The sequence below is a fragment of the Podarcis tiliguerta genome (genome assembly GCF_965153285.1).
Source record: "Podarcis tiliguerta genome assembly, chromosome: Z".
Lineage (NCBI taxonomy): Eukaryota > Metazoa > Chordata > Lepidosauria > Squamata > Lacertidae > Podarcis > Podarcis tiliguerta.
In genome coordinates, this window is record NC_139553.1 from 9,919,055 (window position 1) to 10,040,950 (window position 121,896).

The 121,896-nt window shown below is 44.0% G+C and overlaps 3 protein-coding genes across 7 annotated transcripts in view; all 3 read right to left on the bottom strand.

The window, feature by feature from the left end:
- The window catches only part of PHF19 (PHD finger protein 19), a 38,964-nt gene extending 29,295 nt beyond the window's left edge, over positions 1–9,669 (bottom strand). The window contains exon 1 of one of the 3 annotated variants that reach the window (XM_083423092.1): positions 9,391–9,669. The gene's annotated coding sequence lies outside the window, so the exon portion shown is untranslated. The remainder of the gene's footprint in view (positions 1–9,390) is intronic. The other 2 variants (XM_083423090.1, XM_083423091.1) reach the window with 2 other exon arrangements.
- Positions 9,670–23,323: 13,654 nt separating this feature from the next.
- On the bottom strand, positions 23,324–44,234 carry TRAF1 (TNF receptor associated factor 1; the record flags this gene model as incomplete). The annotated part of the gene is given in 9 exon segments (XM_083424401.1): positions 23,324–23,458; positions 27,490–27,565; positions 27,567–27,616; positions 27,620–27,644; positions 29,379–29,506; positions 30,092–30,291; positions 30,407–30,497; positions 43,035–43,171; positions 44,204–44,234. Coding segments are annotated over 9 exon segments (873 nt in total).
- Positions 44,235–51,832: 7,598 nt separating this feature from the next.
- On the bottom strand, positions 51,833–121,676 carry C5 (complement C5). Of its 3 annotated transcripts, none has more exons than XM_083422838.1 (41): positions 121,327–121,676; positions 116,180–116,372; positions 115,104–115,272; positions 113,974–114,044; positions 112,782–112,873; positions 108,651–108,733; positions 107,334–107,424; positions 106,020–106,125; positions 101,044–101,170; positions 100,227–100,342; positions 97,580–97,780; positions 96,625–96,828; positions 95,179–95,388; positions 94,069–94,218; positions 92,950–93,079; positions 92,731–92,796; positions 91,311–91,514; positions 89,062–89,146; positions 88,137–88,213; positions 87,180–87,319; positions 85,691–85,918; positions 84,635–84,695; positions 83,199–83,288; positions 80,669–80,881; positions 80,339–80,414; positions 79,298–79,457; positions 78,855–78,950; positions 76,955–77,126; positions 75,473–75,675; positions 71,780–71,932; positions 69,714–69,776; positions 69,066–69,147; positions 66,927–66,999; positions 63,966–64,068; positions 63,036–63,110; positions 60,389–60,494; positions 58,716–58,802; positions 57,752–57,841; positions 54,659–54,742; positions 53,630–53,768; positions 51,833–52,653 (listed from the first exon to the last, which is right to left on the bottom strand). In XM_083422838.1, exons 1-41 carry the CDS (start codon positions 121,389–121,391, stop codon positions 52,524–52,526), a joined length of 5,064 nt encoding a protein of 1,687 aa, XP_083278964.1. In that variant the 5' UTR covers positions 121,392–121,676; the 3' UTR covers positions 51,833–52,523. The 3 variants fall into 3 exon arrangements, with proteins under 3 accessions (XP_083278964.1, XP_083278963.1, XP_083278965.1); XM_083422837.1 differs by having other exon boundaries at positions 75,473–75,678; XM_083422839.1 differs by lacking the exon at positions 121,327–121,676 and adding an exon at positions 116,579–116,798 and having other exon boundaries at positions 75,473–75,678.
- Between the last annotated feature and the right edge of the window lie 220 nt (positions 121,677–121,896).

The following is a 121,896-nucleotide window of genomic DNA, read 5'->3' on the forward strand; positions in this document are numbered from 1 at the left end:
ATTCTGCTTTGTTGCATAGATTTATTTAGCCACCTTGGGCGGGTTTCTCAGAGACAAAAAAAAAATAAAAAAAATGGGTTGTATCCAATTAAATTCTTCTCAGAGTAGACTTAGCAAAATTAATGGACCTAAATGAGTCATGTCCTTCATTTCATTTCAATGTGAGTAGGACTAACACTGGATACAACGGATTACAATACATTACTGTCTTGAAAGAATCTTTGTTTGGAAAGGCAGGACATAAACTGGTTTCAAAAAAATTAAATGAACTTATTCTTATTAATTTATATACTAAATTATTAATATTAAATATTAAATATATTTAATATTTATCAAACTAAATCCTGCTCAGATTAGACCCACTGAAATTAGTGGACCTAAATTTCTCATGTGTATTTTTAATTGCTCTACTACTCATAGTCTAAACTGGAATATAACCGACATAAGTTATAGCACCATCTATGTACATTGTGCTTTACAAAGAACAGGTTGAAGAGGTTTCTGCCAGCGTTCCAAAATTAGCCGGGCACCAGTCAATTTTGCAACTGGCAACCGGCATTTTGCAGCTGGATGGAAATGTCTGGGGGCCACCCTTGGTGCCTAGCATCTCCCCCTGCCTGGCTGCAGTCAGCTGGTCTGCTGGGCACCACAGCAGCAAAAAATGGGTGCCGTTTGCTGCCACGCTACTCTGCAGACCAACTGATTCACCTGACAGCAAAGAAAAAAATATTTGTTTTTTTTTGCTGCCGTGCTGCCAGGCAAATTACCTGGTATGGTAGCGCAGCAGCAAAAAAAAGTTGCCTAGACATTTTGTTTTTGCACCCACAAACTACCGTATTTTTCGCTCTCCTAAAACGCACTTTTCCCCCTCCTAAAAAGTAAGGGCAAATGTGTGTGCATCTTATGGAGCGAATGCAGGCTGCGCAGCTATCCCAGAAGCCAGAACAGTGAGAGGGATCACTGTGCAGCGCTCCCTCTCGCTGTTCTAGCTTCTGGCTTAGCCGGGTGCAACCTCTTCAGGGCAGCGGGAAGCCTTCATCCCACTGCCCTGAAGAGACTTTGCAGCGCGCAGCTCTGTCCCTTTCCCCACCTCCCGGAAAAGCCCGCAAGAGCCGCGTTCCCTTTAAAGAGCCGTGCAGAGCGTGTGACGGGCTGCCCTTCTCCCTCCTCAGGGAAAAGCCTGCAGGCGCTGCACACACGCTCCACGCAGCTCGTGAAAGGGAACACTGAGCAGAGCCTGGGATGCATACAGTCTCTGCTCAGCGCTCCCTTTAAAGAATATTTTTTCCTTGCATTCCCCCTCTAAAAACTAGGTGTGTCTTATGGTCAGGTGCGTCTTATGGGGCGAAAAATATGGTAGGTCCCAGGATCCACATGGCTCCTTGTTTTCTTTCCTATCCCAATTTCTAACACTGGTTTCTGCCCCTGGGGAGCTTACAGTTAAGGAAGACATCAGAGGAAGGCGGGGAAGGGGGAGCAAGATAACAGGAGAACATATGATTGTTTCAGGAACTAATTGTCTGATTGGGTGTAAGGCTACTTCTTAAGGTAGTTTCTTTGGACAGCTGTTCCTTAACTTTATTTTGCCAGCTGAGGAAGCCAGCGCCAATTAGCAGCAGGATACAGCAGGCGCAGTCTGTTGCTTGTTAAATCAGTGCTGGAGATTGAGGCAGGTCAGGTTCCAAGGAAGCTCATTCTGCGTTCAGTTCCAAACTATGAGAAACCGCCTCTGGTTTTCCAAGAAAAAGGTCTGGAGTTCATTGGATTTGCTTCTCCAGCCTCACAATTACACAACGCACAAACCCGAAGGGACTCCAAATCTCCTTAAACAAACACATAATCACCACCCATCCTTACCAGGAAGCCTTTGGCACAATATTGCCACATGTCTTAACAGCTCTTGATTTCATTATTGATCCTATTGTCAGCTTGAGCCCCACAAGGGGTGCTTATCTTAAAAGGTGATGTGTAAATCTATGAAATATATAAATAAAGCCATAGCGCACTGGGATGTAGCCAATGCTAGGCCTACTCAGAGTAGAACCACTGAAATTAATTGCCAAGATTATGGCCACATTCACACCATACATTTAAAATGATACGCTACCACTTTAAACAGTCATGGCTCCCACCCCCACAAATAATTCTGGGTCCTATAGTTCGTTAAGGGTGCTTAAAGCTGCTATCAGACCCCTGCTTCATATATTTCCCTGTACAGAATAGGAACTGATTGTTAAAGCCCCCTGAGAATTGTGTCTCTATGGGGGGAATGGGGGGGGGTCCTGTTTCCAGCTCCCAGCGCCCTTAACAAACTACAGCCCTCAGAATTCTTATGGGGAAGCTATGCTGTTTTGCAGTGGTATCACAGCACTTTAAGTAGGAAATGATATATGACAGCCACATTCAAATCTCTCATGGAAGATTGAGAAAGCTTTTTTTCTCCTGCTCTGGAAGGTACCGTATTTTTTGCTCCATAACACACACATGTTATGGAGCGAATGCCTACGGATGACGGGGGGATCTGCTGCAGTCGTGAGCAGAGGATCCATGGTTCCCCTTCCTTCCCTCCTCCGTGGCTCGCTTTGCTCGCTTTGAAACAGCAAAGCAGGAGAAGAGCCGCTGAGTGGGGAGAAGAGAGGGACAGAGAGCCTGGTTACAAAGCACGGATCCACATGGATCCTCAGGATTTTTGCACTGGGTCACCCCAAATTCACCATCAGATCACAAAGCATGTCCATGGCTACAGCTTGCACCAAAAAAATCACGCACCCACTGTTGCCTGGGGCCGCAGTGGTGCAAAAACGTAGTTACAAAGCATGGATCCACATGGATCCTCAGGATTTTTGCATTGGGCTACCCCAAACTCACCGTCAGATCACATGTCTGTGGCCACAGCATGAACCACAAAAATCATACATCCACTGTTTAGAATTTTTTTTCTTGTTTTCCTGCTCTAAAAACTATGTGCGTGTTATGGTCGGGTGTGTGTTATTGAGCGAAAAATACGGTAGGACCAGTACCAATGGATTCAAATTATAAGACAGGGGAGTCCAACTAAACATCAGGAAGAACTTTCTTTTCTTTCCCCTCATAATATTTTATTAAAGATTTTTCATAATACAATACAATAAACTAATCTAATGAACAAAAACAGAGGAAGAAAAAGAAAACTCTCAAGGGTAGTTCTTAACCCTTTTCTCACAAAGAAAGGGATGGACTGCCAGCCTCTCACCTGGGAGCTTCCCTTTCTTCTCCCAGATGTTTCTAAGCAGAGGTTGGATGGCCACCTGTCATGGATGTTTTATCTGAGATTCCTGCCTTCACGGGGTTGGACTAGATGGCCCTCACGGTCCCTTTCTAACTCTGCAATTCTATGATTCTAAGAAATGTATGATATTACTTAAGTTCATTAAGTTATTTGGGTTTACTCTGGGTAAAACTTAGTTGGCTGCAACCCATCATAACTAGAAGAGATGCTTGCTCCTCTACATAGTTTATGCTGCTTCCATTTCCCTCTTCTCTCTCTGTCATCTCCCCCACACACCCTTGGTCACATTTTACACTGCAAGCTCCTCAGGACAGGGACCTGTCAACCAGAGCTTTTGCCAAAGGGCTCTGCACATTGACGACACTAGATAAATAAATAATGGTTCTTGAGAGCAATAATAATAATAATCAGTAGCCCATGACACAGAGGGGCACCACTGCTCACCTGACCTCCAAGCAGTCGCTTTGATGCTGCCTACCAGGAGGAAGCAGGGAGGAAGTGGTGAGATTGGCACAGTGCAAATGCACCGGAAGAGCCAATCGGGTACTCCAGCCAATGCATTTGCACCACTCTGACCTCACTGCCCCTCCCTCTCCCAGTAAGCAGCAGCAACGCAACTGACCAGAGGGGCAGGTGAGGGGCAGGTTCCCAAAGATTATCATTATTATCATTTTGTGTGCAGGTGTGGGTGTCCGCACATATGTGTATTTTTGTATGCAATGTTTGGCAGGAAATAAGACAGTAAATAACAAACTAAATATTGGTGTATGTAATTCTTATTTCTTAATTATATTTAGTGGTAGTATGGCTGTATTGTTTTTTGTACCATAAAATCATTCGATAAAAATTATTTGAAAAAGAAAAAGGAAAAAAGAGAGAAGCAGGTTCCCAAAGTCAGGTGAGGGGCAGGTGTTCCCCACTATGCCTTCTGCTACTAGAACTTCTTATTCTACAAAAAGGCTAAGGAGTAAACCATATACAAATCTGGAGTCGAGTCCCCAAGGCAGTCAGATGGCGTCTTGTATTCCTCCTTCCTGCAACTCCTGCAGCCAAACTGGTGCCAAACATCTTGTTCTGCTTTGGCCCACATCAGTTTTTTTTTATATTATTATTATTATTATCATCGTCATTATTATTATTATTATTATTATTTATTCATTTCCCATTTGACACATTACATCCATACAAGCTTTGCCTTAGTCTTATATAGACTTCCCAACTTAACTTCCATCGACACTCTATTTCAAATTTTTAGTTTGCTACAACTCTTTACATTTTCTCTCTCCCCTCCCCCCTTATTATTTCTCTTTTCTTTTCTATGTCTTGTCTACTGCTGCTCATAGGCTTATCCTACTTGCAAGTTAACCTTGATACCACTCTAAAGTATTCTTCGAAAAGCTCCCACTTGCCTCATTTTCTTTTCATCACAATTTCTTATTTTGGTTGTCGAACTTGCTAACTAAACAAAATCTATTAACTTCTGCAACCATTGATCCTTTGTTGGAACAATAATTTCTTTCCAAAATTTTTTTGCATAAGTTTTCCTTGCAGCCACAGTTGCATATAAAAATAGGTTCCTTGTTTTCTTAGGTATATCTTCCCCCATTACTGCCAGCAATAAGGCTTCTGGTCTTTTTGGGAAGGTGAATTTAAGGTGAGTTCCTCATATATCATTTCCCAACCCCCAAACTTACATTGCCACCACATATGATATAGAGAGCCTCCTTTTTCTAAACATTTCCAATATGCATTAGATCCTCTCTTGTGCATTCTGGCACGTTTACTTGGCATCAGATACCATCTATATACCATTTTGAAGATGTTCTCTTGAATTGCATAGCAGACTGAATATTTTACTGGCCCATTCCATAATTTTTCCCATGCCAAAAGTTCAATGTTATATCCAATAACTGATGCCCAGTGTATCATCGCCTCTTTCACTTATTCATCTTTAGGTTCCCATTCAAGTAGAGTTCTGCATACTTTAATTTTTTGTTATTTCCCAATATTATTTTCTCAAATTCCAACCCACCTTCTACAAATCCTTTTTCTTTGCCTCTTCTAAATATCTTATTTATTTGGAAATACTGGAATCAATCTGTGACTATCTAAGCACTTCTTCTTCTCTCTCTCCTTTTTTAAAAGTCTTACAGAGTTATCTTTAAATTCAAGAAGGTCTTTATACGTTCCCCGGTTTTCTTCCATGTTCATTTTTTTTTTACCACAACCGCCTCCGTTGGAGAAATCCAACACGGGGTCTTCCTTTCTTAACATTTCTCTATATTTTGCCCAGACATTGTACACACTCCTCCTGATCACATAATTTAAAAAACTCTTGTGCACTTTGGCCTTATTATAATACAAATAGCTATGCCACCCAAACCGTAGGTCAAATCCAAGTCAAAAGTTCCTGCGTCCTTTAATTCCACCCACTCCTTCACGCACACTAAGCATACAGCCTCAAAGTACAGCCTCAAATCAGCAAATGAGAAACCCCCTCTATTCCTCTCATCTCTTAGTATTTTATACTTAGTCCTTGGTGTTTTTTCTTGCCATTTAAAAATTGTTAACAATTTTTTTGGGAACATTGTTTAATTTGGACCACATCAGTGAAGCCGAGAGGGAGGTCTTGTCACTTGGGCAGCCCAGGACCTCCATCCACACTGCCTAGGCTTCCACTCCGAGGTCACTTCCAGGCTGCTAATGTATGCTTTGTCTCTTGAGACAGACAGATGCCAACAATAACGCCACCTTTCCTCTGAAAAAAGGTCCTTTTTTTGTCTACAGGATGAGGTAGAAATGCCACACAGGAATAAATGAATAAATAAACACCCAAAGGAAGTTACAAAACACAAACACCACACACACCTGTAACACAGCAATCTGCTACTACTTGCCTCAATGTCCAGCAGCAGCAGCAGGAACCAAAATCCAAGACAGCCTTCTGTGTCTTGGAAAGGCTGTCAAATATCCCAGCACTTCAGGGTGTCAATCTGTGGTTCCATCTTTCTAGGACTTTGCGGCAGATGTCCAGAGCCCTTCTTAGCAGAAGGAGCACAAAGGTCTCTAAACCCATCAGGTCTGGACTGCAGTGCAGGTGAGTCCATCAGGGCAAGTAGGGCACATCCCCACCAACCTCAGAAAGCCCCCACCTGCCTGCCTTCTTACTTGCAACCAGTTCCGGTAGTGGCCCAGACCCCCAGCTTCTCTGCCTCAGGGTCTCAGGGTTGCCCTTGTATAAGTCAGCAGGGAAGAGAATGGCAGGGGACTAGACCAGAATTAGTTGGCGCTGCCTCTCATTGTCTCTGGCTCCACCTATGACTGGTCTCTCTGCCTTCCGCCCCACCAGGTGCCGCCACTGGACTGTGGTGAGTGAAGGAACGCATAATACCACCTAAAGGGGCACACAAACCCTGCCCTAAGAATCACACTAGACAAGAGTTTCAAAAAGCATGGGGGAAATGCAGAGAACACTTCACAAAGCAGTGCCCTAAAATACATACCTGGACTTGTTCCGATTAATATTTGCAGGAGACTTCGTGGATATTTAAGTTATAATTAGAAAAATCTTAATAATTATTCATAAAGGAAACAGCTTATAAGAAATAAATAAGGAGGCCAGATACAGGATAAAGGAAGTCTTTTATTTGGTTGTTTGTATTGTTGTACGTTATGCTTATTGTATTTCTGTATGGGGGGTTTATGTTATGTTGGGGGGGAAATGTTCAATATTTTTTAAAAAAAAAAACACAACAACCCTGTCCTAAGAAGAGCAAGTCTAAAACAACCTGTTCCGCCAAATAGGGTGCAGGTGAGGGTGTGGGGGGGCGTGATAGAACAACCCAGCCATTTCCTTTCCTTTCTTTCTTTTCCATCTCTAATTTAGTTGCCACAATTCGAATGCAAAAATTTGGCATGGTGGTCAGAATTTTTATACAATACAGGTGGATTTCACACACATCAGAGGTAGAATTTTCATTTTAGCCTACATGCTTTACCTGAGCATAATAATAATAACGCAAGGGCAGCCCTGCTGGATCAGACAAATCTAGTCTAGTTCAGCATCCCGTTTTCACAGTGGCCAGCCAGATGCCTGCAGGAGACCAGCGAGCAGGTTTTGAGCACAAGAACGCTCTGCCCTCCTGCATTTCCCAGTAACTGGAATTCAGTAGCATTGCTGCCTTCAGCCCTGCAGGTAGAGCATAGCCTTCATGGCTAGAAGCCAAGGATAGTCCTAAACTCCACGAAGGTGCATAGGATATCAGGTGCTTGGAGCAGCCTGAGTATGATGCACCCCTTTCCCCAGGTTACACCTGCTCACTGTCCCTCGTTTGCAGTCTCCATGAAAAATTCTACATGGCTGAAATGTACCCTTGATCAGTGATAATGCCACTTGGATGGCTTCTGCGTGTGGGTGAAAACCCCTGGCTGGAATGCACAGACTGACCATTTGGAAGAATGCAGAGAGAGGAATCACAGGCACTACCAAACTCTCCAAAGGTTTGCCTTCACCCCTGAAGATGCATTCCACCACTGTCTCCCAAAGCAGACACATGTCAACAATATATATATATATTGTAAGAGTCACACCTGTAGCACCATACACTTTTGGCTCTGGCCCTGCCCACCAGAGGCATGTAGTCCCCAGAAGATTGTCCATGGGGGAAATACAGTACAGCCTTTGAGTGAAAGAGATTCCCTGTCCCTGGTAGACTGTTCCTGAAGATGGAGGTTCCACTGAGCTCTAATACTATTCGACAAACCTATTCCACAAGCCCCATGCCGACTTCCTCCCTCCTCTTCGACGAACTATCAAGACTGTGTCCTCTCTCTGCTCAGAATAATCCAGGGGGCATCACTATCTAGGGGGGTGGGGGGGGGGCTCTCACTGTAACCAAAGGGAGAGAGTTAATCTCCCCCGTGTAGTTGACTAAGAGCCGGCTACTCACCGCGCTCTGATTGGCTGATTCAAAAAAAAGACCCGTGTAAAAAAAATTTTTTTTTTTTAAAGAAAATACATTTTAGGGGGGGGGCTGTTAACAACACACCGTCTGTCTATTCAAACCGAAAGAAGTCAAAGGATGCGGTTAATAAAAAAAAGCGTCGCGCGCACAGGGTATCTCCGCAACTAAGCGTCCCTATTTCTTATTCATCATATTTACCCAAGTTTGCAAGCAACTGTCAATGAAGTATCTGCACAGTCAGGCGCGTGCACAACCCCCTTTGCGGAATCCCAGTTTTTTGCTGCAGCCCTACTCGGAGTAGGCCCATTGAAACTGGTGGGCATTGACTCACACCGGCCCATTCATTCTAGTGGGTCTGCTCTCGAGTAGAATTCAGCCGGTTACAGCCCGCAACACGAGACTTTTAGTTCCCAAAGGAATACAGAAGCGGTTACACTTTCATTTTTGATAGCAAAACAGGCAGCTTTCTTCCTCTCCGCCCCCACCAACCCGGCACCCTCAGGCGGCTCGATCTTCTGCCCCTTAATTCGGCAGTAGCCCGCACCACGTTCAACTTAAGCGAGCAAAAGGGACACCTTTGCTTTGCAAGGGACGGAGTGCGTGGGCTCAGTGGCGTAGCGTGGGTTGTCAGCACCCGGGGCAAGGCAAGTAATTTGCACCCCCTAACCCGTGGATTTGCGCCCCCTAACCCTAACCCCCAGATGTTGCGCCCGGTGCGGCCGGGCCCCCCTGCACCCCCCACGCTACGCCACTGCGTGGGCTTGCAAGCCCAACGTGGTTGCGACCCCGAATACACGTTTTACTCGGAAGCAAAGCATCTCTCGCCGAGTTCAATAAGTGACTTGCTCCCCAAGCGAGGATCCACAGCCTAAATATCCACAAACGTAACGATCTTGTCCCGGTTCATCTTTATTATTTTTTTTTTTAATGAACGTGCAAGCTGCGTGCCTTAGGTTTTGCAAAGTCCTGTAATCCTCCCCACACACACAAAAAGTTTAAGAAATAAATAGACAGAAAACTCTGCAACTCTTTCTCCTAAGGCACGCCGCCGCCAAAGTTTCTCTGCAAACCCGCTCGCTTGGAGACCTGCCGGACACCCCCCTTCTCTGCAACGCGCCCCCGCCCCCCCTCGCGCCGCCGCCAAATACAAAATCTTACCGGTTTTCTGTATCAAGAAAGTTTTCTTTTTTTCAGTTCCACTCCTGCTCCATTGGAAAGAAGAAAGTGCCAAAAGTACGGGGCGCAGCGCGCGCAGGAAAAGCACTAAAATGCCTCCCGAACTCACTGAGAGTCCCGCAGCGGGGCTCACAGAGCGGGCTCCCCGCTGCACCCCGTGGCACCACCCACCAGGTTCAGAAAGGTGTCTGTCTCTCCTCAGGCAGCTGTTGCAGACTGAAGATGCTGAGGATGTGAGGCGCCATCTTCTTTTTTTTCCTCTCTCCTTTTTCCCGCGAATTATTTACGTTTTGCTTATGCAATTAGCGCAGGCTGCTTCCCTATTCCCCGCCCACCAGACCGCCCCCGGCTCCTCCTCTGGGCTCCATCCCGCCGGTAGCAGAGCCCTCGCTTCGACTGAGCGAAGGGGGGGGGGATACGTTGTCTCCCCCCCCCCCCGCACTGCCCACCCCTCCAAAAAGAAAAGAAAAGAAAATCACTGCGCAAAGATTGGAGAAAGTTTTGTCTTTGTATACATAACACGATAGAGGACTAGGACCAATGTTCGGGATCCATACTCAGCCAGGGCTGTTTACTTGCCTGTCAGTTTAACCTACCTCACAGGGTTGTTGTGAGGATTATATTGGGGGGGGGGGGTAGAACCATGAAGACCAACTCTTTGAAGGAGAGGTGGGGTAGAAATGCGATAATAAAAGCGTGATGAGTCTCTGTGCTCTGATGTACCTTCAAATTCCACGCTGCCAATAATGAACTGAAGTTAGCCGCTGCCCTCAGCATGCCCTGTCTGAACTCCTGAACTCACGTGTCAAGCCCACTTCCCCCCTATTACGCCCCCGCCCCCTTCTGGCCACTTCTAGGTAGCGGCGATGCTCACGTGCAGTCGCATGTCAGTTCGGATGTGTGCAAATTGGTGGTTGTCTGTAGCTAATATAAGGGGCTTGACAAGGAGTCAACATAAATGGATTTTCCATGCCGTTACATCTGCAAACAGATTGATATTGTTTCATTGATCCAAGGGGGGCATTAAAATATGGCCCCTTTGATCAATGGATAGACAATGTGACAACCTTTGCAACATATGAACAGATCACTCTCAGGCGAAGATTGGTATGGACAAATATAATGATATTTGGAGTGTATTTACTGAAACCATGGTGACTCATGAACTAATGAGGGGAATAAGAAGCTCATCTCCTTACATATATACTACATTTGTACTTTAACCTCAATTCCATTTTATCATCCTTTTGTTATTGTCGTTTTCCTCGGCTTTCTGTTGCTTTTTAAATATTTCCGTCCCTTTCTCCCTTCTTTTTCTTTATTTCATTTACCTTAATTTACTGTCAAGCTTTTATTTTATTTTTTAAGGTAACCCCACCTTGAGAATGTTGAAATGCCAGAAAGATAGGATACGAGGGTTTGGGGAACAAATATCACAACTGGAGAGAGACATGTTAGAATGTAATGTAAAAGTGTTGTCTAAAATGTATAAAATATTATTGGAATGGGAGACAAAGGATAAGCAAGGAAAATCCTCAGTGATACACTGGGCAATAGGTATCGGTCATAATATAGACATGGAAGCATGGGAACAATTGTGGAATATGGATATAAAATTTACAGCATGTTTTGCTCTAACAGAAAACTATGAAAACATAGTAAGTTGGCAAAAATGTATAAATCTAAATCAAATAAGTGTTGGAAATGTAAAGAGAAAGAAGGTTCTTTTTTATCCTATGTGGTAGTCGTGTAGTAAAGTTAAAGCTTACTGAGATATTATATATAATGAATTGAAAAGGATGTTTAAAATAACTTTTGTAAAAAAAAAAAATCAGAAGCTTTTCTTTTGGGAATTATAGGGACACAACTACCTAAACTGTATAGAAACTTATTCATTTATGCTACTAAAGCGGCAAGAATTTCACTTGCCCCAAAATGGAAAGAAGTCCCAGCAAAGGGAGAAAAGATACAAAAACTTGCGGAATATGCAGAAATGGCAAAACTCCCTGGAAGAATAAGAAATCAAGACAACAAACTTTTTATAAAAGAATGGAAACGGTTTATTGAATATTTACAGATAAATTGTAAACAGATAAGAACATTGGCAGGATTGTTTTAATAAGCTGCAGTTTTATAAGAGTATATATTTGAAGGAGATGAATAAATGAGCAAATTAAGTTAATTTGGCTATGCAGAAGATATTAAAAATAAATTTAAGGAACTGCAGAAAGAGGGGAAAGAAGTCAAGTTTTGAAATGTTAAAATGGTTGTAAAATTAGTGAAATGTATAAATCTGAAAAGCATAAATAAAAATTTTAAAAGAGAGAGAATGTTGAAATGCCTAATGCATAAAATATCTAATACATAAAATAAACGGGTTCCCAGACTGATAGAGCAGTGGTTCCCAATTAGCTGAAGACCCCTTTTTCGAAAGCCAAGCCATGGGCCCCATACTTTTGAAATTGTTGATAACTCTATGGTCTTACCTGTGCAAAGCATTTTTTTGAAGAAAATGTGCGGTAGTCTCTAATAAGCAAAGGATTTTATATATACTAAAAAAAACAAACCATAAAATTTATGATATTACCACACAAAAATGGCAAAGGTTTAGATAGTGGGGCAGACAAGTTTAATTTTTCTTAAACTTACCTTTGAGGGCGGCACGATGGAGCCCAAGGTGGCACAGAAGCCTAGGTGCCCCTGAAAGTGCTGCGCGCCACTCACAAAAACAGCGCAGGGCTGAGTTCACAGTGTGCCAAAGCTACTTTACCCGCCACCATGGCACAGTGCCCACGCAGCCACCCCAGGTGCCAGAGGGGCTCATTACGCCACTGGTCTACAATCTTTGAAAAATGGTTTCAATGAACCATCACAAGTCACACCAACAAGTTCACAGATAGTGTTGTGAGTTGTACAACACCAGATTTAAAAGGATTCCTTATCCATGAATTTTCAGGATTTGCTGCAGGGAAGAAATCTCTGAAGCTAGTCGTTAAATCACACAGGTGCTCAGTGATGTAATGTTTTATTTCTGGTATCAATTCTTCATCGTTGGCCTCCATAAATGTCTCCAGTGTTGGGATGTTAGTGAGGCTGCAGGTTTCTACTCGGCTTGCCCATAGCCAGTGCTTTTTTATGGGGGGACGCAGGGGTACCCATACCCCTAAACATTTTGTGAATCTAAGTTTGGCCTCATTGAGCAGCAGTATTTCTACATGTGTAGGGAAATGAGAGTACCCCTAAACATTTTTTTAAAGAAAAAAAAAAGCACTGCCCATAACCATAATTTTTAAATCACTGCCTCAATCTTATCTTTAGTGTAAAAAAAATATTTTTTTAACATTACTACCTTGGAAGCTTGTGTTGAGAATGCTCAAGTATGTGAAAATGCCTACTAAGTCGGCTGCCATACATGAACCACACAAAGTTGTTCAACTGGTCACGTGGAAATTTTGAATCCATCAGAAAAAGTTGTGCTTCATCATGTGCCTCAAAGAATTGCTTCAATATTTTTTCCCTTGACAGCCAATGCACTTCTGTATGTAAAAGTAACTACATACGCATGCAAGCAAGCAGGAACTAGTCACGAGCAGAGGCTGGGTGATCCATAGAAGGCTTTCACTGTGCAATTAACAAGATAAGTGAGTCTCCCATCAGAGGATGGTGCCTAGGACCTCGTGGATGTGTTCCTCTGCAAAAAGCAGACAAAACAAGGCTTCAGCTTCTGCAGAGGCCAGGCTCCACGGGGCACCCCTTGCCCCTGAACTGTGCCAGTTGGTCATTCTGGGAACAACCGTTTAGTGCCTAGATTTTTGTTCCTGTTTTCTTCTTCCTCCCCTGTCCCCTTTTCCTTACATCTCTCCCCCCACCCTACCCCCCCCCCAAATTGCAACCTTGCTGGTAGGGAGCATCTTCTGTTGATTGTACTACTACGTAAGCCACTGTGGGAGGCTTTTTGGCTGAACAGCGGGGCGCAGATGTTCCCAGGAAATATATAGATAAATTATCAGAGCTCAAGGACACATTCCAGTCAGGCCAAAAACCACCCAAGGAGGATGCAGAGCAAAGCAGTTGAGTGTTATCTTTGTTCTAATATCCAGCAGAAGCCTGCTTCCCTATAATTGCCAGCCAAACGGTCCTAATTCTGCCCTCCAGAGAAGCAGAGGATAAGTCTGCTACCTCTTCAACATGAGAGCTTTTCAAGAGAGCCACCATAATGTCCACCCTTAGTCTTTGCTCTGGATTCAGCACGCACAGGTCCTTCAATTGTTCCTTATCAGACTTGGTTCTCAGATGCTTCACAAGGGGTGAACAGGCATTTTCAGCCCAGTTCACTTCTAGGCAACATGCATGACATTGATAGGCGGGGCCAGAGGCAAAAGTGAATGGAGCAATGTAGGCCAGTTTCTATGCACACCCCTCTCTATCCTTCATACAGGTGAGCAAGAGTCATGATCAGAATCCCAGCTGGGCCAAAGGCACTCAAGGAGGGTGCAAAGCAGGACCGCCCAGGGCCAGGCCATCCATGAGGCAGACTGAGGCACCTGCGTCAAGCAGCAGAATCCAAGGGAAGCTTCCACAGGCACACCTTGCAGCTGCTGGTGAAGCAGCTGTAGCAGCTGCTGGGTTCTGGGAGATCTTGTGAAAGCCCCATGAGATCTCATGAAGGACTCCAGAGGCCTCACATGGCAGATCCAAGACTCTGGGTAAGCAGGGCAGAGCACCTCACTTACTGTAGTCTCAGGAAGGCCACGCAAGGTCTTTGCACAATCATGCAGGATCTCAGATGCTACAGCTGTGCCATGCTGTTAAGCGCAGCTCTGGCAGAGTCCCGGGGGGGGGGGTGACAGATAGCACACAGTGCACACGTGGTGCAGCACCTTTCCATTTCATCTCAGGCCTCTCCCTGTAACAGTGGATGCTTTCGAAAGAGGACAGTCGTCAGTAAAATAGGACACACAACAACATAGCTGTCAACCTCCCGTTTTTTGTGGAAAATTCCCTTATTCCAGCGCCATTTCCCACTGCTTCCCACTGCTATTCCGGATTGTTAGATATGCCGTAGACTGTCCCCAGGACAGGTGAGGCTGTGGATCCCTTATTTTCGAGGCTGCTGATCCCTTATTTTCAAATCTGAAAGTTGACAGCTATGCACAACAACCTTGTTACCATTAAGAGCCTTCCCAGGGAATTGAATGCTTCCTGCTCTGTGGTCCCAAGAAGTATTTTCTAAGGAAGTTTACAAGCACTCAAAGGTCTAAAATTTGCAATGAGTCATGATAGAGGGCTGTGAGTCATGACACCATAAATAACTCATGCAACTAATTGTCTGTGCATCTCTTCTTTTTAATGCTTCTTTGTGGTGTCTGGGTCAACCTCATGCAGAAAAAGTTGCCATTTCATTGCTATGATGATGGTGGTAGTTTATGATTTACATACAGTGGTACCTCTGGTTATGGATTTAATTCATTTTGGGGTGCCTTGCACACCCAGAAAAATCCATAACTAGAGGCACTGCTTCTGTGCACGGCGTAGCACGATAGAGCTTCTGCGCATGTGCACAGTGCTCAGAGTGCTTCTGCGCATGCGCTAGCAGCAGAACCTGGAAGTATACACTTCCACGTTTGCCGAGTCTGCAACCCAAAAGTTACGTTACCCGAAGGTAGGGTAACCTGAGAGTCCACTGTAGCACCTTTCATCACAAGATTACAGGGTGGTTCACAGGATAAAATACAAGGTAAAAACATTAGTAAATAGTTAAAACAAAACAACAAAACAATAATATTGCAGAATATTAATTAGCCAAAGGCCTGGTTTTCACCTGGTAACTAAAGATGTATAATGAAGGCGTCAGGCGAACCTCCCTGGGGAGAGCATTCCACAAACAGGGAGCCACTGCAGAAAAGGCCCCTTCTCATGTTGCCACCCTCCAGACCTCTCATGGAGGAGGCACAGGAAGCAGGGCCTCAGATGGTGATCACGGGGTCTGGGTCTATTCATATGGAGACAGGAGGTCCTTGAGGCATTGTGGTCCTAAGCCATTTAAGGCTTTATAGGTCAAAACCAGCACTTTGAACTGGGCCCCAAAACGTTTATTTATTTATTACATCCTGCAGATTGGACTATTGTTGTTGTTTAGTCGTTTAGTCGCGTCCGACTCTTCATGACCCCATGGACCAGAGCACGCCAGGCTCTCCTGTCTTCCACTGCCTCCCGCAGATTGGTCAAACTCATGCTGGTAACTTCGAGAACACTGTCCAGCCATCTCGTCCTCTGTCGTCCCCTTCTCCTTGTGCCCTCAATCTTTCCCAACATCAGGGTCTTTTCCAGGGAGTCTTCTCTTCTCATGAGGTGGCCAAAGTATTGGAGCCTCAGCTTCAGGATCTGTCCTTCCAGTGAGCACTCAGGGCTGATTTCCTTAAGAATGGAGAAGTTTGATCTTCTTGCAGTCCATGGGACTCTCAAGAGTCTCCTCCAGCACCATAATTCAAAAGCATCCATTCTTCGGCGATCAGCCTTCTTTATGGTCCAGCTCTCACTTCTATACATCACTACAGGGAAAACCATAGCTTTCTCTAAATGGACCTTTGCTGGCAAGGTTGGACTATTGTAAGAAGCTCTAAATCAGGCTGGCATTAAAAAAGGCTCATCTGCAGCCACACTAGTGACAAGGGGCCTGCCAATTAGATTCCATCATGCCAATATCAGCAGCTATCTGCTCCGGGTCGCTGCCTCACTTCCAGGCTCAATTCATCAGGGTGCTAGTTTCCACTGTTAACTCCAAGTCTAACCACTGCACCTACTCTCCCTTGCTTGAACATTTGGGCTATCACACGTGGTAGATCTGCAGAAAGCCCAAGTCCTACTGGGACACAATATAAAATGAAATTTATTCCCTTCAAAAAAATTTCATTTTTCATCTTAATCTTAGTTAAATGATTTTTTATAAAAAAAATTAAGTGACTGAGCACTTTCATAGAAAGGGCACCAGGTGCAGCTTAACATTTAACTTGTGCACCCAGCAATGCTACAAGGCACTGCTCTGGGTAAAGGGACTCATCCTTTTCTAGTCTCCTCTTCCTGCATCAGAGCAGGGGCGGGGGGGGAGTCCTCAGGTCTTCCAAGGTCTTCTACAGTGGAGCCCTCAGGGTCAGATGACAGCAGTACCATATACCCAGGCTGCGTGGGGGTGGGCACTGATTCTATAGGTTCATCTGTAGCAGGAGCTCGGGATCTGGCTCTGCATACCTTTCCCCTTCAGAGTCACAGATCATAGAATCAGAAATGTAGAGTTGGAAGGGACCCTGAGGGTCATCTAGTCCAACCCCGTGCAATGCAGGAATCTCAGCTAAAGCATCCATGACAGGTGGCCATCCAACCTCTGCTTAGAAACCTCCAAGAAAGGAGAGTCCACAGCCTGCCGAGGAAGTCCGTTCCTTATCGCCAGAAACTTCTTCCTGATATTTAGTTGGAATCTCCTTCCTTGTAACTTGACGCCTTTGGTTTGAGTCTTACCCTCCAAAGCAGGAGAAAACAAGCTTGCTCCATCTTCCATGTGAAAGCCTTGAAACATTGGAAGAGAGCTATCACTTTTCCTCTCAGTCTCCTCATTTCCAGGAAAAGCATACCCAGATATTTAAACTGTTCCCCCTCATAAGGCTTGGTTTCCAGTCCTTTCCTCCATCACCTGATGAAGAGGAGTCCAGCTCCTGGTCCCTGACACCTTCCATGTCCACAAGCAGTTCCCAGAGTGGGTGGTGCTGCCCCTGGGGGCCAGTGGGATTACCCAGGAGGGTGCTAAGAGGCAAGGGGGAAGCTGTAGGACTCTGGAGATGAAAATGACTATCTTACTTTGAAAAGCGGGCGTCACTGCATCAATTCCATCCGTCTTGGTGAATTACAGTGGTACCTCGGGTTACATAAGCTTCAGGTTACATATGCTTCAGGTTACAGACTCTGCTAACCCAGAAATAGTGCTTCAGGTTAAGAACTTTGCTTCAGGATGAGAACAGAAATCGTGCTCTGGCAGCACGGCAGCAGCAGGAGGCCCCAATAGCTAAAGTGGTGCTTCAGGTTAAGAACAGCTTCAGGTTAAGTACGGACCTCCGGAACGAATTAAGTACTTAACCTGAGGTACCACTGTAATTAATAACCGCTCCCCGCATAAAACGGGGGGCGCCCTTGGCGTGGACGCGCGCAGCCCCTGGATTTGGAGCGGCTCCATCAGCATAGACTTGGCTTTGCCTTCCCTCAGGTGGGATACCTGGAGGTCTCCGCCTACCTCAGTCAGTTGTCCAATCCCACCTGGGGGAAGCGTTGCCAAGGAGACCGGGCCAGGTAGGGGAGGGATTACCTGCCCACACAATAGAGGGAGGATCTTACCTGGGAATCCTCACTTGGCTCCAGAGCTTCTCCCACCCTACCCACCCTCAGTTAATGTCTTATTTTGCAGGTTAACTTTTCTTCACAGGTATGCGGGCGCTGCTACTTTAAGGTCGCTGTTAAAGGGCCAGAAAGGAATTTCCCTGCATTGGCAGGTTTCGCCTTTCCTGTAGCAAAACGTCACAATTTTGGCAGTATCAGGCCTTGGGCGGAATCCTTTAGTCTATCTTCCTCTTTACAGCAGCAATACCAGGGTTCCCCGTTAAAGGGGTTTCTGAAGGGAGGCTTTGACCGTACGCCGAAAGGTCGTCATTGCTCTCCCCTGTGGTGGCGGCGTAACAGGGGTGGCTATCTCTGCTTGAACATATGTTCTGCAGAGCCGGCCCATCCCCCCCCCCCCCCACACACACACTGGATAACCCTGAAGCTCCCTAGGTCCCTGGCTGGGGACTGGGGAGGGAGAACGCCCAATGCCTGAGCCAAGGTCTACCCACATTTGAAATTTAATAAAGTTGTGGCCAATTTAATCCCACAGCATGTTGTCTTGAGTCGTTATTCCACATGACGGGGGGGACCGCTCGGGATCTGGGGACTCCGTCTGTCCACGCAAACAAAATAGTTTTAATTGGATTTTGAATAAATGTGCTTTTTGTTTTGAATTTTATTGTGTTATCATCTTTCTTAATGGGTTGCGCAAATGGCAATTCTGAATAATGCTTTTTATAGGATATGGGTGGGAGTCACATGGGATTAGTTTATGGAAGCTGGGGGGGCAGTAGCCTGAAAACATTTGGGAACCACTGCTCTACACCCAAACCAGTAGCTACAGACAGATCCTCCCCAACTCCTCTCCAGGTGCCACCTGACTCTGCTCCTGCATACTGAGCACCATCCCTTGACCTGTCAGACTCTATCCTGAATCTCAGCATGTGAACCCCATGTCAACCCAAACCATTGTCCACCCACAGCCCAGCTGAGAAAACCAAGATGAGTCCATCATCCAAGTAGGTCCATGGAAGCAAGAGCTTTAGATGTGAAAAGTGTGTGTTTGGAATGTGCCACCATCCAATGCATTCCAGATGGGCTCAGCAGAAGCACTGTGAAAAACAGCATTCTGCCAGTCACAACTTCCTCTTTCAGAGCCTATTAAAGACCACAAAGGCGCAATGAGCCCAATGAATGATGGTTCGGATTAGATCCTAGGTCGTTAAATGGAGATATTCCACTTGCAGCTGCCAACCAGGCCCTGCTTAAAGGAGATCATTTCGACATGCCCTTTTGAGTGTTTATTTAATGCAAATGCAATCCACCCCCCAGTTTGGTTCTGTTTCCTTGGAAGGGAACTTTCTGTGCATGCTTTCCGGCAGTTGCACAATACAGGCACATAGGAAATGCAATAGATGGATGGAGAGCAAGCCTTGGCCTGGTAGACTCACTGTGGGCTAATCCAGTATGGCAAATGGGACATTGCCTCACAAACTTCAGTTTGCACTCTGCAAGCCCCCACCAACTTGCAAACCAGTCCAGGGATTGGCCTTGCCTGTCAGCTTCCTCTAAATTGGTCCCAGTATTGCCCTCAGCCATCACTGCAGATGGTGACAGCAGTCACGAAATTAAAAGACGCCTGCTCCTTGGGAGAAAGGCGATGGCAAACCTAGACAGCATCTTAAAAAGCAGAGACATCACCTTACCAACAAAGGTCCGTATAGTTAAAGCCATGGTTTTCCCAGTAGTGATGTATGGAAGTGAGAGCTGGACCATCAAGAAGGCTGATCGCCGAAGAATTGATGCTTTTGAATTATGGTGCTGGAGGAGACTTTTGAGAGTCCCATGGACTGCAAGAAGATCAAACAGATTGTGAAGCTGAGGCTGCAATACTTTGGCCCCTCATGAGAAGAGAAGACTCCCTGGAAAAGACCCTGATGTTGGGCAAGATTGAGGGCACAAGAAGAAGGGGACAACAGAGGATGAGATGGTTGGACAGCGTTCTCGAAGCTACCAGCATGAGTCTGACCAAACTGCGGGAGGCAGTGGAAGACAGGAGTGCCTGGCATGCTCTAGTCCATGGGGCCACGAAGAGTCGGACACGACTAAACGACTAAACAACAACAACAACAACATTGCCCTTGTAGAACTCAACAGGGAAGATGATGGGGACAGATCTAGAATGAGTAGGTTCTATCTGCCATTGGTTTCGGTGCCACCTGCTGTTGGGCTCCCTGGCTTCTGCCCTACCAGTTTCAGTGAGCACCAGCTGCTACTGCAGCTATTTACAGATGAACATTGGTCAGGATGTGGGTGGCGCTGTGGTCTAAACCACAGAGCCTAGGGCTTGCCAATCAGAAGGTCGGCGGTTTGAATCCCCGCGACAGGGTGAACTCCCGTTGTTCGGTCCCAGCTCCTGCCAACCTAGCAGTTTGAACATGTCAAAGTGCAAGTAGATAAATAGCTACCATTCTGGCAGGAAGGAAAACGGCATTTCAGTGCACTGCTCTGGTTCGCCGGAAGCAGCTTAGTCATGATGGTCACATGACCCGGAAGCTGTCTGCGGACAAATGCCAGCTCCCTCAGCCAGTAAAGCGAAATGAGCGCCGCAACCCAGAGTTGTCCATGACTGGACTTAACAGTCAGGGGTCCCTTTACCTCTTTTATTGGTCAGGAGCAGATTCAGACATGCTGAGGACCCAAGACGCACCAGGCTGAAGGAGCCCCATAGCCTGAACCTGCCACTGGTGCTGTTTGACAGTTTATGGACCCCCAGCCTAATGCAATTTTGATATTTCTGCAAAGATATGACCAATAATTGTGTAGCCATTAGGAGTTCTTTTTGTCGTACCAAAATGATAATGCCTGTTTCAGAGTCTGTTTCCCCACCTTTCCATTATTTTTTGTAACTAGTGTTATAGAACTAAAAATTAAGGATGTTATTTACTTATTTTTTTAATCTAGAGGACCCTTGCAATCCAAGGCCCTAAAATATAGCTTACCTTCCTTGTGCATAAACCTGTCACTGCCAATTATCATGTTCTGGCACTTTCCCTGGGAGCTAGCAAGCTACATACAAGGTCACCTTACTTGTGAGGAGAGCAAATGGCAGAGAGTTGGGGATCCTCAAGATGACTTTGCACAAAGCTAACAAGGTGATTTGTTCAAGGCCCCATTTGCACAGTACATTTAAAACAGTATTATATCACTTTAAACAGACATTGCTTCCTCCAAAGAATATTCGGAAATGTAGTTTATTCAGGGTGCCAAGAGTTGATAGGAGACCACAATTTGCCTCACAGAGATACAATTCCCAGAGTTCCCTGGGAAGAAAGTTCGACTACGGAATTCAGTTCCACAAGAGGCAGTGAAGATCACTGTCCTGGGTGGTTTTAAAAGCAGATTATACAAGTTTATGGGGGATTAGGTTATTAGTAAAGGGACTCAGGTGGCGCTGTGGGTTGAACCACAGAGCCTAGGACTTGCCGATCAGATGGTCGGCAGTTCGAATCCCCGCAACGGGGTGAGCTCCCGTTGCTCGGTCCCTGCTCCTGCCAGCCTAGCAGTTCGAAAGCACATCAAAGTGCAAGTAGATAGATAGGTACCGCTCCGGCGGGAAGGTAAACAGCATTTCTGTGCACTGCTCTGGTTCGCCAGAAGTGGCTTAGTCATGTGGCCACATGACCTGGAAGCTGTATGCCAGCTCCCTCAGCCAATAAAGCAAGATGAGCGCCGCAACCCCAGAGTCGGTCACGACTGGACCTAATGGTCAAGGGTCCCTTTACCTTTACCTAGGTTATTAGTGGCTACCAGCCACAAAGGCTATGTTCTACCTCCAATTTCAGAGGCAACTGCTGGAAATTACAAATGGGAAGAGTTGCTTTTCACTCAGGATCAGCTCTCAGGCTTCTGATTGGGACACCTGTGTCCCAGTCAGAAGAAGATGCTGGAGTACGCGGACCTTTGGTCTGATTCAGAGGGGCCCTTCTGATGTTCTTATTCTACTCAACAGAGCCATGTAAATACTTCAACCTGCTGCCTATTAATTCCTGCGCCCAACCCCACAAGTTCAATTGTGGCTCCGATGATTGAAAGATTGAAGAAGACAAAAAAGACAGCAAATTGGATTTTTGGTTCGCCAGTTGTTATTCTAGCAGCTGGGCTCCACAAGGTTGTCCTGAGAGCTAGAGTCACTCAGTTTCCATGGCAGCCTATCTTGGCCATCACTGATAATAAGTAGAAATGTTCTGGTATAGCTTTTTAATTTACTTGCCCCCAGTGCTTCTTAATTTATAGATAGCATTCATTTCCCAGCTAGGGTTTGTTTACCTCCCAACCTTGGTTTATAAGGTTTATTCAATTATTCTGAACAAAACAGATATAAGTTCTTTTTTTATATCCAGAGCAAGGTAGAAGAAGATAGGCTGGAGAGGGAAAAGGATGTAGCCAATGTCAGCCGTACTTGGAATAGACCAACTGAAACTAATAAATTCATTTTAATGGATCTGCTTTGAGTAGGACTAAATTGGAGACAGCCAATTTATTAACAATTCATTAGCAATTATTATGTATCTTGAGAACAGAGCATTTTAGAACTAGTTATCTAACCAAACTCTCATCAGTTCCCTTAAGAAATGCCTTGGATGGCCAATACAACCAGGTTCCATAACACAGACTGACTTTGTTTTTGTGGTTAAGCTCAGCTGGAAGACATCATTCATTATCTGTTAGCCTGCTCTTTATCTAGAGAACCAAGAGATCGCTTTTTGGAACGTTTGTTAGCAAAAGCAAGCAGGCACACGCCAGCAGAAGTGGTTTAGTTTCTTTTGAGTAACAATAAAGCTGTATAACACCCTGAGTGGCCCCTCTATTCACTGGGCTAGAAATTTTTTTTGAGAAAGAATGAGATAAAAATCACTATAAATTGTTTGGGTGATTCAGAGGTTTAATAAGAAATTTAAAAGTTGTTATTATTTCTGCTTTCATCTTTTCTCAGCTTTCATCTTTAACTTCAGCTGTATGAAATTGTATAAGGTAAACTTAGAGTGGACATCCAGCATTGTTTAAGATATGTAGGCATAGACGAGGTCAGTTTCTTTAATGGGAAGCCACTTGGAAGCCCTGTTTGAGATTGAGGTAAGCAGTGGAGGCTGGTCCATTAGGGTCCGTAAGGCATCGCCCAGTCCTTCCCATAAGGCTAGGATCAAGGAGACAGGTGGTTGGTTTCACTCATCCAAGCAGCCTGTCCATATCCTCGGAGGTAACAGATTAGAATTGATCCCATGCAACTTGACTAGACAGGACTCCAGCACTCTCCCACCCCGGCCATGCTCCCACAGTGAAGTCTACCTCTTTCTGAATCTGAGCGACTTTATTTGAAACCCAAAGCACATTGCTTCACATTACTACCATGCCAGTTAGTGTAACTGCAGTGCTCAAATCTGCTCTCTTGCCATGCAGTTGCAAATCAGTCCTAAGCTCCTGATATGTTTCTGATGCAGTCCCCCAGCCGTCGGTTTTGTCATCTGCCTCTACTTTCATGAACTTTTCATGATCTGGCTTCTGTAGCACACTTGAGGAACACAGTGCCCTTTCTTAAATAGGCATGTTTCAGAGAATGTAGTTTGGCCAAAGGACCAACCCTGGGGAAGCCAACTGACTCATTCATATCAGCCACAGGCTTCTGAAAGGAAGAAGACTCTAGATCTGGTCTCCATCATTCTGACAAGATGGTCTCCATCATTCTGACCAAGTAAGGTAAAGGTTATCTGTGAGACAGCAAAGAACAGGTTAGGTTTGGAAGGAAAACAAACTCAAATGTAAGATCATAGGAATGGGGGGGGGCGGGGAAAGCCCTGCTAGATCAGGGATATATAATTACATTAGAAAAGCCTTCTGGATCAGGCCAGCGGCCCATCTCCTTCAGCATCCTGTTCTCATCTCACAGTGGTCACCCAGATACTCATGAGGAGCTCACAAGCAGGACCTGAAAGCAAGAGCATTCTTCCCACTAGGGATGCACAGCAACTGTTTTTCAGAGGCATACTGCCTTAGTTATTGGAGGAAGAACATAGCAAACATGGCTAGTAGCCACTGATAGCATTATCTTCAATGAATTTGTTTAATCTTCTTTTAAAGCTGTCCAGGTTAGTGGCCTTCACTGCCTTTTCGTGCAAGTGAATTCGATAGTTTAACTCTATGCTGTGTGAAGAAATATTTTATTGCATCTGTCCTGAATTCTCCAACAGTCAGCTTCATTGGATGTCTATGTGGGTTAAACCACAGAGCCTAGGACTTGCTGATCCGAAGGTCGGCGGTTTGAATCCCCGCGACGGGGTGAGCTCCCGTTGCTCAGTTCCAGCTCCTGTCCACCTAGCAGTTTGAAAGCACGTCAAAGTTCAAGTAGATAAATAGGTACCTCTCCAGTGGGAAGGTAAACGGCGTTTCTATGCGCTGCTCTGGTTCGCCAGAAGCGGCTTAGTCATGCTGGCCACATGACCCGGAAGCTGTGTGCTGGCTCCCTCGGCCAATAAAGCGAGATGAGCGCCGCAACCCCAGAGTCAGTCACGACTGGACTTAATGGTCCGGGGTCCCTTTATCTTTTAGTGTTATGACAGAGGAATTAAATATTGCTCTATTTTCTCCACACCATGCATGATTTTGTACTCCTCATATGATTACCCTTTTCTCTAAACTCTGAATTCTGCAAATGTTTCCTCACCTTTAATAAAGTAACAATGAGAGCATAAGAAGAGCACTGAAAGATCAGACCAAATGCCCATCTAGCCCAGTTTCCTGTTCCCACAGTGCCCATTTAGGTCCCCATTACGGAAGGCTGGCAAAACAGAAACCTGTTGATAAGTAAATGCATGCAATGATCAGGTGTTCATTCAAGAAGCACAAGACGCCTTTCCCACACATCTCAAGGTCAGCAAATGGAAAGATAACTAGGCTGGGTAGTAAGTGGGGGAGGACTGCACGAAACATTTTAAAGCTAAATAGAACCCATCTGAACACTTTCCTGCAAAAGAGGGGGGGGCAAGGGAAGCTGTAGCAAGATCACACTCAAATTGATTATTCAAGCAATGTACTGGACTATGGACATGATCCAGTCCAACTGAAGCTGGAACATAAGAAGAGCCCTGCTGGATGTGACCTAAGACCCATTTATCTAGTCTAGCATCCTGTTCTCACAGAGGCTAACAATAAGCCTCAGGCAAGTCCGCAGTCAACACCTGAGATCAACGGCACTTAGGATAACGAACCTGCCAATTTCGGTTTCTTGCAATTTATCGTCTATCTAGTCCTAATTTCAGTTCTCCACATTCCTCCAACAGTTTGTGGTGGTGTAATGGTTAGAGTGTTGGACTAGGACCTGGGAGATCAAGACCTGAGTCCCCACTCAGCCATGAAGCTCATGGGGTGCCCTTGGGCCAGTCACTGTCTCTTAGCCTAACCTACCTCACAGGGTTGTTGTGTGGGTGAAAGAACCATGTAAGTCACCCTGAGATCCTTGGAAGATAAAGGTAGCATGTAAATGTAATAAATAAGTAAATTTAAGAAAGGAAACCTTGTGAAAACCTCTCCTCATTTTAACACCAATCTCTCCTAACATATGCATTTTTATACAGGCAATGTTGTCTAACATGAGCAATTTCTATAATGCATTTTTGGTTGTTGTTTTTTCATTTATATGTGCATTTTAATGCACTCTCCTCCACCCCATATATTCTTTTTTGTACACATCATTTGGTCTGCAGTACATGATCCAGAGATATGTGAGTTCAAAGGATAGCTGTGTTTCAGTTCAGGTATTGCACTGGAAAATGCATTATAATGCAAAGTGAATTGGATTTCTACCCACACCTGAATGACCTTCTCGTGTTCACGATCTGCAGCAGCCGGTATTCAAAGCCACGCTGCCTCTGATCCTGGAGCTAGTAAACAGCTATCAGGGCCACATCTGCTATGCTTTTAAAGCATTATGATATCGCATTAATAGCCATGGCCTCTCTCCCAACAGAATCCTGAGAACTGTAGTTTGTTAAGGGTATTAAGCACTGTTAGCTAGAAATTCAGAGAGTTCCCTGGGACGAGGGATTGATTGTTAAACCACTCTGGGATTTGTGTATATTAGCAGGGGGAAAATGCTCTAAAATGTGAAGGGTTTCTGTAACAACTTAATTTCTTTTGGGAGGGGGGAATTGCAAACTGGTGCAAAGATGTGACAAGCTGAACGGGAAGAAAGTGAGAAACCAACATTGATAGATTTGCCTCTTTGCACAAAGGGGACAAAGGGCTAAGGACCATTATCGTACTCCACTCAGTAGCGACTACCTCATATGGGTAAGAGCGGTGCTGTCTCACCAATCTCAGCCTGCCCTCAGCCAGGCTCCACCTGCATGGCTTCTTGCAACCAGTCCAAGGGGTGGACTTGGGTATCAGCTTCCTCCTAGTCTTGATGTTGACATGGGTGGGTCTACTACAAAACTAATGAAGCTTCAGCTTCAGGGCTCCTAATCCTGGAGGGTCCCCAGAAGCAACTTCAGTCCAAATTGCGACCTGGCCACAGTGATCCATGTGACGGTCACCTCCAGGCTTGACTACTGTAATGCGCTCTACGCGGGGCTGAAGCTGTCCCAGAAACTCCAACGGGTGCAGAATGCCGTAGCGAGGCTCCTCATGGGGTCCCTGCCATGGGAGCATATTCACCCAGTGCTTCTCCAGCTGCACTGGCTCCCGGTGGAGTACAGGGTCAGGTTTAAGGTGCTGCTTTTGACCTTTAAAGCCCTTCACGGCCTAGGACCCTCGTACCTACGGGACCGCCTCTCTTGGTATGCCCCACAGAGAGCCTCAAGTTCCATAAATAGCAAAACCCTAGAGGTCCCGGGCCCTAAGGAAGTTAGGTTAGCCTTAACCAGAGCCAGGTCTTTTGCAACACTGGCTCTGGCCTGGTGGAACGCTCTGTCTCATGAGACCAGGGCCATGCCCTATAGGATCTGATTTCTTTCTGCAGGGCCTGTAGAACCTCTTTCTGCAGGGCCTTGTTCCACCAGGCCTTTGGCTTGGAGTCAATTTGATTCCCTCCCCATCTTTCTTTTTCCTTTCTCCTCCTGTGATGAGGCTGCATTTTAATTGTTGTAATGTTTTAATGTTGTATTTTAATCTTGTTTTTAAGTTGTATTCATTCAACTCATTCTTATTATTGGTTGTTAGCCGCCATGAGCCCGGCCTTGGCTGGGGAGGTCAGGGTATAAATAAAAATTATTATTATTATTATTATTATTATTATTATTATTATTATTATTATTTATTATTATTATTAAAAATGGATCTAGTAAACACAATTTTGAGTTGCATTGATTTGACTCAAATTGCTTGTTCTGTTGTTGCTGAAATAAATCTGCCACTGGATTCTACCCTTATAGACCCAGAGGAAGAGGATGGGGGCAAGACCAGGGTTATTCTGCTTGGTCTGTCAGTGGCTCTGGCACCACCTACTTATGTGCTCCCTGCCTTCTGCAGTACCAGTTCCACTGGGTACCAGCCCCCTACTACCCTCCCTCTAACCCTCAACAGCAGGGTGGAAGATGATATGGGCCATGAGGCTCTGTGAACCAGAAGCAGGCTAACAGGAGATGATATTGACCCCTGGTGCCAGCTGTGCCCTGTAGGGTCAAGCTGTCCAGGGATGGGGTGGGGAAGGAGCCTTACCTTGTGGGCAAAAGGCAACTGCAGAACAGCATCATAGTCACCTCTAAGTAGCACCAGAAAGAGTGAGAGGTGTGTTTCTCCCTTCACCATTCAGGTAAATCCTCATGCAGAGCTTGTCGCCATATTGCTAAGTGTAGAATGCTGAAGATGGAGAACTTGGGAGTTAAGCACCAGCCAAAAAGTCACACATGTCCTCTTCAGATAAAGAAAAATAGAGGCGGGTTGCAACCAGAGCTCACCTATTCCAGATCTCATTGAGTTGAATCCAATTAAGTTGGAGTAGACCCACTGAAATTAATGACCCTAAGTTACTAGTGTCCATTAAATTCAGTGGGTCTACTGGCATTGGCCACAGCCCAGAGCCAGTGTGGCATAATGGCCAGAGTGTCAGACCAGGACCTCGGAGACCAGGGTTCAAATCCCCCATTTGCCCATGGAGATCACTGGGTGACCCTGGGCCAGTCACTGCATCTCAGCCTCACCCTCCTAACAGGGTTGTTGTGGGGAATAAATGAGGAGGGCAAAACCATGTGTGCCACTTTGAATTCCTTGGGGGAAAATGCGGGGGGAGGGGTGTGTGCAATGAACTATAAGGCATCCCTAAGCAGGAATAGATGAATCTGTCCCTTTCAGCTTCTCTCACTTTCTCATTTATTTCTCTCTCTTTTTAATTCAGTTCTCCACATTTCTGCCACAGGTGGCAATGTGTGAAGCCCTCATGAAAACTGATTGGATTTTTCTTAATGTGGATATATCCTAATAATGCACATGGTGCGTTGGGGTTTTTTTTTTTGGGGGGGAGGAATATTTCCTAAGGTGATGCATTTCTGCAGTTATCTACACTACTACATGCATCTTAATGCACACTTTCTCATAATATATGCTTTTGTGTAAATGTTTAGTTGGAGAACTGCATTGCAAAACTCACAAGTGTGAACTCTGAAGGGGAGCATCGTTTCAGTTCAAAATTTGTTTTGAGAAGTGTGCCAATTAGATAGGTTCTGAATAAAATGCACATCAAACCAAATTTCTCTACTATCTGTAGCCCCTGGTTACCATATTTACTCAAATGTAAAGTGCACCTTTTTTGGCTGAATTACGTCGTGAAAATTAGGGTGTGCATTAGATTTGGTGGTGCATTAGATTTGCGTAAATACGGTAAATAGGTAGCAGATTCCAACACGGTTTTAAATCTTGTATTTAACACGTGCCAAAACTGCAAAGGGCAAGTGACATCATGGATGGAACAGTTGTCTCTTCTTGTTAATCATACATGTAAATGGCATACAAATACACATTTAAGGCATGTGACTCACCCCAAAGAATCCTGGGAGTTGTAGTTCCCCCCTGCACAGAGCTACAATGCCCAGCACCCTTAAACTACAGTTGTTAGGATTCAGGGGGGCAGAGCTATGAAGTCAAGCTGAACAGCTGCTTAACCCAATCAGTCTGTCTTCTGCCTTGCTAATTTTGTTCACAGCACCTGCATTTTTGCTCAGATCAGGGTGGTTTGGGGTACCCCTGCTTAGGGATCCTCCAGAGAGTTTTGCTGGCAAGTGAGCAGCCACTTTTCCTATCCATGCCTCCTGCCACTACTTAACCAGCCCTCACAGAAGCAGCCTAGAAACAGGGCTGCCAAAGCAGGGAAACGCAGCAAACCAGAGGTGGGAGATCCAGCTGCCTGGATACAAGGGTGGTTGCTGTACAATTCCAGCAGCACCACAAAGACAGCTCTGAAGAAAGGGCAGAAAGTTTAAAATAGTTCCCAGGATTCTCTGGGGGAAGTCAGATGCTTCAAATGCATGTAGGATGTGCTTTAAGTACAGTGTGGATTTGCACAAACACACACAGCAAGTCAAATTCTTACTGGGAGAATGGAATCCACACACCTTCCCACACACATCTTTGTAGCACCTCTGATGCACATCCATAGTCTTCCACCATCGTAGGACACTTGCTCTGATGACAGAAGTCTCTGTTCCAACCTGCTCAAAGCTGCATCTTTCTGCACAAGGCATCACTGGAGAAAATAAGACTATTATTTTGGGTTGAGAGATGCAAGTCTATTGAGCAGGACAAGGAGGGGGGAGAATGAAGGATGTGAGCACCAGAGGTAGGCTGCTGGTTGTTGTCCCATTCCCCACCCATTGCACCTGTCAAACACAGGAGACATCATCCAGTAGGTTATGTTTGGGAGAGGTCAGTCAATGTTTGGAAACTGAAGCCAAAGCAGGATGCCATCACTCAAGCAATGAGTGCTATGATTACATCACTTCTTTCTGGGCCCAGTTCAAACTGCTGCTCTTGACCTTTAAAGGCCTTCTCCACAGGACTGGGGTACTTGAAGGACCACTTATAAAGCTCCCATAAGTTCCTATCCATATGTTAAGATGATCAGTGGAGGATGCATTTGGTTGCCTCCACCATCTGAGGCAAGGGAGGTAATGAGGAGAGAGTGGGGCTTCTCAGAAGTGGCACCCCAGCTGTAGAATCCCCAGAAAAGCTTTGCATGTTGAAGATCCCTGGTTCAATCCCAGATCAAGCCTATGACCTCTTCCAAGCATTCAGAGCCACTGCTCCTTACCTACCCACTCACCTTCAGCTCCAAACCACAGATCATAGCCTGGTCAAAGCCGCTCTGGCTCCAGAATGCCACAATCTTCTGCCAAGAGGCAACCATCTCCTTGCTCAGCACAGATGCAATGTTCTCAAAGACCTGCAGCTTGCCTTCCAGCAAGGAGACCCCATTGGCTGTCCATGAGTGCCTGCGAACCTTCGTCCCCCTCCTCACACAGAAGGAGCCTGGAGGAACGTTCCGTGGCCAAAGCCCCCTGCAGTTTCATGCTCAAGAAGAACCTCATCAGAACATTGGAATCAATCAAGTGCGTATCAAGTGTGCAGTAGGAAGGGTACAAACTTGCCTTCAGCTGTTTCACATGCTGGAGCAATAGCATCAAGTGTGTCCCCTCAGCATACTTCTCGTGCTCTTTTCTATCTTCTGCATTCCCCTGTTCAGAAGGAACAGGGCACTATCAACACCATCATGACAAAGACACAAAGATGAAAGAAAAAGAGCAGAAGAGTTTGGATTTGATATCCTGCTTTATCACTACCCGAAGGAGTCTCAAAGCAGCTAACAATCTCCTTTCTCTTCCTCCCCCACCACAAACACTCTGTGAGGTGAGTGAGGCTGAGAGACTTCAGAGAAGTGTGACTAGCCCAAGGTCACCCAGCAGCTGCATGTGGAGGAGCGCAGATGCGAACCCGGTTCCCCAGATTACGAGCCTACCACTCTTAACCACTACACCACACTAGGCCTGGAACCAGCATCCAGCCTGCTAGGGCAGCTGCCAAGGCTACACAACCCTGGCAGGGCCCAAGAGCACCTAGGGATGGACAAATCTGTCCATTTTTGTTTTTCACAGCCTCTCATTTTACCAATCTTAGGTTCAATTTACCAGATTCCTGCATCATATTTTCAATGTTCTTTAAAAAGAAAAAAAAGCCTTGCAAAGATTTGTCAGAATTTTAATGTAAATTTATCCTAACCTACAGATTTTTGCAAGCAATTTCCCATAATTTGATGCAGTTTTGTACTAATGTATATATTTTGTGCATACTTTCTGTTGTATGCATGACTTGGCTGGAGAAGTGAATTGCAAAATTCAGAGGAGTACAAAGATCCAGTTCATGGATTGTTTCAACGAGTGCAAATTAGATAATTTTGCCTTTATATGCAAATTGAATCAAATTAATTTTTCTCCCCCTCTCCCAGCTCTGATCATTTCTTCAGACTTCCTCACCAATTGAAGTTGAAGCTTCTTTGTAAGAAGGCTTGGTTGTCATGACACTGGACTAAAGTCAACTTCCCTTCTCTAAAGGATGAGTTTGAGGACTCTGGAGTCAGAAGAGAACTGTACACAGGGCCAGTCCTAGAGACAAGTCTGCAGGATAAGACTGGAGTCATCCGACTCAGAGGACTCCCATCACAGAAGGTCTAATACAACCAGAGTCTCCTCAGCTACATCAGAGTAAAAGACTGTTGCAGCAGAGATGCTCTTTAACTGAAAAGGCACCTTTCAGCAAAAGCAGAGTATACAATTGAGGCATAACTGCTTGCTGCTAAGGTTGACTGTTGCTGAAACAACATCGGAGCTTTGCTCTCCTCCAGCATTCAGCCTGAGCCGTGGACAGTGACAGTGTTGGAGTAATCTCCCACAGGAAGGGGGAAAGTTCAGGTTTACTACCCAACCAGCTTTCTCCTTCAGGAGAGTTCAGCTGTATAAATAAATCTCCTTCACTGAAAGAAGTGTACTTGGCCACTAGGTAAAGGGTAAAGGGACCCCTGACCATTAGGTCCAGTCGTGGCCGACTATGGGGTTGCGGCGCTCATCTCGCTTTACTGGCTGAGGGAGCCGACGTACAGCTTCCAGGTCATGTGGCCAGCATGACTAAGCCGCTTCTGGCGTACCAGAGCAGTGCATGGAAATGCCGTTTACCTTCCCACCAGAGCGGTACCTATTTATCTACTTGTACTTGATTTTGAACTGCTAGGTTGGCAGGAGCTGGGACCGAGCAACAGGAGCTCATCCCGTCGCAGGGATTCGAACCGCCGGCCTTCTGATCAGCAAGTCCTAGGCTCTGTGGTTTAACCCACAGCACCACCCGCGTCCCTTGGCCACTACTTTGCCTAAAAAAGACATACTTCTTTGGCATGTTGGAGAAAGAGAAGGGGGTATCAAAGACGGGGGGGAGAAAGAGGGGGGAAGGGGTGCCCACTAATTTTTGGCTCTGACCTTGACCACTTTCAAGTTCACCTCCACCAACCCACAGTGTAAAGGCCCCTTTTTGAAAGGTCACCAGTTCAAGTCCAGTTTAAAGATAAAGAACCCTACAAAGGGGGAGCAGAAGGGGGCACTGGAGCTGAACAATTGCAATGAGCACCTGGGCAGTGGTAGCGACTGAGGAGGCATGCAGGTCACCTGGTCACAGCCTTCCCCACTAGAGGGAGCTGCACCGCATTTTTATTTAGTCATGACATGTAATTGTACGTCTATATAAATTAGCCTATGCAAATGTTATACAAATCTACAATTGGGTGATTGCAATCAAACCTGAACATCTGCCTTCAGATGTCTTATAAAAGTACCGAGACCACATAACACCAGTCTTGAAAGACTTACATTGACTCCCAGTACGTTTCCGAGCACAATTCAAAGTGTTGGTACTGACATTTAAAGCCTTAAATTGCCTTGGTTGAGTATACCTGATGGAGTGTCTCCACCCCCGATATTCAGCCCAGACACAGAGGTCCAGCGCCAAGGGCCTTCTGGCAGTTCCCTCGCTGCGAGAAGTGATGTTACAGGGAACCAGGCAGAGGGCCTTCTCAGTAGTGGCACCCACCCTGTGGAACGCCCTCCCACCAGATGTCAAAGAGAAAAACAACTACCAGACTTTTAGAATACATCTGAAGGCAGCCCTGTTTAGGGAAGCTTTTAATGTTTAATAGACTATTGTATTTTAATATTCTGTTGGAAGCCGCCCAGAGTGGCTGGGGAAACCCAGCCAGATGGGCGGGGTATTAATAATAATAATAATAATAATAATAATAATAATAATAATAATCCCACAATGCACGGCAAATCTCCCTGTCTGTGGCAGCATCACTAAAAGCTTGAAAGTAAACAGGGATAGGCATAAGTGTGCAGAAGAATAAAGCCAATGCTTCTTCATTTCTTAGGTTATGTGCATCTTAGGGAGAGGCATCGTCAGAGAAAATGTATTGCCTCTTATATGAGAAAAAGAACAGAGGGAGACCCTTTTTCTGAGATTACACCTGTCACCCACCTGTTTGGAAGCTCTTGTGTGCAGATGGGGGGGGGGGTTAGAATGGTTTTGTGTCACATTTCATGGGCCTTGCTCCTGTATGCCTCCCTTAAAATATATATCCTTAGCACTTATCATCACTCCTTTCATATTTTTTATTTTTGTTTTCCACACCAAATTGTATTACAAAAGTAATATTGACCAGGGTATAAATATAAACACAAATTACCATATTTTTTGCTCACTTTTCCCCTCCTAAAAAGTAGGGGAAATGTGTGTGCGTCTTATGGAGCGAATGCAGGCTGCGCAGCTATCCCAGAAGCCAGAACAGCAAGAGGTATTGCTGCTTTCACTGCACAGTGATCCCTCTTGCTGTTCTGGCTTCTGGGATTCAGAATATTTTTTTTTCTTGTTTTCCTCCTCCCAAAACTAGGTGCATCTTGTGGTCTGGTGCGTCTTATAGAGCGAAAAATACGGTACCCACATTTCCCACATGAACAGTATTTCAGGATTTAGGTTACATTTGTGTAAAACACAATGTATTCTACAAGTATGATTAAGAATCTTCTATTTAATACAATATTAGATCTACACATAATAATATTAATTTTTCCTTTAGAGTGTACATTGTTTTCTATAACCTATTATCAAAACAAATAGCACAATTCATTAGATACACATTTCATCTTCCTTAATTCATCTGACCTTTCTTCAATTGATCCTATTTTCCTCTATGAAAGACCAAATAATCTTTCTCTCTAATGGAAATATTTTCAAACACTTGTGCAAAACTGGAGATGGTGGTGTCTCAATAACTTCATGAGGACTAGAGGCTACATGAAGCTGACTTTTACTGTGAACACACATACAGAGTTGGTTTCTTTGCTCCCTTTTCCATTAGGCAGGAAAATAAAGACACATACTGAGAGTCCCCTTTGGAACTTGTTCTTGTTGTTGTTTAGTCGTTTAGTCGTGTCTGACTCTTCATGACCCCCTGGACCAGAGCACGCCAGGCACTCCTGTCTTCCACTGCCTCCCGCAGTTTGGTCAAACTCATGCTGGTAGCTTCAAGAACACTGTCCAGCCATCTCGTCCTCTGTCGTCCCCTTCTGCTTGTGCCCTCCATCTTTCCCAACATCAGGGTCTTGATTCCTTTTTTACACACTCCCAACCTGTGGCAGCTGTCCTTGCAGGACCTTTGGCCTTATCTAGCAGGTATCTTCTTTTTAAAATATATTTTTATTAAATATTTCTTAGTTTACAAAAACACATGCATTGTCTCTTTTTTCAAGTTGTGTTTTCTACAGATCAGTTTCATTTGTTGTGTGGCATTAGCGTTGCATGGCTGTATTAGGTTGGGAAGAAGAGAGGGGGAAGAGGGGAGTGGGGAATGGTCAGGTGGTTATGCTTCTACTTAGTGTATGTGTGGGGTTTTGTGTCAGTGTCACTTCTGTGGGTTCTCTTACTATTCACTTGTTGTATTTCCTTGGTGGTGAGAGATGTTGGGAGTGGCTTAGGGTGTGGTTGGTTGTCTTTGGTTGGTGGTAGTGAGATTTATTTTTGTGTGTGAGTCGGGTGTGTGCATGTGTGTATTTTTCAATCAGGTTAGCCAGATTGATTCATATGCTGTTGGAAGATTATTGTTGTCTTGTTGGGCTGTGTATGTGATAAAGGGGAACCATACTGGGGTGAAGCCATCCTCTTCTGTTGTCACCGTGTCAGTTTCAGTTTATTGGTTAGTTTTTCTAGTAAGGCTGTTTCCCATACTATTTGATACAATTGGTCCATGTTTACTCCTGACAGGTCTCCCCAGCATCTGGCTATGATGCTTCTGGCTGCTGAGAATAGGTGGGTTATGCGTTCTCTAATGTGAGTGGGCATTATTATATTGGAAGATGTTTAGTAGGGTCAGTTATGGGGTAACTTCTAATACTTGCTTTGTTATTTTGCATATTTCCTGTACGACTGATATCCAGAAGAGTTGGATTTGGGGACATTCCCACTACATGTGGAGGTATGTGCCTGTGGAGATGCATCCTCTCCAGCATTTTGGTGAGGTTCCTGGACGTATTAGCACTAGTTTCCATGGTATTAGGTACCATCTGTAAGAGAGTTTCAGAGTAAGTTATTTTCTTTTCGCTGATATGGATTTAAAGGGAGGTTTAGACCACATTCTGGTCCACTGGGTGGGGTTAATCTCATAGCCTATGTCATGCTCCCATTGTTTTTTGATTATGTCAAGGGGGGTTGTGGGATTTTGGAGCAGTATTTTGTATACAGTGGTACCTCGGAACTTAATTTGTTCCGGAGGTCCGTTCTTAACCTGAAACTGTTCTTAACCTGAGGTACCACTTTAGCTAATGGGGCCTCCCGCTGCTGCTGTGCTGCCAGCAGGCAATTTCTGTTCTCGTCCTGTAGTAAAGTTCTTAACCCAAGGTAATATTTCTGGGTTGGTGGAGTCTGTAACCTGAAGCGTCTGTAACCCAAGGTGCCACTGTATTGTGGATATCATCCCTTTCCCATGTCCCTTGTTGTTAGGAGGAGGTTTTCGAAGCTGGTCAAGGGCCTAGTTGCTGCTGATTTTACTACTGGATTGTTTAAGACAGCATGTAATTGGTGGTGTGTTAAGCCATGGCATTTGGGTGTCCCCTAGTTTCTCTTGTATTTCTTGTGTTGATATGGGTTTGTTATTTTTGTAGAAGTCTGCTAGGTGATATAAGTCTTTGGCTTGCCAGGTTTTTATCTGGAGTTTTTGTGCTGTGTGGTGGAATAATGGGTGGTGTGCCAGGGGATTAGTGGGGATGGGGTTGGGCACAGTTTGCCTGCTTCTTCCTTCCATGCTTTAAACATGTTCTCTGTGAACCTGTTTAGTGTTATGGGGATTTTCCTTAGTTTCTTTGGGAGGAATGGGTATGCTGTGGTTGGGGGTATTTTCGATTATGTCTTTCTCCAGGTGTACCCACTGTTTCGTCTCGTCTTGTAGGATATATGAGGTTATGTGGCGTACTTGGTTGGGAATGTAATATGATTAGCAGATATATTCTTATGTTCTTAAATGGCCCCCGTGGATCTACAAATATTATGTCTGGTCCTTGCTCCTTATTTATTCCCAGGAAACAGGCTTTCAACAGGCAACAAATAGCATCTTTCTTTGAAACATACATGAGTTCCAGTAAAGCAAAGCTCATCTGTACTCTGAGTCTACGGTTGGATTCCTCCCACACCCACGTGCTCCAATTTAATACACAATTCAGGCTGTTTACAACGAACTTAATTGCAGGCTGGATGTTCTTACATGCATGTCGCTTTCAGGCTAAAGAGGCACTTGGATGCAGTGTGTGTTTGATGTCATAAATTGCTCTGGAAAGGTATAGAGAACTTAACCATTGCTTGGAAACAGAACTGAAAATAAATGTTGACTCCACTCCATTAAAAAAGAGAAAAACACAGTGAGCGAGCGAGCGAGAGAGAGAGAGAGAGAGAGTTCAGCTAGAACACTTATACCTTTGTCTGCGGATTGTAAAGTTAAGGTAATTTTCCAGTCGGCTTAAAAGCCTGTTTATATTTTTGGAAGAAAATGACAGTTAATGCAAAGCTAAGTCCAGTGCCGTAGCCAAGCCAGACATTTGAGCAAGGTCTGCTGTCGTCAACATTCTCCACTCTGACTAATTGCAGTAGGTAATATTAGATGCAAAGCATTCTGAAGCAAGCTGCAGATGAGGTCCCTGTGTCACAATTATCCACACACATAGAAAGATGGCAAATCAGTGGGGGGCGGGCGGGGAGAGTGGAATCACACCACTGGCCAAACCCTGACCTCCACATAAGAAGGGTTGGCTGAATGAGACCAATGGCTCATCTGGTCCAGTATCTCATTCTCACAGTGACCAACAAGATGCCTCTGGGAAACCCTCAAAGCACGACCCATGCACAAGAGCAGAAGAGTTTGGATTTGGATTTGATATCCCGCTTAATCACTACCCAAAGGAGTCTCAAAGCGGCTAACATTCTCCTTTCCCTTCCTCTCCCACAACAAACACTCTGTGAGGTGAGTGGGGCTGAGAGACTTCAAAGAAGTGTGACTGGCCCAAGGTCACCCAGCAGCTGCACGTGGAGGAGCGGGGAAGCGAACCCGGTTCACCAGATTACGAGTCCACCGCTCTTAACCACTACACCACGCTGGCTCTCCTTGCCACTCTGCCCTTCTTGGGTTTCCAGAAGCGTTGCTGCCTCTGAGAGTGGAGGCTAATAAATTAGATAAGAAAAATGGTTTTGCATCGGGGAAAACCAAACTGGAAACGGAGTTGTTAGATTCTAAAGTTAAAAATTTGTCTAAAATGTATAATTTATTGTTGGAGTGGCATACAAAGGATGAAGAATTTAAATCTGTGATGATAGATTGGGCAAGAGATGTGGGACATAACATATTGTTTGAGGATTGGGAAAGGCTGTGGAGGAAAGGGGTCAAGTTCACTGCATGTACGGTGTTAAAGGAAAATATTACGAAAATGATGTATAGATGGTCCTTAACCCCTGGAAAATTAGCAAAGATTTATCACAACAGTGATAATTCTATGCTGGAAATGTAAAAAAAAGGAGGGTACCTTTTACCATATGTGGTGGACCTGTCCCAAGGTGAAAGACGTCTGGGAGAAGATTTATAATGAATTGAAAAAAATGTTGAAATATACATTTTTGAAGAAACCAGAGGCCTTTCTTCTTGGAATAACAGGTTCGGAATTGCCCAAAAAAGATGTTAGATTGCTTTGTATATCACAACTGCAGCTCGAATTTTACTGGCCAAGAACTGGAAAACACAAGAAGTACCAACAGTGGAGGAATGGCAGATGAAGATGATGGACTTTTCGGAGCTGGCCGACCTGACCGGAAGAGTCCGTGACCAGGAGGAGGAGGAGCACCGGGAAGAATGGAAGAACTTCAAAGATTATTTACTTAAATATGCTAAGATAAATTAATCAGAAGTACTTGCAAAAAATAGATTTAAATATGTGAAGTTATGTTTAAAGCAAAGATGAAAAGAAACAAATATGTTAAGAAGATTAAGTAAATTTTATGAGATTCTGTTTTGGAAAACCTTTACAATGATATATATTGAAATGCAGTCAAGGGAATTTGAGGAAGTCACTTAACAATGTTAGTAAGATTGGATTAAGTACAGTTATGATCTATGTTTGTTTCTTAGTTTAGAATTTTGGAAAATTAATTTTTAAAAAATGGGAAAAGAAAAAAAGAGAGGCCGGAGGCTAAGCATAGCCATTTTGGCTGGAAGCCACTGACAGCCTTACCCTCCAGGAATTTATGCCTTCCTCTTTCAAACCCATCCAAGCTGGCAACCATCATTGCCTCCTGGGGGGGGGGGGTGAGATCCATAGTTTAACTATGTGCTATGTGAAGAAGTCCTTTTCTCTGCCCTGAGTCTTCCAACATTCAGCTTCTTTGGATGCCCATGAGTTCTAGTCCTATGAAAGAGGGAAGGAAAAACTCTCCTCTGCGCCAGGCATAATTTTATGACCTTCTGTCATGTCACCTCTTACTTGCATTTTCTCTGAACTTGAAATCTCCAAATCGTGCAACCTTTCGTCACAGGGGAGTTGCTCCACACCCTTCATCATTTTGGTTGCCCTTTTCTGAACCTTTTCCCAACTCTAGGTGAATTTATGAACGAAGCCAATATGTGTGCAATTTGTGAATGCATAGTTCAGTACACATGTGAAATGGACCAGCGAGAAGGTTAGGCGAGTCCTTTTCTTTCTGGTAAGGGATTCCACAATAAGGCTTCATACACACTTGTACCTTCAAGCCAACCTTCACCCACCCAGCACACACACATTTTCCTTCTGAAGCGGCATGGGGTGGGTGGAAAATTTGATCCGGTTCACACTTAAAGGTGAATCTATGTGGTGTCATGGTTAATGTAGCTGCCCCTGTTCTGTTGAATAAAGGTGAAGGTAAAGGTAAAGGGACCCCTGATCGTTATATCCAGTCATGACCGAATCTGGAGTTGCAGCGCTCATCTCGCTTTATTGGCCGAGGGAGCCAGCACACAGCTTCCGGGTCATGTGGCCAGCATGACTAAGCCGCTTCTGGCGAACCAGAGCAGCGCACGGAAACACCATTTACCTTCCCGCTGGAGCAGTACCTATTTATCTACTTGCACTTTGACGTGCTTTCGAACTGCTAGGTTGGCAGGAGCAGGGACCGAGCAACGAGAGCTCACCCCGATGCAGGGATTTGAACCGCCAACCTTCTGGTCGGCAAGTCCTAGGCTCTGTGGTTTAACCCACAGCACCACCCGCGTCCCTGTTCTGTTGAATAGCATTCTCATAAAGATACAACAGGCACCTGCTTTCTGCACTTTCGGGGGGGGGGAGGGGATTGCAGACATTTTTGTTCTAATAGGTTTTCCCAGCTGGATTAAATAGATCTTTACCACAAGTGTCCACTTGTTATGGATTTACTATTGTTTTAGATGTATTCGTTGTTCTTGTGTTTTTAATATTTTTTAAACTATCTTGTCTGTAAATCACCTTGAGATGGCTGTTTAGAAGGGGATTAGTAAATCAATAAGGGACGCGGGTGGCGCTGTGGGTAAAACCTCAGCGCCTAGGACTTGCTGATCATCAGGTTGGCGATTCGAATCCCCGCGGCGGGGTGCGCTCCTGTTGCTCGGTCCCAGCGCCTGCCAACCTAGCAGTTCGAAAGCACGTCAAAGTGCAAGTACATAAATAGGGACCGCTTACTAGCGGGAAGGTAAACGACGTTTCCGTGTGCTGCGCTGGCTCGCCAGATGCAGCTTGTCACGCAGGCCACATGACCCGGAAGTGTCTTCGGACAGCGCTGGCCCCCGGCCTCTTAAGCGAGATGGGCGCGCAACCCCAGAGTCGGACACGACTGGCCTGTACAGGCAGGGGTACCTTTACCTTTACCTTTTAGAAAATCAATGGTGATGATGATGATGTGTTGGACCAGGACCTGGGAGACCAGGCTTCAACTCTCCCCTCAGCCAAGTTCACTTGAGGCAGCCCCTGCCTCTCAGCCTAGCCTACTTCACAGGGTTATTGTGAGGATAGATAGGAACTAGGGGGAACCAAGTTTGCCACACTGAGCTCCTTGGAGAAAAGGGTGGATATAAATGTAATAAATACATAAATAGTATGTGAACTAAAAAATTGCACTTCTCTGAATTTTGTGGCTAAGAATTCACAGACTGACATGAAAATGTGGAGAACTAAACTCAAGACTGGAAGAAAATGAAAAATTGAGAGAAATGGACATATTTGTCCAGCCTTAGAAGTAACCCAGTGGCAGAAGGACTGTACTACATGGCTATGTTGTTTCACCCCTGAATTGCTGATCTAATGTTTGGCCTTCCTTGATACTAGGGCAAAAATAACTTTTATTTCCTGGGATTAGGTGATGAACATCCACATCCACACTCCCTGCTCCCCAAATTCAAACTCCCAAAGCCCTAAAAGATCAGGTCCAGAACAATAAGCAGAAATGAATGGATCTATGAGCAGCATAGCGTTTTGCCCAGATGTTCTTGATTCCGTCTGAGTGCCTGTATGTATTTGCAGAAATTAAGAATGCTTTGCATTTTATTCTAACAAACAGATATATAGCTTCTGAGAAATGTTTAAATCCAGATGAATGAAGACCAGACATACCTTTCCTACTAAGAATAAACTTTCTTCATTTGTGCTGCCAGGCTCTACCTCCTTACAACTCTGACAAACATGGTTGTTATTGTTTCTGGGGTCGAGGGGGAAGAAAGATTAATCAAAGGGTTTCAGGTGACTCTTACTTTCCACCTGTTGAAGGCCAAGTTACCTGGTAACAAGGATAGGCAGCCTGGGCCCTGGAAAGGTTCTGAACTACAACTCCCATCATCCCTGGCCATTGGCTATACTGGCTGTGACTGATGCAAACTGTAGTTCAGGGTGCCAAGTTGACTGTTGCCAACTTCTCCTGCATAGTTTCTTTAGGTGGAGAGAGAACCCAATTAGAGGATTCATTGAGGTTTGATTAAGGCTAGGCTTGGAGGAGAAATTTAATTTAGTTCACACTAAACAAAGAACCTACCTAATTCACACTTTGCAAAACAGTATGTAAACTGGAAAACAGACATCCTATGAATTTTAGCCTTCTCTGAGTTTTACAGTGCCGTTCTCCAGACAAGTAATGTGTACAAAAATGTGTGGAAAGTATGCGTAAGAAATGCATACATTACTGAAAATAACATACCCCCAAAAATCATAATATTTGGGGGAAGAGCCTTATGAATATCTGGGGGGGGGGTATGTATATACAGTGGTACCTCTGGTTACATACCTAATTCGTTCCGGAGGTCTGTTCTTAACCTGAAACTGTTCTTAACCTGAAGCACCACTTTAGCTAATGGGGCCTCCTGTTGCTGCCGCACCGCCGGAGCACGATTTCTGTTCTTATCCTGAAGCAAAGTTCTTAACCTGAGGTACTATTTCTGGGTTAATGGAGTCTGTAACCTGAAGCGTATGTAACCTGAAGCATATGTAACCCGAGGTACCACTGTATTGGGATAAATTTGCACTAAATGCAGATTAATTTTGATGGGTGTTTTTTGTTTTGTTTTGTTTTGTTTTGTTTTGCAAACCAAAACACAGCTATCCTTTGAGAGCCACACTTATCTGAGTTTGGCAATGCAATTCCCCAATCAACCAATGGGGGAGACATACATATTAGAAGTGTATATAAAATTGCATACATCAGTGAAAACAAGACACAAAATGAGAATGGGAAAAATTTTCAGAATATATGCATAATTTAGGTGAAAAACAAATAACGCTTGTAACGTTTAGCGAAGCTTTGTAAAAAAGAAAGTTAAAATTATGGATTGAAAGCAGATTTAATTTAAGAAGTAGATAAGAATTAAGAAATGTGTGGAAAATTGAGAAGGGAAGGAGTACCAGCCAAGTTGAGGGAAGTAAAAAAATGAGAGAATGGTTTTATAAATTGTTTGAATTGTATTAATTTGTCTTATCTGTAAACTGAATAAAAATTATATTAAAAAAAAAAAGAAAACAAGACACAAAATGCATTATATAAGGGCAAAATTGCTTGCAAAAATGGGAATGAGTAAAAACTACATACAAAAATGTGTATCTTTGGAGAAATTTGCTCTCAAAGGCTGAAAGATAATAATAATAATAATAATAATAATAATAATAATAATAATAATAATGCAGCAGACCTCTGTGGAAATCTGGATAACTGACTAAAAAAATGAGAAACAGACAAAAACTGAAACGGACAGGTTCATCCATCCATACAGTAGTTCAGCATTGTCTATACTGACTGGCAACAAGTTCTCCAGGATTTCAAGCAGGAATCTTTCTCAGCCCTGCCTAGAGAAGACAGGAATTGAACCTAGGACCTTCTGCATGCTAAGCATATTCTCTGACACTGAGCTATGGTCCTCCGCTACAGCACTGAGCTTGATGGCCAAATAGCCTGGCCATCTCCATGTGCTCTGAATGCCTGGCTGGAAAGTCCATGCATCTTGACAGCCAGGGTGCCTTTCCTATACTATGCATCTTTCCGCTTGCACCCAAGCCTTCTCCTTTCTGCTTTGCAGCTGAATTTTCATGCTGCCCTTTCCGTTCTCCCTCTCTCATGCTCCTTCCTCTGTTTTTTGTTTTTGTTTTTAAAGGAGCTCTCACCGTACAGTTCCAGGCCAAGCAATAGCGATGTCCACAGAGGGTTTGCAGGGCATTCTTCAGCAGATTCTTGCACCAGCTGCAAAGATATTTGGAGTCAGGAGCATCCTTGCAGATGCTCAGAGGGTACCAGAGGGTGACTTAGTTTTATTGGAAGAGGAGCTGGCAGCGGCCCTGCCAGAAATGCTGCTGCTGCTTCTCTCTGCCATCTGCAGCGATGTGCAGAAAGCTTTTTTTCCCCTTTTAACTTAAGCACACAGGCATGCCACTTCCTGCTGCAGTGCCAAAAACCCCATCGCCTGGCACCATTGTCATCTGCTGCTAGTGATCTGTTGCATTCAAACTTGCCCTTAACATGGTGTGTGTGAGAGAGAGGGAGAGAGAGAGAGAGCATGACAAAAACTTTTGAAGAGGTGGCTGTAACAGGAAATCACTGGCCAGGCTTCAAATTCCCCCGGAAAACACAGAAGATAAGGATGAATCAAGGAGAAAGTTGCTTGGTTCTTTTGAAATCAGGCCTTTATCACAATCTGAAAGGCTTGCCATGTATAAATGGACAGAGGGGTGGGGGGGTTGACAGGAAGAATGTGAGGGCCATCAAGATAGATGGCCATCAAGGGTTCTTTGATCTGGAAAATCCATCCTACAGCTGTCAGAATATTAGAAGTGGTTGCAGTTCTTCTTTGACTGGAAAACCACTGACCCCTTTTGGCTTTTGGAGATGCCTCATTAAAATAGTATTAGCATGAGTTGCTAGTGTTGTAATTATTTGGGATTCAATTCTGTAGAGCTGGTGCAGGGAACCCTTTTCAGCCCAGGGGCCACATTTCCTTCTGGGTAACCCTTTGTGGTCCACAAACCAGTGGCAAGCTGTGGTGAAGAAATTTTATTTATTTATTTTTCTTTGTACAGTAAGCTAGTTTCTACATATGCACTCCTCTCCATCCTCAATCCAGGCAAGCGAAAGGCATGATCAGAGTTCAAGGGCATATTCCAGCCAGGCAAAAACACTCAAGGAGGGTATAAAGGAGGACTAGTGAGGGGTTTAACTTGGGGACAGTTCCAAGGGCCAAACAGAGAGGCCTGGGAGCCACTTTTGCTCCCTGAGCCTGAGTTGCCCTCTACTGCCTTACAGTCTCTAGACGTACACGGTTGTTTTCAATGTGTCCTACTCAGAATAGGCAGATTGAAATTGATGGGCATGACTGACTTTGCCTCATTAACCCAATTACTCTCTGAGTAGGGATTAGATGCACCTTATCTTTATATCGCGGGTGGCGCTGTGGGTTAAAGCCTCAGTGCCTAGGGCTTGCCGATCGAAAGGTCGGCGGTTCGAATCCCCGCGGCGGGGTGCGCTCCCGCTGTTCGGTCCCAGCGCCTGCCAACCTAGCAGTTCGAAAGCACCCCTGGGTGGAAGTAGATAAATAGGGACCGCTTACTAGCAGGAAGGTAAACGGCGTTTCCGTGTGCGGCTCTGGCTCGCCAGAGCAGCGATGTCACGCTGGCCACGTGACCTGGAAGTGTCTCCGGACAGCGCTGGCCCCTGGCCTCTTGAGTGAGATGGGCGCACAACCCTAGAGTCTGTCAAGACTGGCCCGTACGGGCAGGGGTACCTTTACCTTTACCTTTATCTTTATATCACATTCTCTAAATGCATGTGTTGTAGCAGTGGTTAGGAAATGTTATACCCTCACAATTAATGGCCTTATGGGGGAGGTCTTTTACGTGCTCATAGGTATCACTTCACTTGCTTCAAAATGTGGTACTAGTAAACCTCTCTCCTGCTTGGTCTGCAGTTTCGGGGCCTGGACATGTGCCCCAAAACCCTACCCTGCGAACACCTTTGATTTACAGAGGCTCCAATGGTTCAGGATCCATCCGCTCTGGATGCAGGTGGAGGTTAAGGTATCTGCATGACACTAAGAAAATGCACGCTAAGAGGTAATTGTCATTTTTATATTATCACTGTTTGGTGTGCCATCTGTCCTGTTCTTCTCCCCCTTTGCTCTCTTTCCTTTATCGTTTCAAGCTTTCTCATATCTAGAACAGAAAACATATCAGTTTATTTTGTCTAATTGGCCCGAGAAGACCTTTCGGATTGCAGCTGCCTGCTAATCCACTTTGAGCCACGTGAGACGAATCCAAGGCAATCAGGTCTCGTTCCCTGTCCCGTTGGCCACAAGGCTCTGGGATTTCAGTGATAAGGACCCAGGAGGTTAGATTTGTCTGTGATTTTTTAGCAGGTGTTCTTGAGATCTTTCCATTGCTAACTCTGAGTTCAAAGCCATTTAATTGCGGAGGAAATGGAGGACGGAAGGGAAACAGAGGCTGGTTCTCTTGGTTATCGCCAATTCATTAAGATAGGAAAAGTTTCATAGAGTAGCTGCAATAACTGTCTCTTAATAATAATAATAATAATAATTTTTATTTATACCCCGCCCTCCCCAGCCAAGGCCGGGTTCATCTCTGACCATTAGGTCCAGTCGTGGCCGACTCTGGGGTGGCGGCGCTCATCTCTCTTTATTGCCCAAGGGAGCTGGCGTACAGCTTCTGGGTCATGTGGCCAGCATGACTAAGCCACTTCTGGCAAACCAGAGCAGCACACGGAAACACCGTTTACCTTCCCGCCGGAGCGGTACCTATTTATCTACTTGCACTTTGACGTGCTTTCGAACTGCTAGGTTGGCAGGAGCAGGGACCGAGCAACGGGAGCTCACCCTGTTGCGGGGATTCGAACCGCCAACCTTCTGATCGGCAAGTCCTAGGCTCTGTGGTTTAACCCACAGCGCCACCCGCATCCCTTCATGCCTGACCTAGGGCATGCTATTTTAGCCTGGAATCGAAGGGTTGAGCCTCTATTTCTGTGCCAGCCACATCCTGTTCTTAGATATTATCTGAGCTCTTCAGAGGATGGATTCAGGGAATTTACCAGAGGAAATAAGCGGAAAGCACCAAAAAGTTTACATTTGTTTCACTGCTGTCACTTTTTCTTTCTGTTTTTCTTTCGGAAGTGGTGGCAGTAAAGGTTGAAATGGTTTTGGTACACTATCTATAGTGCATCCAGACTGTCAAGAGTTCTGCAGAAGGGATCCAAGAGCATACTGGGAATTTAGGTTTGTGGAATTAAAGTAGATAAAACCACACTAGTTACCCTATTTAAGCCAGTGTGGTGTAGTGGTTAAGGTGTTGCACTAAGACATGGAAGACCAGGGTTTGAATCCCCATTTGCTCATGAAGCTCACTAGGTGAGCTTGGAACAATCACTCTTAGCCTAGCCTACATCACAGTGTTGTTCTGAGGGTTGTTCAAATGGGAGGCGGGAGAGAACTCTGTATAGAAATAGGTGAAAATAAAATGATATTTTTTGGTTTCTCTCAGTTTCTCATTTTTCCAGTCTCCACATGTGATTAAAAAAAAATCCTTGTGGAAATTTGTCAGCATTTATGTGCGAATTTTACCTGCTCTCTACATTTTTATACGCAGTGTTTTCCAATACAGTGGTACCTCAGGTTACATACGCTTCAGGTTACAGACTCCGCTAACCCAGAAATATTATCTCAGGTTAAGAACTTTGCTTCAGGATGAGAACAGAAATCGTGCTCCGGTGGCACGGCGGCAGTGGGAGACCCCATTAGCTAAAGTGGTGCTTCAGGTTAAGAACAGTTTCAGATTAAGAACGGACCTCCGGAACGAATTAAGTACATAACCCGAGGTACCACTGTATAGACATTTTTTGCCAAGCATTTTTCACTAATATAATGTATTTTTGCATGTTGTTTTCACTAATATATGCATTTCTATATGCACTTTACATGTGCAGTTTTGTACACATTACAGTGGTGCCCCGCAAGATGACTGCCTCAGAAGACGAAAAACTCGCAAGATGAAAGAGTTTTTCGTTTTCTGAGCTGCTTCGCAAGACGGATTTCCCGATGGGCTTGCTTCGCAAGACAAAACGTCTTGCGCCTTTTTAAAAAAAAAACCACCAATGCATTCCTATGGGAAACCGTCAATACACATTGGTGCTTCGCAAGACGAAAAAACTCATAGAACGAAAAAAACTCGCAGAACGAATTAATTTTGTCTTGCGGGGCACCACTATACTTGGCTAGAGAACTGCACTGAAAAATTCAGAGAGGCATGAATTTTAAAGGATGGTTGGGTTTTGGTTGACAAAACTGGTGAGTTGAAGTGCAAATTGAATCAAATTTATCCCCCATCCTTGGCCCTACTGCAGGAAACCCACTTTTTTAAAAAAACAAACATACTTTGTGTGGTTAGAAAAGTGATGGGGAAATGCATTGAAGTTCAGAATGAATGCTCAGCAAAGACCTGCTACAATCTAATTCCCCACATCAGCAAGCAAAGCAGGATGAATGTTCAATCAAGTGGTCATCAGAAGGAGCTCATAATATTTGAAAATAGGAACACACTTGTAACATTCCTACATGTACACCAAGGCTATTACAAATCCCTTGTTCAACAGAGGCTGGCAATACACAGCCCACCAACCTCAGTCTGCCCACCTGACTGCCTTTTTACTTATAACCATTCCAGGGTTGTGACCTTGGCTATCAGCTTCCCCCTCCTTAGTCTCAGGGTTGCCCTTGCAGAACTAGGCATGAAGGAGAATAAGGGCAAGGCTATGATTAGTCCATCCTGTCATTGACTCACACCACCTACTGTTGCCCTCCCTGCCTTCTGCCCCACCAGTCCTAATGAGCATCAGCCGCAACTGCCTGCTACGTAATCCTTACAATGCCCAGCATTTGCCCCTGGGACCTTCTGTGCTTCGCTCCTGAGTTACAGACCTTTCCCAGAAACAGAGAATGCTTCCTTACACTAAGTCACACTATTGGTCCATGTAGTTCAATATTGCCTATGCCAGAGGTCAGCAAACTTTTTCAGCAGGGGGCCGGTCCACTGTCCCTCAGACCTTGTTGGGGGCTGGACTGTATTTTTTTGGGGGGGGGATTAATGAATTCCTATGCCCCACAAATAACCCAGAGATGCATTTTAAATAAAAGGGCACATTCTACTCATGTAAAAACATGCTGATTCCTGGACCGTCCATGGGCCGGATTGAGAAGGCGATTGGGCCAGATCTGGCCCCTGGGCCTTAGTTTGTCCACCCATGGTCTATACTGACTGGCAATGTCTCTCTAGGATTTTGGACAGGGACACTCTCCCAGCACTATCAGGAAATGCTGGAGATTGAACCAGAAGTCTTCCTTATGCAAGGTGGATGCTTTACCACTGAGCTACAGCCTTTTCCTGGCATGTTGGCGGAGGGGTAGTACCTCTGGTGGGGGACACAATGTGCCACTCTTTGGGTAGTTTGCTCACCTTTGGTCCACTCCCTGCACTCAGCTCTCACCTGGGGCTCCTAGAAGCTGTCAGCATGCGGCAGTGGCCACACCCCAGGAATTGCTTTGATTGGCCAGTTAAACCTGCTGAAAGTAGCTGATGGGTCTCAAACCCTTGGTGAATTAGGGACTTCCCTCCATGCAAAGACAGGTTCTGGTGGAGTGAGCGGATGAGACCAATAGTGGGTCCAGGAGTCAATAAAGTGGTTTCTGCATGGGCAGATGGGGCTCGTCAACTTGGGAAGGTATGCCTTCTTGGAGGACAACTCTGATTCTAAAGCTCTGCTGCCTTGTGGGATATCATTGGGAGAAGAAAAGGCTAAGGAGTAAACCCAATGCATATCTGGAATGTAGAACCTAAGACAGCTGGATGGTGCCTTGTACTCCGCCTTCTGGCAACTCCTGAAGCCAAGCTGGTGCCAAGCATATTGCTCTGCTTTCCTTTAAACCACAACAGCAAGACAGAGAGGGAGTCTTGCCATCTGGGCAGCCCCCATACACACTGCCCGTCCTTGTGCCCTATGGAGGTCACTTTGGTGCTGCCAATGCAGCAGTTTGGCTTCTCCCCAGAAGTGTACACCATTATCTCTCAAGACCGCTTTATGCCAACAGTCTTTCCTTTAAGACACATGAACTTAGGAAGCTGCCTTATCAGAGCACCGGTCCACTAGCTGAGTATTGTCTGCACTGACTGGTAGTGGCTCTCCTGGATTTCAGATGAGGAGCTCCCCCAGCTCTTCCGAGACATGCCAGACACTGAGCCTGGGAACTTTCACCAGCTACCACTGCCCTTGCCCTTGCTCCTGCTCATCAAGGAGCAGGCTTCAAGGTTTTGAAGCCTTTACTGCCCAGTCAGTAGTACTGATTTACTTTGCCTGTGCCCATTTAATGCCAGCCTACCTTACAGGGCTGTTGTAAGTATTGCCAAGCTAATGCATGCAAAGCTCACTGAACAGTTGAGATATGTTCTGTGAATGCTAAGTGTTGCTGCTGTTCTTAGCTAGGTACCTTGAGAATCACACACAGAACCACTTCCATGTGTCTTGGGAAAATGTCAGTTGTAAATGCTCAGTCTACACAGTTGGTGCATCTTATTGTCTCCACCCCCATCGTTCAGCCCGGACACTGAAATCCAGCGTCGAGGGCCTTCTGGCGGTTCCCTCATTGCGAAAAGTGAAGCCACAGGGAACCAAACAGAGGGCCTTCTCGGTGGTGGTCGCCCTGCGAAACGCCCTCCCTTCAGATGTGAAGGAAATAAGCAGCTATCATATCTTTAAAAGACATCTGAAAGCAGCCCTGTTTGGGGAAGTTTTTAATATTTAAAGCTGTATTGTATTTAACACTTGATTGGGAGCTGCCCAGAGTAGCTGGGGAAACTCAGCCAGATGGGCGGGGTATAAATAATAAATTATTATTATTATTATTAGGGTAAAACCAACTGCCCATCATGAGTTTACGGAGGATCAGAAGGGCCATTAATGAGCAAACATACCGGTAACCTGGAAATCTTTTTATTTCCCCACCCACCAACTTTGATGTTATTTTGGTCTTTTGAAGACTAGAAATTATGTATAAGAAGATAGCAATGATACCCTGCAAGGGGGAGATGGTTTATGTGACTTCTTTAATAGTTACATTTTTTAAAAAAAAAGGGTCGTGTCTGTATCACACTTGTGCAAGGAGTCTCTTCAAGCATTTCCGGTTGGGTTGGTGGAGGGGAAGGAAGTACCGTATCTGCCTTGGGTGCTTAATTGTATTGTTTTAAAACCAACCATTAGTTGTGTGATTATAGATCACCTTGGGATTTATGTGAAAGGTAATTATTTATTTATTAATTAAACCCGTGCAAAAATGCAGCAACTTGTGGAGGGTGACTCAGTGGCGTAGCGTGGGGGGTGCAGGGGGGGCCGGCCGCACCGGGCGCAACATCTGGGGGGGGGGGCGCTCGCACTCACAGCTCTCTGCCCCTACCTGGCTCACTCACTTTAGGGGGCGCAAATTACTTGCCTTGCCCCGGGTGCTGACAACCCACGCTACACCACTGCGGTGACTAGAAGGCAGAAAACCTCAAGCGATCAAACATGCAGTTCTTACTGCAGGCAGACCCATGCAATCAGTCACGCAGAACTGCAGCAGGAAGCGGATGCTTTGATCATTCTTTGTTTATTGTAGCACACTGAAAGGTCCCTTGCAAGACACTAGTATGCAGGGGTGCCAACTTGAATAAAATATTTGGGAGCTAGGTAAGCCCCGCCCTGCATAATCTGTCTGAAGATGCAGTGCATGTACACTATTTGAATGGCAATACCCATCAACTTGAGAGGGGCTGGCCCCCTCAAATATTTTATTGCGGGGGGCTGAAGGAACCTCAGCCCCTAGGAGTTGGTTCCTATGCTAGTGTGGGCCACCAGCTCAATTTGTGAATAGGGACTGTGGAGCCTCTCACACAGAGCTGTGCTGCCTCATTCATCTCACATTAGTCACACAGCAAGCAGATTAGCCACTACAAATTAAGACACACAACAGTATGATCTGCCAGGGGGAAGTTTCCTGGTAAAAGCCTGAAGTGCATACAGTTTTCTACTTCACAGTGTCCAAATGGAATGCGCTCAACCATTTAATAGTCCACTGGGTGTTTTTTCTGGTTACACAAAGCTAGATAGGAAACCAATTCATTTCCAGAAGGATAATCTTGGTTAGCCAATTAAAAAAAAAACCAACACTCAGAGAGAAATAAGTGGCTTGCCTTCAGCCTTTAGCCTTCAAGGACTAGTATTAGGCGTTTTGGGAGGGCAATCTTTTCAAGTTTACTTGTTTCCATATAAACAAATCTGACCAAAGAAGCTTGCTGGGTTATTGGCCCTGATCTAGAAACCATAGTTTGTAGACCCATGTAATTGATGGAATCCATCTCCCATATGTCCCTGATCATTACCTATGCTGGGTGGGGTGCTGGGAATTGGGATCTGGAGAACCAAATCTTCTCCATCCCTGTCTTACAGGAATAGATCTCAACCTGGAGCTCCGTCCAAAAGCAAGATCCACTGGGATAAGTGAGTTTGGATTGTTGGTGGTTCTTGGGCTTTCCCTGACTGAGCCCCAACTCAGCCAGGGTTACACTGGTGTAAGTCACTTACCTCAGCTGAGCTGAAGATAGGCTGGTGCAAACCACTCACCCCGGATTATCCAGCTGAACTTAAACCAGTGTAAGTCCCGCTGAAAGAGGCATTCTGGAGGTATAGCAGGGGCAGGACAGGGCAAGGAGGCCTAGACCAACTGCCTTTAAGCTCACTCATATGATCTAGCACCTTGGTGGAACTTAACCAACAAAAAAGGTACCTTAAGTAGGGCATAAATGACACTAGCTTTCTATAATTAGGGCTGCTCTGCTGCTTAGCTGAAGTTAGATCCTTTGAAATCAAGGAGACAAGATCGTTATGATTTAAGTCCCATTTATTTTCTAAACACCAGCAATGGCTTAGAATGTCTCCAGACAGCTGCAATGCACATTCTTAGCAACAACAACAAAAGAACAAAATACAAAATATGAATGGTGATAACTTTTGAATGCAGAAGGAAAACATATGGAATAGAGATGGATTCTTGGTGAATTATTAGGATAATTATTAGGATTGTTAGGCTCATCCACACTTTCTCATGTCCCACTGCCTTCCCCTGAGGAAAACTGCTCTTTAGCACTCAGTCGGAGCAAATGGCAAACCTTGTTTTCTCCAGATTGACTTTTGCTCTGATTTAGTGGTAAAGAGCAGCTTTTCCCTATGTAAGGAGCAGGGCAAGGGGAGAACCACTCAGACCTATGCTATCTAGGCAGGAGACAAGCAGAAGTGTGGGCAAGTCCCATGTTGGGCAATGTATTATGTATTGGATATTATACATTGTCCACAGTACTGAAGCATGCAACACCTTCCCCCCCACCCACATATATTAAGCTCGTTGTATTATAAACACACAAAAACTGGATTCGCAGATACTTCCTAGAAAAATAAGTGCTATTTTATATGTAGACAGATACAGCTCTCCTTGTTTAAAAGGCTGGGAAGAACCATAGGAAAAAGCATGTTCCAGCAAGCTTTGATCAGTCTGTTCACAAAAGTTTTTTAGTAGTTTAACAACCATTGAGAAAGAGATCTTCCACAAAATCCTCCATTGATTCTACAAAGTCGTGGCACAAAGCACAAGATGAGTCAGTAGGCCACCATTCAATCCAGGTCATGGCATCTAATGGATACTGGTATCTACAAAAAAGGGAGAAGGAAAGGGGCATTTTAAACTAAGTGAAATAATGGGAGGAAGGCAAACTGCTAAAGTAAATTTGATGGATCTGGCCAATGATGCGTGTCTTGGTCATTTACAGTTTACACTACTGCAAGAGGCACTACACGGGACTGTCTTTGAAGAGTGTTCAGATACTCAGCGGGTACAAAAAAATTCATTCTGTTTTAATGCTTAATTTGTTCTAGCAATTTCATTAGTTTCCAAGGGTGGTCATACACCATGTAGGGGGCCTTATTTGTATCAAAAGGCAGTCTAAAAATATTATCATAACTAACTAAATAAAAACCTGCATGTCTATTTTCTACTGCTCAGGGCACAGTGCTAAAACTGTACTATACATTACTGAAGGAGAGATGTCCATTGAACATTTAACTTTATACATTTTAAAGGCTGTCACCAATTAAGTTCTACTCAGAGAAGACCCATTGAAATGAATGGTTGCTCTCTCCACCTCCTCTCTTCACCCCAGTGTACCAAAAAAACCCAACAACCCAACTTTCAACTGCTCCCTGAAATACTTTGGGTTGTGGCCAACTGAACTGTACTGTACTGAACTGTAGACTTTTTGAAAATAATAGAAATAGTCTGACATTGGGTTCAGCTCTTTCTCTTGCAATGCAGAGGTGAAGAATACATTTGGGTAATATCCAAAATGACACTATTACCACCTCACCTCTTCCCCATCATCCCAAATATTGCTGCTACAATCCTAATGTGTAGAATGGAGTATCCTGTTCAGGTTTCTAAGCAGCTAGCCCTGTTCTCTTCCTCAATACTCCATTCCCCACCCCCTCTTCATTGGGCTATTTATTGGGATCCCTACTTAGGTTTCTCCCCACCCCCACCTACATAAGATACCCTCAACTTTTCTCTAAATTAAAAAAGCCCTGAACGTACTCTTTACATATCATGCACTGTAAATCCAAGCTTACTTACTTGGCATTGGCACCATCTCCTATCTTCAAGGCCTCTTTCCCCATGATCAGGTAATTCTCTCCTGGATTAAGCTGAACATCGACACATGAATTCTTTTTAATAAAGATGACTTCTGAGTTCTTCTGAGCAAAAGCCTCCCCTGGAGTAAAAATAGGAGGTTAGAAGGAGCCCAAAGGCCAGCTAGTAGTTCTGTCATTTCTGCAAGACAGAATCACAAAGATAAAATTTATATTTGTTGTTCTGCCCATGTTTGCCTCTGACCCTGCCCAACACTGGCATGCAGCCCTCAGAAGGCTGCCCAGACGGGAAGGTGGTGCTTGGGGTGAAAAATGTTTCCCACATGGCCATGACTTCATGCTCTCCTCATGGAACACTTGGGGGGGGGGGTCTTCCTGAGATTAGTAAAGGTAAAGGGACCCCTGACCATAAAGTCCAGTCGCGGATGACTCTGGAGTTGCGGTGCTCATCTCGCTTTACTGGCCGAGGGAGTACAGCTTCCAGGTCAGCATGACTAAGCCGCTTCTGGCGAACCAGAGCAGTGCACAGAAATGCCGATTACCTTCCCACCGGAGCGGTACCTATTTATCTACTTGCACTTTGACGTGCTTTCGAACTGCTAGGTTGGCAGGAGAAGGGACCCAGCAATGGGAGCTCACCCCGCCGAGGGGATTTGAACTGCCAACCTTCTGATCAGCAAGCCCTAGGCTCTATGGTTTAGACCACAGCGCCACCCGTGTTCCTGAGATTACTGGATGACAACTCCCACCATTCCTTTGGCTAGTTAAACAATCTATGGCCTTTTAAACGGTGGTAGGGTGTTGTGGTTTTGTGTTTTTATATTGTAAACCACTCTGTGGTCCTTGGATGAAGGGCGGTATAGAAATTTAATCAATCAAATAAACAAACAAATCTCTGGTCATTGGCTTGATGGGGATTGGGACTCCAACAGTAACTGGAAAGCCACAGGGTTCGCTGCTCCCGTTGTATCTTAATGGAATCATTTCAGCTCATGATAACAAATGCTCTCACCTCTTTTATAAAGATCTAGGACGGTTGCAGTGTATTTAACAAAGCTTCCTTCTGGCTTGGAGGACAGGATATTCACTTTATAGACTACAGAGGAGAAATAATAATAATAAAAAACCAGTAACAACAACAATGCTGGACAAAGGTTCATTCTTGAGTGTGTTCATTAAAAGTGACGGTAAGAGTCTCTGCATTTTCTCTGAGCAGAGGTGGAAGGCTGCTATCACGAATTCCCACCATCAGTAGCAAACAGCATGTTTTCATCTGTGACATCCTGATGATGGAAGTCCAGTTAAGTCATTTTTGTTCCCCTGGGAATTTTAATTTTAAATAATTGTTTGTATTTTAAAATGTTGTATTTTAAGTTTTATATTTAAAGTCACAAGAGGACTACCTCCAATGTGGATTCAGTTGTTCAGCTCCACTCCACTGCCACAGGACCGGGCTCTGATGCATAGTAGGAAAAGGTCAAAGGGCAACACCAGGACTCCCCCATGGACATCTTGAGGGGTTCCCTTTGGGGCATCTGGTTGCCACTGTGAGAACGGACTAGATGGGATCTTTGAACTGACCCAGCAGGGCCCTTTTTATAGTCTGAAGACCAGCCTTAGGGCAGGAAATGCCCCCTAAATAATCCTGGCACCTTGTTACTTATATTCCTGAACCAGATTTGAGCGCAACTTTTGCTGTGGGGGTCTTTTGTAAGTTGTCTGAGAGCCTCCTGGGGCTATAAAGCAGGATATAAGTATTCTAAATAAAAATTTGAAAGGGCTGGAAGGTTGCTGAATTTTAAACACTAGACATTAAATTTTCACTATTGGTTTAGTTGGTATTTGGGCCATTTGCTTACAGGATTTAATTTGTTTTATTGCACATCTTATTGGGATTTTTTTAAAAAAATAATTAAGATTTCCTCATATTACAGTAAAATAACAACTACAAAAATCAAATAAATAGAATATGGAGTCCTCTCTTAAAAGTAATTATTGGTTAATTCCCAGGTTACCCTTAACTACAGAGTGATTTAGTAGTCAGACTATCTGTCTCACTGTTATCAATCACTAAATAATTATCTTCTGTCAGCAGGAGCTAACAGAGAGACAGCCGAATCACTATTCCTCTCTCCTGGAAGTCCAGACATCTTATTGTTTTAATTGGAATTACAAACTGTTCTGAGTTTAATATTATACCGGGTGACATATATAAATATAAAATTAAAGATCATCTCCAGAGGGTGGAAAGTTTGGGCATTTGCTAGAATACCAAGAACGGCAGAGGAGCCTGAAACCCTAAGTGTGCAACCATTTCTATATTTTTCAGTGTATCCAAGATAATCAAATGCAATACAAGAAAATGTGTACTTTTAATACCCTGCCTTTTTCACATGGGAGGGAGGCTGCACCTGAGGGTCCCAAAATCACTGGCCAGTAAGATTATACAATATCTGAACCTCATTTCCATGTTGCATGCTTGCCAGAACACAGTAAAATGGAGGCAGCCAATATGTTGCCCTCAAGATACTAGACTACAGCTGGCAGCAGCCCTGGAGAACTGAACATGCTCATAATTTGCTCTTAAACATTCTCAGGCACAATCTGAGGCCACTGTATCATACTATAGTACCCATCTCCAAACCACAGTGTTGCTCCTTTATATCCCCCCCCCATCTTTGATGGGGGGTGGGGTGTTCTGAGCATCATTAGGCCCTAACTGAGAGATAAAACATTTCAGTTGATAATTATTCTTATCTTGCTAGATCAGGCTGGAAGGTCTCCTAGATCAAGCTGACCCAGACACTACCACCTAGAATCTTACACCAGCTCTGGAGTGCAGGATATACTTTTCCATGGGTCTTGAAGCTTGGAAAGGATGCAGATAGAGGCTGAACCTCTTCTGAGCATGCTAAGACTGGTCAGGTCTCTTTAAACAGAGGTTGGATCAGTCAGGACCATGGACAGTTCCCAGTGGGCCCTACTAGCTCAAGGATTCATTCCTGTTGGGGATGTTGTCTAGCAGAGAGCTGGAGCTACCTGGAGCCTTCAGCCTTTGAGTCAAGTAAGAAGGCCCACATCCTCAGACTGGGAGATCACAAGGGGAAGTGCTGAAGGGTACTGTGTCTCTTTGTGACACAGCCTGTACCTCTTCTGCTTCATGGCACCATGATTACACAAACAAGAAGATCAGGTTGTAGGCCCATCTAGACCACAATCCTATTCTCCCCTAGTCCACAACCCTGTTCTCACAGTGGATGACATGATGGCAAGCACACAAGTCTCAACGGGAAACACACAATCAGGACTTGATTGCAACAGAATTCTGCCTACTTGTACTTCCCAGCAACCCATATTGCCTCCGACTCTTGAGGGAGAATATATCCATCATGGCTTGGAGACATTGATGGCCTTCTCCTCCATGAATTTGTCTAATCCTGTATTCCAGCTTCCTGGACGGCTTTTAAAACATTGCCCTGCTGGTCAGATTCTGTCACCAAGTCAGCTGTCTGAGGGACGAACTGCCCTGTGCTCAGTTCTGTTCCTGGATCTGATGGAGGAAGGGTGCTTTCAGGGAAGAGACTGTTCTTTATCAAGGCCAAGATCACAATAACCACCATTGACACTGGCTGTAACTTTAATAACTATAACTTGGAAGAACTTGTGCTTGTGCTTGCTTTCCCCTCCTCCCTCCCACTCCTTTCTCCTTGTGTGTCGTGTCTTTTTAGACTGTGAGCCTGACAGGAGGGGCTACCTTCATACTATTTTTAAAGGGCACAGCCTGACTCCCTCCTTTGGCAATCTTCACAGAACTCTAGCCCAATGGTTGCCATCAGTTTGATTTGAATTAATTTTATAATGAAATGATTTTAGAATGTTGTATTATTTTATTGTTGTTAGCCGCCCTGAGCCGTGCTTCGGCTGGGGAGGGCGGGATATAAATAATTTATTATTATTATTATTATTATTATTATTATTATTATTATTATTATTATTATTATTAAAGCCTTTCTGAAACCCTTCTGAGTTAAAAGGCAGAGTAAAAATGCTGATAGTAAATATGGGGAGGGGGATGAATAGCATGCACTAACCCTCAAAATCTTACCATATGCAATGTCCTTCTGGCATGCCACTTCATTCCGAGAATTGAAACTTATAGACTCATCCAGTCTTTTCTGCATGCGACCACATTCCGCTATATTTGAGCAAAACAGAGAAACAGCACAAGCAGAAACTTTTTGCCTTGTTCCAACTTCCTTCCCCCCGCCCCAATATCTGCTTAAGTTGTTCCAGTTCAGCGAACCAAGAGAATCCTTTAATTCTTCCTACAAAGCAAAGGGCAGGGGACTCAAAAAACAGCCCAATAAGGCTGAGCAACCTCAGCAGCCATGGAATTCTGAATTACTGTTGTGGGAGGGGAACAGAATGGAATGGCTTGAAGGTTGGTGTGGCTGGCTGGAACATTTTGTTGTAGCTCACACTTATAAATTCCTATTAACAGCAGGAAACACTTTCACGCTAAGGCCTTCAATGCAATGAGTCACACTACACGATCCTGCAATATATTAGCAATTTAAACGCTGGCAGCAATGTCACTTGGGAAGTGAGTTCCATTGAAGTCAGTAGGAATTTACTTGCATGTAGAGTGAGGGGGAGATTTGATTCCATTCTTATTTAAAGCCAAATTTATCAAATTTGCACTTTCCAAAACAATATGAGAACCAAAACATGACCACCCTCAAAATGTGCACTTATCTGAAATTTGCTATGCTGTTCTACATCCAAACAATATTTTTATGTATTAGGGGAACATGTGCACAAATATGAATATATTAGTGAAAATAACATACAAAAGGCATTCTGCAAGCCAGTTCTCCTAATATATTAGTCAAAACAGATTACAAAAAAAAATTGTTTATTGGAAGAAATTTTATTAGGGGTTTTTTTTAAGGAAAATTTGCAAATTGCTACAGAAATGTGGAGAACTGAATTGAAGATTGGATAAATCAAGCAAAGAGAAATAAAGCTGGCAAATTATTCCATCCCCATTTGCAGGAAAACATTTTTACCTTCCATACATTTGCACTCTACCCCTTCACAGAGTCTTAGGAGTGAGTCTTCTCCATAAGGATCGTAAAATACAGAGCACTGTTTATCTGTGGGAAATCAAAGTTTCAGAAAGACAGAGAGTGGTGGGTGCCAAAGTCCCACGAGCCAAGATGTAAACAAGAGCAATTCTACTGAGAAACTGAGAAAGAATTCGGAGCCCTAATGAGGACCAAGTAAGATGTGAAATTATGGACATGACTGCAATTAGCACACGTGTCTTTTGTTATGTAAACAGCAGCAGATGAAAAGCCTGAGCAGCTTTGGAATAGTGTGGTGCGGCTAGGGGGAGTTTTTCTCTCACCTCTTCAAAGCTACTGTTTGCATTTCAGGGGAAACTCCTCTTGACACCAAAGGGAGTTGCTTCCCATGAAAAGCAAACAACTACAGAGAGGAGATTTTTGTTGTGATCATGACAAAGAGGGAAAGAATTCAACTCCCCCACCCCACAGCTCCTTGGCCACTCTGACTTCTTCATAGCAACTCTTTCCATAACCAAGAACCCTGTGTAATTAATTGCATTCATGCAATTAATGCAATGTCACATTTGGTCCTGGAAATCACACCACTCTGACTGGTGCATGACTGGCTTCAGACATGACAGAGGTGTGGCTCACGTGCCCTTGGGCTGGTCCTCTGATGGTCTTACCCAGCGGAGGCAGCAGTGGTGTAAGCAGCACCAGGTGGCTAGGGGCAGCCCCCATTCCCGGTAATATCCTCTATATAGTGTTGCTCCAGGGTATTGTGGGAAATTAAAATGGCAGCTAAGCCCAGTCACCTGGTGCTGCTTGGAGGGCTGAGCCAGGCAAATTTATTTCCGGGAGGGCTCAGGGCAGGGATCAATGATGGACCCTCCTGAGATGCCAGAGTCCTGGCAGCTGCTCAAGGACACAAGCACTAGCGCAAGTCCAGCTGTGAAGATCAAGTGGGGAAAGGGAACAGAGGGAAGCTGCCTTATCCCCTGTCAAACCACTGCCCCATCTAGCCCAGCACTGTCAACACTCAATGGCAGTGGTTTTCCAGATCTTCAGAAAGAGGTCCTTCTAAGACCTGCCTAGATTGAAATTTGGACCTCTTGCACCCAAAGCCTGCTATATACTGCCATTGCTTAGGGCAGAGTTCTCAAAACTTTTCATGCTGGTGACACACTTTTTAGGCATGCATCATTTCGCGACACAGTAATTCAGTTTTACTAGCAAACCAAACTGTTATGTACTGAGTTGAATAGGATCCAAAATGCAGCAATCTGATTGGTCCTAGAACAATAGGATGCAGAATGCAGCAGTCTGATTGGTCCGCAGGAGCCACCCAATCCAGCTCCAGGTGAAAGTGAATCTGCAACCTGATTGGCCTACAGGAGAATCCCGGAATTAGCCAATCATGTGGGGCCCATTGTGTAAATAATGTATATAAAGCAGGCATTTTGGGGGAACTTCCATTCCTCGCTACTATGAGCTGAATAAAGAGCATGAAATCCACACTTGACTCCAAGTATATTTCACAAACTAATCCCTTTCCAGCCCCGGGAGAAGAGCAGGGAGCATTCGCACGACACACCTACACACTGCAGCCGACACACTAATGTGTCGTGACACACACTTTGGAAAGCTCTGGCTTAGAGGAACTGTCTCCTTACCAGGGGTGTGATATTCATACACTGTGAAGCTTCCTGGGCTTGCCATTCCAACACGGAATACTTCTGTTACTCGGAACCCAATGCACAGAAATTCATTTGCTGGAATCTTATTGGAAACAGAATACAAGTTAGGATGGATTGACTTGAGGAATTTCTCCCCAGCCATGGGGCCTATCTTCCCCCAATCTCCTTGCATTGTAAGTCCAGAGAGCCCAATTTCATTCATGCAAAACAATCATGGGGAAGCAATGTAAATTTAGCCCCTGCAAAAATAAAATAAAAAAATCAATGAAATCTGCTTGTGGTGTGTGGCAAAAAGGTGGCACCATGCAGGGCACTGTGCCCCCCCCCCCCACTAATTCCACACAAACATCCTCCCTACAAGCACAGGGCAGTATCCAAATCATTCTTTCCATTAGTATAAGGATTTCCATTCGTACAATGAAACCTCATCACAGCGCCCTCCCCAAGGTTTGTCTTATGATTTATGGCATGTGGTTTGTATGGGACAGCTAAACTGCAGCCTTAGGAAACTGCCTTATACAGAGTCAGATAGCTGGTCCATCTAACCCAATACTGCCCACACTGCCTGAGAGTGGATCCCCTGGAAATCAGGCACGTGTGTTTCTGAGCCCTATCTGGAGACACCAGTGATAGAGCCTGGACCTTCTGCATCATCATCACCATACTTTTATTTGTACCCCACCCACCTGACTGGGTTGCCCCAACCACTCTGGGTGGTTCTGCCACCGAGCTATGGACCTTCCCATGGCTCAGCTCAGCATAATAGTGCAAGCAGCAAAATGACCAGGGAGAAGCAAAGTGGCCATGATCTTCTCCTCTAGAGCCTACACATTTTGCACTAAGCCATGGTCTGACTTATGTGCAAATCGGGCAGAGCTAAGCACCTCTCCCACTGCCACTGCAATTTGGAACACAAACTGCAACTGTATTTGAGTAAAAGGTGGAAAATATTGGGATATCCGGTCATAGCCAGCTTGCATCACATTGTAGTCTGGCTTCAAGTATCTCAGTAGTTGGCACATTTTTAATTTATTTTTAGAGTTTCTAGCCATTGGTTTTCACTGGTTAGGAAAGATGCCTCAGTACCCTGAAAAACTCAGTCCTCTATTCCCCTTTTTTGATACCCGAAAGAATGCTCTATGCAGATTTGGAAACCTGGCATAACAGATCTTAATTAATTATTAATAATACACTGCATGGTGGTGATAATGATAATAACAATGATGTACAAGTCAATCCTACCCTTCCTCCCAAGCAACAAACACCAGACTGGTAAAACAATGTTGCGTGTCAAGACCCCAAGGCCTCCCCCTTATGTTGAATAATAACATGTGGACACTGTATGTTGGGTTAATGGGCAAAATTTAGGCCACAACTTTATTGGTTACAGAATGTGAGTGGTATTGGCTTAGGCATTGGAACTGAACTGACTATATCTGACACCTGCCCGCCATGCAGGAAGTCTCATAAGGGTTAACCACCAGTAGGGGGAGCCCTGTTGATGTACATCAGGGACGTCTAACAGGTCAATCATGATCTACTGGTAGATCCCTGGGAGGTCTTGGTAGATCGTGGTCCCTTTCCTTAGCGTTGATAAAATAGAATCTGGCCCTGCCCTCCATTGTTGCATGAGCTGCAGAACGGAAGATGGAGTTTACTCAGCGAGTAAGCTCTTTCTCCCTCCTTGAGCTTAGGCTTGAATTCACAAAAATCTGTGCTTTCCTCCTACCTAAAAAAGCTCAACAACTTTGACCTGAACCCCAAAAAAGGGGGTAGATCACTGCCAGTTTTTAATTCTGTGAGTAGATTGCAGTCTCTTGGTAGTTGTCCAACCCTGATGTACATCAACTCGGCGCTCCCCCCAGGGTCACCGGAAGGTCGTGCCATGGCCCTAGCCTCCACCTGGGCTTCGGACAGGAACCACGACCCCCGGCTTCCTTTAACGGAATACCCTTTAAAATGGAGGGGCAGGTGATGGCTAAACCTCCCCTCCCCCAAACCAGGTTTTTACCAATGCTTAACCACCAAACCTTACAAAAGTTGTGATGATTGCTACGAGGTGGGCGAAAACCAAATGGCCAGTGCCAATTTGCCAAGTGGAAAAATTCCTACCAGGCCCCTCAACAGTGACCAACTGAGGTCCATAGCAAGGCCAATATGAAGAACACATGAAAAGAGGGCGAGAGATCCACGGAAGCCAGAACCAGAAGGGGGGATCCCCCGGCAGTGCGGCTGCTTAAAAGGGGTAAGCCATGCCTCCCAGCCAACCAGATTGGCTGGCCGGGGACCGTGATGCAGCCGGGGTCTCCCCAATGACAAGGGGGCTTAGCCCAGCCCCCACTGAGTGCAGAGGCCACGTGGCCTGCTCGCAACACTGCCCCACTGGGAAGTGGACTGGCCTTATCCAAAAAAAACACTTTAAAAAGTAAAAAACTTATGTTTTTGCCCAAATCAGTGTCCCCCTACACCAGTTGTACAACTTGGTGGATAATTCTGAGATACTGGTTGATTATAAGAATTAGGAGAAGATCCAGCCCTGGCACAGAAGAACTGGAAAATGACTATAACCGATGAAACATTTTTTTTTTTAATGAAAAGGACAGAGAAGCCATAGAGAACCTACCGAGTCTATTTGCACCAGAACATGTCCATTGGTTATCTCATAGCTTGCAATCAACTGGTCAATGTTATTCGCAAGCTGAGCAGGGAGAGGGAGAGAGAGAGAATTCAGCAACTAGTTTTGGTTGTGACCACAAGAACAACTATATTAACATATACAGTGCCTTCATTCTATGGGAAAACGGTTCCTGTACTCACTGACAGCGCCTGCACCCGCCCCGCCACAACCATCATGAGCTCTGCCAGAGAGGCAACCAGGGCACATGCGGCCAGCAGCCAGGGCAGGGCAGTCTGTCACATGCTGTGTCGCCCACTCTCACACTCCTCGGGGAGTGGGACACTTGCACTCCAGCCAGCCCTGGGGCGAAGGGGCAGCAACTGGGCCCTGGCAGGAAAAGGTGTTGGTAGTGCACACTGGAGCATACTACCAGGAAAAAAAGCACAAAATCTATAGCAGAAAGTCATAGAAAATGGCTATGATGGTGCGAGTGGAATTGGATTGCATGTTTTCATGAAATGGCTGTCATGTAAACTGGTAATCTAACCTGAACTGGGCTGGTTTTAGCTTGAGGGAGGCCTTGTCAAGAGGTTGCCTGATGGACTGCCTCTTACACTGGAGAATCCCCAGACTTGGAAAATATCAATAGAAAGTATCAACATGCTGCCATTTTACATTTTTCACAATGCCCCAGGACAACATGGTGCATAGGACTGCAGAGCTACCAGCCACGATGGCCATGTTCTCCCTCCAGAGTCAGAGTTGCCAGGAATCACAAGTGGGGGTAGATCTCAGGTCCTGCATGGGGACTTTCCACTAGGACATCTGGTTGGCTGTTGTGAGAACAGAGTGCTGGACCAGACGGGTCTTTGGCCTGATCTAGCAGAGCTGTTCTGATGTTGTTATTTATTTAACAGGGGTGACCACCTTCCTTACAATAGATAAGTCTTCTGTGTTTGCTTCCAATCCACTGATAAGAGATATATCCATCACGGCATGGGAGGAGGCAGACTGAGGTTCTCCTCTGATAGGCTTGTACCTACACAGGGTAAAAGCAGAACAAGACCCTGATTCCATAAAGAGAACAACCTTCTCCCACTCTGGTTCATAGAATCATAGAATCATAGAGTTGGAAGAGACCACAAGGGTCATCGAGTCCAACCCCTTGCCAAGCAGGAAACACCATCAGAGCACTCCTGACATATGGTTGTCAAGCCTCTGCTTAAAGACCTCCAAAGAAGGAGACTCCACCACACTCCTTGGCAGCAAATTCCACTGTCAAACAGCTCTTACTGTCAGGAAGTTCTTCCTAATGTTTAGGTGGAATCTTCTTTCTTGTAGTTTGGATCCATTGCTCTGTGTCCGCTTCTCTGGAGCAGCAGAAAACAACCTTTTTTCTGCATGCATCCTACATGCATCCTCTACCTATTCATTACTAATATGCCTCTGAATACCAGCTATCACTTCCATTGAATACACTCACTTAAACACGCCCAGCTTTCATGCCGGAATCAGATACTTACCCCTCTTCTTTCATTCTGAATAGAGAAGTACATAGATGCCAGGTGTATGTGCAGGGGCAAAGGGAGTATACCCGCACTATGTTGTGGTCTTTTAGTTGTGGCAGCTATTATGCCATGCCCCCCATGGCAGCCATTTTGTGACTGCTGCCATAACACTCCCCTAAATTCCAAATGCGCCCACTCACTCAAAAAAGTTCGTGGCCCCCTGGCTTAGATGATTTGGGATGTATCCAACTAAGTTTCTACTTAGAGAAGGCTTACTGAAATGGGCCAAAATCAGTCATGACCATTAATTTCAACAAGTTCACTCCATGTACTACTAACAGTGGATGTAACCCTTGTGATGTAATGATCTCTGCTACATCCTCTCTGGTTTAACAGTTACGCTGACTTAAAAAATATGGCTAGCCAGCCCTGCTGCATTTGGGAGACACACATACTTATCCTGCTGAGCTGGTTCTTGACAGGTGAGCCAAGGTCCAACACTGGGCACATTAATGGATGTATTTCCAATTCATGGAGGATGGCAGAAAGCCCTAAAGGTTCCCCAGACTAGAACAAATCTATGAATTCAAAAATCAGTGGTGTTGTATCGAAACAAGTTTTAGACTAGAGGCCATGAAATGAATGGAACGAAGTTAGTCATGCCCATTGATTTCAATCTGAGTAAGACTTATATGGATGTAGCACAGTAAAAATATATCTAAATGGAAAATGAAAACCAGAATAAGCAATCATATAAGATCAGAAGGTCGGTGGTTCGAATCCCCGCAACGGGGTGAGCTCCTGTTGCTCAGTCCCTGCTCCTGCCAACCTAGCAGTTCAAAAGCACATCAAAGTGCAAGTAGATAAATAGGTACCACTCTGGCAGGAAGGTAAACGGCATTTCCGTGCGCTGCTCTGGTTCTCCAGAAGCGGCTTAGTCATGCTGGCCACATGACCTGGAAGCTGTACGCCGGCTCCTTCGGCCAATAAAGCGAGATGAGCGCCGCAACCCCAGAGTCGGTCACGACTGGACCTAATGGTCAGGGGTCCCTTTACCTTTACTTTAAGACTGAAAAAGAATGGATTGATCTCATATCCCTAACCCTTCTGTAACAGCTATTCTGACCACCAACATTATAATTAGTCCATCTTTTCATCTCTTCAACTCCTGTTCATCTGCCTGTCTTTCACAACAGACCCTCACCCCACCCCCTGCAAAAGTCATGCATTCTGGGCTCCACTCACTATTTCACCACACACCACGGCTGCCAATCATTCTTCCATGTGTTCTCCTTTGAAATGGAGACTAGTAGTAGGACCAGTCCTCAGCCAGCCCCCAACCTCATGCCTTCTTATATACAAACATACTTACATGCACACATACATTTTATTTGTATACCACCTTTCTTTTTCTTTTTTTTTTTCCTTTTTTTATCTTGATATTTTATCAAGGATTTTCTTGTTTTACAGAAGTAAGTGTAATGCCTCGTTGTTGTTTTTCTATGTAACATTTTTACAAATCCATTTCATTTGTTGAGGCATTAGGGGGAGAAGAAAAGAAGAAAAAAGAAAGGGGGGTGGAGAGAGGGAAGATGGATGGGGGTGGGGTCGGGTGGTGGTGTTTCTATTATGTTTAATGTATGTAGAGTTTGGGGTCAGCGTTGTTTGTGTTGTTCACTTGTGTTCCTTTGGTGGTGAGAGAGGTTGGGGTTGGCCTAGGGTGTGATTGTTTGCTTGTGATTGGCTGTGGTGATCTTTGTTTTCGTGTGTGAGTGAGGTGGGTGGGTGTTTTGGATCAGGTTAGCCATATTGATTTGTATGCTGTTGGTGGATTATTGTCATTGTCCTGTTGGTGTATGCCACCTTTCCATAGTTCAAACCATGCTCAAGACAGCTTACAACATGGGGGGGGGGGTGGAATTATGTAATTACAAATGTAACAAAAATAGCCGTAAGCAATAAATAAAAGAGCAAAAAGTACACAGCCACATCAGACATTTTCACATAACCTCTAAAATAAAGATACAAAGAAGTCATATCAATAATAGCAACAGCCCCCTTCCACAAGAAAACTCCCAGCCCAAGAGTCTGTTTGGCAGCCTCAGCCTTTGTAGCTGGAGTCAGTCAGGGTCCCTCCCTCTCAGGCAAGGCGGGAAAAGGCCTGCAAAGAAAGGATCCGGTCTTCCAGGACTCACAGCCAAGATGTATAACCAGTTCAGAGAGTCACACTGCCTGTTAGCTTCTTCCTTCCTAGCCTCAACATTGCCCTTGCAAAACAAGGGCATAAACAATCCAAAATAAGAGACTTCTTTCCCAACCACCCTACCCTGGCATTTCTGACAACTGGCTCACAGATTGACAGGCTCTCTCTTGGCTCATCTGGACTTACTTTGCACAGGCTGTCAAGTGCTTTGCTTCATCCAAGTAGCTGGAGGAAGAGCCCCTCCCGTCGATATTCATTTCTGCAAATGCAACAGCAGGATGTGTTTACCCAGGCTTGTCAAATCTATTGTCCAGTACACAGATTCCTAAATGGTTACAACAACCCTGAGTCCTGGTTCTGTACACTCAACTGGAGGAAACTAATTACCGGTACTTCCAAAGTCTGAGCATTTTAAAAACAACAACAACAACACATTGGCTCCCAGTACGTTTCTGAGCACAGTTCAAAGTGTTGGTGCTGACCTTTAAAGCCCTAAACGGCCTCGGTCAAGTATACCTGAAGGAGCATCTCCACCCCCATCGTTCTGCCAAGACCCTGAGGTCCAGTGCCAAGAGCCTTCTGCTGATTCCCTAACTGCGAGAAGCCAAGTTACAGGGAACCAGGCAGAGAGCCTTCTTGGTGGTGGCACCCGCCCTGTGGAACGCCCTCCCACCAGATGTCAAAGAGAAACAACTACCAAACTTTTAGAAGACATCTGAAGGCAGTCCTGTTTAGGGAAGCTTTTAATGTTTAACAGACTTTGGATTTTAATATTTTGTTGGAAGCTGCCCAGAGTGGCTGGGGAAACCCAGCCAGATGGGCGGGGTTTAAAATAATAATAATAATAATAATAATAATAATAATAATAATAATATACAGCCCTGCAGTTCAAACCAGGATTTCAGAAGGTGCTCATCACTCAGGCAGGTGTGGGGAAACCCTTTACACCCTAAGCACCACATTCCTATCTGGACAACATTTTGGGGGCCACATGGCAGTGCTAGGTGGCAGGCCAAGGCAAAAGTGAGTGGAACAACAAATATAAAATTTTACTTTTGCACATTAAGGTATGTTCTACACATATTCACACACCTTCATTCAGGCAAGCAGAAAGAGCTATCAGAATTCAAGGACAGCTTCAAACCTGGCATAAACACTCACAGAATATAATAATAGAATTGTAGTGTTGGGAGGGACCCTGAGGATTATGGAGTCCAACCCCATCAATAAAGGTGTGACCTGGAGAGAATCTCAAGGGCCAGGCTGAGAGGCCTGCTGGGCTGCATTTGGCGCTGGGACCTTAGGTTCCCTAGTCTTGATTTATGGTATTTGAACACAAATACACTCCTCCAATGCAGAGTTGAGGACACCAAATCCCATTTGAAAAAGGAAGTGCTATTGGAATGTTATTTCCCACACACACACACCCTAAATGTCAAATTAGGGTCAGGAGATCACTGGCAAATTAGGAATAGGCTTCTATACCGTCAACAGATCGGCAGAAGAAGTTGAGATAGGTACGGCTCCTGGAATAGGAGAGGTGTGCAGAGATCAGAGAAAGGTGAGCAGATGGGTGTCAGATTTACCATATTTTGGACTCCTTGAGAAATTCACCCAGCTGAATGGGACACAGCTGTGGGCAGCCTGAGGAGGCACCTTCTGCCTTGGTGCCTGCCCATAAAAGCAAACCTAGAGGGAGAGACTAGGGTGATGCCAGCAGATTCTGGGAAGCTTTTTTTCTTGTGAGAATTTGGAACGGGTGATCGGTGAGTTTCTTTGAGCCATGGGTGAGAGCCAAGGTGGATGGTGGAGAGGTGTTGGGTTGAGAAGTGTGTTAAAGGACCTATTTATTACTAATTTGTATTAATGGCTTTATTGTGTATTTTTTTAACATCATAGTTTTTAGCTTTCTGCACACTGTTCAGATACGTTTTTACATATTAAGCCATATAGAAATAGTCTGAATAAGAAAAAAAGAACTTATTCATGCAAGCAACATGAGAAAAGACGCTTGTAGCAACATTCCCTCTTCTTCACAGTTTGATGAAAGAGTACAGAAGAACCACCCTGAGTTCTTCAGATAAAGGGTAAGATACAAAATTCAAAATTCAATTCAAAATTCAGAAGACCTTGCTTGCAACCGACCACCTTAAAGTACGGGGCTAGCAGGTCCAAATTCTGAAATGTCTCATGTCTCTTCATGAATTATTTTATTTCCCCCATACCTTCATTTATTTATGATGCTTATAGACAAAAGTTGTCCGGGTGGCTTATGATAAAAGCATAATCCAAAACACTTTAAAACAGAAATTATTACTTTCTCACCAGATGGTGACTTGATAGCAATCTTCAGCTCAAAGTTACAAATATCTTCAGAGGTGCTGATCTTATAATATACGCTCCTCACCTGTACAAGTCCAGATTAAAAACAAAACAGAACTCAAATTACATTTTAAGAGAGTTTGAACTCACCAGCCAAGTATTTGGCATCCAAGAATCTATCCATAATTTGTGTGAAAATCTCAGACCCAATGAAGAGTGAACTTCTAAGGCAATCTATTCATGGAAGCGAGTCTTACCTAAATAAATTCAGTTCATTTACAGTATTTAGGTCCAATAGGTTGCTCTCTGGAGCCCACTTTCTATCGGTGCTTCCAGACTCTCATTGTTTTAAGATGGGGTTCAGATAAATTACCAGCAAATTCACGTTTCACAATTATAGTTGAAGGAGAGGCCTTCCATCACAAACCTCCAAATATAAGACTTTTTTCAACAAGACATTGGGAAATGCACCGGGAAAGTTGGGATTACACATGATTTGGCACATGGTAATCTAACCTCCCCCACCCAAAACAAATCAGAACACATGTTCATTAAATAGCCAACATCATCCACTCTCCCTGCAAACAAATCAGGATGAGTCGTCAGCAAACAGGTCATCCGGAAGTGACCCAAAATGCTTAATTCACGTACATTCACTGTTGCTAAGCCGGTGTTGCTGCCTGTGCGAACCTCTAAGTCATCATTCAACGGAGCCTGGATACGTTTAAAAAAATGCAGAAAGTGATGTTAGTGTAAATTAGATCCTCATTAAGTGTGTGGGCTTTAAAAAAAAAGTCCTCATGATAATTCACCAGGAAATTTTAATGCAAATTACTTCTAACAGACACATATTTGTATTTGGTTCTGCCTAATATCCACACATTTTTGCAAAGCAGTTTTCCTAAATAAAATAACATACGAAAATGCATTGAACTAATATATGCCATTTTTATGCATACTTGACCCCAGTACATGCATTTGGCTGTGCTTCAGTTCATGCATTCTCAGAAAGTGCAAATTAGGTAGGCTTGACTTTAAATGAGAACCAAACCAAATTCTCCCCCAGTCCTAGTGGTGCTGTTTTAGCCGCAGCAGCAATGCACCATTTTAACATTGGAAATAGAAGGGATGGTGATTCAAAAGGCATTTCAAAGCCATTTTGAAAAAGATTAAAATACAGCCAAGCATCTATTACAATCAGCCAACCATTAAAGAAAGTACAAATTGCAGTACTGTGTCCAACTAAATTCTACTCAGAGCAGACCAACTGAAATTAATGTAGCCGAATTAGTAATGCCCATCAGTTTCAATGGGTCTACTCTGAGCAGAACTAACATTTTTATTTATTTCATAAAATTTATATGCTACTTGGTTGTTAAAAAAAACCTAACAAACTTAAAGAGGTTTACAAATAGATAAAACAATAACACTGAGGAAAATTTACAACCCTACTTAAAAACATACAAAAGTTAAAATACTAAAACAGATTTAAATTACCTCAACTATCTAAGCATCTAGGTAGGCTTGTCTAAAGAATAATGTTGCAGGGAGTTTCAAAGTGCAGGTGCTGCCATACAAAACAATCAAGTTCTTATAAATGTGGAACGGGTATTATGTGGCACCTGTAGAAGTGTCAATTCTGACTTCTGGTTTGGCTTGCCATGGCAGAGGCTGTTGATTACATCTGAGCTGTTTCACATGGGATATTTTGAGGATGAGATGGGAGTTGCAGTTGGTTAAATGCACTTCTAGCCACTGAGGCTACCAAGTCTCCAGTGACAGAGCTGGATCCAGAAGCACAGCAAACAGCAAACCTGCTCCATCAAGAGGAGTGCAACCCATCCAGGTAGGCAACGGATCAATTTCTCAGACATGGGAGCTACTCACTTGCAGCAAAGATCACATCAAGAGTGTGCCCTGCCTGGTATATTGGCCCAACAGCAGCCTCCGCATGGATATTGAATACAACCCATTAAAAATCATAGCCTCAGAAGAACAATGGGAACAAAGTTAAGAGCTAACAGTTATAGCAGGTAGCAGGTCTAAGAAATATTACAACATTCAGATATGCTACTGCCTGTTCAGTAATGGATCTATTAGACCCTTTCAAGGAAGGCACTCAAAAGGGTCCCTAAAGATCAATGATTCCATCTTTACATTGTAAGAAATCATTGTTTAGTGTGGCACACTCATACTTTGAAACTCCCTGCCAATTGACACCAGGCAAGCACCTTCCCTATACTCTTTTGCTAAAACCTGCAAAAAACATTTTTATTTAGACAAGCCTAACCAGATATGAAGAATGTTTACAAGTATTTTAATCTGTTGTGTTTTTTCAGAATCACTGTTTTTAATTATTATTTGAAAGTTTTAAATAGCTGTTTTTAAACAGCCATCTATTAATATGATCTAATAACAATAGGCAATGTTTTTGTTTTATTTGATTTGTAAATTGCTCTAGGTTTTTCTTTACAATTAAGTGGTTTATAAATTTTATGAAATGAATAAATCTTCCATAGTCAGGACTTAAGATGACCGCTCATTGGAATTGCAGGTTACTGTAGAAAATAACATCTAACTATTAACCAGTGGAGAACACATGTTCTGGCGTTTTCTAAAAGGAAGGCTAGCTATTCCTGGACCACGGATTACCACAGGTTGGTTCTTGCAAGTACCTTGGGTCCTGGTTTCTTGTTATTTATAATTCATACACTTACTTCCACAGACCTGCCAATGTAATTGTTTTTTGTAAGCCTGTACTGATGAAAATCCCCATGGTTCTTGTAGGCCACTTTGATGTTCATGAACAGTGTCGTCCGCTTAACGAGGATGGAATATTCGGTCAGGGCTTCAAGAGCAGTGATTGTGTCCTGTCAAATACAGCAAGGGGTTAGGAATTAGGAGCTGAACCATAGCCAGGTTTTATTTAACTAAGACATTTATGTCCTGCCTTTCCAAATATTCCCGCGGTGACATACAATTAAAAACAGCACAGTGCTACCATACTAACAAGGAGGAACAAGGAGGAAACAGCAACACAAGGTGAAAAATCAGCAAAACTATAAAGGCAATAAAAACACTTATTGTTCATTAAAAGCTCGGGAGCACAAGGCATTTTTAGCCAGACAATTGCATGGGATAAAAGGAAAGCTGTCTTTGGGCCAGTCCAGGCAAGTGGTGGGGCTTCACAGGAGTAGAATCATAGAATCATATCACAGTCCATGGTTCTTTCAAACAAAAACTCACTCCGGAGTTCATAGAATCATAGAGTTGGAAGAGACCACAAGGGCCATCGAGTCCAACCCCCTGCCAAGCAGGAAACACCATCAGAGCACTCCTGACATATGGTTGTCAAGCCTCTGCTTAAAGACCTCCAAAGAAGGAGACTCCACCACACTCCTTGGCAGCAAATTCCACTGTAGTCTGCAACATGTCATTGATGTAAGTATTGTGCACCAGCCATGGATTTATACTGGACTGTCCACACATTCTTCCCCCTTTTTAGTAGTTCTGTGATGCTGTCCCAACATTGCTACATTATTACTGCTTATAGAATAATTCTTGCACTAGAGTGTAACAAAAGCAGAACATGATAAACTGCAACAGGAAGGAGGATTTTACTAGGAAGCTGAGGGATAGTAAGTAACTAACTAAATTTTTATTTATACGCCTCACTCCCTGGCCAAGACCGGGCTCAGGGCGGCTAACATCAAATATCAAATATATTAAAACACAATCAAACAGTTGATTATAATACAGCTTAAAAATTAGAATCAGGATAAAATTAAATGATTGCCCATGAATTACAACCATAGGGGTCGGGAACTCAAGTATTCATCAGGGCCAGCTATCCATGTTGGTCCCACATGAGCCAATAAAAGAGCCAAAGAGGTAACTTACAGGGTCCCATAGAGGGGGGTCAAACTGGGCCCGGAGCGAAGGCCAGGCGGAACAGCTCCGTCTTGCAAGCCCTGTGGAAGGATGTCAAGTCCTGCAGGGCCCTGGTCTCCTGCGATAGAGCATTCCACCAGGCTGGGGCCAAAGCCAAAAAGGCCTTGGCCTGGGTTGAGGTCAGTTTAACCTCCTTGAGGCCCAGGACCTCCAAGATATTATTATTTGTGGACCGTAAGGTCCTCCGCGGGGCATACGAGGAGAGGCGGTCCCGATGATGGGGGATGATAGGGAACAAAACAGGTACAAAACACTATGTCCGCCTCAATTTTTTTTCAGGCACAATGTAGGTTTGCATATAACAGCCCATCATGAAGACAAATCATTATGAATGCAAGATAAAAAGAATATCTGTAGGATAATTTTATAATCCATCAGGCTAATTGTACATCTGGCCCAGGTATAGGAGCAGATCAGCAGGGTCACAGGGGGAGAAGGGTCTTTCCCACACCTCACATCTTTTTCTTTTCTTTTTAAGAACAAGTTGTAGATACCATACACAGTATGCATACGCAATTAAACAGACCATAAGGGTGTCTGGAAAGGGACATTTCGGATGCTACCCATATATTATCTCAGCAATGCTTACAACAATCCTGAAAGTAGGTCACAAATGGAGAATAAAAATGGGGCTGAGTTTGGGAGATCACTTTGGCTTGCCCAAGCTCACATGGTGATCTTCACCATGTGCTTGCCCACATTCAAGTCCAGTACTAGTGTCTAAGGCAGGGGTAGGGAATGTGTAGCCTTCCAGATGTTGCTGGGCTTGGATGTGGGCAGCCTGGGATCAACGCTGGGCAGAAGAAGGGTTTTCATCCCTATCTAGCATGGCCAAAACTTAGGGAAGATGGGAGTTGAAGCAATGTCTGGAGGACCATAAGTTTCCTCATCTCTGGCTGAAAAGATTCGGGTAGGTAGCCATGTTGGTCTGACACAGTCAGAATATATGAAAAAATTGTCCAGTAGCATCTTAGAGACCAACTAAGTTTGTTCTGGGTATAAGCTTTCATGTGCATGCACACTTCTTCTTTTCAGCCAGAGATGGGGAAACTTATGGTCCTCCAGACATTGCTTCAACTCCCATCTTCCCTAAGTTTTGGCCATGCTAGATAGGGATGAAAACCCTTCTTCTGCCCAGCGTTGATCCCAGGCTGCCCACATCCAAGCCCAGCAACATCTGGAAGGCTACACATTCCCTACCCCTGCCTTAGACACTAGTACTGGACTTGAATGTGGGCAAGCACATGGTGAAGATCATGTGAAGAAGTGTGCATGCACACGAAAAGTATCTGAAGAAGTGTGCATGCACATGAAAGCTTATACCCAGAACAAACTTAGTTGGTCTCTAAGATGCTACTGGACAATTTTTTCATATATTCTGACTGTGTCAGACCAACATGGCTACCTACCTGAATCTTTTCAGGCAGAGATGGGGAAACTTATGGTCCTCCAGACATTGCTTCAACTCCCATCTTCAGGTATCTGAAGAAGTTTGCATGCACACGAAGGCTTATACCAAGAACAAAATTAGTTGGTCTCTAAGGTGCTAAGGAATGCGGGTGGCACTGTGGTCTAAGCCACAGAGCCTGGGCTTGCCGATCAGAAGGTTGGCGGTTCGAATCCCCACAACGGGGTGAGCTCCTGTTGTTCGATCCCAGCTCCTGCCCACCTAGCGGTTCGAAAGCACATCAAAGTGCAAGTAGATAAATAGGTACCACTCCGGCGGGAAGGTAAACGGCATTTCCGTGTGCTGCTCTGGTTCACCAGAAGCGGCTTAGTCATGCTGGCCACATGACCCGGAGGCTGGCTGCAGACAAACGCCAGCTCCCTTGGCCTATGGAGCAAGATGAGCGCCACAACCCGAGTTGTCCGCAACTGGACCTAATGGTCAGGGGTGCCTTGGACATTTTTTTCATTTTTTATATATATTATGGCTGAAAAGGAATGGAGCACACCACAGCCTTAGCACTGCTACTGAAAACGCATATGAACGTAAGATGAGTCTGCAGGGTCATCTGGTCCAGCCTCTGATTTTCACAGCAGCCAACCAAATTCCTGTGGGAAACCTGCAAGCAAGATTTGAGCACAACAGCACTCTCCTTTTACTGTGGTTTCCAGCAACTGATATTCAGGAACATTATTGCATCTAACCATGGAAGCAGAGCACAACCATCATGTTTAGTAGCCACAGATAGCTTTCTCCTTCAAGAATTTGTCTAATCCTCTTATAAAGCCATCTACACTGGTGGCCATCACTGCCTCCAGTGGGAGTGGGTTCCATAGTTTAACTATGCTCTATGTGAAGAAGGACTTTCTTCACCAACCAATTGTGCTTCTGAAGGCAAAAAGGCTTGTTGCAAGGCCTCCAACGACATTCATAAATGGTTTGCAGACATGGAAGAAGACAGTTCTTTGAATAATGACCACCCTGTGGTCATTTATTTATTGCAGAGAAGTACCTGTGTGGAGTAAAATCCACCGCCATATCTCTGTTGTTCCGACAACCACCTGATGATTGGAGTAGCGTAGTCTTGGTCTCCTTGCATCAGAGCGGCAAGCAAGGCATAAGCTGTAGTTTCAACCATCCTGGCAGTGTCCTCTGACGGAGCGTTCGTATCTAATTTGTTGAGGGTTTCTTTCCAATAGCGATACAAAGGTGGGCCTGCTGTTAAAGGAAGGCTAATGAAGATAAGTCACAGTGGGGAGGGGCAGAGCAAGGGACGGAGCCGGGAAAAAAATCACCTGGATGTATGTACATATGTATTACAGTAAACCAGTAACTTATCCAGAGGTAACATTCCAGGGATTATTCCTAAAGCCAAATTGTGTATAGTTAAAACCCATTGCGTTCAATGGCGGGGGGGGGGGATTACCAAAGTCATTTTTCCTGGAATCCCACTCCCTTGCCGCCCCTTTTTAATGTTTACTGCCCACCCACCCCAAGCTGAATGTGCACAAGTTAAATGTGTGCAAGTTGCTGGCTTACTGTATTTACATTTATAGATTGCCTTCCGTACAGACATAGGAAGCTGCTTTATACCACTTGATCCATTTTAATCCAGTATTGTGTGCACTGACTAGCAAGGGCTCTCTGGGGTTTCAGGGAGGGCATATTTGCAGCCCTTGCTGGAGATGGCGGGGATTGAACCTGGGACCGTCTGTATGCAAAGCAACATTGAAAACCATATACAGTGGTACCTCTGGATGCGAACGGGATCCATTCCGGAGCCTCGTTTGCATCCAGAGCAGAACACAACCGGCGTCTGCACGTGCGCGGGTCACAATTTGCCGCTTCTGCGCATGGCGTCATTTTGAGCGTCTGTGCATGCGCGAGCAGCAAAACCCAGAAGTAACGCATTCCGTTGCTTCCGGGTCGCCGTGGAGCGCAACCTGAAAATGCTCAACCTAAAGCAACTTCAACCCGAGGTATGACTGTAAAACAAATTACAATCACAAGAATAAGCATTTCAAGTGTCAAAGGACAGAGTGAAAAGAGGTGCACCTTCAACATTAGGTGAAAACTCTATAGTGAGGGTGCCAGACACACCTCTATGGGGATAGAGTTCAGTAACTTAGGGGCTGCTACAGAAAAGGTCTCCTCTCCTTGGTAATCATTTTCCATACTTCTGAAGGTGCTGGAACCACCAAGAGGGCACCCTCTGCTGCTCTCAACACCCAAGGAGTCTGTAAAGAAGGAGGCTGCCTTTCAGATATTTGACTGAGATCAGAATCATTTAAAGACTAATGAGAGCCCCATGAATTAGGCTTGGAAACCAGCTGACAACCAACACAGCTGTTTTAAAATGGGTTATATGAGATTTAAATGAAACCCCAGCAAGTAACTCTAGGCTGCTGCATTTTTCACCAGCTGAAGTCTAGTGCCACCATCACTACGGGAAATCGCTATAAGTTGGGGAAATGGACATTCCTTGAGTTTTTACCTTTCACAAGGGCTTCCCTCTTCAGTGCAAGGTAGGCTGCGCGTGTGCCAGGCTGCCTGGATCTTGTCAGAGTGAGTGCATAAGTAACTATTGCCAAGGAAAATGTGCTTTGTACAGAATGAAAATTTTGTAGCAAGTAATCTTTAGCTTTGTTTTTTGCATCTTCAATTCTCTGTGAAGACAAGAACCAAATGTTCTTTATTTTATTTTATTTTATTTGCTTCTGGTTACATTTGTACCACGCGCTTCCTCCATGAAGGAGGCAGCAGCAAACATGGTTCCCCCCCACCCTCATCTTATCATCACAACCACACAGTGGGGCAGGTTAGGCTAAGACAGGGGTCTGCAACCTTTAAGACAAAAAGAGCCACTTGGACCCGTTTCCGAAGAAAAAAAGCCTGGGAGCCGCAAAACTCGTCATTATAAAAATAACTTTTTTGTCACTTTTTTATTATTTCTTTGTTTGACCCCTCAGAATTACTCCTCCTCATAGAAATAAACGTTAAATTAACAAGTTACCTTTTTGTGTGTGTGTGTTCTTCACTCCCCTTCAAAACAGTGACCAGCTTACATGCCCCTTACAATGTAGCGGGTGGGCGGGAAGGTGACGTCGGGACGGTGCGTAACTAACGCACGCACCGCCCCCATGCGACGTCACAGCCAGTACAGCGCCCGCCACAGTGGGGAGTGTCGGGGCGCACAATGCGCCTCCTCCCCTCGCTAGTATCCGCCCCAGAGCCGCGGCAAAGGTGTAAAAGAGCCACATGCGGCTCCGGAGCCGCGGGTTGCAGACCCCTGGGCTAAGAAATAGTGACTGGCCCAGTGAGCTTTGTGAATAATACTCCAACCATTACATAACAAGACATTGTATTGGAAATGTGCCTAGTGCTTTTCTGTTCTGCTACAAAACCTCAGCACCAAACTATCCAGCCAAAGCTGAGCACTTTAAGGAACACAAGAAGCTGCTTTAGACTAAGTCAGACCATTACTCCAACAAGCTCAGCATGATCTACACTGATTGGCAGTGGCTCTCCAGAGTTTCAGGCAGAGGGCATTACCAGTCTTACCTGGAGATGCAAAGGATTGAACATGGAGCCTTATGAATGCAAAGCAGACCACTGAGTTACGACCCTTCCTCAATGGCCTTTGGTCTATGTAGCTCAGTTTCTGCAATAAATAGCAGTAGTTCTCTGGGGTTTCTCAACCCTGTCTACCGACATCAAGAACTGAACCTCGGGCCTTTTGCATGTAAACCTGATGCTCCACCACCAAGCTATGGCCCTTCCCCAGTCCTTCCTTTAAAAATCCTGCTGATCTCTACAGGGGCGAACGAAGGCATCGTGACACCCGGGGTGCAGCGTCACTACATAGGGTGCATGTGCAGCATCACTATGTACAACACATGCACCGTACATAGCGACACCGCACATGTGCTGTACATAGAGGTTTGCTGGCGGTGCTGCTCCAGTGCCGTACAGATGGTGCGGGAATCCTCTGCTCGCAGCTGAGATCCCACCGCCATCCGTACAACGCTCAAGCGGCGCTGGTGGCAAACTGCTATGTGCAGTGTCATTATGTACAGCGCATGCGTGCGATGCCGCACATGAGCTGTACATAGTGGTTTGCCGCCAGCGCCGGGATCCTCTGCTCACGGCTGCAGCTGCGAACAGAGGATCCTCCACATGCAGCCGTGGTGGTGCGATGGCTGCATGTGCCGCCAGCCCCCTGTAGGGTGCCTTCCTGTCACACACACACACACCCCCGCAGACATGGCACCCGGGGTGCACACACACCCCCGTTGCGATGCCACTGGATCTCTAGCATTCTTGAAATCTGACTGTTGGCTTGGAGTACAAAAATGCAGTCTGTGGGAAGAAGGAAGTAATCACACCACACGCACCTGCAACGGGCAGATATGAATTGATTTTTCAAATCCAATCAGAGAGAAAGCAGTGAGATACAAAGTCTTTTCTTTCTGTTCCTTAGGCAGTGTACCCTTTTAAAAAGCAAAATATACAAACACGCAGTCAGACAGATGATGATGGTGATAATAATAATAATGATGATGTTGATGATTACCCACCCTTTATCAGCAGGTCCCAAGGCAGGTTGCAACTATTTAACATTCAGAAGTTAAAACAGATTACCAACAGGGGAGTAGGCCAGTCCCTGAAAACACATACCTCGGGTGTCAAAGGTATTGTGTGTAGTCAATGGTTTTTATGATATACCTCACAAAAGCAACAAGCAAGACAAATCTGAGTGTAAATTAAAACAAAGCAATTTTCAGAACTGCAAATAATTAAAACTTAAAATTGCAAAAAAAAAACCCAGTTTCCTTACCTGTAGTTTTACAGGTTGGTAGCTTGAAATCTCCCTGAAAGATCCATCTGCCATTTGACAGTTGTCAATCATCCACGTCAGAGAATTGCACACAGAATTCTTATCAACAGCCACATACTGGCTCACTTGTCCCAAAATCCTTAAGGCAAAAGCTGTCAGCCTGCCCCATCAACAAAATAAAACAAATATATTTCCTGAGGAAAATCTGAGCTGGCTGCTAATTTTGAAATTAACTCCTACCCACAGGCTGCACACACACATTTGGGTTCTGCAATTCTGAGCAAACAAATAAAGTATTCCATGGCAAGTATTTAAGGTTAATTTTCTGACTGAGCATCAGACTTGATGACTGCTGTATTTATACTGTGCTGCTCTATGGCTTTAAACGTTTCACTCATTCACTAAGGCAGCAATCTGATATGCAATTACTAGGGAGCAAGTCCAGAGAACCGAGCAGATCTTACTTCTTGGTAGCCTTGTCTAGCATTGCACTGTAAATGTGTGACCTTTCCAGCCCATGGACTTATAACCACAGCTGCTGTGAATCACTCTTTTGCTTATACCAGGAGCTCCAGAGGCAGGAAGTGTGTGATTTTGCCACAACTTTTGGTGTGAACTTAAGGTAGAAAGATGGCAGCAGATGGCAAAGTGCTGCTGCTACCTGTAAACAAACTAGCAAGAAGTGCTTGATGTTGCTTGGGAATTCTAAGAAGCCAACAGCAACCCTGAGTGACAATTGGTGCAGCTCTGGAAGATTGTGTCTGCCACCTTGATGCAAAATGGTGCCCAATAGTTTCCAAACATAGATGGAAGCCTGCTCATTGATCTCAGGAACCCTCTTGCAAAATGTTTTACAATATCTTGAGAGATGTCTAACTCGGTGCAGATTTGAAAAGTTGAGTCAGCCATCTTGATTCAAAATGGGATCCTACAGTATCCAAACAGAAACAGAAACCTGCTCCTCAACCTTAGAACCCATTGTGTCAAATTGTGTTACTATATAATAAGAACTATATTTGTTAATATATATGGAGAACTCACCAGGCACTAGGCTCTCCTTTCTCCCACATACTGTATGAGAAATCCTTTTTCTGGAATGACAGGATGCTGACAAGTCCTATAAGGTACATAAAGCAGCGTATTCAACGTTTATTCCACTCATGCCACTACTTCAAACATTAGGAGATCATTCACATTGACTATTATCTCCAGAAAGAGCAAACAACATCTCGATAATGCCAGAGTTCCCTGCAATTATGCCAATCATAAGCCTCTGGCTAAATTATCATCACAAGGCACATTGTTTTGGTGATCATGCAAGGACTTCAGGTCTACCTTACCTTGAAAGACCACAAGGGAATACTAAGTTACCTTCTTTCATCTTCCTCGTCAGGTTAACTTTTGGAGCGATAGTCTCTGGGCCAAGTATGTCCCAGCTGTCTGTCCTTTCCAGGTAGTCATATGCATAAAAGACTGGCACAACATTCATAAGCTCAGTTTCTGCACTCCCCTTTGGGAGGTTGACAAGAAGTTTTAGCCCTTCTGGGCTGACAGCTACATTAATCACTTCACCTAGAAGAATTCCTGCAAAAGAGAAATGGTACCATGAAATCCTGTCATTTTGTTTGGCGGGCGGATGGAGGGTGTCCATGCTGTTGAGTTGGTATAAAATATGGGGCCTTTATGGAGGTGAGGCCCAGATACTGGAACACCCACCTGGCTTGAGAGCAGTACATGTGAAAAGGATCTAGGAGTCTTGGTTGACCACAAACTTGGCATGAGCCAACAGTGTGACGCGGCAGCTAAAAAAGCCAATGCAATTCTGGGCTGCATCAATAGGAGTATAGCATCTAGATCAAGGGAAGTAATAGTGCCACTGTATTCTGTTCTGGTCAGACCTCACCTGGAGTACTGTGGGCACCACAGTTCAAGAAGGACACTGACAAACTGGAACGTGTCCAGAGGAGGGCAACCAAAATGGTCAAAGGCCTGGAAACGATGCCTTATGAGGAACAGCTAAGGGAGCTGGGCATGTTTAGCCTGGAGAAGAGGAGGTTAAGGGGTGATATGATAGCCATGTTCAAATATATAAAAGGATGTCACATAGAGGAGGGAGAAAGGTTGTTTTCTGCTGCTCCAGAGAAGCGGACACGGAGTAATGGATCCATACTACAAGAAAGAAGATTCCACCTAAACATTAGGAAGAACTTCCTGACAGTAAGAGCTGTTCAACAGTGGAATTTGCTGCCAAGGAGTGTGGTGGAGTCTCCTTCTTTGGAGGTCTTTAAGCAGAGGCTTGACAACCATATGTCAGGAGTGCTCTGATGGTGTTTCCTGCTTGGCAGTGGGTTGGACTCGATGGCCCTTGTGGTCTCTTCCAACTCTATGATTCTATGATTCTATGAGAGCTCTACTGTTAGCAACTTCTCACAAGGCAGTTAACACTCACTTTGTTCCTATTCTCTGAGTAACAGGTTAGATTACACCAAGGGTGGGACACCTCAGGCCCAGGGGCCAAATGCGGCCCTCCAGATCTCTGTCTTGCCCTTGGAACTCTCGCCAGACCATACACTCCTCTTCCCAAGCCACATGCCTCACTGTCCCTGGTTTGAACCCATAATGTTTTTGCCTGGCTGGAACATGTCTTTAAACTCTCACTTACTAGGGTAGAGGAAAGAGAGGCATGTATGAATGTTTGTGGAGACTAACCTGCTGTACAAAGTTAAAATTTACATTTGTTGCTCCACTCACTTTTGTCTCTGGGCCTGCTCACCACTAGCCAGGGGCCCTCAGAAGGTTGGCCACATGGAAATGTGGCACTCAGGATGAAAAGGGTTCCCTGTCCCCTAGGCTAGATACCAGATACAGAGCCTTCATAGTGGTGGCCCAGTATCTGTGGACTTTCTTTCCCCAGGAAATGTATATGACCCTATCATGTGTTTGTTTGTTTGTTTGTTCATTTATTCATTGTATTTATACACTGCTTTTCCTGCCAAGGCACCAAATTAAAACAAACAAAGTTGAATGGGCAGGGAGGGAGCAGGTTCTGTTGTTGTTTATGCCTTCCTCACTTGTGCTCTTCTTCCTCAGGACTGTCGACCTTTTAAAATAAGCTTTTGTTTCAATCCACTTTTAATTCATGCCCCCGCTTAGATGCGCTTTATTACTGCTCTTTTTGAAATATTATAGTATTAACTCTGTCGTCTGCTGCCTTGTGACAGGTAAAATATTGTTTTAAAATCCTTTAATTAATAAATGCAAATAAATATTTCAACAAGCATTGCTGTTGAGCAGATTATTATTTGTCTGATGTTCCTTGTGCATTTTACTTCTTACTCTCAGGGTTGCCCTTGTAAAACTCAGCAGGGAGGGGGAAGGGGAGGAAACTAGAATTAGTTGGCTCTCCTTGTCATTGGTTCTGGTGCCACCTACTGTTGGGGCCCCAGCCTTACTCCCTACCAGTCCAAATGGGCACCAGTCACCACAGTTACAATTTATAAGCTGCTTCAATCATCACCAATAGAGAAGCAGGATTTGTAAACAGAAGTCTTCAGAAGAGATATGAACATAAGACAAGGCTTGCCAGATCATGCCACCAATCCAGTATTCTGATGGGACTAGTGGCCAGCCAGATACTTATGAAAAGCCCACAACCAGGGCATGAGGGCAAGAGATATATCTCAATCATATACCCCCAGCAACTGGAATTGTCAGAGGCATCCTGCCACTGATCCCAATATGAGCAGAACACAACCATTATCAGCAGCCACCAATAAGCTTATCCTCCATTACAAATAAATGACTTGAATGACAAGGCTAAAAAATGCTTGTAATATTTAGAGGCTTAAAAGCAGCAAGAAAACGTGATTAAAATAACTGTGTTCCACCCTCTCCATTTTACCTTTTATATTCAGAGTCCTCTCAACTTTTGTCTTAGGGACCATGTTTGATGGTATCCTGTAACGAAATACTTGCTCTCTTTCCACTGTCCCTGTTGTTGAAAATATATGTGGAGAAACCATGGAAATTTATTGTGTTGCATATGCCATTACTAAAGCTAAAAAAAATTGTGTACTATGTTAGCCTTATTTATTTCACATTTCCATCCTGCCTTTCAAAGGTATACATTTGCAATGATCAGACCTAGATCTTCAACAACGTGGCGTGCCTGCAGACTAGGGTTGGGGGAGTAATTTTGTTATTTAAAGCCAAATCTACATAAATCAGACTTCCTGAAACAATTACATCAGGGATGTCCAAAAGGTACATATATTGTGATCTACTAGCTCAACAACTTTTGTAGATCACTGCCATAGTGGGAGTAGATCTCAGTCTCTTGAAAGTTCGACATGCCTGAATTCACATTCATATGAACTTTTCAATGCAGTTTGCCAACCAAGCAATGTGTACGGAAAATGCATATACTGTACTAAGTAAAGTGCACTTAAAAATGCATCTAGTCATGAAAACAATTTGCTCCACAAACATGTATGTGTTAGGGAAAGACTGCATACAAAACGTGTACGTTAGGAGAAACACACACTAAAATTCTGATGAATTTTCATAAGGACTTCTATAAAATTGCAAAATGACATGGAAATGCGGAGAAGTGAACTTTAGATTACGAAACTGGCAAATTCACCCACCCTTACTTCAGACTGTGCTCATACCTGATGTCAATACTATAATGATGCTAACTTGCGTGGGAATGAGCTCCATTTAATTCAATGGGTCTCACTTCTACATAGACATAGTTAGGATTGGGACTGGCTTATAAGGAAAGGATCACAGCAGAGTTTGGGAGGCAGGAGGCACGCTATGCAATGACTTAAAAATAATAATAACCGACATGCTAGTTCCCTTTGTAAAATACCAGCAGCGTCCTCCCTGGCACCGCTCATGAAGTCTAAGAAACCAAATAAAAAATAAATTAAAAAATCACTTCAGTTTTGAAAGCAATGCATTTTTAAAAGTTTCATCCTGCTGCCTTGATTTAAAATGGCATCCAATTGTATCTGAATATAGACAAAAACCCACCCCTTAATCTCAGGAACCATCATGTAAAATTTTGTTATATCTGAAGAGGTGCCCAAATGCCGAGTGAACCTTCCAAAATAAATAGTGTAATCCATACAGTGCAATCCCTTACATGTCTACTCCTTAGGAGACTCTTCTGAGATCAAAGGTACTTATTCCCAGGTATGTGTGTATAGAACTCATGCCCAAGTGACTGTTCTAACAGCAAATCACATGAGCATGATAATGCTTATCTGAAAGAGGAAGAATGGATCAGGAAAACTGAATGGAAGGGAGGGGGGAAAGGGTAATTTGCCATACCATATACACCCTGTGGGTCCAGCGTGTGACCTTCGTGAATTTCCTTTCTTATCCCTTCAGGCTAAAACCAAAGAATAGGGAGATAACATTATGCAGGCCTGTCAAGCAACATTTGCTTATTCATTCCCCCACCCCAAGAATCTCTAGCAAAAACTAGTTTTTAAAAAGATATCACAGTTGTACATGCAACACACACGAACACACCAACAACTTTATTTGGAGACTGAAGTCCCTGCTAGTGGTGGCTACAGTTCATTTAAAACTGAATCAACACAGTGAAATATTAAATTACAACTAACAACAGAATTTACAAATGTTCCCTGCAAAAGGAGACTGAGAAGCCACCAGGAGGAAAGGATATGGCAATCAGGCACCCTCCATCATTCCAGGTGCAGGTATAGGTAAAGGTAAAGGGTAAGGGGACCCCTGACCATTAGGTCCAGTTGTGGCCGACTCTGGGGTTGTGGCGCTCATCTCGCTTTATTGGCCGAGGGATCCGGCGTTCAGCTTCCTGGTCATGTGGCCAGCAGGACTAAGCCACTTCTGGCGAACCAGAGCAGCACACAGAAACACCGTTTACCTTCCCGCCGGAGCGGTACCTATTTATCTACTTGCACTTTGACATGCTTTCGAACGGCTAGGTTGGCAGGAGCAGGGACCAAGCAACGGGAGCTCACCCCGTCGCAGGGATTCGAACCGCTGACCTTCTGATCGGCAAGTCCTAGGCTCTGTGGTTTAACCCACAGCGCCACCTGCGTCCCACAGGTATAGGTACAGCTCAGTTTTTTCCTCCACCTACCAATGCCCTCCCACTAAGGTTACCAGAAGGAGAGGAAGCAGCAGCCTTTCCACTGTCCTTAGACCCAGCTATGTGACTTGCATTCTGTTGAATTTTGCAACTAAGAACTTGTCCTGGGTTTGCTTTGCCCCCTCCTCATCCCTCATCCCTTTAATATGTTGTGAGAGGGGTTAAAATCACGAGTGCTTTATAAACAATCATTCATTTCTGATTGGCAGGGGTGGGAAGGCTTTTCAAGAAAAATAGCTTGATCTTACCACAACTCTTAATGTTCTCACAAGGACTTCATTGACAGAATCACCCTTCAGTGTAAAGTTGATGGTGTGGAGGCCTGTCTCCAGAGGGAGAATCTTGAATGTTGCTAAGGCAACTGATGATCCCTGGAGTTCCCGACGCCTGCAAACGGTTTCTTGGATACCGTGCTGTCCAGTGCTCGTGCCTCCAAAAAGGCAAATGCCTTCACCCACAGATACCTTAGTGCAGTACTAAAGCATGTGTCAAAAAGGGTTAGAAGAGGTTTCCACCAGCTGACTCAGTAACATGTGGCTTATAAGCATGTGCAAAGAGGTATTTTCTTTCGTTTGCCCTGAATCTTCCAGCATTAAGCTTCATTGGATGTTGCCTAGTTCTAGAGCTATGACAGTTCTAGTGTCCACACCTCTTTTCTGTTTCAGAATGGAAAGGAAGGTGGGTGCCCAGTTCTGGCATCCGATGAAATGTGGACATGTTTCAGTGACTGTATTCAACATAGCAGAGATCAACTAACAGCAACTAAGCAGGAAGTGCAAATTATCTCACACACATTACAGAGTTTTGTGAGGCTACTGAATGAGACTTATTGAATGTGCCACAGGCACCCACAGGGATTCACATTATAAAGTGATTTTTTAAATAGAAATTTTGCATTCATAATCTCAATGGAACAATTGAAATTTTGGTAATTTTTGAACTGTTACGAAATTTTGTTTCACTTGCTCTTCCAGTGTTAAGTCTCATCACTTATAGGGAACAATATGCTCTTTGTAAGGGATGGAAGGATCTCTCAGTTTTGGTTCTCTCAGTTTCTCATTTCTCCAATACAGTGGTACCTCTACTTACAATCACGATCCGTTTCAGCGTGCCGTTTGCACCCCAAAAATTCTGTAAGTAGAGTGCCGCTACTGCGTGTGTGCGAAGCACAATAGAGTGCTTCTGCGCATGTGTGAAGCACGCAGATCGCTTCTGCGCATGCGCGCATGGCGAACCCGGAAGTAAACGCTTCTGGGTTTGCCATGTTCATAATCTGAAAAGCCGCAAATGAAGCAAACGTAACATGAGGTATGACTGTATTAAATTCAGTTCTCCACATTTCTGCAGAAAACTTTTTTTAAAAAAAACCCTAATGAAAATTACTCAGCATTTTAGTGCAAATTTCTCCTTCATAAGCAGTTTTTTGTAAGCAGTTTTGACTAATGTATTAAGAGAAATTGCTTGCAAAAAATGCATTTTTACATATTATTTTCATTAATATATTCATTTTAATGCACACTTTAAATTTTTATGTGCAGTTTTTTAACAAAACATTGGTTGGAGAACCATATCATAAAATTGATATAAGTGTGAATTTCAAAGGACGGCTATGCTTGGGTTCTGATATTGTTTTGGAAAGTGCGAATCTGATAGATTTTAATTTTTTTTTTAATGTGAACTGAATCCAACATTTCCCCCATCCCTAACTGTTAGCAAAAATTTCTGTCAGAGCCTTACCCTGGTTCTGGAACCTTTGTAATTGTAAACAGATCCTCTCAATTCTATCTGTTCTCCACGGACAACAGAGTAGGGAACATGGACATCTATGAAGACGTTTTTCATTACCTGCACCTGAAGTGCATCAGCAACACAGATACCTGTGTGAAAATCAAACAGGCAAACAAACAACACCATTTGTAAGTAGTATTTAGTATTTAGTAATTAATTAACCAGTCAGTATTTAATAGCATTTACTAATGCTTTTTTTAAACTACTGGTGCACTTTATACATATGGGTGAGCAATATGGTTAGTGCTAACAGAATTAATAGCTTAACATGTTTATTAAAATACCATTAAAATGCTTTTTGGGAAGGAAGGGCTTTTTGTTTTAAATCTGCAGATTGATGTAGGAAATGGAACAGAATGGAATTATGAGTCAAACACGTGGAAGTTTATCCATTCCTTACGATGATGGTTAACATCGTGGATGTTTTTAATGCTTCGATGGAATTGCTTTGTTTTGGTTTTTTTTAATTATGTATGGATTTTACCATTGATGTTACAAACAACTTAGAAGGCCATATTGGCATGTAAGAAGTATATAAAACCCATTTTCTGATCTTAATGCCCTTACCAGGCAGTGCAAGGGAAGACGGGTTTAAAGTTGTTCACGTTGGCAGCCATCTTGTGCCAAAATATTCCATGCTTTTACTATGCACAATACAAAGAAGGACTTCCTTTTTTCATCCTGAATCACCCACCATTCTCTCTCTCTCTCTCTCTCTCTCTCTCACACACACACACACACACACACACACACCTCCTGGGAGACATCCCAATTCTCCTCTGTGTATTGGACACGTTGGTTAAGCAAAGCTGGGATCTCAGAGGTCCCCAGTTGTCTCATTTTTCATATAAAATTTCACTTGCTCACTAAGAAGGGCTACAACAAAATGAGACATTTTATACATACCTTTGTCTGAAATGCTAACTCCTTGTATTTCCCAGGTGGTGATAGAATCTGGCAATGTCACAGGAAGAGCCTTTGAACTGCATTTATTAGGAGGGGGGAAGGCAAACACATCAAAAAAATGTAGCTAACAAGCATCAGCCAAAATCTTTAAAAAATATAGTACAAAAATGGATTCTCTTATAGCAAAAATGTGTATATTAGAAATTTGCACTAAAATGCTGGTGACTTTTCAGCAGGATTTTTTAAAAAATAATGAAGAAGAAGAAGAAGAGTTTGGATTTGATATCCCCCCTTTCACTCCCCTTCAGGAGTCTCAAAGCGGCTAACAATCTCCTTTCCCTTCCTCCCCCACAACAAACACTCTGTGAGGTGAGTGGGGCTGAGAGACTTCTTCAAAGAAGTGTGACTGACCCAAGGTCACCCAGCAGCTGCATGTGGAGGAGCGGAGACGCGAACCCGGTTCCCCAGATTACGAGACTACCGCTCTTAACCACTACACCACACTGGCTCTCATAATAAATAAAATCACAGATTGTGGCAGAAATCCGGAGAACTGAAAAATGAGGAATTAAGAGAATCAAAACTCACAGATCTGTCCATCGTTACTTGAATGGCTGGGGACTGTGAGACCTCCAGGTATAGGGCGGTATATAAATTCAATAAATAATAAAAATTGAACCTGGGACCTTCTGCATGTAAGTTGTATGCACTGAGACAGTGCTCAATCCACTATAAGGAAGCTACCAGACAACTATCAGACCACTGATCCATCTAGTTCAGTCCTGTCTATACTGGCTGGCAGCAGTTCTCCTGGGTTTAGCTGTGAAAATGTTCTCAGTAGATACTTCAGCTCATTCAAGAGAGCAGTTTCATCCTAGGCCACAGCTAAAGTCAAAATGACTGAGTCTCTCCCAGAGTACTGTACCTGTGAACTGGGTGAACCTCCCAAAGCCAGCTTTCAGGAAAATAGCTTCGGATCTCTGGATCCAAATTCAACATGGCATCAAGGGCTGGAAAATATTTTTTAAAGGAATTTCAGAAAAGTCAGCCAGTAGTCAGGAAGTGCTAGGACCAGCACAGGGATGTGGAACCTGTAGTCCTTAGAGATGCTGTTGGACTCCCGCTCGCATCAGCCCTAGTCACCATGGCCAATGATCAAGGGTGACATGCGCATTTGTATGGATGTTTCCATATAGTGTGTATTACATTTTCTCTCCCCCCCCCCCCCGCCCCTTTTGGCAGTGGAGGCTAGTTTTTAATAGGTGCACTTTGGCTATGAGTTGTGGAAGACCTTTCAGGCCTTTTCTACCTATCCTAGGAGAACAGTGCCCTGACTAACTCCAGCTACAAAAGCTGAGGCTGCTGAACGGACTCTTGAGCTGAGGGAAGGTTTAGTCAGTGGGTGTTGTTTTTGTGTGGGAGGGGGTATTGCTAATGCTGTTGATGTTAAATGTGGAAATTGTTCAATTTGATTGTGTTCTTTTTGATGTTTTGTTGTGTATGACTACTTCTGTTATGTTTTGTCCGGGAACTGCCATCGGCTCAGGGGCGAGAGGGGAAAAGGCGGATGGATTACAGAGAGCCCCCCAAAGATCGTGGGAAGCAGCACTTCCTCAGTGCAGGAAGGAAGCCACGCCTCTAGTGGAGAGGAGATGCAGGGCTTGGAGGAGGCAAAGCGGTGCCAGGACACCTTGCCTGAGCAAAGCGAGGAGAAGGGAGGTCCTCCTTTACCCAAGCCGTCCTTGCGCAGTAGGCTTCCACACAGAGAAGGGAGGCGCAGACTGGGGGTCAATAAACTACTTTGCTGGGGAAGATTTAAGCACCGCCCACTCTCAGATTCTGCCAATGAATGAGCAAGACATGGAATAGAGGTGCTCTGCTTTGCAAAGGTTTTTTTTAGCACCAATAAGAAAGCTTTAGCACAGACTAGTGAGGCATCTTGCCTGATTGCTCTCGAGCAACCACCCGATACTCCTAACATGTTTGTTATGTAATTTTTTATATTTTGTGAGCCACCTTGAGCATTGAGTTTTAACTTTGGAAAGGCAGAATAGAAATAAAATGATTGATTGCCATTACAGCAAATACTATTTACGTACTAAACATTTATACGTATCGTAGGAAACTTGCATGTTTAGGAGAATCTAATGGGAAATCTTGAGGAAATTTTGCAGTTCCATCAGCATCTCCACACCGTCAGCATTTTGCAATAAGGATTTGATTGTATATCAAAACTTAAAACTAAGATTTACCCTAAGTAGACACATTGAAATGAATGGACCTAAGTTCATCGTGCTCGTTAATTTCAGTAGTACTACTCTGAGGACTAGCAACGGCTAAAACCCTGTGTTTATGTAGTTAAGGTACTCAACAAATCTGCTTAATAATGAGGAATTACAATTGGGGAAGTGCATTAAAAAGTGTGAGATGAATGAATGTCTCACAGGAAGATGTGTATACATCCCGAAAGCGAATCAGGATGAAGGCAGTATGAATGCTCATTGCCATACAATCTTCCCATGAACAAATCAGTAAAGACAGGATATAATCTGTTATGAGTTTGGGGAAGGTTGGGGAACCAGTCAAGAAAGTTCAGCTGTGGATGAAGATAGATGGTCACTTTAGTACTCCACATGAGCTGGGCTGCAATTAGCTGCCTCTAAATGAGAAAGAATCAAAGATGTAACAAGTAAGACCAGGCTAGGGAGCTGCATGTGAGTGAGCTGGAAGAGATGGATGCTGCAGGAACTGGGGATAGAGACATGACTTGCTCTGTGCGGGATCTAGAGCTGTGACGAATGGAAAAGCAATATATTTTGGAGTGTTGATACAGTGAGCCCCTCCATCCTATGCCCAATGTTTTTGTGTGTGTGTGTGTTTGTGTGTGTGTGAATCAAACTGTATATCCTAAAGACTCCACAGTCTCTGTTGACCTTCTTAACAGAGGAACCGAGCCCTGGATAAGCGTACAACCCCATATCCACTGCTTAGGGTGGCATGCAACATCTAACATCCACACAAGCTTTCTGCAAGCAGATCAGAATGACTGCTTGAGCATCAGACCCCAATTTGGTTGACTGACCAAAACATCTGTTCGTTCCATTCATCTCCTTTGTTTAAAATCCCCTGTGAAACAGTAGCATGCCTCCAAACGGCGTCATGTGGTAATGTTACCTTTTCTCGCCAGTATTAAAACCTTGTGAGTTTCATTCCGCCGCAGGTTTTCTGCAGTTTCGCAGCAGCGCTTAAAAGCTGCTATGCAAAGGCGTCCACCAGACTTAATGCGGTTGGCTCTCTCGGCACAAGTTTGCATGATGGGATACAGTTCTGCTCCAGTTCTACAGCAGTTCCGAAGGTCTTGTCTTTTAAAGTAGGTTACTGAAATGACAATACATAATGCTAGTCTCTTTCTCATGGCATAGTAAAATCAATACCAGTTTCAGGTTTAGGGCGTTTCCCTGTTAGGGATGTGGATAAAATTTATTATGGGAGTCCCCTTTCCCCATTTTCATTTCTTTTTGAATTTGTGTACTGCCTTCCTACATTGCTGTTAGGGATGGAGGGAATCTGTATGCATTTAAAGCTAAATCTTATCAAATTCAGACTTTCTGAAACAAGATGTGCAATGAAACACAAGCGGGCCTTTGAAATCATCTGAATTTTGCAATGCAATACTTCAATGAAAAAATGCTTACAAGAATGCATATATTAGATGGAGTGCGCATAAAAAGGAAAATATAAGTGAAAATAACATACAGAAATGCATTATATTAGGGGATATTGCTTCCAAGAATGATGGATTTAAAAGAGGATTTTTTAATATTCCCAAATCCCCTATAGAATGTGAAGAACTGAATTTAAGATTGAAAAACCCAAACTGATGGATCCTTCCATCTCTAATTTACAAGGCAGTTTACAAATCATTGTGAAAAACATGACTATAAAAATAAATACAGCAGTTACTCAACAGGGAGAAATTTAATTTTGTTTGCATTTTTATGAGAAACTTCCTAATTTATGTTTCTCAAACATAAATTAGCTGAGCTGAAAAGCAGCTTTCCTTTGCAATTCATACTTCATCAAAGTTTGTGATGCAGTTCTCCAACCAAATAATGTATATAAAAATGCATATAATAGAGAAATTGTGTGCAGTAAACACATATATGTGGAAACAACATTAAAAGTCATTAGCAGGGAAAATGGATTTCAAAAGTGTGCATATTAGTTAAAGCTTTATACAAAATTTTGTATAATGGGAGAAATGTTCACTAATATTTCCATGAGCATTTTTTAAAATTGCAGATTGATGCAGAAATGTAGAGAACTGAATATAAGTTTGGGGAAATGAGAAACCAAGGGAAGATGAAATAGACAGATCTATCTGTCCCTGTCCTCTGGGCAAAATGTTAAATTCGACTCCCATCTGTGGCAGCCACTCCCCATCTTAAGTTACCCATAATGCAATGCCCTAGCCCTTAGATCTATGAAATTATAGATATGATTAACAAAACCAAATATATTTCCCACAAATCGCTTGGTTCCCCTCTTCATCGCAAAAAATGCTATTGAATAAAACATCTGGCATATGCTGTACCCATTTTGTCAATTTCCTCTTCGATGGTGGACCGTGACGATCTGACAACAGATTGACAAGCTTCATCTGCGGAAACAAATCAAAGATAAAACCAGTGGCAATGGAGGGAAACGTGATTTTATAAAGCTGGCAGCGAAATGAAAAAGCCTTGACAACCTAGATATTTAGAGAGGACTTGTGAAAAGGTGTCACTTTGTGGTTAAATGGGATGGGGGGCACCTGTTTCTGTTGAATCATCAGCATTTGCATTGGTCAGGAAGGTGAGTCCAGCCCTTCGAAACACGTCCACATTGCTTTGTCCGCCACCAGCACCACAACCAAGGTCACTTGTTTCCAACTGCAAAAGTGCCTATGGGGGGAGGAAAAGGACAAGAGGGGAGGACTATTTTCAGCTTATATTATCAGGGGTAAGAAACCTGTGAGTCTCCAAAAGCCACTCCCACCTTCCCTGACCATTGGTCATGCTGGCTAGGGATAATGGGAGTGGGAGGGCCTAGGAAACACCATATACAGTGGTACCTCTGGTTACATACTTAATTCGTTCTGGAGGTCCGTTCTTAACCTGAAACTGTTCTTAACCTGAAGCACCACTTTAGCTAATGGGGCCTCCCGCTGCGGCCACGCTGCCAAAGCCTGATTTCTGTTCTCATCCTGAAGCAAAGTTCTTAACACGAGGTACTATTTCTGGGTTAGCAGAGTCTGTAACCTGAACCGTATGTAACCTGTAATTTAAAACCACTGTACCACTGTAATTTAAAACAAGGATGAGGAACCGGCGACCTTCCACATGTCACTGGACTACAACTCACATCATCTACTACCACTGGACTTCAACTTACACCTGCCCCAGCCAGCATGGCCAATGGTCAGAGATAATGAGAGTTGGAGTCAAACAATATTACATTCTGTATATTTAAATGAACTTATTCAAATATTATATATTCGTTGTCAATATTTGCATGCTGTAAATATGAAACATAGATGTAGGGAAACTCAGGCCCAGGAGCCAAATGTGACCCTCTCCCGAAGTCAGATTACTCACTGGCCCTGCTTTGCAGCCTCCTTGAGTGTTTTTGCCTGACCAGAATGTGTCCTTGAGCTCTGGGAATGCTCCTTATTTGTCTAGCTAGAGAGAGGTATGTGAATGTGTGTAGTAACTAGACTACTGCATGAAGTTAACATTTATATTCACAGTTCTGCCCACCAAGGGCATGTGTGCCCCCGGAGGGTGGCCCCTGAGGGATTGAGGCCCTTGGGCTGAGAAAGGTTCCCTGCCCCTGGTGTAACACAATGCAAACAGGTTTTTGTTTTGTTTTGTTTGGAGCACAAGTACGCAACTCTTTCCATGGGCCTTGTCTTCGATCTTGTGATGCCGTAGATTGCCACATCCATAGATGACAAAGCAACCAAAGATTCAAACTGGGTTTTCAAAGAAAGCAAAATGGAATCTCCTGGGCTGTGTGACCTTTCATTTGTTGATAATTTAACCTATATAGGAGAAGAGAGGGAAAAAGAGGATTCACTAAAGGAAATCCATTATTTCAACGGTACCTAACTGGGTCCCAGTTTTCTCTAAAGTATGTGCATATTTTTTTAAAAAAAATACACACACACAATGGAGAAATTCGCACTCCTCTAAGGTTTGAAATTCAGTTTTCCCCCCAGGTAGCAAACCTCGAGTCCTAGTTCTGGGAGAAAGGCAATACATACTGTAATGGTTCTAGGGGTTGCTTGTGCATCTCCACGGCTGGGTGCAAACACCTGGGTGGGTTGCCAAAGTGAACCTTTTCTGTCCGGACAGCCACTCACCCGTCGCTGACTCAATCGCTGGCAGAATCCGTCAGTGGGCGTTTCTTAAACTTCTTCCAGCAAAGAAGCTCTTTGACGCCTAGTCTCCTCCTACTCTCTCTGCACGAAAGCCTTCTGCGCAAGGAGGGCGTGGGCAACGGAGGACCCCTACTCTCCCCGCTGGTCCCAGGCAAGGAGTCATGGGACCGCCTCGCCGCTTCCCCCATCTGCCCCCCTTCTCCACTGGTGCTACGCTGATTCTCTTCCCCAGAAGATGGGCTGCCTCTCCCAATCCCGGGACGCTCTCTGGAATCCCTCTGGCTTTTGCTCTCTCCCTCTGGCACTGATGGCAGTTCCCTGACACATACATACATACATACATAACTGGGGTTCAGCATACATATAAATCCATATATTAGTTGGAGGTGGGGAATTTAAAATGCATTATTATTTTTTGCAAGATTACTTTGAAAAAATGTGCTTTTGGGCAATGTTGCTTTAGAAAAAGGCATAAAATTTTTCATGAGGACAATTTTAATCTTTTTTAAAGATGCAATGAAATAAATTGCAAAGTGATGTGGGGAAGTGTTCAGAAAAATGAGAAGAAAAATGGGAGGAACCAAACTGGTCAGTGTCACCAACCCCTTACGTGTTACTCACCTCAAGGGTGTTTCCACATTTCTGTTCTACATTTAACCAGACTGAATCAGCTACCAACTCTGCAGCTCCCTCTCCTGTAACTATGTAGTAGACAAGTAGGCGGGCTGAAGGGACCATTTCCTTCGTTAGCTGAAATCTTAGACTTTGGTAAGTGGAGTCTTTAACTCTCTCCTGAGTCCCGTGGGCTTTTATTTTCCCTTTGGATAAGATCTAAAGGAAAGGAGGAAAGGAACTAAGTTAAAAACAATGGGCTTTGGATGAGAGAGAGAGAGAGAGAGAGCGCTCCAGGGAAGGCTGGGAGAGAACCCTGCTTGAAACATGGAGACCTGCTTCCAATCAGTGCAGACCATACTGGGCTTGGCCCTGACTCAGCCACTGGCAGAGGAAGAGGAGTGTTGGGGGAGCACACCACCCCCCAGCAGCATGATCCCGGTGGGGTGCCATCGCGGCTGCCCCCCCCACCTGCACTGTGCGCCACGTCCCCGCAGGTGGTGTGCCATGCTCCCAGGACATGCGCCACACCCCTGTAGGTGGCATGTCATGCCCCCGGGACGTGCGCCAGCCCCACCCCCGCTTACCCCACCCCCACCCCGGTGACGGAGCATGAAGCTCTGCCACTGGATTCAGCATAATGCAGCTTCCTACAAAACTGACATTGAGAATCAACAATGTGCTTTGCTTGATGAAACCCTAAAAATGCCAGAGTAATTGGCAGTGAAATTGAAGAGGGCACTTTCAAAGAGTTAGCAGAGTGTAACGTGTTCTGGAGCTACAATTATTAAGGTGTCAAATCTTTCTGAGACATATCATAGCAGGAGGTGATTTACAAGACAACATGTTGTGTGGCAAGTCTATTGGGTTGTATCTAGTGTTAGTCCTACTCGGAATAGACCCATGGAAATTATTTGACCTAAGTTAATCATGGACCTTAACTTCAACAAATCCACTCTCAGTAAGACTGGTACTGGATACAACCCCATATCCACTGCTTAGAAGAAGCTCTTTGCACTTCTCTTCTCATTCAGAATGGAAGGGTAGGCGGGTGTCCAATCCTGGCAGCAAATGAGATGTTGGCATGTTTAAGCGGGGGGGGGGGGGGAGGTTTCAACATAGGAGAAAATGAGCCAGTGCAAACCTGAGCAGGAACAGTGAAAGGTCTCATGCACATTATGAGTGACTGAGACCCTTTGTGGGCGCCATAGGAGGTATATGTAAGCAACACTGGTGCTTCTGCTTTAGTATACATAACACTGAAGAAAGCATAGTGAGAGACAGACTTAAATACTTGTGAATTGGCTGGTCTTTTGTGTCGCCCGAAATCTCCTGACTGAGGTGGCCGCTTCATGGCATGCAATGGCAGGATGAGACCTGGAAGCTTGAAGGACAATTCAATGCAATTCAAGATAACACATTCAGAAGCAAGTGGGTTTTTTTTTCTGTGCGTACCACATAGCTGTAGTGATGTATTTTATCAAGATAGTGGCTTGATGGGTGTATGTTGATGTGAAGGGTATCACCCACACGTAGCAATTGGTGGTTTGAAGCCCAGTCGATGTACAGGTAACTTCCACTGAGGGAAGCATATGATTTTGCCTCGTAGCTTTCACTGGCCTGATTTTCTTCTGGTAAACTGGTATCTGCGGTTTTTATCTGGAAATGACGGGAAACAAAATGAATTTAAATCCACCTGGGCAATAAGAGTCTAAAAAAGTACAAGTCAGCAAGCAGGAAGGTCTAGGAAACATCAGTCGCTCAGAAGATAAGCATTCCATGCAGAAGGTTCTTGGTTCAAACTCCAGCAACTCCATGTAGCGCTTAGAGTTCCGGCTACATGAAACCCTGATGAGTCCCTACCAGTCCGTGTAGGCTATGTTGAGCTAGATGAACCAATGGTCTGACTCAGCATAGAGCAGCTTCCTTTGTTCCTATAACCTCCTATCAGCTGAGGGTCCACTTATTTTGTCATGACTGCCATTCCTTCCCCCACACTCTGGGAACCTGAGGGTGCCTTGAGAGCCACTGACAAGTCAGCACTGACAATACCAAACAAGGTAAACCAATGATCAATATAACGGATGAATCAATTAAATGTTGTGGTTCAAGTCTTAACATGAAACACATCTCATTTTCCCAACCCCTCTTGCTGTCAAGTTTCTAAATATGGTTTAAGACAGGCACTCCCACTCCCTTTGGGGGGGGGGCACACACACAGTATACTTTTTAATAGTATTTTTTGTTGTAATGCACTGTGTTTAAATATAAAAATCCAGTTTTCAAGGTCACCCATCTGAACTAGAAAGCAGGGCGGGGAATGTTCCAAATGAGCTGCACACAGGCCAAAATATACAGTCTCAAAGTACAGCCTGTACAAGAACGGAAACCCGAAAAGAATTTAACTCACTCGAAACTCCAGCACTTTGCAGTCAGAAGGAATATTAACCACAAATAAAGCTGTCCCGTCGTTCTGGCTTGTTTGCCTTCTCCCAGATTCTGCACCTTCTTGAACTAACACGTTCTCTTCCATTTGCTCATTGAAAGCAGTAGCCGTGAAGACAATGGGTATGTTTCTAGCAGGGGCATCTGCCGTATCCTTCACTTGCACCTATTAGCACAGAAACAAAATCATTTCACTATAATACAACCTTCTTTTAAAGCAGGGACGGGGAAGCTCTTTTCAACCCGAGGGCCACCTTCCCTGGGCCATGGGCCAGCTAGGGGCAAAAGTGAGCAGAGCAACAGGTGTCATTTTTACATTTGCACTGTTGAGTAGTTTACAACACAGACACATACGATCCTAAAATTCTCCCCCCAAAAAACACCAAGTTAGCTGTTCTACATACACTTGCTAGAAAACTTGATACTGTTTAGGATCCAGTCAATGTCTAAATCTCAGGTAAAGATTTTTGTGTGAGAGAGAAAGCTTCTATCCACAGAATCACAGAATCATAGCACTGTAGAGTTGGAAAGGGACCCTAACGATCATCTAGCCCAACCCCTGTGAATGTTATGGCTTACAGCTTGTTTTCTGCTGCTCCAGGGAAGCGGACACGGAGCAATGGATCCAAACTACAAGAAAGAAGATTCCACCTAAACATTAGGAAGAACTTCCTGACAGTAAGAGCTGTTCGACAGTGGAATTTGCTGCCAAGGAGTGTGGTGGAGTCTCCTTCTTTGGAGGTCTTTAAGCAGAGGCTTGACAACCATATGTCAGGAGTGCTCTGATGGTGTTCCCTGCTTGGCAGGGGGTTGGACTCGATGACCCTTGTGGTCTCTTCCAACTCTATGATTCTATTATTCTATGAAATAAAAGTGTTAATACTCTTACTACTGCTGAACTCTACCCTCTGTACAGGTAAAAAACAAGGGTATGAAGCACAGCCAGATAAGGTGTGACCTGGGGAGAGTCTGAGGGCCAGATAGTGAGGCTTAGAGGCCTACATTCTGTTCTCTCTCTCTCTCTCTCTCTCTCACACACACACACACACACACAGGCCTGAGGCACATCACCCACGTTTTAAACCATTTTCTTGTACAAAATATCTGTATTCTTTTATTATTAGGAATCAGAGACAGGTAACTGTTACCACATATACAATAGCAATCAAGGGATTCCCAGTCCAGTTGTAAATCTGAGCTGAAACCCTCTACAGTTTTTCACAGGCAATGACAGCAGTGTCAAAAATAACATCCATTTTCAATTAATTTTTGGCATATTTATTGTTGCGAACCACCATGAGACCTATGGATATAGGGTGGTATACAAATTTAGTAAATAATAATAAAATAATAATTGTTGAGTAAATGTTTGCTTATTTATGTATATTGCCTTCACTTTCGGTTGCCCTCAGTTGCCCTCAATCCTGCTATCACATAGCCAAATATGATTGGCTATGTGGTGCTGTGATGCCATCCTGTTCACTGCTGTGGGATTCCTGATTGAATGGAACCAACCCATGTGACCAGGAAGCACGAAGAAACAGCATCAAGGGGAAATCTGCCAAAGGAGCAGCAGCCAGATGAAACAACAGGGTGGGAAGAGAGATGACAAATATTTGCACAAACTAAGTGGATTTATTTGGGAACATTTCTAACTCACTATCACACCAAGTAATAATGTTCTAAAAGGTAAAGGTAAAGGTACCCCTGCCCGTACGGGCCAGTCTTGACAGACTCTAGGGTTGCGCGCTCATCTCACTCTAGAGGCCGGGGGCCAGCGCTGTCCGGAGACACTTCCGGGTCACGTGGCCAGCGTGACGAAGCTGCTCTGGCGAGCCAGCACCAGCGCAGCACACGGAAACGCCGTTTACCTTCCCGCTATAAAGCGGTACCTATTTATCTACTTGCACTTAGGGGTGCTTTCGAACTGCTAGGTGGGCAGGAGCTGGGACCGAAAGACAGGAGCTCACCCCGCCGCAGGGATTCAAACCGCCGACCATGCAATCGGCAAGCCCTAGGTGCTGAGGTTTTACCCACAGCGCCACCCGCGTCCCCTAATAATGTTCTACCATATGCTTTATACTTCTCCAATTTGGAAAAGAGGGAGAAATTTTATTTAGTTCACTTTTAAAGGAAAATGTGCCAAATCTGCACTTTCTAAAATAACACTATGCCAGCCTGCATTCGTTCCTCATTTAATCTGGATTTCCCCATTCTCATTCATTCATTCAAAGCATTTATACTGTTCCCTTCAGCTGGAAAACCTCCCAGAGTGGCTTACAAATTGATTAAAAAAACAAACAGTCCCTGCCCTCTTACTTAAAATCTAAAAAGACATGGCAGGTGGTGGGGAGGGAAGAGGAAAACAAGCAAATTAATTTTTCTGGGGGAAATCTAATTAAGTTGTGTTTGTTTGATCCTGTTACTGGTGATCAGTTTGCAATCTCTGAACAATCAATTTACATCTTTAATCCCCCTCATCTTGACACAAAATAAGATTCTTTGTTTTGAAGGAGTAGATGCTGCATGGGAGCAGGGATCTCATGATGTTGTTATTAACGTATTACGGTAATTCCGCTGACTGTGCATTTCCTTTAGTCATGTTAACCAACCTTAATATAGAAGGGGAGTCCAGGCTTCACAAAGAGAGGAGTAGCAACCAAAGTGAGTTTGTAAGGTGACAGAACATAATGGACACTGAAAAGTTCACTGTCTTCGCTATGGCCACCTGGCAAAAAAAATTAAATGTTTCTTGTGAGAAAAGGACTGAATACAAAAAACAACACCAGTGTCATGTTAGCCATCATGAGTTTCTTTCAGAAATAAGCTTTGTTTAGAACAAAATAAATAACTATTCTAGTATGAATTTTGGCAAATAAATGAACGTTCATGGTTTGTTTGTTTAAGAAATATTGCCTTTATTGATAATTTAAGTATTTCTTGTAAACAACTTGGAGGTTTTACTACAAGTAAAGTGGTATATATCAAATGGTCTATATTAACAAATGCAATAAATAGATAGTAAATTTATATCATGGTTCCCCCTTACTGTTCTTTAAACTAAAATGCTCCAAATATTGCAACCTTTCTTCATAGGCAAGTTGCTCCACCCCTTTGCTAATTTTGGTTGCCTTTTTTCTGAAACTTTTCCAACTCTACACTATCCTTTTTGAAATGAGGTAACCAGAACTGTACATGGTATTCCAAGCCTGGTTGCACGCAGTGTCCCCCCCCCCCCAAAAAAAATGTTTAGGGATACTCTCATTTTCCTGCTCATATTGAAATACTGCCCCTCAATGAGGCCAAACTTAGATTCACAAAATGTTAGGGGTATGCGTACCCCTGCGTCCCTGCAGAAAAAAGCACTGGTCACACAATATGACGTAAGTGGGGCCAGAGATAGTGTGTGTGTGAAAATGAGATAATTACCTGTGGATTCCAGCACTGAAGCTGCTATATAAAGTATTGCGCCATCAAGCTCTTGGAGACTGCCGTAACCTATTTCACCAACAGCCACTCTGCTGTTAAAATTGCACTCTGCTAATCCATTCTCCATCTGATGATCAAGATGCATAACAGTATCAGAAACTATCCAGGCACAGAGACAGTTTTATTCATTTTATTTACAAAAAAAATTCTATACCACCTTTCAGCCAATGATTTCAAAGAGGTTTTAAAAAAAACCAGTTATGCTTCATCTGTACTATACATTTAAAGCAGTATAATACCACTCTAAACAATCATGGCTTCCCCCCACAGAATCATGGGAATTGCAGTTTGCTAAAAATGCTGAGAAAACTCCTTTCCCCCTCATCTATATACAACATAGCTGTCAAGTGTCCCTTATTTGAACAGACCCTTATTCCAGTGCCATGTCCCGCTGCTGTCCCTTATTGATGGATGTCCCTTATATGTCCCTTAAATGATGTCCCTCAAATTTCAAAGGAAGCCGCTCCTCTTCCTCCCTCCCTGCTGGCCAGGGAGGAGGGAGGCTCCAACTGTGTTGCTTGGCTGTGTTGCTCACCCAATAAGAAGTCTAAGAACTGGGGGGTGGAGCTTGCATGCCTTGTGTGTGGCTAGTTAATGCAAGCTGAGGGGTTTTTTGAATGCTGGATGCCATTTTGTTGCATGTGCTGCTGCAAACTTTGCAGTGCAAAGCCAGGCCGGGGAGCCATCTTAAGTTGAGGCTGCATAGGCCTTGTGGTGCATGTGATTCAGATTCTATTCAGTTGAACCTCTGGTTACAAAGTTGGTTGGACAGTGTTCTCGAAGCTACCAGCATGAGTTTGACCAGACTGCAGGAGGACAGGAAGACTGGAGTGCCTGGAACAGGTGAGGCCGCAGGTCCCTTATTTTGGCTGCTGGTCCCTTATTTTCAAATCTGTAAGTGGACAGCTATGATATACAATTCTCAGGGTGGTTTTACTGTACAACCCTCTTCCCAGGGAACACTGGGAACTGTAGCCTTATAAGGTGAATAGATCCACTAATTTCAGGGGGTCCAATCTGAATATAACTTAGTAGGATGCAGCATATACTGCCAATCCTGACCCAATGGCATTGGCTGCCAATCACTTTCTGGGCACAATTCCAAGTGCTGGTTTTGACCTACAAAGCCATAAAAGACTCAGGACCACAATACCGCCAGACCTGCCTCTCCCCTTACAAACTGACCTGGACCTCGCAATCACCACCTGAGGCCCTTCTTTGTGTGCCTTCGCTGTGAGAGACCTGAGGGGTGGCAACACAAGAATGGGCCTCTTCTGCAGTGGCTCCTTGCCTGTGAAATGCTCTCACCAGGGAGGCTTGCTTGGCGCCTTCATTATATATTGTTAGACACTAGGCAAAAACATTCCTATTCTCCCAGGGTTTGGGCTAATTAAACAATCTATGGCCTTTTAAATGGAGTGGGGGTATTTTTTTTGTTTGCTGTTGTTGTTGTTGTTGTTGTTGTTGTTGTTATCTATATTGTAAACCGCCCTGTGATCCTCAGATGAAGGGTGGTAAAGAAATTTTAACAACAACACTAGAAGGACCGTGGGTTCCTTATCCCTGGCATAAGGCAATACAGCAGCGTAAGGTAAAGGTAAACAGACCCCTGACCATTAGGTCCAGTCATGGGCAACTCTGGGGTTGCGGTGCTCATCTCGCTTTATTGGCCGAGGGAGCCAGCATACAGCTTCCAGGTCATGTGAGCAGCATGACTAAGCCGCTTCTGGTGAACCAGAGCAGTGCAGGGAAACGCTGTTTACCTTCCCGCTGGAGGGGTACCTATTTATCTACTTGCACTTTGACGTGCTTTCGAACTGCTAAGTTGGCAGGAGCAGGGACCAAGCAACAGGAGCTCACCCCATTGCGGGGATTCGAACCACGACCTTCTGATCGGCAAGTCCTAGGCTCTGTGGTTTAACCCACAGCACCACCTGCATCAATACAGCAGCATACAGCCAACCAGTTAGACTTGGATAGCATCCTGCAACACGGTGTCAACATAAGCCATTTCACACTATTGCGATGATACCCATTTCTACCACCAAAGTGTTCATCAGTGGGATGGCTGACTGATTCACTTTTGAAATCAGGACACTAAAAAGGACAAAAATAACTTCATTCGTTGACCTAGTTTTTGGGACAAATGCTTCTGAATCCTGAAAGGAGCACCAAAATAGTTGGCAGTTGTTTGCCGAATTACAAATCCTGGCAACTCTGAAGTACGTTTCTCATTTTTAGCTGATCTGAAGAATGAAAAATTCTAAAGAACACCAACATTTTCTTGCCTGGAAAATATATTGGCATCCGCCCAAGTAATAGCAAATATTTCAAACTGAGTTCCCAGAAGCAGCTGGAAATGGAAGCAGTTCAAAGACATGCACTCTCACCCACTCAAGGGAGGACCTGGCGGCAAGCCGGGTCTGCATCATCTTGAATCCAAGTAACTGATGTTTAAGTGGCTTGTGGACTGGGCTGTTAGTTAAAATGTGGAAACGGTTGGCTTCCAAGTCAAACCATTTATATATTTTTAAAGAGTGGAGATTTGGGATGGGGGGGGGAGAAATTCAGTTGGGTTTGCATTTTAATTAACACTGAAACAATGCACAAACCAAAATGATTTTGTTTTGCTTTTTAATTCACTAATTCAAAAGTGTCCAAACTGCATATATGTACATAAATGTGTATTATTAGTAAAAATATCCACATTAAAAATGCATGTATTGTATAATATTAATATATATATGTGTGTGTGTGTGTGTGTGTGTGAAAATAACACAAAAATGCACATATTACTGAAAAGAACATTGGGAGAGGCTTTGCAGTTGGTTCCAACTCATGGGCTAGCGGTTGTCTATTCCTGCTATGAAACAATCTTTCTCATAAACATTTCTAGATGCCAATGGTGGCTGGTGCCTTCTAGGGACTAGTAGAGCATAAGGCAGGGAGCCCAGAAGCAGGTGGCACAAGAGCTAGTGACAGGCAGAGCCAACCAATTATAGTTTTCCCTCCATCTACGTCCCTGCTGAGTCCTGCAAGGGCAACTTTGAACCTAAAAAGGAGGGAGCTGAGAGGCAGTGCCACCCCCTGGACTGCTTGCTGAAGCCAGACTGAGACTGGTGAAGTGCCCCACTTGCCCTGATGGATGAGGTACCACTTGTCTGTTTCAAGAGAGTGCACCTCTGGGGATGAAGTCAAACTGCAGTGACCTCTCCAGGATGCTAGCCTGGGCAGTGTACAGTCATACCTTGGGTTACAGACGCTTCAGGTTCCATTTTTTCAGGTTATGGACATGCCAAAACCTGGACGTACTGGAATGGGTTACTTCCGGGTTTCGACAGCCGTGCATGCACAGAAGAGCTAAATCGCTATTTGGCAATGCGCAGAAGAGCCAAATCGCAATCCGCGCATGCACAAACGCAGCTCTGCGGGTTGTGAACGCTGCAGGTTGTGAAAGTGCATCCCGCTCGTATCATGTTCACAACCCAAACGTCCACTGTATACAGAACTCCTAGGCTGCTCAGATAACAAGACTCCCCTCTCAGCCTCATCATACATCAAGAGCAAGATTTATTCTTTGCTTTTGAAGCATGGATGTAGGAAAAGCTCGAGTTCACGCAGGCAAAATATACTGGTGAGCTGTCTACTGTGAACCTCTCATGTGTGTTAGAATTGGTAGCTTTTCCATGCATACATGCAGAAGTGGCAACCAGGAAATGACAACAACAACAAAAATCCCCTCACATAGTTTCATGTTTACTAAAGGGAAATTCAAGCACACTCCCATCATTCACAGCTGACAGCAAACCAGAACTATGTTTGCTCAAACAAAGTGCATTTCTGTAAACCACCCTGTGATCTCTGATGGAGGGTAGTATCGGAATTTACATAATAATGATGATGATGATGCACCTGGCACAACAAATCCAGAGTTTTTGCTGGGAAATGCACTGAAAAGCATAGGAGGAATGAATAATTAGCAGGAAGATGTTTAAATGCTACACAAGCAAATCAGAACAAAGGCGCAATAAAGTCCAGATATTGTCAAACCACCACGTAAACTTAGTGCAAGCAAGTCAGGATGGATGCTCAATAATAGGTCCTCTGGGAGAGCCCTTAAATGTGCTCTTTCAGGTTTCAAAATGAAAAGCATTGACTGTGAATACAAATATTAATTATTATAGATTTGGGGACACCTCCCCCCAAATCCTACAAATTAATAAATGGTAGGATTTTGATTATTTGGAGTGTTGAAGGGAAACTTGCAGGCCAGTGGGAAAATACAGGCTAAGCTTTCTTTCCAAGCCAGGGCCTCACCTGGGATTGAGGCATTAAAAGGATGAAATGTCATGTTAGCCCATCTAAGAGCCTGAGCGTGGGAAGACAGGGGTTGCCGTGGTGACAGGATGTGGGTTCACAGTGACAGGAAGAGTCTTTTAGAACAAGGTGTGCTAGGAAGAAGATGGGGAAGGAGAAAGACTGGAAGAGATCCCTTTGACTCCAGGGCTGCACTGCTGTAGGAGACAAGCTTTGCTTGAAAGGACCATGCTGTAAGATCTGGACTTTTTAATAAATTGCTGGTCCGAATGTGTTTTGTTTTGTTTTAAAATGTTACATGGCCCTGCTAGAGTACGGCTTACTTTCATGGAAAATCAACAAGGCATCAACTGATGTGGCCTGGCTTCTCAAGCCAAGATAAAACCGTTCTGTGATGAAGTACTGTCTGCTCAATTTCAGTCCAAAGTACCCTGTGGTTTGTTCATGTTTTCCTTATACCCTTGATAGTACTAGTTTAAAATTGGAATGCTGACACTCAGTAACTGTCAGAGTAAACCTGGAGACAGATCTAAACCTCAGAAGCTACACTGGGAACTGTGACAGGAGGCCCGATGTAATTATTTTTGATCCAACCTTACCTCAACGCGTTGCAATGCTCTGGGAAGCATCTTTTTTTCAGCTCCTTGAATTATTCCAAAACGGACATAAACTTGTGCATTAGCCAATCTCTTGTTGTAAAAATATCTTGAAAATAACAGCAAAGTAGAAATATTATTATTATCACTAGTATTACTATTGCTGCTGCTGCTGCTACTACTACTACGATTATTTCAATTTAGTACCCACCCTTTATCATAACACCACAGGGTGAGATACTACAATTTAAAAGACATTATTAAAAACAGTTCAAAACAAAACCACTCCACCAGTTATTGACACTGTTTCACAGAAAACTATGAGCTAAACCTATAGTAGTAACTGATTTATTTCAGACAAGAAGGGTTTTGTTTCTTTGTTTAAAAAATGTATCACAGTGTGGTAAAGACTGAAATTTCAGAAGCACTGGGCACTATGTCACATTAGTCCTACTTGGAGTAGGCCCATTGAAATTAACTGACAAGAGTAATTTAGGTTGATTAATTTCAGTGGGTCTACTCTGAGTACAATTTTAATGTATATTTTACAGTGGTGCCCCGCAAGACGAATGCCTCGCAAGACAGAAAACCCGCAAGATGAAAGGGTTTTCCATTTTCAGAGGCACTTCGCAAGACGAATTTCCCCATGGGCTTGCTTCGCAAGATGAAAATGACGAAAATTTTTGAGTTTTTCCCCCGCTCCCCAACCCCTTTTTCTGAAGCACTAAGCTGCTAATAGCCTTTTAGCAGCTAAACCGCTAATCCCTTAAACCTTTAATAGCCGTTAATAGCCCTTAAACTGCCAATAGCACTAATAGCGCTAATCCGCTAATGGGCTTGCTTCGCAAGACGAAAAAACCGCAAGACGAAAAGACTCGCGGAACGGATTCTTTTCGTCTTGCGAGGCACCACTGTATATTGTATGTAAACTGCTAAGAGGTTTTATGTTGTATCCATTGCTAGTCCTAATCAAAAAGGACCCACTGAAATTAATGCTCGTTACTTACTTAGATCTAGAAATTTCAGTGTGTCCACTCAAAGTAGCAGTTAGATGAACACAATCTTTTATTTACAATTACGTGGTATGTACATTTTGTTAGATAAATAACTTCAACCAATTATAGCAGAAAACAAGAGTACAATCAATTAAGAGGAAGAAAACCATGTTTTACATTCCAGAATCCACTACAACTTTGCAGAGGATACAAGACAAGACTCTCACATTGCAAATCCCACTACCCTATTAAAAATAATTGCTTTTAAAAAGCAAACCCAAAGACAAACAAGAAGGATGCAATATGCACAAGCCCGTCTTACCTCGCTTTAATAATGATCCTGAATTGTTCAAATTGCTGAGAGCTTATAAAATTCTTTTCTGGTTCTATCATGACAGAGAAGCTTGGCAATGCTTGAAATGTGAAGTGGAAGAAAGCTCAGTTAAACCCTTTTACTTTTAAGTACTGTATAAAAGAGATCAAATCTATTTCTGCAGAACATTCACTGCTAGGGCTAGCACCTGTTTTCACCAGACCTCCTTCCAGAGTTTGGAGGCATGTGCTTAGACCAGCTCCTTGCTTAAGAGCAGGAAAGGGGGGGAATTTGATTCAGTTCAAATTTAGAAGCAAACTTGTCTCTCGCTTTTTGAAACAATGTGTGAATTGAAGCACAATCACCCTTCAAAAACTGGCACTACTCTGAATTTTGCAACATAGTTCTCAAATTAAGTAATATATACAAAGATGCATATGTTAGGGTAAAGTATGCATATTAATGCAGTCATTAGTGAACATAACATACAAAAATACGGGAAGCTGCTTTTCAAATATCTGGATATCAGGCAAATCTGCTTATAAAAATGTGCATATTGGGAAAGATAGCACCCAGTGGGTGCTATCATGTCCTAATGGGTGCTATCATGTCCTCTCTCAGTTCTCTCCATGCTGATAATCAGCTGGAAGTTTTCCTTGCATAATTGTAGAACATGCTTCCAATGAGCTTATTATTAACTTGATTTCTTACTCACCCATAAGGGTTCCAGGGCTGGTTACAGCAATTAAAAAATACATTGTAGTCAAGGGGATAAGGTGGGTGCTAATCTATATATTTGTATATCTATACAGTGTTAAAGGCCAGGGTGAAGATGTCTGACTTCAGCATAAACCAGAAACTACATAACAAGGGTGCCAAATACACCTCCATGGGGAGGGAATTCTACACCTTAGGGGCTGTCACAGAAAAGGCCCTCTTCTGGGCCACCAACCTCCATACTTCTGAGGGCAGCAGAACTACCAAGATGGCTCCCTCCCTCAGATATTTGGGGCACAAGTCGTTTAGTACTTTAAACAGATAATTAGGTATGGTAGTCCTCAACTGCTTAACCATTCATGAAATTAATCCACTGATGAAATTGATTAAATTTATATCCCACTCTTCCTGCCCCCGCCCCCGGCCAAAGGAGCCTAGGGCAGCAAACCATGAGCAACGAAACAATACATCTAAGGACATCTAAAAACAGTTAACAAATAAGTATGCCCATCTTACTCATTACCAATTCAAAGAATATTATAATGTACCTCCCCCAAAAAGAGAATTAGTGAATTGGCTTTTTAATATCCATATAAATATCCACATTACCATATTCTTTAACTTGAAACCCAGTTTTGGCAGAGGTTGTGAAATCCTTTTGATACTTGGCTTTTATTGTCCAGTAACCATATCTATGGGGAGAAAGATAAGATTTAAAAAATAATAATGGGAAAAGGGAGCCGTAAAGCCATACACTGGGCTCCTTGGCTGAGCAGGAAATTGGACCCAGTTTCCCTGGTCAAGCCTCTAACCACTAAAGTTGTGCCCATGGGCCAGGCTAGGGAATCTTTTTTTTTCTTTTTCTTTTTGCAGAAAAGTGTCCTTTGTGCTGTTTTAGACTTCAAACACCTTTTCCTCTGTATTTTAGTTCCTCCTCCTCTGCAAAACTGCACAGACAGAGGGTGACCCACAGAAACGAAGATGTTAATTTCGCTTTATTTCCTTTCAGTAACGTTTTACAAATGTTTGTGGTTTCAGATCGGTTCCAAGAAATTGGGGGAATTGTTACTGTGAAGTTCCTTCCAGGCTTGCCTCTAAGCAAATAGCTTTACAAAGTTTTACCAAGCAGAGCTCTGCTGCGCATGTAATAGCCATGCCCATATGTGCCAAAACTCCAACAAACTATATGTTTCCCTGTCTTGTGGCAAAATCCCAACTCCATTCCCTATTATATTGGAAGGCAAACCAATGAGGCAAGAAGTGACAGAAAGTAGTCAAGGAAGGTGAAATAGAGAAATAGAGAGAGAGAGAGAGACTATATTCTCAAAACAGAATGACTTGCTGACTGGCACTTTCCACAGAAACAAATATGTTAATTTTGCTTAATTCCCTTCCAGTATTGTTTGAGGTTACAAATAGCTTGCAATTGATTGGGCTGAACACCATGCAACTGTGATGTTTCATGCTGGTTTGTATCAAACCAATTAGCATTACAAAGCCCAACTATGGCATGTAATATGCAATATTTTTCTTATAGTTGTAAATTATAGTGCTTTTGTTTTTTGCTTTTTCGTTGAATAAAGCGCTGTTAACCGTGTGTGCCATTGTAATGGATTGCTTTGAAGTCATTTCTGCACCAAGTAAAGTAATTTTTAGTCTCCAATTCCCCCCCTCCAACCCATCCCATATTTCGCCTGACCTGTCCTTTATTTTGCCCAACCAAAAGTGGCAACCCTACCATGGGCCCTACGACGCCCTTGTCATACCCTCCAACATTTCTCTGATGAAAATAGGGAAGTCCTACCATACCCTTCAACATTTCCCTGATTAAAATTAGGACATCCTAAGGAAAAGCAGGGCATTCTGGGATCAAATCAGAAACTGGGACAATGGCTTCTGTAAATCCATGACTGTCCCTGAAAAACAGGAATACTTGGAGGGGCTGCAAAGAGGTCTTCGCCTTGCACTCACAAAACCTGATTCACCACACACAGAGAGACACAGCTCCTTTGAGACGGTGAAAGTAAATTTTTTTTAATCCTTTGAAATTTACACAGAGCTTAAGAAGGAAGTTAGAAGGGTGACTCTCTTGCCCACTTCCTCTTTCAACTCTGTGTGCTTTTCAGCACTTGGATTAATTCTACAGGACCTGGCTTGTGCATTGATTGCTCGGAAAACGTAGTCTGTGTGCATGCATTTCATTTCCTTCTGTTTTGGGGAAGGGCAATGGCAGGCAGAATGCGGAAGCAAAAGGTGGCCAGGGCGGTAGCACCCATAGCACTTGCTCCGAAATCTAAATGTGTGCGGGACCTAAAAACCTCAGCAACCCTGATCTAGTCACTGAACCACATTGGTGTTGTTAAGTGCGAGAGAGTTCTTTGGAGACCCCAATCCCCTCTCAAAGCTGGGAAGAGGGATTGATAGTTAAATCACTCTGAGTATTGTAGCTGTTTGATGGGGATAGCAGTCTCAGCACCCTGAATAAACTACAGTTCCCAGGATTTTTTTTGGGGGGGGGAGGCAATGACTGTGTCATGTGCTTTGAAACTGCTTTAAATGTATAGATGAATGTTTCAGATGGAAGTCTGTGAGTGTTCGTATCTCTCTTTTGGAAATTTTGCCCATTCATACCCTCCCAACATTTCTCAGATGAAAATAGGGACATCCCATTCCAGAATAATAATTTTACTATTTATCCCCCGCACATTTTACTGGGTTGCCCCAGCCACTCTGGGCAGCTTCCAACATATATAAAAGAATAACAAAACTTTAAACATTTTTTTAAAAAACCCTCCCTATACAGGATTGCCTTCAGACGGCTCAGGGGTCAGATAACTCCATACCCTCCAACATTTCTCCAATGAAAATAGGGACATCCTAAGGAAAAGCGGGACATTCCAGATCAAATCAGAAACCAGGACAGCTTCTCTAAATCAGGGACGTCCCTGGAAAATAGGGACACTTGGAGGGTCTGCACAATGAAGCTTACAACAATTCTATAATTCTATGACTGCAGTCAGTCAAGTCTGAGCCACCACACTGAAACAGTGCGTTGTAGCATGCGATTAGAGAGGGCTGGCGGACAGCATTAAAAAAACAGAGCTGTCATCTTTTCCTTAAGCAAGAAACTAGTTAAGGTATGTTGCTCCTTACTTTCAAACACAAAATGAATTTCCAGCACCCCCTAGAGGGCTAAAAGGAAACATGTTTTGCACCCTTTCAAATACAGTGGTACCTCGGGTTACATACGCTTCAGGTTACATACGCTTCAGGTTACAGACTCCGCTAACCCAGAAATAGTACCTCAGGCTAAGAACTTTGCTTCAGGATGAGAACAGAAATGGTGCTCTGGCGGCACGGCGGCAGCAGGAGGCCCCCATTAGCTAAAGTGGTGCTTCAGGTTAAGAACAGTTTCAGGTTAAGAACGGACCTCCGGAACGGATTAAGTACTTAACCTGAGGTACCACTGTACATTGAGAGTGCTGCACATCCCCTTTATTGTATCTTTAAGACATTTTGTAAGGGCCAAACGAGATGTGATGTGATGTTAACTGCACAGGTGACATTAAAATGCATGGTTTTTAAAAAAATCTAAACAGCAATCAAGGTGGAGCTGGAGTTCCAGGAAGACCACATGGTCTGGGAAGAAGAATCAAAATATTTTCCTCACAGCTGTAGTTCCAACCAAAGTCCCTCCCCTTAAAACTGTTCTGTGGGAGAGTGGTAGGGTGGAAAGCAGGTGAAATGTGTCAACTAATTCTAGTTTTGTCTCCATCCTCCTCCATGTGGAATTCCTCAAGGGATAACACTAAAGAGGAGGGAGCTAACAGACAATGCTGCTCTCTGGATTGGTTGACAGTAAAGCGAGATGAGCGCCACAACCCCAGGGTTGGCCACGACTGGACCTAATGGTCCGGGGTCCCTTTACCTTTAACCGGGTACAGAGCCTGGGGGTGGGTGGGTACTACAACTATGATGTAGTGAATTGAGCAGAACGCAAGAGGCAATGGAGCATCAAATTTTGGACTTGCAGAGGATGCCGCTGAGATTTGAAAGACTGAAGTCCCCCCCTGCCTGACAGTCCAGCAGGTGGATCACTGTCTCGTACTGGGAGCCCTTGAAGGATGTTGTTAATGTTTGATGTTTTACCATGTTTTATATATGCTGTAAGCTGCCCCAAGTGGCTGGGGAAACCCAGCCAGATGAGCGGTGTATAAATAATAAAATTATTAATCATAATAATTATGGGATGGGATGGAGTAAGGCAGTCAGGAGGGTTTCAGAGTGCAGAAGTATCAACAGGAGTGCTGGATGGCTCAGCCATCGTGTCTGCACCATGCTGAGCTTGTCACCACCTCACCCCTTACCCTCCCAGAAATGAGCAGCAACTCACCTGTCAGGTGGTCAGATAAGTGTCTCTGCCCCATCATACCATCCACTAGTGGAGAGAAGCCTTCTTCCTTTCCCTTCCACTCAATATTTGGTCTCCAGTTTTGAGAGGTTTTATCTAATGAATGCATTTGTAAAACAATACTGAAACCCCCACCCCCCTCTACCATGTCAAGTCTCCAAAATTATTGATTTGACAGTAGTGACAAATATTCGCTGCACCATGGGATAAGTCACTTGGATCCAGGCTATATAAAAAAGATTTCAAAGCTGACTGAGCACACATCCCTTATACTAAATAAAGGAAATGTTTCATTCAAACCATAACATTTAAAATATGAACATATCTACTTAGGATATGGTGGGATTTTGAAGTCAGGGAAAGATAAAATCCCAGTGACATCCTCTTCCTCGATGATATCCACTTCTACTCCATCAGGATCCTTTACAGAAAATAAAAACAGCTTTTACAGCTATGGCACAATGTTAATTATCCAAATGAATAAGATAGCATATATGTCTTAGAATAATCAAGTACAGAAATCCACAAAGGATGTATGCTCTTTTGAATCTTTTTACCTATCTTTTAAATGAATTATCTCCAACTTAGGATATTTTTGAACTGGACAAGACTATCACATCCACACCATATGTTTAAACTACCTCTAATGAACTTTAAAGCACATGGCTTCCCACAAAGGAATCGGGGAACTGTAACTTACCTATTACAAGAGCTGCAGCTCCCAGCACCCTTAACAAACTACAGTTCCCAAGATTCTTTGGGGTGAGCCATGTGCTTTCAATGCGAGGTGTGACTGTAATGAAGCAACGAAAGAACACAATTCTATTCCATGAAGAGCTTGACCTTTCCCCTAGCTGCTCAGTGAAAGCTGCTGATTCAAGTTCTTGGCGGAAATGGCCATTCCAAGCCACATAAGGACACCTGGTGTTCCTAACTATTCCTGGTGCTCCTTGACTGCTTTGAACGGCAGAGCGTGGCAGTGCCTGTACTTTGGAACTCCTTGCCTATTGAAATCAAGCAAATCAAGCACCTTCCCCATACACTTGCTGGTGCCTGCTAAAATCACTCCCATACTCCACATGGCATAATTATGAAGCTGAGCCCCGCCTCAATTCGAAACAGAAGAATTTTTCACATGCACACAGGATAATGTGAGGAAAGAATTTTTCACATGCACTATGGCATAACTGAATGATATTCTGCTTGTTTTCTAATTGCTTGTAATAATCATACACCTACATATATGCTTTAGAGTTCAATAAGAGTCAATAAACTCCTTTGACTAGTCAAGTAATTAGTTCCATAATACAATATTAATAAAAGCTTACAAATACTTAAAGAGGACTGGTTTCACCATCATCTTCTTCTTTTTCATCTTTTCTTATCTGCTCCTTGTAAAAATAAGCTGCCTAGCTCCTTAATAAATCTCATATGCACAAGTGCACAAAAGCTAATTTCACACTGCAAAATTTATTATTTTTGACACGGCACAAAATGTGTCTAGCTGCATGTTAGACTCACCACAAATGTTAAGGTGGCAGATCTTCGTGCTGGCTTCAGTTCTTCATTCAAAGAATAGACCCTGACCTTCACTGTAATGTAAAAATGCTTATTTAACTTACTTTATTTATAAGGAAATCTTTCCCTCACTTTCAATCCCATTAGGGCTTCCCAAGGCAGCTACCAATCAATAGAATCATAAGCACAAGAAAACCATCAACCAATAGCAAAAGAAACACACACAGCCGCAGCAGCAGTGCAACGGCAATCAGCAACAACCAATGTTAACTATAATTAATCACCAGACAGATTACACTCATGGCATTTTTGGGGAGTGGGAAGTTAGGATGCACACTTAGGCATCACCTAAGTAGCAGGACATCACCACACATAAACTTTGCATTTCTGTGTGTGGATTCTATTTTTTATTTATATCATGCCTTTTTCCCAAGATGAGATTCAAGGCAACTTCCAAAATTTAAAAACATCAATTAAAAAAAGAAAAAGAAAGAAAGAAAGAAAGAAAGAAAGTTAAAAGCAATAGTTAAAATACATCAAAACACATTTAGAACCAGCAATTATCTCAATAGGAAGGTTTTAGCCTGCTGGTGGAAGGCTAATAAGGAGGAAATGGCCACAATATGGGACTGTTAGCAGACCTTGTAGCTTGGATGAATTATATTGGAATAATCACTTGCAGTTTCTGGAGTTCAAAGGATATATTCATGTTGGAACGACTTACAGGATGAAAGGAGATGCAGGAGAGAAAGTAGCTGACATCTTGTCTCAATAAGTTGGAAGAAACAACAAAATAGCTAAGCTTGTAGGAGTGGAGTTAACTTCGACAGAGATCACTGGCTAGATCACTGGACAAACAGTGTCTTGCATGGTTTAAAGTAACACATGCAGTAACTACAGACTCAAGAGAAGGAAATTTATTTGCTTTTCTGCAACAGAGACCTCCTACTACCGCATTATTATTGTGTCAATGACACATAGCAGAACACACACAAGAAGTTTGGAAGACCACCAGATGAATTATTAATTGATTCAGAGTTATAGGTTAAAAATGTTTGGGACTTTTAAATAAAACAAGATCAGGATAATGTGAATTGCCACCAAGTGTTTAGCAAAAGGAAAGCTGACTTTACCTGACTGATCCGGGGTGTATACAGGTTTGTCAGTCTGAATAAAGAGAAAACCATTCTCATATGTAATAGGCATTTTCTTTTCTCTTGTAAAGTGTGGAGAAATGGCTTCCAAATACACATGCCCAATTGAATTCTTTGGGTCTCTGCTTGACAAATCTTTTGGCTGAATCTAGAAATGTGATAGAGAATAGTTTTAAAAACATGCATGCCAGAGTAACCCATTGAAAACAGTGACAGATAGCATTTTGTGGTTGCAAGGGTATTGCCCTACATATGCTAAGTCATGATTTATTTATTTAAACATTTTAAAATGTTTTTGGGCAAAGCCTTCACACGAACATAAAGAAACTATATTAAATACACATACAGTATAAGCACATGTAATCAAAAATACAAACAAAAAATAATTATAAGAGTATAAGAAAGCTAGTATGGACTTATGATTAGGTTGATGTACTAGGTATTAAATAGTGGGTAGACATAGCAGACGACACAGCGATTTCTCCAAAGCAGCTCTTTATTAGTAAGCTGGAACAGAACTGAACAGCAAACAGCTCAGCCGGCCTGCTTTTATAGGCAGCCAGCTGTGAACGTTGTAGCAACAACAACCCAGGGTTTCCCGCCTAAAATAACTGACGTGGACCTGAGTGAAAACTATATACACGATACTCCTGGTGGCCAGGGTGAGAACTTCAATACATAACACCAGGACCTAGGAGACCAGGGTTCAAATTCTCACTCAGCTATGAATCTATGGGATGGGCCACCCCTGCAATGGTGGGCATGACCAGAGGCAAAAGTGGATGGAGAAATGGATGTATTTTTGTACAGTAGGTGACTTTCTATACACAAATAGCCCTTCTTTGTCCTCCAACCAGGCAAGCAAGAGGCATTATTAGAGTTCAAAGAAACATTCAAGCCAGACAAAAACACTTTAAAGTACAAAGCAGGGCCAGTGGTGGGTAAGGTCTGTGGGGAGTTCTGAAGGCCACATAGAGAGGCCTGGAGGGCCTGAAGTTCCCCACCATTGTTATAAACCAAGCACATACATGTATCAGAAATGCTGTACTACGTACCGTTAATGTTACAGCTCCTTGAAACTTATTGGCAGGTGTCAACTGAACACGACCAGAGGCAAAAGTAGTTTGCTTATCTGGGAAGCTTTTCACAGATATTGTGACTGGAAACTCTTGTTCATATCCAAAGGCTTGAATCACCACCATCTCAGAGGCCCCAACGCGGAACATTTTGGGTGAAGAAACAACATAACTGTAAGAGAAAGCGGCATCAAAATTTATTTTAATGGATTCCAAAGAAAGCTGATAAAGTACTGTCTGAAAAATGGGGGTGGGGTAGGTTTATTAAGCACTTAAATGACAGCCAACAGCAGGGGGCCCATGTACTCCGTTTATATAAGGATAAACTGTGCTCAGTTTCCATATTTAAAACAAACTGACCAAACCCTATAAGAACACCTTTTTTCTCACAACCTCCTCTTCCTGTTCTTCTCCAGGCAGGTAATACTTCACCACATCCTTGTGAATACCCCTCAAGTACTTTTTTCTTCTTCTGCATCTATTTGATACTGAATTGGGGTAGGTAAGAACTTCTGGCTCCCCTAGAGAAACCCGAACTGACTGTGGTGACTTTAGAGCAAGCAGGGCACAGGCCTTCCATCCCAAATGCTGCCAGCCACCACTGCTAATAGAGGCGCACTTACGCAGGTAAGTTGAAAAGGTGGCAATCCTAGTTATACGTATTCACTTCTGCACTGTTTATTCACATCTCACTTTATAGCAGCTGAGAAAATACTCTCAAAATAAAACCACGCTCACAGCTGCTACAGGAAATCTGTTCCACAAATGAGCTATTTAAGGTGGCTCAGGTTGTGCCTTCCCAACCGCTATTCTGATCCTAAACAACAAAGGGCATTAGGCTGGATCCATGGCAAGGAGATCATTGTAAAGGTTCTTCAAGGATGGCACGCCAACCCTAAGCTGTAGGTCGGAAGAGAGGGCAGACTGCCACTTAGGGCTCATCCAGACTGCCTTTTGTAGAATCATAGAATCATAGAGTTGGAAGAGACCACAAGGGCCATCGAGTCCAACCCCTTGCCAAGCAGGAAACACCATCAGAGCACTCCTGACATATGGTTGTCAAGCCTCTGCTTAAAGACCTCCAAAGAAGGAGACTCCACCACACTCCTTGGCAGCAAATTCCACTGTCGAACAGCTCTTACTGTCAGGAAGTTCTTCCTCATGTTTAGGTGGAATCTTCTTTCTTGTAGTTTGGATCCATTGCTCTGTGTCCGCTTCTCTGGAGCAGCAGAAAACAACCTTTCTCCCTCCTCTATGTGACATCCTTTTATATATTTGAACATGGCTATCCTATCACCCCTTAACCTCCTCTTCTCCAGGCTAAACATGCCCAACATGTGCTGGACTTTAAAGCTCTGTATCCAAGCTTCCCCGCTTTCCCCATGTGAAACTGTGTTTTACTGCTGAATGGTGAAATGTGAGTTTTCCTGGGGAAAGTTGCAGGACGAAAGAAAAACCACTGAGACACAGACCTGTGCCTGGGAAATGTGGTGCTAAAGGAAGTCATCAGTGGTGCTGAGTTGCCCCCTAGAGTTGGCATGCCTGCACAACATAATAGTGAACCACCTCTCTTTACCTTTAATGTTTCTTATCTCTCTGTTCTCTCTCCCTTCCTTCCTTTCTTTTTTCCTTTTGTTTTCTTTTCCCCTTTCTCTCTCTCCTCTCCTCTCATGTCTTTTCAATTCTATCTGTTCTAGATATTATTTTATTGCATTGCAAAAACTTTAATAAAAATAATTATGAAAAAAGAAAGGAAAGCACATTTTTAAGCTTACCAAACATGTAGTCTTTTTTTTTTCTATGCTAGGGGAATAGGGAACCTTTGGAACTCAATTTGAAGTGCATATTTTAAAGGTCTTACGGCCTATATTTCCATACTTTACTTTGCTGCATATTTTGTGATTTCAGATCTCTGCTGGGGTTTTCTCACCAAAATGTACTTGCACCAAACTTGAATATCCACAACCAGAAAGAAATATTGGAAATAAGGTGCCTCATATCCTTAAGTGCTGCAGGCTTTGCAGGGCTGAATTCCTGCCCAAAATCACATGGCCATTGTTTCCATGAGGGTTGTCAGATAAGTCAGCATATTGCAATCAGCATATCGTCTTCCTGATCTTACCCTGACTGGCTGGCTGCCACTGTGTATCTGACCTTATCCTCTTTATTATTCTTTCTTACCTGGCTTTTGGCATGAAAGGAGCCCTCAAGGTGAATTACACAAATCACGTAAACAACACCGTCAGCCCGTAATCATTTAAATAAATAAGACAAACAGAACCAGTCTGACAGCAATATTAAAATGTCACAGGGGGATCGAAAGAGTATCTGAAAACACAGCTGAAAATACAAGTGACATAGAGTCCTGTGCAGGTTTCCCCTGCCTGAGGTTGGTTAAAAGGAAGAGGAACATAACTGTGAAGGCTGACTGAAGCAACTCCCCACCACCACCACCACCACCCAAAGAAAGGATAACATATTGTGCAAATGGGCTCTTAACTATTTTCCCTCCAGCTTCTGTTTTTCCCAGCCCCAGATGTGGTAGAGATGGGGAACTTCAGGCCTTAGGGATGGATGCGGCCCCTCCAGACCACTCTATCTGGCCCTTGCGACACTATCCAGGTCACGCCTTCTCCCTAGGCCATCACTGGCATTGCTCCATGCATTTAATTGACTTCAGCTGCAACAATGCCTTTGTGGTTCAGTATGCACCATACCTTTAAAAGCACATACTCCCCCCCCCAAAAAAAAGAATCCTGTGAACCGTTGTTTGTTATGGGTGCAGGAAACTGTAGCTTTGAAGGGGGTAAAGTACACTTCCCATGGGGTTTTTCGGGGGTGGGGTGCTTTAAAGATATGACGTTGACACAGCCTAGTTTGCTTGCCTGCGTGAAGATCTGAGTTTCATCTTGCTGGAATGTAGCCTGGAATGTACGGAGGGATTGAATCACCCCTGGAGAATCAGGGTTGTGGTCTGAGGCTGCTCTTGGATTCCAGCTGCCACTCAATTCTCAAATTGCTTCTGCAGTTAAGAGTGCTTATGCCCAGGGTCAGTTGTCCATACTCCTGTGAACTCCCACTTGGACTATGTGGTGCTGCCCTTAAAGATGGTCCAGAGACTGCAGCTACTGCAGAATGCAGATGCTAGATTGATAAGTGGAGCAGCCTTATGGGATCACGTAACACTGTCCTGAATGCACTGCACTGGCTGCGCATGAGCTACCAGGCACAATGCAAGGTGTTAGTTAAAGGTAAAGGTACCCCTGACCATTACATCCAGTCGTGGACGACTCTGGGGTTGTGCGCTGAGGGAGCTGGCATTTGTCCGCAGACAGCTTCCGGGTCATGTGGGCAGCATGACTAAGCCGCTTCTGGCGAACCAGAGCAGCGCATGGAAATGCCGTTTATCTTCCCGCCAGAGCAGTACCTATTTATCTACTTGCACTTTGACGTGCTTTCGAACTGCTAGGTGGGCAGGAGCTGGGACCAAGCAATGGGAGCTCTAAAACCCTAATTGGCTTGGGACCCAAATACTTAAAAGGATGACTTCCCCTCTACCAACTATCTCAAATCCTACAATTCACAGGTGTGGCCTTATTGGTTGGCCCTGATCCCTGACAGGCCTTTTCTGGTTGGCCCTGATCCCTGACAGGCCTTTTCTGTGGTGGCCCCCCCCATTTGTAGTCTGCTCTCCCTGATGAGGTGCATCTGTCTCCATCATTAATAACTTTCAGGAGGAGTTTGAAAACATTGCTGTTCACCCAGGGAATTGCAAACCAAATAATCCTGATCCTGGCAACCCTGGAAACACTATTTCGGAGAATGTTTGTTACTGTAAACTGCTTTTAGATGTTTTAAATTATAATTGTTTTTAAAATGTTTTAACTGTTTTAAAATATTTCTGTCTTTGTTTTAAGTTGTGTATGTGTTTGCCAGCCTGGCTTCTTTTGGGAGGAAGGGTAGAATACAAATTAATTAATAATTAAATAAAACAAACAAACAATAGTATAAACATAAGCATTGCATATATTACTCCATCCACTTTTCTGCCTCTGACACCCAGAAGGTTGCTCATGAGGATATGTGGCCCTGTGTGGGGAAAAGGATTCTCCACCTCTGAAAAAAACCCAAGACCCTATAGTTGTTCCCCTGCTGGGAGGGGAAGCATCTTGAGAGGGAGAGGGAGGTCTGATGAGAAAGCAGCTGAAGAGAAAACAAGCAAGGAGTAAACTACACAGGACTCAGCACTGCATATAATTTGAGCGTCACATCTCCAAATGCCTTTTTGTACTATGACAGGCTAGTTGGTGGGCATATTTGGGCAAGGAGCTCAGGAATGAGGGTGCTACCACTCAAAAGGTGCTGCTTACCGGAGGCAGGGTCTCAGGTGATGCCAGCAGCAGCAGCGGAGACTAGTCCACAAGGACAAATGGGGTACTGCTGCACTACCTTCAGCCTGTTCTCAGCCAGCCCCATCTGCCTGCCTTGTTGCTTTCAACCATTGGCTCTGACCACCTAAAGGTAAAGGTAAAGGGACCCCTGACCGTTAGGTCCAGTCATGACCGACTCTGGGGTTGCGGCGCTCATCTCGCTTTATTAGCCGAGGGAGCCGGAGTACAGCTTCTGGGTCATGTGGGGCCAGCATGACTAAGCCACTTCTGGCGAACCAGAGCAGCACATGGAAAAGCCATTTACATTCCCGCTGGAGCGGTACTTATTTATCTACTTGCACTTTGATGTGCTTTCGAACTGCTAGGTGGGCAGGAGCAGGGACCGAGCAACGGGAGCTCACCCCATTGCGGGGATTCAAACCGCCGACCTTCTGATTGGCAAGTCCTAGGCTCTGTGGTGTAACCCACAGTGCCACCCACGTCTGACCGCCTACTGTTGGCTTTATACTATCAGTACAAGGCTATGGAAGAAGAGGCTTTTTGAAGTGCAAAGGGTCCATATTACCTAAGGCTTCCAAAATCAAAAGCACCACTTTTGCATCAGCAATAGTAAATGGAATCCAGCAATACTCTTGGAGAATTATTTGCAATCTTGTCATAGTTAGCAACCCGACAGCCCCATTCTGCATCTGCCCCATTTTAACACAACAACAGACACAATCAACCCTTACTTACGTTTGCTCCTGAGTCAAACCTCTTCCACAAAAGGCCAGAAATAAGAAAATACCAAGAAGATTCATGTTTGCCCTGAGCAGCTGAGGCTGATGGGGAGACAAGCCTTTTGGTGTTCTGGTTGCCTGCAAGTCTGTAAATGGAATTTGCTAGCAAAATTTCTCTAAGTTAATCATTCATCAGATCTCTGGTATCTGAAGAGGATTTTCATTTCATCACAGAAAAATTCCCCTTCTCTATTCCAGAAAAAAATTAAGTTGGCTGGGTCAAACAGGAGCACCTAATTCGGAGATTTCATTTCTGTGTGTCTTTAATCTTGTGCATACAGAGGAAGATATCCTTCCTCCCCAGAGAATACAAACCCTTTAGGAAGTAATGCAAGACCTTCCTCTTTTGAAAGGTTTGCAGAGATTGGCTGGAACATGATGCTTAATTTTGGTTTATCTTTTCTATGTCTAGCTTGATGTTGAGGCAACTGCATTTTTTAAAAGTTAGAAAATATGTCTCAGGATAAACTCACTGTATAAATAAAGATAAATAAAGATTACACAATTATTGAACTGTCTAATAGTT

What these genes read in the sequence shown, in the direction of transcription:
- C5 (XM_083422837.1), bottom strand. Translation starts at nt 121,391, where the DNA reads ATGAATCTTCTTGGTATTTTCTTATTTCTGGCCTTTTGTGGAAGAGGT. An exon ending in TACATCACTACAGCTATGTG is followed by an intron (nt 95,389 to 96,624) that starts GTACGCACAGAA and finishes CCTTTCCTTTAG; the next exon opens with ATCTTATCCAAAGGGAAAAT. An exon ending in AGTTAGCATTTCAGACAAAG is followed by an intron (nt 87,320 to 88,136) that starts GTATGTATAAAA and finishes ATTTTCACACAG; the next exon opens with GTATCTGTGTTGCTGATGCA.